The 144179-nt window shown below is 31.6% G+C and overlaps 4 protein-coding genes, 3 long non-coding RNA genes and 2 pseudogenes across 11 annotated transcripts; 5 read left to right on the top strand and 4 right to left on the bottom strand.

The window, feature by feature from the left end:
- Positions 1 to 1157: 1157 nt before the first annotated feature.
- Positions 1158 to 2334, bottom strand: LOC146872418 (histone-lysine N-methyltransferase SETMAR-like). Its single transcript, XM_085662584.1, has 3 exons — positions 1990 to 2334; positions 1538 to 1753; positions 1158 to 1253 (listed from the first exon to the last, which is right to left on the bottom strand). The coding sequence occupies exons 1-3, from the start codon at positions 2332 to 2334 to the stop codon at positions 1158 to 1160; spliced, it is 657 nt and encodes a 218-aa protein (XP_085518710.1).
- A 32101-nt stretch (positions 2335 to 34435) lies between these two features.
- LOC146872417 (uncharacterized) lies at positions 34436 to 38686 on the bottom strand. Its single transcript, XR_014983179.1, has 5 exons — positions 38539 to 38686; positions 37622 to 37710; positions 35464 to 35854; positions 35215 to 35370; positions 34436 to 34949 (listed from the first exon to the last, which is right to left on the bottom strand). It is a non-coding gene; the product is annotated as an uncharacterized LOC146872417 (long non-coding RNA).
- Positions 38687 to 47479: 8793 nt separating this feature from the next.
- Positions 47480 to 49847, top strand: LOC118445628 (uncharacterized). Its single transcript, XR_004839321.2, has 3 exons — positions 47480 to 48045; positions 48259 to 48388; positions 48493 to 49847. It is a non-coding gene; the product is annotated as an uncharacterized LOC118445628 (long non-coding RNA).
- Positions 49848 to 50018: 171 nt separating this feature from the next.
- Positions 50019 to 52901, top strand: LOC146872415 (protein crooked neck-like). The gene is made up of 6 exons (XM_085662436.1): positions 50019 to 51539; positions 51626 to 51771; positions 51853 to 51964; positions 52042 to 52159; positions 52495 to 52675; positions 52777 to 52901. Exons 1-2 carry the CDS (start codon positions 51476 to 51478, stop codon positions 51763 to 51765), a joined length of 204 nt encoding a protein of 67 aa, XP_085518562.1. The 5' UTR covers positions 50019 to 51475; the 3' UTR covers positions 51766 to 51771; positions 51853 to 51964; positions 52042 to 52159; positions 52495 to 52675; positions 52777 to 52901.
- Positions 50280 to 51438, top strand: LOC146872416 (histone-lysine N-methyltransferase SETMAR-like). The gene is made up of 4 exons (XM_085662582.1): positions 50280 to 50300; positions 50364 to 50864; positions 51075 to 51231; positions 51428 to 51438. The coding sequence occupies exons 1-4, from the start codon at positions 50280 to 50282 to the stop codon at positions 51436 to 51438; spliced, it is 690 nt and encodes a 229-aa protein (XP_085518708.1).
- A 1822-nt stretch (positions 52902 to 54723) lies between the features above and the next one.
- On the bottom strand, positions 54724 to 119360 carry LOC146872413 (uncharacterized). 5 transcript variants are annotated; one of them, XR_014983181.1, is made up of 7 exons: positions 119254 to 119360; positions 118286 to 118374; positions 116107 to 116508; positions 115858 to 116013; positions 56132 to 56196; positions 56001 to 56065; positions 54724 to 55927 (listed from the first exon to the last, which is right to left on the bottom strand). It is a non-coding gene; the product is annotated as an uncharacterized LOC146872413 (long non-coding RNA). The 5 variants fall into 5 exon arrangements; XR_014983183.1 differs by lacking the exons at positions 54724 to 55927; positions 56001 to 56065; positions 56132 to 56196 and adding an exon at positions 88164 to 93612 and having other exon boundaries at positions 116107 to 116362; positions 116434 to 116508; XR_014983180.1 differs by lacking the exons at positions 54724 to 55927; positions 56001 to 56065; positions 56132 to 56196 and adding an exon at positions 88164 to 93612.
- LOC146872414 (uncharacterized) lies at positions 75192 to 82830 on the bottom strand. Its single transcript, XM_085662402.1, has 2 exons — positions 76798 to 82830; positions 75192 to 76736 (listed from the first exon to the last, which is right to left on the bottom strand). Exon 2 carries the CDS (start codon positions 76064 to 76066, stop codon positions 75722 to 75724), a length of 345 nt encoding a protein of 114 aa, XP_085518528.1. The 5' UTR covers positions 76067 to 76736; positions 76798 to 82830; the 3' UTR covers positions 75192 to 75721.
- Positions 77467 to 79962, top strand: LOC118445659 (uncharacterized; annotated as a pseudogene).
- A 7787-nt stretch (positions 119361 to 127147) lies between the features above and the next one.
- On the top strand, positions 127148 to 139701 carry LOC118445618 (crooked neck-like protein 1; annotated as a pseudogene).
- Positions 139702 to 144179: the final 4478 nt, after the last annotated feature.

Below are 144179 nucleotides of genomic sequence, written 5' to 3'. Positions count from 1 at the left end.
AATGTCAAAAATCCATTGAAACTCCTCCAACTTGTCACTTATGCGGCGGCCACCATACCGTAAACTACAAAGGGTACCCTCATTATAAAGAATTGCTCGAAAAAACATTCCCGAAACCTAGCCACAGAAAAAATCCAAATATACAATTAAACTCAAAGACCAACCTAATGGGAGATAACCAACATTTTACTGATCCATCCTTTTCTTATGCACAAGCAGTTACAAGAAGCAATCATTCACCAAATAATCTTAGTCCAACTTCTCCTATTATAGAAAATAATAACAATAAATCGTGCAATTGTGAAATTATAAGTAAGTTAGAAAAACTAATCGAAAAGCAAACGGAAGAAATAAATAACCTTCTTTCTCTATTAACGGCTATTGTAAATAAATTGACTTCCACCAAAAATTAATGATGACTTTACGTATTGTTTTTTGGAATGCCAACGGTCTGATAAAACGAAAAGTTGAGTTGGAAGCTTTCTTAAAAAATCAAGACATTCAAATAATGCTGGTATTTGAGACTCATTTTACCGATAAAACTTATTTTAAAATATATGGGTATTAGGTGTATTGTTTGCATCATCCCAGTGGAAGGGCACATGGGGCGATTATCATATCACAGCGATTATCATCAAAGATAACATTAAACATTATGACCTTATGCCATACAAATAAAACCACATTCAGGCAACTAATGTTATGATATATAACTGACACAGCCCGCTTAACATATCAGCAATTTACTACCCTCCTAGACACAGTATATAAAAAGAAGATTTCGACTATTTCTTTAAAAATTTAGGCTCTAGATTCTTAGCAGGAGGCGATCTTAATGCTAAACATAATAGTTGGGACAGCAGAATAGTAACCCTAAGGGAGAGAACTCTCTTAAAAAGTATAGAAATCAATAGATTGACACATATTATTACATGAGCCTACACATTGGCCAACTGATGTCAATAAACTCCCAGACTTACTAGACTTCTTTATTACCAAAAATTTATCTCTTCGATACATCCTGGTCAACTCCTCACTTGACCTTTCTTCTGATCATTCTCCAATCATAGCGACAATAAATTCAAACATCATTGAAAATAACATTCCTATCTCCATATACAATAGACATATAAATTAGGATAATTTCTGTGAAGCCTTCAACTCCTATATCGTTGCATCACCACCATTAGTGACAAATGACGATGTTGACTATGCAATAAACTATTAGGCGGACCGGAAAGTAATGTCGCTTTCTTAAATTAAATTCAAACGAATAAATTTTTAACAAGTTTTTATTTTTAATCAATAATGTAATCACCTTCGTTATCAACAACGATGACTTTTGCTATCTAGTGTGCAAATTTTCAATGCCGGACCGATAAAAATCAATTGGTTTTCCAGTAAAATATCTCGAGATAACATTTTGGACATCATCCAAATTTTCAAATTTTTTGCCACTAAAAAAATGTTGTAGCCATCGAAATAAGTGGAAATCCGAGCGTGCGATATGGAGCGAGTATGGTGGGTGAAGCAGTACCTCCCACCCCAATTCATTAATTTTTTCCATGATTCGTCTTGCATAGTGCGGTCTTGCATTGTCGTGTTGCAGAATAACGCCTTTTCTATTGACAATCGCCTGATACTTTTCGATTAAAGATTGGTTCACTCGATCCAATTGTTCACAATAAATATCTGCATTAACAGTTTGTCCAAGTTTCAGTACTTCAAAATGAATAATTCCGCGTATACTCCACTAAACACACACAAGCGTCTTTTTGGGATGTAAACCCGGCTTCGCAGTACTTTGTGGTGATTCATTTGGAGAGAGCCACTGTCTTTTGCGTTTTGAATTATCATATAGGACTCATTTTTCGTCTCCAGTGATCAAGCGATCAAAAACGATTCTGTATGGTGCCGTTGAAGCAATACGTTGCATGTGATAGATCGGTTGGCTTTGTTTTCTTCGAACAGATTATGGGGGACCCAAACACTTGCTCTGCTTATTTTTCCAATCTGCTGCAAATGTTCTTGGATGGTCGACCAAGGTTGGTTAAGGGTGTTTGAGAGTTCCGCGATTGTCTGACATAGATTTGCTTCCATTTCTGCCCTTAGCATATCGTTGTCTAATGTTGTTGGTCTTCCTGATCGATAGGAGTTAGAGAGATCAAAATTACCGGATCTGAACTTAAAGAACCATCTTTGGCATTTACGAACGTCTAATGCACTTGGATAAACATCGCAAGTGTTTTTGGTCGCAACTCTTGCGTTACTACTCTTGCGAAACTCAAAAAGCATACAATGCCAGATATGCTCTTCTGGTATTTGGCTGGCCATTTCTCCCCAAATTGCAAAAAAAGTCTAATATTTAATTATTTATTAGAAGTGAACAAGTCACAATAACCTTAAAATGTCTTTGACACGATTTCGAAGTACACAATGAGCTGACAAATGATAATCAAATATCGACATGCGCAGAAACGACATTACTTTCCGGTCCACCTAATACTTAATGCGCAATATAATAGATGCTGTTCGAGACTCTACACCTAGATTGAAATGCTTGTATGACTACGTCTACCCCGTATATATCATGAAAAAAATTGCAGAAAAACGAAAGCTGCGTAGAATCTGGCACAATAGCAGATTACCTGAGGACAAGCATAAACTAAATAAAGCTACCAGAGATTTAAGAAGATTTCTACAACGCTTTATAAATGAAGGATTCCAAAATATTTTAATGAACTTATCCCCCACAGTGGACTCAAACTATTCACTTTGGAAAGCTACCAGGCGCTTCACTCGTCCAACTCAAGACATACTGCCGCTTCGCCAACCACTAGGTGGATGGGCAAGAAGATCAATAGACAAAGCAAACCTCTTTGCCTCTCATCTGGCTGATGTATTTAAACCATCTGTCTTCACTTCGCTCATCGATGAAGAAGAAATTAGGAATTTCCTGAACGCGCCTTTGCAATTGTTGCCACAAATCAAACCCTTTACGTCAAAATTAACAAATACAGTTAACGCAAATTCAAAGAAGGCTCCAGGTAAAGACCTAATTAACGGGAAGATAATAAAGGAATTGCCAAAGAAAGGGATAGCATTAATAACTTCCATATTTAACGCAATTCTACGTCTAGGTTATTATTTAACGTCCTGGAAAATAGCTACCATAACTCTTATTCATAAACCAGGGAAACTAGCTCATGAAGTTACGTCATATCGGTCAATCAGTCTTTTATCCACTATATCCAAGCCATTTGAAAAAATGTTAATAAGTCGCCTCTTCGATGCACTAGATGCACCAGTTTTCCCTGAGCATCAGTTCGGGTTTCAAAAACGTCATTCCACAACTGAGTAAATTCACCGTATAACTCGTCAATTATCATAAGATCTTGAACGGAAAAAATTTCCAGCAGTATTTCTGGACAATAAACAAGCTTTTGATAAAGTGTGGCACATTGGATAGCTGTACAAACTTTAAAAAAACTCTGCCATACTCTTTTTACACAATTGTAAAATCCTACTTCACTGACAAACAATTCATAGTAAAGTATTTAAATCAATTCACCACATTCACCAGCATTCCCTTTTTTATCTAGTGTCCCACAAGGGAGTACACTCGGTCTTTTACTATATGCAATTTACACAGCAGATCTACCCACTTCAGAGGAGATAACTACGGCAACATTTGCAGATGACACTGCTCTGTTAGCTTTGGACAGCGATCCTCAAAATGCGACTGAAATACTGCAATGTCATCTACACAAGCTTGAAAAATGGTGCCAAAAGTGGCGAATCAACATCAATGAAAATAAATCGGTACATGTAACCTTCACGCTGAGAAAGGGCACCTGTGACAATTAATGGGGCAGTAATTCCAACCAGGGATTCAGTCAAATACGTAGGTATGGTACTTGATAAAAGACTGACATGGAAACATCATATTCAATCCAAAACAACCTATTTAAAGGAAAGAGTAAGAAAGCTATATTGGCTCATTGGCAGATCATCCAAGTTAAGTCTGGAGAGCAAGTTTATAATATACAAAGCCATTCTAAAACCCATTTGGACCTATGGAATTCAACTATGGGGAACCGCTAATAACTCAAACATAGAAATTCTACAAAAAAACTCAATCAAAAACCCTGCGGAACATTTGCAATGCCCCTTGGTATGTAACAAACGAAAAGATAAATATAGATTTAAGAATTCCTACAGTCAAGGAAGAAATTGTTAATTTCAGTGAGCGCTACAATATTCGTCTAGCTAAACATCTAAATCCTCTAGCAAATAAATTGCTAGAAACCTCAGAACTAATACGTAGGCTAAAAAGGTTCTACACTTCTGATCTAGGAAGAAGATTTAGTTAATTTTTTAATTAGATTAATTTATCATTGTAATGTCGTCTTGAACTTATAACTCATGCCAATATATCACGTCAGCAAAAATACCTATAATTCTATGCGAGAATTGATTGTATATTCCTCCATTAAAAAAAAAAAAAAAAAAAATTGTCTAATTATTGACCTTGTACTTTTTTCATTGTCCTGTACATGTCCTTGCAATACGAAATTTGCAACAAGAAACTTGGTCTGTAAGTCAATTCCAAAGTATTTATTTTCAAGCTTTCTATTCGTGGATAAAGAAATTCATACGAAACCATCGAATAAGCCAACGGAAAGTGAGAAATTATGTGATAAAAATTTACAAGAGTATCACCAGATAGTCTGTAGCTACTGACGGTATTCCCAAAATAGCTGTTACCTTGGCTTATACGAGTACACTGAAATGCTCCAAAACTTCGCTACATGAACTTTTCAGTATCACATGAATAATTTTCTATATGGCCTAGATTGTACTTTGTGCTATATCGACGATTTAATAACTTCAAACACTCGAGAAAAACACTTACAATACATTAGGACAGTTTTCAATATCCTAAGAAAAAATTGTCGCAACCCTTTATTAATCTAGACAAGTGACAGTTTTGTAAAGAAAAGGTCATCTATTTATACTGCTCCATTCATCAGTAAGGCTATTAAGTATCTCAGAGCACAATCACGATAATTCTCAACCATATCAAACCTAAGATTATTGTTGATCTTAAGCATTTTTTTGGGATGCTATACTATTGGAGGCATTGCCTCTCTCATATTGCTCGTCATCAAGCAGAACTTGACAAATTTTGAACATGCTGGAAAGCTAGAAATTGATCAATAAAGTCGACCATCGTCCTTTTATCGATGGCTTGTTACAACAAGTTAAAGTATCTCCAAGGAAACTTCTTTGTCAACTGGATTTTATAAATTTATTTCTCAACTGATTCATCTCTCTTTCGCATTAATACAATTACTACGTCATTAATCTTCAATATCACACACTTCAATGTAATCACAATATCAGAATAAAATTGTCTTTTACATCGCTGCTAATAGCCATTCCAACATTCACCTGCATGTCATTACGTTATTTCTAGTAGATTAATCTCCAATTTTCGATCGATTTATCAAGTGTCCCTTTGTTGTTTCTGTAAGGGATATTGAAGAAGAAATAATTAGAAGTTTTTTATCATCACTAGATCTGTCACTTTCGTTATCACCACCGACAGAGGTATACAGTTCAAATTATCACTTTTCTCAAAACTTGCGAACATTATAGGAGCACGAAAAATCAGGAATACGTCGTATCACTCCCAGTAAAGTGAAAAGGTTGGAACTACTTAAGTTGTAAATTTAAGGTAGTCCTAATGTGCAAACCAAATATCCTTCTGATACAACTCTTGTGACTATGCTCCTAAATTTACACAGTCCTTAAAGAGAACCTTGGCGCTTCATCAGAAATGCTCTTTGACAAGTCATTACGGCAGATTTTCTTACAGCCAAAGATGAATCATCGTATTACAACTCCTTTTTGTATAAGATTAATAAACATTTCGACACCACTAAACTTGTCCCGACTTCCAATTAATCCAAAATCAAACAATTTATTCATAGTAGGTTGAAAGTGTTCTCATATGCTTACACGAGTTGATCAGATTCCCTTGAAAATACTCTACTCTGGTCCTCACAGAGTGTCTATGTTATTCTATTCTTCGTATTATCTTAATTATTAAACTCCTTATCATGTGACTCCTTATCATGCTTCGCGTAAATTTTATTATAAATATATCTTTTATATGACAGACAGTGTGCTGCGCTCGCTCTCTAATTAGTCTTTTTCTTTTCAGACTCGGTTTTTTAGAATATTTTCCCTTTAATAAAGAATTTGGATAAATAACTATCTTAAGTGTATAATACCACATTAATTCGTCACTGTCAATAAATCGACAGAATATCTATAGAATATCTATAGAAACGACTTATAGGAGGAAAAGAACTAGGCATGAGTATTGCACAACAGAGAAATTGCAATACAAAAATTTCATTGAAGAAACTCCAATCATCTCACCCTTTCTGAACTTGTGATTATCCTTTTTTGCGTCGTGCACCAAGCTCCTATGTTAAAGGAGTATCAGGAATCAATTCATTCTTACTGTTTTTTAATCCAATATTATTTATTCATCGCCGCTTCGTTATCTACTTGATAAACTCGGCTGTCATCTTCAGTAATAACGTCACCAACTTTCTTGGAGCGCCTCACCAACTGCACGAGCTAGATCGTCTGCTCAGTACCACAGTTCATCAACAGCTTCTTAGCGACAGCGCATCCATCTTCAATACTGACTGGCAGTTCATTCCTCCACCAATCAATCTGCACTCAAATGAATTGCGGGAGGCAGTTATCAAATCAACTAAATACAATGTCAGGAAAACTATCGGCGAACAGAAGCTGACTACTCTTATATTCAATTCCACGCACTTTCATCTCGTTTTCATATCAAGAGTAGGGGCGTAATCCTTAATTTAAAGATCTAGTGACAAACTCAGACGAACAAACGTGTAAATGAGACTTATGGACTTATGATTTTACAGGACTTTTGGAAAAACAGAAGCGGCGAGTATTAAATTTACACTATTACAACACAGCACCTAGTCGCACTTAGCTGCCATCATCTCTCCAGACACCATAACGTTGATAAAGGCGCATTCCCATGAATTAGGGCGTTGGTTACACCACTCAATCTTCCGTCTTCCTGGAGCAAAACAGAATAACCGCGTCTCTAGTGTTTGCACATCTGGTTTGCACACCATTCGGCTTCCGTTCTGCAAGCTACTATCTCAATAACTATCATCTGTAATCATTGGTTTTAATCATAGTAGGTAATAATGTTACATGCTGCTCCTTTCTCACACATAAAGATTAAAACTTGTAAATAAAAACCTTCCTTTCATATTACTATGTATAGGAGTAAAAGGGGACACCTTACGCTTACACACCATATAAAATTTTTAACTTTTATTTAATCAAAAAACGTACAAATTAAGATTCTTGCATATATATATATATATATATATATATATATATATATAACACTAATATATGACACAATCGAGCCCGATGTAATGGGAGTATCTTGTAATACAAACTAACTTCATTATAAAGAACACGATAACAAATAAGTCATAAACATGTAAACGATAAGATAGGGAGACGAAAGGAAACTCAAAAGTCACGGAAAGCGATGCCGAACTCCGAAAAAGAAAAGGGATGCAGGAGCTCAAGGAATTCGGGGAAGCGAGATTACCGCTCTACGTACGTGCTCTCCGGGTGGAGATACCTTCAAATTTCGTCCCCATATAGCGATGCCAAACTCCGGCAAAGGAGAATGGACGTATAAACCTAAAAGAAGTACAAAACCACTAACCGACATACGTGCTCTCCGCATTGGAAATCTCCAAAAATTTCCATTCCCACCACGGGACCGCGGCAGCGGCAGATTCAACCTCACTACGCGCGGCGGCTCCATCCCCAGCGCCGCTACTTCGAGCCACCTACTGCAAATCGAAGGAGGATATAAGCGGCTGCATCGCTTGTCTCCACGGTTATTTTGACCACTGTACTTTAAAATTAATAAATTAGTTTGTTAAGTTTTAAAATCAGTGTCACTCAATTAACCCCGGCTGTGCAGGAAATCTCGTGTAAATCCTAAGTCTTAAATTCTCTCGCGATCTTCCTGCTACGCAGTCGACAAGTTCGAAGCTCAAGCTTTCTTTATTGAAGTAAAATTCTTTTCACCTTAGTTATTATTTTACTATCGGTGCATACGAATTGCACGAATGAAAAACAATAACATCCTTACCCCGATAACTATAGGTGCATACGAATTGCACGAGTTATCGTAATCTTATCCTACACCCGACAACTGTAGGTGCGTACGAATCGTACGAGTTGCCGTAATCTCATCCAACCCCGATAACTATAGGTGCATACGAATTGCACGAGTTATCGTAACCATCCTGTAAGGTAATAACTTAGGTTATTACTCCTCCTTTCTACTTCTCATCTCTCTTGATGCCGAGAACACGACGTGGTAGTAGGAAGTATCACCTGCGGCAGTTACTCGCGGCATATTTCGATCTTTAACATTTTCACGGAGACTTAAGAATCATCCAGGAACACGAGCAACCGCGAAGCATTACCATACCGTCTCGTGCCAATCACCATCGAGAGAACCATTTACATCCCGAGGGACTTAGCACCATCCAATCCCAGGGCAAAGAACGATCCGGAGGTTCCTGTCAACGTTGCCGAGCCAGAAGACCGCGTATAGGTGTCCATCCCGTGCCACGAACTGCGCATAGCAGGTTACGGCCTAAAAGGACACGAATCTCACAAAGGTTGGAGCTCCTCAAGGTAAGATCAGAACGAAAAAAAAATTTTGAGGCCCGAACCGAGTGGGACGTAACATAAAACTGGTGATAGCGGTGGGATCTTCGAAATATATGTCTTCCAATAAGGCGAACCTCCCCAAAAAAATGGAAACGCGTAGTACTAGACTTAAGAGACCAAACGAACAAGAATTAGAGACCGCGCAAAGGAGATTGCTTAATTTTGAATCTCAGTTAACCGCACGCGAACAAGCATTATGTGCACGCGAGGATGCGATGAGGCGCGCATCGGAACAACCGAAAATAGATACAGACCCTCTTATCTTCATGATGTAGGAAATACTTGCTATGAGGAACGAGACTCGTTCGAAAACCGATCAACATTCGATCATCAAAGCGTTAGGAATGATACTGCGTTTTTATGGGAAAAATATGCCTCTTACGTCTTTCATCAAGGCATGCAAAAGAGATCATCGTCAGATGATCGCTGACTATCCCGAGGAATTGTTCACTAAATCAACTATACGTAAAATTCACGATACCACGTACCGCGCTATAGAGAAACAAGAATTTCGTAATATGAATATATTTCCACAGACACTAGGATCCGTACATTCACAAAAATTCTACAGAACCGAGCTTAGGAATATTTTAATGCGCGAAAACGAACATATGATTGATTACATCAGTAGAGTAAAAGATTTACACGAAGCGCTCATGGACCAGGAAGGCTATTGGGAAGAAACGTCCGAGGCGAAGAAAAGCGAGATCGATCAACAGTAGTTTTTGTGCCGGACTTCCCATGGAATACTTTCCTTATATGTTAGAAACCTTATTTGTTAGTAGAAACCTTTCCGATGCATGTGATAGAGCTATTGAGCTGCACGCGAAAATACAGTATGAACTGAATAGGAGAAAAGCCGTGAAATCATGGCATTTAAAAGATAACAGCGAACGACCAGCTAATCAGTATTATCACGAGTTGCGGAAAGTTATAAGGACCAACACGCGCGTAGTACGAATTAATAACACACGTGAAATCTGTTCATATTGTAAGAGAGTAGGACATACACGAGACCGATGCTATAGGAACAAGCAGGAGTCGCAAAGGCATGCTCCTACACACAGATCGTACCACAATCCTCCTCCTCCTCCTCCTTCTCGCCCACCTCACACATCTCCAGCTGCAGGATCATTCCGTTCTCCTACTAAAGAATGTAAATACTGTAAGAATTAGGGGCAAACAATCGAAGAATGTCGTAAAAAGAAATGGTAGGAACGTCAGTCGGAAAACACGAGCCACCCTCCGACGAGAGACGCGACTTCGGGGGTAAGCGCGCAAACGCGTCAAATCTTGACGGTAAGGACGGACGAGCCAATTACATCCGCACAGTCCGATTAAGTAGTGATCTGAGCTCACCTTCTGTTTTCATCTCCTCCAAAGACCTTAAGGGAGAAACAGAATTCTTAGTCGACATGGGGTCAGAACCGAATATTTTAAAAATAGGTAAGGCAGACGATTATTTAATGTGTAACGAGACAAATAAAATAAACCTAAGTGGAATTACGAAAGAAACGGTGGGTACGTACGGGACGTGCACTATCGACGTCTATGAATATCCTGTAGAATTTCAAATTGTTTCCGACTCCTTTCCCACCCCACATGGCAGCATTATCGGGTCAGATTTTTTTAAGGATGCTGCGAAAATAAACTTCATTATTCGACTATGCCCTTCGTCAAGTCGAAGGAGATAAACATTCCGGCGCGAACGGGTAATATAATAAAGATAAAAACATTAAAGAAAGAAAATACAACAGGCTATGTGCCTCCGCTAAAACTAGGTGAAGGAATATACGCAGGTGAAGCCATTGTAAACAGCAACAATGGAGAGGCTTTTATCAAGGTATTTAATACAAAAGAGGAAGACGTAAAAGTGATTCCGAAAGTCGAACTCGACGATTTCGAAACGGTCAATACATTCATTATATTGAGTCCAGAACGTGAAAGCACGGACAAAGGAAAAGACGAAATAAGAGATCCTTATCTCCCCGTCAAAAACAATCCGTCGAACGTGACCAGTAAGTCAGGAATGCGGGCCTTATCTCCCCTAGGGCGAGATAACGACGCACGAGACATAAAACGCCTTACACACGAGACCGAGATTACGCAATCGACAAAGGCTGCCACGAGTCCTTCCCTCTCCCTCTCCTCTAAGACACGCTCTTGTAAGCCAATCACTAACACAACTAGCGAACGCTACGCTACAGCATTAGAAAACATAGATTTAAAGTTATTAAATACGGAAGAAATCGAAACGGCAAAACAGATGATAAGAGAATCACTAGAGCTATTCCATTTACCAGGAGACAAGTTTACCTATACCAATACGATAACGCATAAGATAGAAACGGTAGATTCGACGCCAATCTCCGTTAGACAGTATCGATTCCCTCCCGTTCACAAAGACGAAATAAACAAACAGATAAACGAACTCTTGGGGAACGAAGTCATTTAGCCCTCGACATCACCCTATAATTCTCCTCTATGGATCGTTCCAAAGAAAGCAGGCGCCGACAGAAAGAAACGATGGCGATTAGTAATCGATTACCGAATGTTAAATGAAAAGACAATCAAAAATAGCTATCCTTTACCCAATATCACGGAAATATTAGATCAACTAGGAAGTGCGAAGTACTTTAATACATTTGATTTGGCATCCGGATTTCATCAGATCGCAATGAGTAAGGAAAACGCTCCGAAAACGGCTTTCTCGATTCCTTACGGTCATTATGAATTTACACGAATGCCTTTCGGTTTAAAAAACGCTCCCTCCACATTCCAAAGACTAATGAACTCATTTCTCACGGGACTGCAAGAAAATGAGCTCTTCGTTTACCTAGACGACATAGTTATCTACTCCAGCTCTTTATCAGAACACATAATAAAATATCGGAAATTATACGATCGATTGAGAACCGCAGGATTAAAGCTACAACCCGAGAAGTGCAACTTTCTTAGAAAAGAAGTAACATACTTAGGGCATATAATAAATTCGGACGGTGTAAAACCCGATCCAGGAAAGATAAGAGCAGTAAAAGAATTCCCAGTACCACGCTCAACTAAGAACATTAAGCAGTTCTTAGGACTAGCCGGTTACTACAGACGATTTATACCTAATTTTTCAGCAATAAGTAATCCTCTAACGAACCTTTTGAAAAATGATGTTCCATTCAAATGGGAAAATAATCAGGAGAATGCATTCAGAACGCTAGTAAATCTACTATGTCAGGAACCACTCCTCCAATATCCAGACTTCTCGAAACCTTTCGTTGTTACTACTGACGCATCTAATTACGCTATAGGTGGTATACTAAGCCAAGGCGAGATAGGCAAGGATCTACCTATTGCATCTAGACTCTTTAACCAGGCAGAGTAAAACTATTCCACTATAGAAAAAGAACTTCTAGCTATCATTTACGCAGTAAATTATTTTAGGCCTTATCTCTATGGTACTAACTTTTCACTCGTAACGGACCATAGACCGTTAGTATGGTTAAATTCAGTCAAAGATCCAACATCAAGGCTAATACGTTGGAGATTAAAATTTGCCGAGTATGAGTATAATATAAATGCCGAGTATAATATATAAATCAAGAAAGAGAAACGTGAACGCGGACACATTATCGAGAAACCCCGTTGAAATACATAAACAAATACTCCCCATAGTAGGGACAAGCTCAAGTGAAGAAGAATTATACACGTCCAAGAATAAACAAACGCACTCTCAAGATAGGAAAGTGAACGATACAACACACAAAACCACTCGACCCCCACTTAACGTAAACGATGAGACAGACGACACGAACGACGAAAACTCGACCGACGAACCATACTCACACGTCGATAGAAAAATGATAGAAATTAAGGATAGAATAATCATGCATAATGGCAACATTGCCTTTTCCACGACACATAACGGAACACCGATCGACATAGGCGCAAAGAAACTCGCCGACAATAACGAACTACCCACCATTACTGACGCAACGCTCAGGAAGATATCCGTCAAGGAGAGAATATCGCTTTCAACGCAATTAGAAAACGTAGATGAAGTCTTTCATTCTCTTCTCGACGCGGCGATCAAATTACAGTTAAAAACCATCGCGATCACTAAAGGACTTGTGGGCGATATACCCTGGGCCAACGTAAAACGAAAAATTCACTCAATCTTCTCAGAAAGCGAGACGAAAATTATTATACTAAAACATGAAATTGTAATACCTAAGGAGATCGAACGAATAGGCATTATATATGATAATCACTCGACACCGTTAGGCGGACACAAAGGTGTTTCTAAAACTTACCTAAGAATTAGACAAAAGTATTATTGGCCGAAACTGAAGCGAGACATACAAAATTTTATATAACAATGTAAAAGCTGTCAGACGAAGAAGCTCGTCAGATTAAAGACTCATCAGCCAATGGCTGACCGATATTATGAATTTACACGAATGCCTTTCGGTTTAAAAAACGCTCTATGATATAAAAAACGGCTATGACCGATACGCCCGGAAAGGCGTTCCATAAAATATCAATGAATATCGTAGATCCGCTTTTGACCACGAAGTCCGGGAAAAGTTATATACTAACCATTCAAGACCTTCTTACTAAATATTCGTTGGCAATTCCTCTTCGACAAGCTTCTTCGGAAGAAATAGCAGATGCGTTTATAAAGAACGTAATATGTCGATTTGGCTCTCCAAAAGACATCTTAACTGATCAAGGTTCTAATTTTCTGTCAGAACTAATGAAAGGAGTAGCTAAAAAGTTTCAGATCCATCAGTACCAGACGAGCGCGTATCATCCACAGTCGAACGGTTTGATCGAACGATCGCATCTTGTTCTTATTGAATTCCTAAAGCATTTTATTACCGATAATAACGAATGGGACGAATGGATCGAAGTAGCTATGTTTTCATATAACACGAACGTACACGAAGGAACGCTATACACACCATATGAGTTAGTATTCAGTCAACTAGCACGAACACCTAATGAATCTACATATAATGACTTACAAAACGAAACTTATGCACACTATTTAGGAACTTTAAACGAACAAATTAATAAATCGCAGGAGGCTGTAAAACAAAACTTTATTAATGCTAAAAACATGTCGAAGAAGTATTACGACACTAAGCAGAGAGTCGTAGATTTCAGGGTAGGAAACAAAATATACCTCCAGAAAGGATCGCAAAAGGGTAAATTCGACGACAAATACATAGGACCGTTCGAGATAGTCGAAATTCTAACCAAGCACAATATAAAAATACGTACCGACATTGGCGACCGTGTGGTACACGCCAATAGACTTAAAGTCGATAAGTCAAGATAGTGGTCGACATCATGGAAAGCTATGATACCGATAACGGGATCTTTTCAGCGCAGCATGGCGCAACGATCGTTCTCCCTTCTATGATGACGGTTAGTAAAGGTGATCCCCTACCATAGGCTAAGGGAATTAGAATATAAGAAGCTGCGAATGTATCAACGACATCAGTTACCATTTCGACACTCAACATGATAGAATAGATCAAAACTCAACATGTATCTAATAAAAACTTATATACTTATATTTACCTTAGCGAGATCAACGCTAGCATTGGTAGGGTACGATTGCGCCACGCAATCCTTGAATATCACTTCGTACTCTCTCTTGGATATCGCGGATTGCGAGATCCCGAACTTACTACCGATCAACAGCACCGTGTATGTACAACTTCTTCAGATTGCCGATTACAACAACGTAAGAATTCTACAATGTCGTGTAGAAATAGATCGCACGATATTCCACTGTGGTATGTACTCGCACACATCCACAGTAACGCTGACACATCAGTTGTGCCAATAGTTACATTCTACAGGCACTCTCTCTCTCGGACCAAATGTATTTATCTCTGGCATAAAAAAGAACAGCACGGATACAAGGAGCATCACTTTGAGTGGCACTTGTAAGGACTCCCAGTATAGTGATTTTTATGGAACGTGGGACGACGTAGTGGTACAGGCATCCGTCAAAATTACACTACTGGACTACTACGCCACTGTAAAAACGAAAGCCAACCAGGTACACCTACAGACAGGAACCGTTTGTGCATTAGACGAGGAAATCTACCTTGACTCAGACGGAAGCGAAACATTCTAGTCAAATATACCCGTCGATAGCTGTGGCTTTAACGAATATGATGTTCTATACGAGGGGCCGGCAACGAAACTAACACCCGCCGAATCGCTGCAAGGACCCACATTGTACACCGTAACAACAAAAGATGTCACATTCGCATTAACAAGAACGAGCAAATTCATCCTATGCGGATATTCGATAGTAAAAACGGAACATCCCAAACTATTTATAATTGAAACATCACCTGGAAGAACCTTCAAAGGCAAAACGAAAATCTCCGTAGAGAATTTAGATATCTTCGCGTACGTAAATTCAAAGTTCATTTACGTAGAAAGGCACCTTAAGATGCAATTGAACGCTCTATACATCGACATCACTCGACAAAAATGCATGTTAGAACAACAAGTACTTAAATAAATTAAGATCTCATATAATGGAACCAGCTGAAACCCCCGTTATTATCGATACGCTCGCCAGAGGAATCAACATACCCTCCGAAAAAATCTCACTATATAACTTAATGGACGAAGAATCGTTGAATAAAATCGCATCAAGTACGGCGCAAAGACTATGGAGCGCGTTCATTACATTTGGGTCAGCAAGCGCCGGAGTTTTAGCTATCTTTATGGCCATAATGATAAAGATTTTCAAAGTTTAAACTAGCTGTTACAAATTACAAATTGCGAAAATATAATAATATAAAATATAAAATAAGTGAATAACATTTTTCAAATTTGATACTTGCATTTTCTGCTATAAAATTCGAATGTAATTCATAAAATTATTGGAAAGCTGCATAAAAATAACAATAAAATACATTTTTTATAATGCATTTTATTATATTTTAAATATGAAGTTTCAATTTTAAATATGCAGTATTATCAACGATTATTTAAAAATTCAGCAAATTTTTTAGTAAACTTCTTAAATATTTCATCAAATAAATGCGCTCAAATCGATTAGTTTTTTTCCAAATAAGAACGTTATAGATGATTATAATCTTCATTTTTCTCAATTCTCGTGGATAAAATCATGTTGTTCCCGAAATCATTAACGAATTACAGTATTGCAAAAACCAATCGACTTTTGTATATCGCTATTTATTTATACAGACTCCCAATAATTGATAATACTAATTATATCTACTTATTGCTATTGTTAACATTAAATTAAAACCTTCGCTGAACAATTTACAATAATGAAGTATCAACAAATCGATTACACAGATATATAATATTGTAGATATTTCACAGATTCGGTTTTTTACATTTTTATTATTTTTTCAAAATGCATGTCATACTTTTATCAGAATTATGGAAAATGTTCTAATATTCAAATTATGTAGGATTTCTTAGGATTTACTTATAATATAATTAAAGAATCCTCCATCAAATATAATTGACTGCTTAGCTTGTAAAAATGCGAAAACCATTTCGTGTTGATATTTGTACGTATTCAATGACGAATATACAATTATTCGTCATTCATTATTCTTTTGAATTGAACTTTTCTGTTGACATATGGAAAAATCAAGGTATTAATATTTTTAATTATTTTCAATCCTCATTATAAGAAACATTTATATGTTCTGTTTCTGTCATAAATGAAAATGAGACTCTTGAATCATCTCGATATCTTCTTTTAGAATGACGATTATCAATATTGATGATGGGATTGTCTTGTAAGATATTTGTTGATAAAAAATAATTTATTATTTATTTGTCCATAGTTTTTAAAGAATGCAGAGCTACATTCAATGAGATTGTGATCTAAACACTGGACACTAATAAATCCGAATCTTCAATCAGTTTTATTTTTGATTATAAGTAACCCTCGTATAACGCTGGTGTTCTATTTCATAGAAATGTCCTGTCATATAAATCATTTTAAGCGACTCGGATATAATAAAAAAATCGTTGCAAATCTTTTTCAAATTGTTTACAGTTCTTTTCAAATTATATACTTTATATATTTTTTTAAATTATAACACAGAGATAATAAAGAAAAATACATTCTTATTTAATTAAAGTAATTCATAAACCTAAAATAACATATGAAGTAAATGATAGTACATATATAAAATTGTAAAAATTATGCACAGATCACGATCTTTAAACACTTCATCGATTTTTTTATGCCAACATAGGAAAGATTAAAAACTAATGCATATAAGTATTTTTAAAAATATATAAAGTAACAAGTTAAAATTTTTTAATTCCAAGCGTTATATCCAAGCCGTATTGTTTAAGCACCGCCTTATACGAGGATTACTTATACTTTATGATGAAAACAGTTTCGTTATAACTACGCGGTTGGTGTCACTAAAATGTAGGTATGAATTCTTACAAACGCAACGCCATTAAAAGAAATATTTAAAAAAAAAATTCTGTTGATCATTTCTACGGGTGTATATTTTAACTATGCCAAATATCTTTAATTTCTTTTTCTTATGGCCTGCACTGTAAGCTATTCAATAATTATGTACTAGAAAGAATTATAGTTTCTATTTTTTAATGTCTTGTTTGCTTTGTAATGTTTTTTATGCTCATAAGCAGTTAACTGCCCATTCAGAGAATACTCAAAACTTATTATTAATAGATAATTGTTTTCATTCGTAAAATTTATTATATATTAGAAAAAGAATTTGATATATATCTTCTGTGTAACTAACAAACATTTTATCTGCTGATGGTATTGATAACAATAACATTAATTATTTTCAATGTGATAGTCTCATTTAGTCCAAAAGAATGATCTACTGTAACAGAATAAACACTTATGAAACGTACAAATACCCTATATCATGCAACTTGTGCGATATGTTGCAATATACAATATTGAATTTTGCACTAGCTCTTTATCCGAATTTACTTTTCAGTATTAATATTTTTCATCTTACGAACACATAAATTGTTACAGTGAAACTCTAATTTGACGATCAATTCATCATTATTTACTGTCAAAAGTTATTTTTAAGAATTTACCCGACAATAGAAAGTTTCTACTATTATTTGCAACAACATTTGACTTATTTGAACAGTCAGCTTCACTCGCAATCTTCAAAAAATCTTTATTACTAGTAGTTTGTAATCAGAAACAAATAAACAGTAAGTGTAAAATCGTATGATAACCTAAATGATTTTGAACCTTAGCGATCTGTACCACCATAGCGGTGACGTTTCAGCTTCGTTCTAGAAATCGATGTATCTGCTATGATGGTATAATCTTTGTTTTGTGTGCACGTTTATTATTTTAAGGTGTGGATATTGCGAAAGAAATTTGTTATCTCTTGGTTTACCGAGGAACTGTTACCATTTACTAACAGTTTTCAATAATAAAATATGTATTGAAAATTTAATGAGTACACATTCTGATTCCTGAAAACAGACGAATTTAGCGTTGATTTTCAAGATAATAAGAGTAATAATGATGGCTTAGAATTTGAAATGTATGATGAAAATATGAATAATTCAAATATACATGATTCTACACTTGATTATGAAAGTGATATTAGTGATAGTTCTATAATATCTTCGAAGAAACAGAAGGTAGTATGCAAATTATAGCGAGAATAGTGAAAATGAAAATGAGTTTGTAAGAAACGTAAAAAACGTAAAGAAACGTAATGCCTAACTATACAGAACAAATAGGGAACTCAAGTAAAACTGACGGATGGGAAGATATAGCAGGAAAGGACGATTTAGCTTTTCTTTTAAAACTTTTCCACGAACCGCAGGACAACATGTATTTCAGGGTATAAAAGAATCGTTGGATTTTATAAAATTATATTTCACGATATTGACGGATAAAACAATATCGAATATATTGATAGATAAAATAATAAAAGACTAAAGAATATGCAAAAAAGAAGATAAGTGAAAAACAGTTATCTAAAAATTAATTAAGCATTCGTAGTAAATGTAACACATGAAGCATTTATGGCTTATATATTGGAATAATGCTTACTTTACTCTTATCGCTTCGTTGGCTCTGCTACGGAGTTATCGTTCATTTGCTCCTTAATACTAAACCTACCACGTGCTGTAAAATGACCGTTTTTAAAATTTCGTCCAAGATTTCCTATATACAACCTAACTGTATTGTCATTTAACTTTATGACTCTTTATATATTAATATATATACAACCCATTTTTCAATATTCGCAACTTTTTTTATTGTTTACTATCTGAAAAAAATTCGTAGCCTGTCTAGCCTATCATTAGTGGTCATTTGATCACCTACACAGTTCATGTTATTTACAATGAAATTTTCTGGAAACGCATTTCTAGAATTATTTTAAGTCTTATTTAAAATTGTCTTTGTCTTATATATTATCTTATCCACTGTGTAAAAAATTGGTCGATTCGTAAAAGTACCCAGCCGTCTTTGTGCGATAATACGATCTTGTGATCCTAATATAAACCAATAAAATTCCACAGTTACGTATACGGAGTGTATAGCAGAGTGAATTACGTGTTATAAATGCTGGTTTCAATAAAATGAAGAGTTTGTAAAACTCTATTTATAATAGGATTAATTGTAAACAATATTTTGTAATAGGATTAAAATTTGAAATTTTTTCTATTTATGTGTCCATTTTTTGACTTCCACCAGTTTGATTTATATTTTTATATTTTAGTTTTTACTTTATCATTTGTATATTCATCCCAAAAATATCTAGACAACCGAAGAATATCAATTGATTCAACGAAATATATAATATCGACGAAGATTGTTCGGAAAATGACATAAAAGTCTAATAGCGGATTCATAATATTTTCAGAGAAACATCAGGAACCGACAGACTACACTAAACAAAATATTAGAGAAAAGTGTCAGCATTTTCCTTGATTATTGATCATAACACAATCGAGTGACTTAATGTGCATAAGAAAATGCATGGAATTAAAAGCACTTCAAGTGTTGAAAACAACATAGGATTTATCTATTGCAATATTATATTGCATTTATTGGACTTCTGTATACACGCGGCGCACATGAGGCTAAAGACATATCATATTTATAGAATAATAAACGGAATCTAAAATATTTCTGGACAACAATGAGTCGAAATAACTACATAAATTATAAGGTTTATTCGGTTTAACAATAGAAATCAACGAAACCAACTCCTACAAACCGATAAATTCGCTTTGATATCTGGCACAAGTATATCGAGAGCAGACAAAACTGTAATAAAGCAAAACAACATCTTTCTATAGATGAACAATTGTTTCCAATGAAAGCACGGTGTAAATGTATTCAATACATGCCCAATAATGGTACTTTCCATGGTACGTTATTGAAGAGGTAACACCTCTACTTTTAGCGTGGAAAGATAAAAGAACCGTCACTTGATTGATAACTAGGGATTGACAACTAGGAATGACTTCCGTAAAAAGGATTTAACGAAGTGGTATGAAAGTTAACATCAAGAAACCTAATATTATAGTAAATTATATAAAATAAATGAGTGGCATTGATCGAGCAGATTAATAAGCTTCAACATATTGTTTTCTCTGAAAACCGTGTTAAAAAAAAATCGTAAACTTTTTTTTGGCCTTGATAATTTGATTGATTAATTCGTATATACTCTATAAACTTGAAAAAAAGAAAAGAAAGGAAAGACCACTTACTCATTAACGCAATCTAAGAACAGTTGTTCATCAATGAAGAGAAAATTATCACCAGCCTCGTGATCGAGCGTCGACATCAAGCATCAATGAATCCTGACTAAATGGAAAGATCCACGTTGCACTGAAAAGAGTGAAGAGGGACTATAAGATCTGCTCTGACTGAATTAAGACTGGCTGTAGATCTGAAACCTCAAATTATTGTAATATGTGCCCTAACAAACCGAGGATACATCTCGGGGATTGTTTTATAAAATTTGGTATAAAAACGAAAAGAATATAATATTTAAAGTTTTGTAAAGCGTAAAAATAAAATTATATTATTTGTATACGTTTGTTTGAGTATAAATCATTTGAAAGTACATATAAAATATTTGCCTAATATAAACAAAATCTTCTCAAGTTGCTAGTTCGCCTAAGCGACAAAGTTCTCGAGTGCAACGGGTTAATGCATGCAATAGTACAGTACGAAATATTTTACGAGTTGCTTAATACCATGGAAGAGTAGTCCGTACAAAATATTTCATAAATACAGTTAATAGAAAGAAATGATTAGAATTTGCGAAAGAATATGACAATATTCCTATGAAGTAATGGAAACTTTTTATATTTAGTGTTGAAAGTAAATATAACTTATTTGGTTCGGATGGAGTATGTACAATATACAGAAAGAAACAACGAATCGGACATTTTGCAACGGGAAAGGGTTGATCACAGTTTGGAGCTGCATAAATTAAAACGGAGTTCGATCATTCAAATTTATTGATGATATCGTGGACGAAAAATTGTAAATATAAATTTTAAAACATCTTCAAGCAATTGCAAATAAAACTGGATTACAAGGCAATTATGAGTTATAGATTATGATTCAAATCACAATGCTTAAAATATTTCAGGAAAAATAATTAATTAAAAATCCCACAGCAATGTGCAGACTTCAAAGTTATAGAACATTTATGGTATTATCTCGAAGAAACAGTTCGTGATCATCACATTTTTTTAAAAATATATTTAAAAAATGATCCCTTAGAAGAGTGAAATAAAATACATAGTACTGTAGCAAGACATTTTTTTAAATTCAATGACACAAAGGCTTTGACCGTGTATACAATCTAAAGGAAATACCACGGACGAGAAGGCGCTTATATGGTCGCGTGTAAGACTTGTGACGACAGCAGATCTGTTGGGCGAATTTCATGGAAATGGCAATATATTTTGATAAATAGATATTGACAGTTAAGATTCCTGAAAACGATTTTGGAGGATGAATGTGACAAAGTCCTGATCTGATAGAGATTGAAGAAGAGAGCGTACAAGTTATTTCATTGCAGAACAGAATATTTGAAAATGCCGCCCGAAGAATTCATCGGGAAATTGAAAGCAATGTCTTGGCATTGCGAAAGCAGAGCCATATTACGAAAAATATTTAAGGATCGTGTATGAAGAAAGAATGAAAGTTTTCATGACACATCCCTGCGAAAATAATTATAGATAACAGTGTTCCAACAGGCTAGGTCGAGTCGACCAAGCACATCGTAGATGGCATTCCGGACACTACGTTGCGCGATGAAGCACTCATATAAAGTTCTCCGATAGCCGATTTTCTTTTATTGGAAATAAATTACTAGATAAGCGATCGACAGGCTTTCTAGTACCATTAGTTATAAGAAGCTGCAAATTCCGATTTGTATTTGATATACAATTTTCCTGTATGCCTTGGTTTTCTTTTTTCTTGTTTTTTTTTTTTTTGGGAGTAGGCGAGCAAGCAAAGTGGTTCTCCATTTCCGTATCGCATTATAATAAACATCTGTTCTAAACTAATTATATCACACTCTGGACAATAAATATAACCTCTCAACTTTTAAGGGAATTCACATAAGGATCCAAATCTAAGTGCTTACAATACGGGCCAAATTGTCACGAGAGATTTATCAAATTAATTAAAAATCCCACCACAAAGTGCAGACTTCAAAGTTATAGAACATTTATGGTATTATCTCGAAGAAACAGTTCGTAATCATCACATTTCTATAGAAAAAATTTAATTGATGATAGACTTTTGAGAGAAAATTCGTGGAAACAACTTAGCGAAATTGCAGCATATAGGGACAAAATCGATATGGTGGGCGGAATGATGAAGCGATGGGAGGTAAACTATTTCTTCGATCTGACGGTTTCGCAAGAAGCTGCGATAGGGCAAGAGGTATCCGTGAAGAATACTGTTGTAAGTATGCCATGTGAGAACACGAGTGCGAACCGTCCGACAAAGAAGTTGAGCTTCAATTGCTTCGAGTGCCGTGCGTATTGACATATTACGCCGAAATGTCCTAAGAGAAAAGTTACAACGTAGGAAACAGCAATTGTGTCTGTTTTGAGTACAATTCGCAATAAATGTACGTTAATCACATTTATCTTATTATACATTAATATAAGTAATTAAAATATATAATTTATTATATAAAATATCAGAAATTGTTCTAGATGTTGTACGAATAATGTTACTAGAAAAATACTTAAATCTATCTGACTCTGTGCTTGTAAAAAAATGTACATGCATATATATCATTAAATACAAAGAATTTTTGATGTAATCAAAGAATGTTGGAAAGTTCGTATTTTATAAAATGTTTGTCAATTTAAAAAAAGGATTATAATATCATCAGAAATAATTGTTTTAGAACAAGACATTTACATTAGGATCTACTCAGTTCATCCTCTACTTTTATTATTTACTTGTGCAATCTCCTTAAAAATATTTGTCGTTCAGATTTCATATTTTGAAAAGTCAATTGAATTTCATCAAGTGTTAATTCCAAATCAGATTCATTGCTTTTAAACATTATATATTATATTGTTACGATTATCAATGGCAAACTGATTTTAATACAATTCTAACAAAACATTTGTATGAAAATTATATTCTCTAACCTTCCACATAAAGTTTCATTAATTATAACGTGATAAATGTTTTTAATACTTTTTTATTATGACAATAATTAGACTACACATAATTTTTACGCAATATTACACTATGCTTAATTTCGTATTATCGGATTGTTAAAAATGTCTTTTCATTAATTAATCATTTTTTTTTTCTGTAATCTTAATTCAGATATGAAAAATATACAAAGAAGATTAAACAAGATACCATTCTTAACATTAGCAAGCTAAAAATTATTTTAAAAATACAATTTAAATATAGAAGGTGTCGATAAGGCTAATCAATATGCAAATTCATATTGTTTAATGAGAAAATCGTGAAATTGGCGGGGAAAACTTTTTTTACTTGGGATTAGAGATATGCGCAACCAGTAGCTACATCTAATATAAGGTGTCAGTTATAAGAGAAAACAAGACGCCTATGTCACATTTTATGTTTGTCCGAAGATTGCTGGAACAACTCATAGATGATTTTCGTAATGGAGCATCTTTAATAGTTACAGCAGATCGAACAATAACAAAATAGACTATTATGTTTATTAACCCATTTTCATCATAAGCATATATATACGTTCAATTTTCCTGGTCACTATCACAGGAGCGTATATATACACGGCTGTGTTCGGCATTGAATCCAAATATTTAATAAATAAAATAATACACTCCCTAACAGTATAAGCTGCTATTTTTCAAAGTAAAAACATATCAGCAATAAAATGAGTGACGAAAAAGACGTAGAAATGTTATCAATAATGTACTCTCTCGAGTTTGCTGATACAGGAAAAATTAATTACAAAACCAAAGGAAAAATTATAAAGCCTACTGTAGGTTTAAATTATAATAAAAATATGGGAGGAATCGATGGAGGTGATCAAATGCTAAGTAAATTTCATATTATGCGACGGTATCACAAAGCATACGAAAAGATTTTTTTTTATTGCGTCGATATGATACTTTTGAATAGTTATATTATTTTCAAAAACATTCATAAAGACAGAGCATTTCACGTATTCAAACAAAAACTTGCTGAAGAAATTATTGCAAATAATATAGGAAAACTAAATGCACTAAGAAAAACACGAAAAGTTTCAACGTCCGTATCATTGCCACCAAGATTTTCTGGACATTTTCCAATGGTTATATACCATCAACTTCATCAAAACAAGCTCAAAAGCGTTGCGTTGTTTGTTTACAAGAAAAGAAAAGGAGGGAAACTATTTATCAGTGTGAAAATTGTGAAGTGCTTATTTGCATCCTACATTTCAAATATTACCACATTCAACAAAATTTCTAACAAATAATGCTGAAAAATAATTTTTTTTTACTATTACACAATTTTATACCTAAATATAAAATAAAAATTATTCGGTGATATGGGCCTTTTTTTCATATTTCCATATGATGCAAATGGGTTAAAGTTGTTGTAGATTTCAACATTACTATAACTCATAGGTATATTTTAATATCAAAATCAAAAACGCATAAAAAAGAAAGTATATTTTTTAATTATTTTAACATTATTTTTCTATACTTTCGGAGATAAGCCATACGCAGAATGATGATGATTCCATGCATGCCCGTATCGAATAGTATTATAAAAACAAATCCGTATATATCCAAGATGAATAGTGCATACACATGAGAAAATGGAAAGTTCATAATTCATACATTATTAAAAAAAAGTTGTAGGCAAATATATTTAACTTTAAAAATTTCTCGAAAAAATTTAATTGACTTTTTGTTGAAATCATTTCAATTCTTTTATTTCAATTATTTCAGAGAAATAAGTATGCGATCAAATAGGAATTCAATTAGGGTTAAATATGATTTTAATGGAAATAATATAAAAATTAAAATCTTAAGACAGTACGTTTTAAAGCATAATATTATGAAAAATAAATTATAAAATGCCTACAATACTAAAAATCAACTATCATTAAAAAAATAAATTTATCATCAATAGTTTTTAAAAATCTTACCCCGAGAAAATTTATTCAATTGTATAATTTAGTAATATTATTATCTAAATAGATTAATTTACACTTGTTTACATTTGTGATCCGTGGTTGACAATAAACACCACCTTTTATTGTAATAATTATTTATTAAGAAAAATAATAAAAGATATATAATTCTAGTATGATACAAAGATTGTCACATGCTATTGTTAATGATGTTTCGACTTTTACTACTCGTATCCTCATAGATGAATACTCTATGTGCATGAAGACATTAATTGATTAAGTTTTACTTATTTCATTAAAGAATTTATTTCAGGTAAAAAAAATGTACACCTTTTCGTTATTGCAGTAGAATACTACCTGTTTAATGTAATAGTTTCCGCAGCTAAAAGTGAAGCATGCTACTTTTCGCGACTAAAAGCAAGCCGTACTTCTTTTTATGACGGTCTACTAAAACATCCTTTTCGCTGCCAAAAGGCACAACATATTTTTCTTTGTTTGAATAAGTGAAAATAACCAAAAACTGATGCATGGATAAAACTTATCAAAGATTTCGACACGATCTTTTTACAGAATTTACAGATCTTAAAATATTAAAAAATTAGTACGAAAACATAAAGGAAAGAAAATAGCAGAAATGTCGGAAACATAAATTATATGTGAGGATACAGGAGTTGAACCAGCTAACTAAAGATATTAATTTTACAACTATTTACAAAGATATTTTAGGTACACAACAGAATTAGAATAGGAATACGGTGATGATATATTTCAATGTAAATATATAATTTTTTCCCATGGATTTGTTGTTAAATATTTAATCTTTTTCAAAAATTATTCTAAGTTATGAAATAAAAGAAAATCGTACAGATGACAATTAATTAAAAGATAATATAATAGTAATTTACCAAAATAATCAAAATTATTTACATGACTTAGTTGAAGAATCATAAGTAAATGTTTCTAGTAAACATTAAATGTAATTCTTTTAAATGTATTAAAAATGTTTGGTCGTGAAAGTATATCAAACAGAATAAGTGTTAATGTGAAAGCTTTATTAAAAATTTCCAAATTCGAACAACTACTATTAAAAAGCAACAGTAATATAGGAAAAAGTACGACAATACAAAAATCAAGTAAGTTGGTAAAACCATCAATAAATAAAAGACCGAATGAAAATAAAGAAAATAATACAATTTCTTACACTGCTTCTCTAGGAAAATGATTATCTATCGATACATCACTGGGTTATAATTGATTCGGGTGAATTTTGAATTATCTATTTGAAATTCTACCACTAAATTCCGAAGCTTTGTCCAAATTATTATTTACATTACATCACATAGAGGATAGAATATTCACCAACATCAGTTTCTGACAAGAGTTTGTTCGAATCAATTATTTACATCATAACATATAAAACAGTAGAACCTCGATTTCCGAACATCGATTAGCCGGACAAATATTGAGGATATGTGGCGATCAGCGACATTAATATATATTAACATATCATTGTCAATTAATCTTTACTTTCTAAACCTGTATGTCGAAATGTAATCATACCGTTTTATCAATTCAAACGTAACGTGAAATATTAAGTCGGTTAAATAGTGATAAAATAATTGAAATAGCAGCGTCTTGTGAAATTGGAAAATCAACAGTTTGTGACATTATAAGACGAAAGTGTGAAATTATAAATTATAGTGAGAATTGATTACAGTGTACACAAAAAAAGATGAAGTCTGTTAACAATAAAATTCTTGACATGGCTACGTATCAACGGTTCTGTCAAAAGAAAGGCAGAGGATATCTGGTCCTATCGTATACGAAAAAACTATATAGTACAATCGAAAATTGAATGAAGATTATAATTTCAAAGCATCATCGGGTTGGTTAGCAAATTTCAAATCACGTTACGATATTCGTAGACTATGCGTCAGGCAAAAACCTTCATCAGATAAATCTGCAGCTTTAAATAGAGTTTATAGAATATCTAAGGAAAGAAAATTATATGTTGGAAAATGTGTATAACGCAGATGAAAGTAGTTTGTTATGGAAATCATTTTCGCAAATGACATGTGTTAACATGAATGCTTAGCACCGGATCATAAAATCAGTAAAGGTAATAAACCTCGATGTTTCAAAAGATGTACATTTAAATACTATGCCTATTACATATATGTCTTAGAAAAGTGCTTACATGAATTATAAGATTTTTATTGAATGGTTTTCAATGATTTTTATTACAGTAGTAATATAACGAACACTTAAAAACGGACAAGGGAGAGAAAGTTATTATTGATAGATAACACTGTTTACTATGTCAACGATGCTTGTCAACAATACTTTTGGGCTGAATTCTATTAATGTCTTTTGTCAATGGTCGAAGAAGATTTTCGATTGTTTCACGCGCTCATTTAACGTTGTGGAAGTCTACAAAGTAGGTCTTGAAAACATATCAGTTCTGCACTATTATCATCTACACACATGCAAATATTATCTTTCATTTAGAAGTCATTTTAATTCCTTAACCTATAATATCGTGCGAGATAAATCCAATAATGTAGGAGTGCACAAAATGTAAAATTATTTCTTGTTCAATGATCGATTGGCAGTTATTATTTATCAAACATCTTGCAAAATAAAATTAGTTGTATCTTATACATACATTTATATATCAAGAGACATGTACAATTTGCACAACTTCGAACGCTTATCCTAATCGTGAAAAAGCTCGATATGTGACTGTTCTTGTTGTTGCTTATGCCAATATGCTATTGGAACTTAAATCGTAAGGCAATAAAATTTGGTTGCGATAACTTATGCTTAACGTTTTTTGTAAAATATTTCTACATCCAAATTTACTATAAATATTCTACACCACTTTTTGTATGTTGAATCATCTACAGCATTCTGTGGCTCCATATAAAAGACAAATTTCCTCACGAATTCACCACGGGTTTTTGCCTTTTCGGAAATAAAAAAAGCAAATTTGACTGAAATGTTCTTTATTTTCTAACATATTTAATATTTCACAAAAAAAAATAATAATTGATTGATCAAAACAAAATCTTATTAAAATAATACCAAAAATGTCACTTTTATAAAACGAAAAATAATATTTGCATACGTAAAATTGATAAAGATATTAAAAGTTATTTTTCGTCAACAAGTGGAGAAAACAGAATGAATAAATTTATATATTTATATATTACAAGAAAAACTTTTTATGGCTTCGCCCATCCTTATTTTTTTACATTGAAGATGTCCATAGAATAGAATCTAATATACTGGATAGTATATTATATAATATATTATTGATGTATGAATACATGTAACTGAAACTGAACTGAGTAGTGGAACTACGTTCCATATTGAAATAACGAAGCAGACATGGAACGGAAATAGAACTAAGATTGAAATCAAATATGTGAATCGATTTTTAAAAGCTAAACATGAGAAATACGACTCAGAACAATGGTTTAATTTTCACAGATGCACTTCCATACCATCTTCCGACGCAAAATATTAATTTTATTGTTATTCTCTACTATCCTTGTTTAAATACATTTCAGAAAAAGTCTGATGTAATCTTTTTAAAAAGAAATAAGAGTAAGGAAAAGTGTACTGACATAATCGCAAATAATAAAATAGTAAATGTTAGTATTACAGATAATGATCATCTAAATGATTTTAATACTAACCGTATCTCAGTTTCTCAAATGACCGGTTTTGAATTTTGAATACAAATTTTGCATTCACTGTTATTTTTTTCTCTATTTGATTTATAATTATAATTCCTATATGAATATAATTATGATTTCTATAATATCCACTTAATAATTTTATCAATATTTACGCTTGCTTTTATTTTGTTTATTCTGAGAAAAATATGTACCTTGTCATATCAACTGTAACCAATTAAATAACCATTTCTAAAAACAACAATAAAGTAGGCATATGAGATTTGATCTAACCAAAATCATTCAAATTATCCTCGAATATTATTATCGTACATACTGCTACATCAAAAAACAGTCTAATTTTGAGAGTTCCAAACAGAGCATCACAGTGTGAAAATAGTAAGGAAAGAGAAAGTGAACAAAACTTAATAGTTAGTTTACATTTTATTTTAATGTATTGTTCTAATATTTACTCCTAATATTTCTAATATTTACTCCTAAACATGACAAGACGTTCAGTAAAGAAGATACCAGTGACAGAGATAAACAATATAAATAAGGGGTGTTTAAAAGACGATGAAGATGACCAAATTATAATTGGATATAATTTATTCGAAACTGATAATACATGCTTAAATAATGAGGATGAAGAAATTTGAACAAACAGGAGATAAAAGGGAAGAGGATTTCCGTCAAGTTCTGAAAATGAGACAGAAGGAAATGACCAGGACATTGAAGTTGCTATTAATGAAATTGTATGAGAAGAAATACAAAAAGGGTTCAAAATTTGGACGGCCATTACCAAATCCAAGGGTATATACAAACAAAAACATTATGAAGGATTAAATAAGAACTATATTTGCCTTGATAATTTTTATTGAACTCATGCGAAAATGTACAGAACTAGAAGCGAATCGAGTATTAGGAATTACATAGAACCTACCTCCAGCAAAATTAGATACATTTCTTGTTATTTTAAGTACGTAGAGTATATGAAGAAAAAAATTTGAACATTTCATATTTGTGGAATAAGAAATGAAAGACTACATTTTTTTCAAACACGACAACCAAAAATTGTTTTATACAAATTTTTTAATTTATTCGATGAAAAAAGTATTCGAAGCCAACGTCTATAAACTGATAAATATTTTTTGATTTTTGAAGTATGGAATAAATTTATTGAAAATAGCTAAAATTGTTAGAAGCTGGCGATGAATCTTATCGTTAATAAACAACTGTTTTCAACTAAAACTAGGTACACATTCATAAAAAGATGTGCAGGGTGTAATAAAGATTGAGAAGGCCAAAACACTTGATCTTAATGTGGAAGTGATATAATTTATTTTAACGAAGTATAGCAGATGTACGTTAATCGGAATATTAACATAATAATGGAAATGAAAATATGATGTTTTAATTAATCAGTTCAATTTGATTTAATAATTTAATTTAATTTAATTTAATTTAATTTAATTTAATTTAATTTAATTTAATTTAATGTAATGCTCATTAAGTGCTAAGTGGGGTTATATATTATATATATTATTATATATAAATATTAAAGCATGTATTATATAATATATTATGTTATGTTACATTATATAGTAAAGATTATGAACTGATAATGATAAGAAGCAATATAAAGATTATATCAAATGAGATTCCACTTATATATTCACATCCTATATTCATACCCTATTTCAGGGCCTGAAATGAAAACTAATGTAAATAGAATATAATATAATAAAAACTAATATATATAGAATATCATTAATGGAAAGTTATTCATGAAAATAATAAAAAAAGTATTTATTATGAAATCTATAGTAAAAGTGTTAAATGTGAAAGAAAAACATAGTTAGTGTAACATATAAATACATTTAAATATAAAAGAAATGTTGAAGAATGAGGTAATCCATGTGAAAGAGAAAGTGAGCACCAACCATCAAATTAAAATAACAATGAATTTTACAAAGATTTAATGCAAGTAATGGTTGCTGGTAATATACCGTGAAGTTCTTTAAATAACCAAACATGGAAAAATTTTCTTGCAAAATACATAGATTATTCGGTTTCGGACGAATCTATATTATGCAAAAATTACTTAGATGATTGTTATAATTTAAGTATTGAAGCCATTAGAGAAGATATAGGAGAATATTACATATGGATTTCTGTAAACGAAACGACCAATGCGAAAGGGCAATACATTGCAAATTTAATAGTAGCATAGCTTTGTGAGGATGAAACGACAAAATTACACTTATTGTGTTCTAAACTAGAAGAAATAAATTATGCAACTATATTTCACTTTATAAATTCAGTCTTAAGAATTTTGTTACTAAGCGATAGTGAATTACTTACAATGGATGCAGTACCATACATTGTATGGGGAAGAAGCAGGGAAGAAATTAAAATTATTTTGTGCGAACATGATACATGTTACATATGTAATGTATAGTTTACACAGGACAGCTGAGGATAGCTGAGTGCGATTATAAAAGTAACTTGAAATCGAATACATATACACTACGATCCTCAGGTAATAATTAAAAAATTCAAGTTGAAAACGTCAACACATATAGAAGAACAATAAAGATACTAAGAGAAAACATGCAAAACATTATACCCATCAAAAAATACCAAAAGGTATAACGGTCATTCTTCGAATATAAGTTAATTTTTATAGATGAACGTCCCCAATTAACACCATCGAATGTGGGAAAGATGCTTGTAATATATTATAATTCGAAATATAATATATAACAATAATTGCAAAATATATTGTTAATACTTATGTACCAAATATTTCCATAATTTTCGTATATATTTGCATATGTTTTGGTGGATAAATATCATACTTTACATATTTAACGTGCATAAACATCCAGAGTCTACCGATAATAAAGAAGATTATAGACATCAATCATCAGATCAATAGATTTGAGTCAAGGAAAAAGTAATAAATAAAAAATCTGGAATTACATCGAGATTTTTGGCATAAAATTAATAATAACCAGATAGCAAACAAAATTAAACATAACCAGAAGTCTATATAAGATAAGCAGACTGGGGGATGTATCGAATCAAAATTATTGTAAATATTACGATCTCGATGAAATAGTTGATGTATGTATTAATGAATCATTAATACCATTTTGAGAATGCATAATTCTTAAATAATTTTAAAAACAGAAGTACCATAAAAATAATATTAAACTTTTTAAATTATTTTATGATCCAAAATATACATACCAATTTCAAATATATTCTGGAAAAAAAATCAAACGCACCATTTTTAACACTAACAAGTCTTGTAATGAGCATGTGTAAAAATATTCCGCATAAAGGCCACACAATTTACGCAGACAATTGGTATACCAATATCAATTTAGCTAAAAGATTAATTGCTTGTAACACTCATTTGATAGAAACTATAAGGAAAAACCGTAAAAGAATATCCGTAGAAGTTAAACTAAAAAAATTAAAACGAGAAAAATTGACTACAATGTAAAATAGGAAAAGGATTATGGTTCTTAAACAACAGACGAGATATTTTAATAATTTCCATAAAATATTTGTCGCAAACAGTAACTGTATGCAAAAATAATTACACACGTGAAAAACTAACAGTAGTTTTAAATTACAATGTAGGAAAATGAGATGTAATTTGTCCAATCAGATGATAGGATATTCTACACCACACAGAAAAACCCTGATGCGGTATGTAAAATTAGCTATCGAATTGTTATTAAATACATCAGCTATGAATATATAAACTGACAACGAAAAAGGAAAAATAAAGATCTCTTACTTTAGAATAGAACTGTCAATGCATCTCACATAGTGCCGTGATGTAGATATAGGGCCATCAAATATATCTATCCGAAGAAGAGTAAGCCATAAAATGTAAAAGAAGGTAGGACTAGCATACACGGTGCAAAAATTTTACAATGTTAGCAAAAAAATTTTGCAAGTTTTAGAACAATGAGTATTAAAATTCAGACAAAAAGCCATATACTTCCCAAATTGTATTGATCAGCTACATTTATGTTTGAAATGCTTTAGTGCAATATATCGATAGATGGAAGATTTGATAAAAAATAATTTTTCATTTTTGATTTTAAGCAAAATAAACAAAATTGTAACACGACTGAAGTTCCTGTAAATTGTGATGAAATAAAATTATATTATATATAATAATAATTAAGATAAAAAAAAAAGTAAAAATAAAAATTTAAATGACTGCTTTGAAAGAGTTATTACAAAATAGCCAATATTCAGAAAGATTATACCATTCATAAGATTTTTACAAATTACTATATTTTTGCATTTAACAAATAATGATGCAGTTGACAATACAGACTGATTACATAAAATAAAACTTATAATAAATTTGTTTATTCATAAATTCAAAAATGTATACACATGGATCTCACCAGTAATAAATCATTAATGTAATTTAAGAGACTTACTCCATATAAACAATATAATCCAACCTACAAAGATTTGGCATAATAATTTATAAATGATGTGAATCAGTGTGAAATTATTGCTATCATTTTATGATATATATATAGGTAATGACAAAATAAATTCTAATAATAACGCATCAAAAAATTATGAAATTGTCGCAATCAATTTTCAATAAATTATTTTATATGTTGAAAAATAATATGCGTCACCGCAACTGTTTTTAACAATAATTAAAAATGAAACACATGGAACTATGCGTTTTAATAAAATCAATATACCTAGATTTTGTCGGTACAAAATTAAAAACGGGAAAATATAACTGAAATGAGAAAATAAATGAAATGTTTATGCCATTTCTACAAAGTACAAAGTTGCAGAAATAACTAATTGTAGGCAAGAATAAACTCAATTCAATCGAATTTTGAAACTAAAATATGTCACTGAATATAATAAAAGTATGATTGGAATTAATCGCTAATTTCTTTTCATATTATGAGGTAATATATGAAAATATATAGAAAATTCATCTTATATACATTCGACAAGGCACTTTTTAATAGATATATACTGTACGAAACAATAAATAAAGAAAAAAAACAAAGTTATACTGAAAATAGAATAAATATTATAGAATTATTATTAAAAACTGCACAATTAGTGGATAATGAAAAACGATTCAGAATAACTTATCGAATAGCAATAAATATCACGAAAACTATAGATGCAACATTGGGCTCATTTTTCAAAGAATATAAAAAAACTATAAAAAAAAAACAAGAAAATAAAAAACAATTTAACAATATCAAAAAATAAATAAGAGCTTATAAAATTAGTGAAAAATATAAGAAATGCATTGAAACAACATGGACATACAGAAGATGCCAAATTGTGTTAGATGCACCATACTGCAAAGATATCACACGATTATTAATTTTTTCTAAATGATAGAAATTAAAAATAAGCATATCTTCATAAATTGAAATAAAATGTTACTAGTATTTCTAGGCCAAAAATTATTTCATTTTACTGGATGAATTGTTCTCGATTATTGCATCTAAAGAAGATCTCGAAAGGCTTACTTTTTGTGTTATGATCTGTCTGATTATATTATAACGTTTAAATGCATGTGCAAAAACAAATTTAATCAAATTAATCAGATTTTATGGTTTTTATAATAATTAATTTCGTTAACATCCACATAATTGGCACACGTTCAAGCACGCATAGTCAAAAAGCTGCAGAAGCCAACGTGTGAGCGCCTTCGTCACCAATTGTGACAATCAATCGCTCTTAAATCACACTGCAAAGAGTTGTTGCATGACTTGTATTAATTAAATGATTCATTAATAAAACAAGAAAATACTATCCTAAGCTAATGAAACTAGACTATGCCCAATAAAAAAAAAATTAAAACTGTACCATTCAAGAGTAAATCCAAAAAGTTAATTATTAATGGCTATTCGTCAACTATTAATAGAAAAAATTAAAACTAGTAACTCAGGTCAAGTTGAATCTTTCATCCTCGACATAATATATACTGGTGAGACTTAAATTTGTTCACTCACTGCTTAAGATCCACAATAGCTCCAAAACACTCGCCCCGTTGTAGCTCGAAATTTATGTAAGCTGTTCCGTAATAAGTCCAAAATGAAATAAATCGACGTAGATGGAAAATTAATTAGATTGAATTTGTAATACATTGACTTAATGACAATGCAAATCTGAAAAAGGATTAAACACAATTTTTATTAAATTTATCGTAATAAAAAGAAATGTAGAATTATATTAGCTATTAAATTTAAACATTTATTTACCAATATTCTTCTACAGAAGTGTAATAGGTCTTTGATCATCTTCCATGATGCACTGACTCAAATGCGGAATAATTATTTAATAATTAAGAGGCAAACAATGAATTTAATTCGCGAATATCTATTGCTTGTTTTATATATAATATCTACAGTATATCTGATTGTAGAAGAAAAAAAAAATAAAATTTTATACGAACAAATATTGACTCTATGACTGCTTTGGACCCAAACTATTCATACAGATATTCCTAAAAGTTTTTTAACATCATAAAACGCAAACAAATTTAAATTAACCGAAAAACATTAACAACAAATCTGCTTCACAATTCCTTCTTTATTTTATCGAAACAAAGATAGATTCATCTATGGCTGCACGAACAACTGCAATCATAATCTGAAAATAAAAACAATATCAATATCATTGTACAATACAAAAGAATTGTTAAAAGTATAAAGTCAAAAAATAAAAGATTACTCAAATTCTTACTAACAAAAAGTAATAATGAGATAAACAAAAACATTATAACGGTAACAAAAAGAATTAAAAAATAATATCACCTACGAATCACAATATTATCTAAAAAATATTAATAATGTTCACGATACTAATTATTTTATAATAAAAATACATAGCATAATTATTAATAATTATGATAATTATTAATTATTCTAAAATAAAATATAATTGAATTTTCACTGGAATAATTAACACGCGAATACTTATACAACAGAAAAATAGCCGAGAATGTTATTGCGAGTAGGTATCGTATCATTCTAAGAAAGAGAGGTCACCTATACCCATCCCTGCTACAAATCTCTCGTAAGTTCGTACACAAAAACAAATTTCCGAGAACAATTACTGATATCATTTCTTAGGGCGTAATAGAAGATTTATTCATACTTAACGTACCCTCATACATCAAAACATACTTGACCTTTTTTTTTAACAGCACACTTAGCTTACTTCGACTACATAAGAAAAACAGCAAAATATAATATACGACCTTCACTGTGTTTCCAACTTCATCGATTTATAGAGTCTTATGTATTATTGTATATATACAAAATGTGTACATATGTTACATATAATATATAGTACCCAATATACGTAGTATGTATTATAACTTATAAAAGGTAATATAATATTCTTTTGACAACAACACAAGTTTTTACAAAATGTCCTTTCTTGTCTATCAAATCCTACCTTTTTCTTCCAACTTATTTACATATATTTATCCTTAATTGATATTATAAATAAGATAGCATTCGCTGTCTTATGTATTATATTATGAACTTGACAATAACAATTCCGAACGAAACAGGTCACTCGTTGGTTGATGTGACAAAGAAATGTCTTAATTTTGAGAATTCTACATATGTACATGTGCGTATTTGTACAAATGTATGAACATACATATATTTATCCATGAAGAGTTATGCATATATGTAGTATGCATATATGTAGTATTAGTATTCATGTATAGTATCTATCAGGAATATACACACATGTATATGTATTATTTGTACGATATATTAAGTACGCATATGTATGTACACGAATATATACGATTTAGATAAAAATCGAATATAACACATAATACGATTAGTCAAGATTAATAATTGATAAATTATTATATTCCGTTCAACAAGTCATCAGTAGAAATAAACATGCGTGATCAGAACAGAACCGTATTTATAACTTTCAGACACTTCTTCAACAATTTGCCAGTAATCCGTCATGCATCTAGTAAACCCGAGAGATCCAAACTAGCTAATAAAAACCCATTTTCAATCCTAAATTTTACAGTTGACTATCAATAGTAGTTTAACAGCCAATAGCTATTATCTATCGCATCTATCACGTGCCTAGCAAGCGAATGTTTTGTTTATTTTTATTCAACTTTTTGAAAAGGACACGGACTAAATTATCTTAAAACAAGAAAAGCAAACATACCACAAAAATAAAGGCCAGAAATTCGTGAAAAATATGACGCAATAGCACAGCGATGAAAACATGTAAACGGTAATTTTATTTTCGCTAATATTTCAGAAACGCAATATTTTCTTGACTTACAAACACTATGTCGTAGAAATCTCATGTTTGATGATCGGTTATGTATATTGGACGAATAAGTAACTTAGAAAAAAAAATCTTAATTACCTGTAATTACGTAATGATAAAACTTCGTTATCACATACGGATCCAAACTGGTCTCAGCGATCCCGGCAACAAGAATGACAAAGACCTATCTATAGAGCACCACCTTTTAAACACTTTATACTAATATACAAGCAAATAATAAATCGAATAATAAATAAAATTATCTATGTAATAAATTTGAATATCTCTTGTAAATATTCTGAAGAAACAATATCTCTATCTATTTATTTTTATCTATAAGGGTTTAATAATATAGTTATAAAAGTATAACATAGTTAAATTGTATAATATAGTTAAAATATTATATAATGGAAATAAAATATTAGAATTCGGTATCATCAAAAATGTTTAATCGGTTTCTGAAAGTGATGCTTTTCGCGAAGAACTAATAATTTTCAATAAATAACTGTGTCTTTCTAAAAGAATAATCTAAAAGAATAAAGACTTATACAAAACCTTCATTATATATAATGCATTTGTTCGACATTTAATTTTTTTACTGTGATCCTTTTTCTTTAACTTCATCCTCTACAAATCGATTTCTTTTTCGTATATATAAACAGAATTGTGTAATGTGAAAGTTATAATATTACTTCTATAACTATACTATTATACATACACAATTAATATTATATACAAACAATTATATTATTATATATAAATACTAAGTATAACACATATTTATTAAACATATGAAAAGTTTCACATATAAAGTAAGAATTTCTTTTTTACTGATGAAATAAAATGAAATTTTCAAAATACAGATGAGTCTTAAATATAATTTTAAAGTTATATAATGTTGCAGAGAATTAATGGCAAAAAATATGCAAAAAGAAAGTTTTAATAAATTAATGTCCTACCCAAAAAAATAACTAATCTACTTTCTTGGACCAGTATTTTGATACATATATACTTACCTGCATTTACTATATATGAAGAGAAACAAAAAATAAAACACCTGCTCTTTGTTCAAAGTTACATCATGAAATTATTTCTTCTTTCTTCTACCATCTTTTTCGTCCTTACAACTGATAGTAACTGACGACAGTACTGACGACACTTCTCGTGGACCTTCAGAACTGAAATAAGCATAAACAGATAATGAGAAGAACAAAGAGCCCAACTGATTGGCCGCACATGCGCACCAACATCACGTATCTCATACATGCCCGCACGTACAGGCACGCGCGCGTGTTCTATTCAGTCGCTTGTATGCACTTTATTATATATATATATGTAAGTGTGTGTGTATCATTCTATATATATATATATACCCATATAAATGTTTCTTCCTATATGTGTATATTGCGTCGTGTGAGGACCAACTACGAGAACTTTTCTAAATACACGTCTCTAACAGAAATTAGATCAACGATAATAATTGATTTGTACGGAGAATCTTTCCCCGTCTTTCCTAATCGTCAGAGCTATAGATTAACTGGTCGCTATGAATAAGAGTCAGCACAAGGCTAGGATACCATCGGAGTTTATTAATGCAAATTAATGGGAAAACGCGCATTTTTTTGTAGGATACCGTAGAGCTTGTAAGGTAGATAACAAATACAGTGTGAATTGTTGTTATCACAGTATATTTGTTGAAATAAGATACAATTGTTGCTCTTGTATAATAACGTGTACTTATATTGTTGCTGTTTAGAATGTGCTGGATAGCCCCGATTGTGGCATAGCCAGTGATATTGATAAGACTCGATTATTTTACTGCTGGGTTAAAATGCTTTGATGCGATTGCCTGTAGATTTCTTCCGAACTAATCACGAACGCATTAATGAATTAGGAAAGGAAAATGGAAAGAAAAGAGTTTAAGTAAAAAATGTTAGGAAAGGGAAAGCAACATCCTTATTGATCGTGAGCGTGTCAAGATAGTTTATCCGAAATGTTTAACCCTTTCATTTCGGTAGTCTGGTCCGCCGAAGTGTCGTCACCGTACGGAAGCACGCGCCAGAAATGTGCACAGTGAGCGTGGTTTTCGTATATACATTTTTTAAGTCTTAAATAATTACTATGCTTAATAAAACAATTGTTGCTCTAATATAGCATGTATTCCTCACATTTTAATATGAAAACACTTAAACAAAATTATATTAGTTACTCTAAAGGCATTAGACTAATTACAGTTGACAAATTCTTAGCTATTTACATATTTACAAGACTTTAAAATTGAACGTTTAATATTATTATTAATGTAATACAAATTAGTTAGTATACTAATATTTAGAAATTAGTAGTATAATTCTGTATGATATTTCCTAAAACATGGATCTGTACATAACCCAACATTACAATTTTTACATTCATAACGCGAATCTGACCTTTTATCATTCTTACTACACACTACACATCTTCGACTTCTGTTTTTACCTTTTGATATATACAGTGAGGGCAAATGCCTTTCTGTTAATCTCGCTGGATTATCAGCGTCTCTGCTTTGACAACGAATTACGTTATGATGGTATTTTGCGATTATTTGCTTTATTAAGGTTAAGTGAAATTTTGCCATAGATATGTGTTCTCTGCGTTTATATTTATTAGGCAATATGCGTTCCATACATAGACGTCGATAAGGTGGAAGAAAAATTTGCGATACCATTTTAATGATTTTCGCGTTGAAATGACTATGCTTATCACACTATCCACCTTGTCTAATATGTCCATTGACGTATTATAATCTATAACGCACACGAGCTTCTGCCAACTCTGTTTTCCTCCATATTTCGATGTTGTTGCAAAGTCTGCAGTGTGCATACTCAAAATCATATAAACTTCTCTTTTATCTTAACCCATTTCATCAACAACAAACTTTTTGAAAATCGAAAACATACCTCTCATTTTTTTAATTTTTCTTCAATCTTCGGCATTCCTTTCCTTCGTTTTTTCACGGTCCCGCATACATTAGTATAACTATTATGTAAATCGGTAAATAACACAGGACTTGCATAAAAGTTACCAACGTAGAGTGTGTGTCCTTTCCCTATATACGTTTCCAAGAGCGACAAAACTATTTCCCCCGATTTTTCAATTCCCATATTTTCACTTTCTGTAATCTTTGATATTCCGGAATAAACTATTATATCTTGTACATATCCCGTTTTATAATCGCAAAGCATATACGATTTGATGCCAAAGCGGTTTCTTTTTGTCGGAATATATTGCTTGAAAGACAAGCGACCTTTATATAATAATAAACTTTCATCAATGCAAAGGTTTTGGAAAGGGTAAAATGCGTCCTTGAACGATTTTCGCAGCATATTAATTACATCTCTTATTTTACTTAAGCGATTCTCAGTGTACTCAAGTTCATGTGAAAAATGTATCATCCGTAGCAACGAAAGATAACAGTCTCTAACAATTACCTCACCGAAAATATTACTTTGTAAATATTTATCCCTACTCCAGTACTCTTGAATTGTTAATTTTTTGTTTCGTGACATTAATAATGATACAGCAAAGAAGCAGTACATTTCGTCTACTGTTGTTTTTCGCTGGGTATCTACGTTGTTATTAGTCTTCTGAGCCCAATAGTAATTTGTTTCCGATACAATATATTCCACGAACTCTTGCGAAATAAATAGCTCAAAGTAATCTATAATTTTGTGGGATCTGTGTATTTTTTTTGTAATTCCCGACATCTGGAATAAAATTGATGGATTTTTGGTGTAAAATTATTGAATGTCCATGATATGTTGCAATAGGTGTCCTGAGGTTCATCGTCAATTGACTCCGTTTCTGACTCCGACGTGCTGAGTATGTTTCTCCGTCTTCTTTTGCATAGATGGAAATTATTTTCATTTGCCGAATCGGTCAATCCGTTTTGAAATATAATACTTTTTTTATTTCTTGTACACATTAAACTGTTCCTAAATAAAATTTTAAACAATGTTTAACCTAAAATTTTTCATTCTTAAAAAAAGAATTACACCTTGAGCCGATCTATTCTTAATTCTTATAGTACACGATATGTATTCGTAGAAAAATGAATATAATCCGCAAGATCCGGTAGATAATTTGGATGCAGTTTTGAAGTAAAACCAAAGTATTGATATATTGGATTAATTTTGGATTAATCACATGATTAATCTAATATATCAATAAAATCAATAAAAATAAAAAAGATCTACCGATAACGAAGAATTTGTCATTGACCACAGATGATACTTGTATACACATCATGTGGATGCCGGATATATGCGGCGCTCGTACGCACAGGTCGCCGTATGATCCTTTGTCATGGTGACAGTGTGGACTCATGAGAGTTGCTTTGATATTTGAAGGATAAGCGCCAGACAAACCCTTGGCTCGTCGCACCTAAGAATCTACTTTCACAGTTTATTTATTGCCCATTTCGACATATTATTGAAGATTAGGTACTTGATTAAAAAGGTCAAAACTCGACAAAGGTGGTAATATGTTTTTTATCTATGTTCATTCTTAACGAGTATCCAAGGAGTTCCCAAAAGCAGATATTTCGAATAGTAATATATATATATGACGCTTAGGAGAAAGTACTGTTAATAACTGAGGGACATACATGTACGTCACAGTATATGATACATATATATATAAATATATATAATAGAAAGATATATTTTATATATATATATACACACGCACATACAATAATTCATTTCTGTATATTTTTACATCAATCTATAATGTATTACATAAAATATTCATATTGTTACACTATTAGTCTGCATTTCGAAGAATCCATCCTTCATTGCCCTCTAAATCACATTAGATACTTAGAAAAAAATCTTACAAAGAAAAATGCCTGTTGACTCATAAAACACTCGTTATAAGCATGTCTAAGAAAGAAATAAAATAAAAGAAGCTAAGAATAAAAAGTGATTGTTATAATAAATAATTTTGAAAAGAATGCAAATTTTAATTGACAAGAATGTGACTTAGCAGACGAATTTACACATATGGCTTCATTAATCATACGTCATATACACACATGCGTGTGTCGTATATACCCACACACACACACACACTTGCATACCCTCGTTTACATGAGTATAAAAAAATTTCGCCTTGTCAACAAGAAATAATACAATGGCAACTCAAGATCGCATAGCATATTTTTTTTGAACGTTGTGAGGAAATTAAAATTGTTATTTACAATCTACGGTGAAGGTGAAATATGAACTTAAAGGAGAAAGAAATCAGTAAAGCATCATTTATCGGCAATCGAAGGAGAAAATAAGATACATATTCTCATATAAGCTTTACGTAATGCTATCTAATACTACAAAACATTAATTATATGAATGAATAAAGAATTAATATTATACACTTGCTAACTATTTATTCTATTCTAAATAGTATTATAAAAATATTTTTAACATTAAAATGTTAAAAATTTTCAATTACACTTTATACTATAATCTGTTTATCAGAAATTGAAAACACAATATGTCATTTTTAAACCATTTTAACATATTACGTACCAGACATCTTATTACTAACCCTCTTTTTTCGCATAAAATATTTTTAAATCTCTAACATCGTCATATTAATATTTGTTTTCAACAAATAATTTGAAATTATATGCGTTTTTGATATAAATTGTGCGTACTAAAATCTTTTTAAAGTATGATATTTAGTAAATAACACGAAACTCCATATAGCCTGCAAACATAGCGCATTTCACTTCTTTTGCTTGTAATGTAAATGATCTGTACATAAAGCAATATTTGAAATTACGATTAATCTAGCAGAATTTTTAATTATTAACTCTTATTACTAATCTACTAACTCATAATACTACTCTTGCTTAGTACGTAGAAAATGTGAGATATCTTGTCATTGGTCCATATTGTCTTAACAATTGACACATCAAAAACATTTTAATATTTTATAATTATATTTCGTGTTATATCAATCATTATTATTATTTTATAGTTTTCTTATGTGATCTCATAGATGAGATATTTTTATTGTCAAATTATAAAGTTTTTACTCATCAATCACTCTATATACATACATCTTCAAAAATTCTGCATTTTTACACGATTATTTATTTATATATATTTTTCTGTTAAACAACACAAAGTTAATTTGTCATTTTACGTAACAAATTGTTAAAGAGTTATCCTATGATTGTCAAAACATCTTCAAGAAGGTTATTTTCAAAATATAAAAATACAACTGTATAAGAATTCGCAGCGCACCAATATATGAAATTGATGTATAATTTTATAAAATATTCATCATTAATACGGAAAAATTAATGATTCTGAACGTGGCATTAAATAAAAAATGGAAAAAAGATTGTATTTAAAAAAGAGAAGGATATAGGTTAATAAGAAAATATGCGGCTATGAAAGAAATTGTTTTTCTTTTCTTACCAATGAAACGACTTTTCTGGTTTTGATATAAGGGCCAAAGTATTAGCCTTGCAATTTCATATCTTTTAACATTTCCTTATAGAAAATTTGAAACTTTACAGACAGCAATAGCATAAGTCGCAAAATAAAAAAATCTAATTTATTTTCAAGTGAATTTCATGATGATATTTCAAAACAATATTAATTATTTATATAAATGTATTAATTAGATTACCTTATGCAATGGAATATGTTTTAAATATTTACATACTTATATAAGAATCAAAGGATATCTGGTCCAAAGACACATTCGTCTGTTGGGAAAGCTCACGATTTCTCATGATAACGAACATAAATTTGTAACTTATGTATTTTATTTACAATTTATCATGTTTTTATTTATAATAAATAAAAATTATAGTGATGATAATAATGATCTACAATCGTAGAACACCCATATGAAACGGAACATATGGTATGTAAACTTTGAGGTACAAAACCTAATCTTTCCAGCTCAGACAAAACTCTACTTTGTAGATGATCAATAAAAAACAATTGTTTATAATTTTTATGCAATTGAGATTTTCCAAACTGCTTAACTTAACAACTTTGTTTATGATAATATATGATGATAGTGATATAAAAACAAAGAGCAGTAATATTTTGTTTTTTGTAGTAAAATGTATGTAATACATTTATTGTCTTCAGAATTATTGGTATTTGTATTCAAATTTTGCAATTTCATTTAAAACACTCATAAATCTGTGTTTATTGTTTATTAATGTATGACCATCATCTACAATAAATGTAATAAATAATATAAAACATATAATATACAATTTTCAACTCCTTATTTTGTTTCAAAAGTATTATTTAACAAATAAATATACACATTGCATTTGACTAGACAAGAACTAAATTGACAGTGAACATTTTAATTGTAAGTTAATCTGTCTAGTGTGATTTTGCATATGCTATAAGTAACAATGCCTCTTTTCTTTTGCCAAATACAGTAACATGATCTACGTTTACTATTAATTAACTTGTACTTGTATCTAACTGACAAATTTTTACAATTGTTAATAGATATTTTGTATAAAAGTATTCCTCTTGTGATAAAAAAGCATTTTTGATAAAATAGATATACATTTCTTTAGTTTAAGAATGTTCATTAAACATGGTTTTATAATGATTTACGTAATTAATGAGAACAGGAGTAATTCTTGACCGATTTCGATGAACGAGGTCGCATTTTAAAGACAAAGAATTAATCTAGGGCATAATTTTTCTGAATTGTTGAGGAAACTTTATTTTATCAAAAAAAATCGTATTAAAAATAGTATTTTTTCAAGAATAGTAAATAAACAAATAAAACATTTTTCCAAAAATTCGACAATTATTTATTGTAGATTCATATTTAAAATAAGACCTCCTTCATTAAAATTGATCACAAATTAGTCCTGTTCTCGATGATGAAATAAATGATGTTTTCGACATTTTTCGCGATGAAAAAGTTTAATACTAGAAATTTGCGGCGGAAGAGAAGCATGTATCCCCTCTTCTGATCATTATATATACAATTGAATGTATTGGATTGGCAACCAAGTGATTGCGAATTTTGTCGTTTCCTTCTTATTTGAAATCCGGCAATCACTTAGTTGCTAACCCAATAGTATGTTTATATCCGTGAAATAGTTCGTCTGTGTGCGTAAATAGCCGATGGTCAAATTTTCTAAATATTTTCAAATGCAAAGAAATGCGTTTCACAGAAAAGCTACGGTAATGCAATACGTCATTTTAATAAGCTTTCGAGTAGTATTGGAGTTTTTTACATATTGTTAAATTTTGGAAAAATTTATAATTTCTTATAGATTTTATAGATTAAAAAGATAGAGATTCTATAAGCAATATATAGCACATTGGTAAGCATCTAGATTAATAATTAAAAAAATGTTAGATTCGAGGCTATAAATGATTCCGATTATTTTTTTATTGTATCAATCTAAACAAAAATAATTAATAAATTTACTCTTTTTCTCCTCATTTTAAAATTTTGTACGGTATTGCTATTCAATCTCTTATATTTATTTCCTTCAATGATGATTGAATTTCTGACAGTGATCTCTGCTGAATAGGACACAGCAGTATAATTTTGTTCGATGACATGCATATGAAGTATATATATTATAGTGAACATAGATATATATTATTTTTAAAAAAGATCAAAACACGAGTTCGTTTCCACATTACGAGATTTTTCTCCCAGTGCTATTTTGTTATGGTTCCCTCTGTAGGAGTTCATTTCATATTATTACTATTACTATTACTATTACTATAATAATAATATGTAATATAATAATATAATAATAAGAATAGTAATAAGAAAAAATAGAAAAATATACTTATATTATCTACATCATGACACATATGCTGACGGTAATTTATGGTATCAAAAGGAGTAAAAAGCGTCATTATATGTGATGATTTTATGTGCGAACTTTCAACAAATCGTGTCCTTGATGATTTCAACGCATGACTATCCAACGATAGATACGACTAACCCTTTGCACTCTAAGTAATTTTTAATAAGACCTTTTAGCAACTCTAAGTTTTTTTTACAGTAAGCTACCAGCTACTCTAGGTGTATTACACCAGATTGATTAGAATAAGCAGATGTCGAAATATCTCTCTATATGTATAAAATACAAAGTTATTTATAATTGCCGCCGCAGCGACGACAATGGAGTGGAGAAGAAAACAACATATCATGAAAAGTAGGTTTCCACCTGCTATCATAGTCTTATTATCTTATGGTCGTTATGTATATTTTTCAATATTATTTCTTCACTACGATAAGTCCAAGCTGATTGTCTTTATTGTTATAATATAAAATGTAATAAATAATATCTAGATGTATATAAATAATATTAAAGTTTATTTTTATTATTATTATTAATAGTATTATTAGTATTAGTATTATTATATTATATTTTATTATATTATATTATATTATATTATATTATATAATTATTCTTATCATTAGTAGTAGTGATAATTGAAGCAGGATAGAGTAAACTAATACAACAGAAAAAACCATATAAAAAATAGTGTTGGGAGTTCTACCTGATAGTGTGGAAATGAAATTATGTTTTAATTTGTATAAAAATAATATAATATATAAGTATTCATTAATTATTTTTAAGAAAATATTCGACAAATTCTTATTTTTTATTGCAGATTTGTATAATTCTTAAATGTTAATTATATTTATTATTTTCTATGGATTTATCATGAAATAATTTGAAAAAGTTACGACAACATCGTATTTAACACGAACTACTGCGAGATAAACAGTCCTATCAAAGAAATGTATACACACAAGAGCATGAAATGTGGAACTTCATATTATACTTCCTAAAGCAACTTTCTATGATCCAACGAAACCAATTATTATGCATGCGTGAGAGGAGAATAACTAACCCGATACGATAGATGCACGGTGGCGATAGACACCGTTGCTTGTTTCCTAGTTGATATTTTGCCCATACCTGTCGCTAAGATCGCACACACTTAGTGCAAAAGGTATTTAACGTTAAATTCAACTAATAGTTTAAGTATTGGTAATACCAAAGGTCAATTTGTAGTTTATTTTATTTTATAAAAATAACTGTGACGTTGTAATTACCCAATGCTTTGGGGCTATAATCGCAATTATGGCGATCTCGTTGCGAATATAACGCGTTTTCCAGCAATACACGTAATTAACACGCCTCGGCGCCACCACACGCACACGTGGGAAACTAACCAAACAAAATGAGAAACAACAAAGCCGCCGAAAACAAAGTAAACGATAAAGATGTCGGGAACACAAAAGAAATCATTTATTCTTTCATGGACTCTTCTTGAAGTCAAAGTCGTAGCTGCTAGAAGACAGTCTGATTATACCTATTGTATATCGAACAAAGCTAAATACTACTATTGTTATTTGATGTGCAAAGTTTCTGCGCGTAAACTATAAATGACATTTCTTATAATTAGATCGAACATTAGATTGGATTAGGGCTGTATATGAATAAGGTATAATTTACTTATACATTTTTATGTAAAGAATTCAAAAAGTACACAATAAGTTAATATGATATCCACGAATGTAATCATAGTGACTTCTTTCCTTCGAAAAAATGCCTTGCGCGAATGTCACTATCGTGGCGTACCTTTCAAAAAGATAATATGCGAAAGCCATTATAATGGCATTTACTAGCTAAAATGTTAAAAGATCATATGCGATAGGTACGGCGTAGAACGAAACCAGTTGCGAGAATGTTTTTACTTGAGCGTTAACGAAGCTGTGTTTATTTGGTTTGAATAACAATTACCCATCGTCACGGAAAAGTTACAAAAAATGCCCAAAGTGGATAAGGTAAAATGATTATTATACATTAGAATATTTTATTTTATAATTATAAATTATAGTATACATAACTTATAATTGTAATATTTATTCATAATTAAAATTTTTTTTAGGTGAAAAACAACACACTCGAGAAAATTTAAATCATAGCAAAACAGCTATTAAGAGAAAGAAAGAAAAAAATCTTTATGCAATAATGTTAAACCTATCTATAATTTTACATAGAGAACAATTCATTTATAAGTATTTCCTTTTAGCCACCTAAGCAGAAAATATAAAATCCCCATAAATTGGCTGATTATCAATATGGAAAATGAAATATCTATGACTACAATATGTGTAAAAATCATATGGTTATAACGAATCTGATGAAATATGCCCGATCAGAGGAAAGTCAGAAACAATGCAAAGAACAAAGTACTTTAAATTCAAAAAATAGTACATTTTATAGTCTTAGTTGTATTAGAAATATTTCAAGGTTTTATATGTCCAATTTATTTTAAATCTGTATATGAACGTGCGCTAGATGTTGATCATAGAAACATTACATTATGGCTATATTATATTGAAATAGAAATGCGCAATAATTATGCCAGAAATTTATTAGATCGTGCAGTCACAATTTTACATACAACAAATCAATTTTTATATAAATACACATATATGAAAGAAATGTTAGAAAATATTACTTGTAAGATTTGAAATAAAATTAGGGATTATTTTTTTTATCTAACTTGATTTTATAGAGATTTATTATATAAATACGTCTAATTTTTGAGAGATGGATGGATTGGAGACCTGACTAACAGCCATGGCAAACATATATTAAATTTGAATTACGATATAAAGAAATAGAAAGAGTTAGGTAGAGGTATATAATTGTATAGGGAGATATATAGTTTTGTAATAAATGTAGGACGCAAAGTTTATGAAGATGTTATAAACTTTTTCGAAGATGAGATCTTAGATGCAAAGCTATTTACAGCATTCGCAAGATTTGAAGGACAGAAAGAAGTATTAGTTTAAGATAACAATATATTCAGTATCTCTGTTATAATAAGTATAATATTAATATTTCTCTGATAGCATGATACAGCAAGAATAATTTCTAAGTATGCTTTAGACAATTTTTCAAAAGAAAGAACAAAAGAAATAGATAATGCATATACCATACACGAAAAGAAATATGGTGATTTTGCAAGTAATTCATACTATAAAGATTAAGATTTATTTAATACGAAATATGAATTAAAAAGTTTTAAGTATTAATATTAATTTGTATAAGTTTATAAAAAAATAACACAAATTTCATAACATTCTTAAGTAGGCATTGAAGATGTAATAATTAGCAAAAGAAAATATCAATATGAGCAAGAAGTCAAGAAAAATTCTTCTAACTATGATGCTTGGTTTGACTATCTGAGATTAGTAAAATCTGAAGAAAATCATAATGTCGTAAGAGTGTTTGAACGAGCTATAGCAAATCTCCTTTCTAATAAGGTAATGAATATTTATATTTTAACAATTCTGAAGTCAAATTGAAGTCCTTTCCATTAAATAAATTTTTTATAAGAGCGTGGAAACGATATATCTATCTGTACATAAATTATGCTTTGTATAAAGAAATTGACACGGAAGTTATAGATAGAAATTTACAGGTATAGTTTATCTTATATAAAATTATTGTTATATATGGAGAGATAACTTTATATTAGGTTGGTGCGTATGAAATGTCGGATTTTCTTTAAATGTAACGTTTGTTTCCCTGTTTTTGTTATGCTTTTGTTTTTGACATTACCTGGTTTATAGTCGTACTGTCCATTGCCAGAGTCACATTTTAGCAAAGAAGATTTTTTCAAAAGTGTTCCCTTTTGTTATTTGCTTTCAATTTTGTACCGATATGAATTCAACCGACATTCGTGTAATTTTCTTATATTAATAACTTGGTAATAATGCTGCAAAAGCTGTACGCAATATAAACCAGGCGTTTGGGGAGAATACTGTGAACGATCGAAAAGTGCAGCGTTGGTTTAAAAAATTTCGGTCTGGTGATTTTTCCCTGCAAAATGAACCGCGTGGAAGGCTCGAAACGTCTGTGAAAAATGATGCTCTGAAAGCAGTGGTGGAAACGAATCCAACTGTTTCTTCAAGGGAACTTGCTGCCAGAATGGAAGTTAACCATACAACAATATTGCGACATCTTTCTGAAATTGGCATGGTGAAAAAAATGGATAAGTGGATACCGCACGAATTAACCGAGCGAAATAAGCTGGATCGCTTGAACGTATGCTCATCATTGCTAACCCGATTTAATCGAGATCCATTTTTCGATTGGATCATTACTTGTGATGAAAAATGGGTTCTTTACGACAATAGGCAAAGGTGTACTCGGTGTCTTGATAGGAATGAGGCTTGTGCTCATACTCCACGGCCATCACTTCATTCACGGAAAATTTTAATCACAGTTTGGTGGAATGTGACTGGAGTAATACACTACTCATTCCTTCGAACTGAAATAACAATTACAGCCGAAAAGTATTGCCAGTACATTGAAGAAATGCATGAAAAATTGAAAATTATACGCCCATCACTTATTAATCGGCATATCCCAATACTTCTCCACGACAACGCTCGGTCGCATACATCGTACAAAACAATTGCAAAATTAAATGAATTAAAATATGAAATTTTGCAGCACCCACCTTATTCAACGGATCTTTCGCCAATCGACTTTCATTTATTTAAACATTTAGAACTGTTTTTACGGGCTAAACAGTACGAAAATGAATACAGTCTGAAAAATGCCATGTCAGAGTTCATTGATTCTAAAGATCAGAATTTCTTCAAGACAGGTATCTATGCATTAAAATCTCGTTGAGAAAAGTGTATTGAAGTAAATGGAGCATATTTTGATTAAATAAACAGCTTTTGGAAAAAGATATGCAGTTTAATATATTCACTTAAGGATCCGACATTTCATTCGCACCAACCTAATAATACTTTATTGCATATAAAGATAGAATTTTAAAATATTTTTTTATTTTTTAGAATCCGTTTAGATCTTATTCTACATAAACATTTCACATTTTCTAAGATATGGCTATGTTATGGATATTTCGAAATGCAACAAAAAAATTTGACTGTAGCGAGAAAAATATTAGTATGCTATTATTATAATAATTTTTTTTATTATTTATAAGTATTAAATTTTTGTATTTTTAAATATTTAATTTCATTTATTTCAAGGTATGGTATTGGATGTGTATCCCAAAGACAAATTGTTCCGTGGTTACAATGATTTAGAGGTACAATCTAGAAAATTTGACAGATGCAGGATTCTGTATGAAAAATTATTTGAATTTGCACTTCAAAACTGCACAATGTGAATGAAAGTAAATTACTTTTCTTATAGTTACATTTATCTTATGTTTTATTGTACTTATATTTATTTGATTGTTATGATGTCTATAAAGTTTTTAAAAGAATTAGAAACTTTATTAGGAGACTTTGACCGTCCTAAAGCTATTTATGAATTAGCTGTGTCTTAGACGAATTAAGTTATATTTTTATAAATTACTACTAAATGTAATTAAAGCTGTCTTTTTCTTTTATTTTTATCTTTTATCAAAAACATGTTTAATATTTTTATTTTTATTATTTAGTTTGGATATACCTGAACTATTATGGAAGTCATATATAGATTTTGAAATATCTCAGAATGAAATAGAAAATACCAGATAACTGTTAGAGGGATTATTAGAACGAAATGTTCATGTCAAAGTAAGTTTGATTTCATAGTATGATTATATGAATATATTAATATGTTATTATTAATATTATATGAATATATGAATATTTATATATAATATATATATATATTATATATATATATATTAAATATATATATTAAATATATATATATAATATATATGTATTATATATAATTATATATATAATATATATATATATATATATATATATATATATATATATATATTAAACTTAATTTATAATTATTTTTACATTATAATACACGTTTGGATAACTTATGCTAAATTTGAATTAGTTAATTTTCCATCGAAAGATGATGTTGATAATGTTACCTTAGTTCGAAGAATTTTTGAACGTGGGAATTGTGCATTATTTGCAAACAGTGACAAAGAAAGGAGAATATTACTTTTGAGAGCATGGAGAGATTTCGAAAATGAGAAAGGAGACAAACAGAGTTAGATTAAAATAATTGTCAAAATGCATAGAAGAATTAAACGAAGAAGACAAATGGTTGAAGAAGATGGAGTATGTAATTTTTATAACACACATTAAATAGTTTTAGAGAAATTTAAATTAAAAAGAAGTATTCTTAATTTATATTAAAAATAATCTATATTAACTTGAAGATATTCGGCTTCGGGAAAAAGTATTCGACTTCGTATTCCCAGAAGACGAATACCAAAGAGCAAATCTTAACTTCTTGGCATTAGCGAAAGCATGGATAAAGCAAAAAATTTCTAGTGAAACTGCTCAAAATGAAAATTAACAATTAGAATCGGACAATTAGATATAATTTATATCTTTTATATTATTATTATATTTATATTGTGTAAATAGGCAATGTAAGTATTGTGTAGAATTTTATATTTATCTTGATTTATTTATAAAATGTAAAAGGTATAAAATTATGCTTTGATAGTTTTTTTTTTTTTTTTGTATAAATACAGTTTATATTTTATAAATAATGAACAATTTTCTATAATTTATATTTAAAATCTTTATATTTAAAATCCTGTATTATCATTTCTAATAACTTATATTTAAAAATGGTAATACAGTTGTTTTACAATATATTATATTGTAAATATTACGAAATTTTACAATATATATATTATAAAATAGGGAATTTAATTAAAGATAGCATTAATTTATGCAAAGTATTCAGTGGCTATTAGAAAGGTAGTAATTTAAAATAGTTTTTTTTCATTAAGAACTTAGAACAAACTTTAACTATGATCACTCCGATTATTTGGTGCAATTAACGATCGGCAACTATCTTTGATATATGCTTGCTTATTAGGTTTGGAATATTTTACTTTAAATGCGACAATAACATGCAAGTAATGATCTTCAAATCATTTTAAAACAATCTTTATACATTTCCAAGAAAAATATAATTTCGATAATAATCAATAATCATATTTGATTTTGAAACTTTTTCTATGATTACAATTCGCTTATCTTCCCAAATTAGCAGCAAATAATTTTTTCTTTTGTGTCATTAAAGTGAAATGGATGCGTTTAGAATAAAATAAAAAAAAAAGATTAACTAAGATGCGAATAAAAAGTATACGGAATTTAGAGACACAATTGAGTGGTCGAAAAGTAAAGTTAATTAAGAATAAAATAGTCAGTGTAATGCCTGATAAACACACTTGGTTAATTATAAGGGTTAAATTAAAATAAAGCAAATTATATTTGTGATATTGTAATATTTTTTACTTCATTTTAAAATACATTCAGCTGATACCATTATGTATGAAAAATAATAACGGTCAAGTGATCACCTTGGCTCTGTATGATCACGTGCATTCTCTTGGTCTAATTTTCGATTACATTCTCGTACAAATAGGACTCAATCTCATCAATGACACGAGTGATATTAGCCTCTCATCAATCGTCAAGTGACTTACTGGCAGAAAAATTCAAAGAATTCGCTATTTTGCGAAATGATCACATTATTTGGTAACCAAGATCATGTAATGTGGCTACTTTTTATGAAGCTATATTAAATCTACGCCAACAAATTGCAAACGATTGACAAGGGTCAATATTATTAAAAAAAAGAGCGATGAATAAAATGTTTGATGAAAGTGCAGTATCAAATTGAAGAAATCTTATTATAATACATTGACATAATATAAACTTAATTTATATAATATATATACGAAACAATTCGATTATCTCCACTTTTTGAATGTTTTCAAATTTATGTATTAAAGCACTTGATGCAGTTTTTACTTTTTTTATTCATGATAAATTTCTTTAATTTCCGTTATTTAATACTGTTATTACTGAAATAAAAAATAATTTATTTTTAACAATTATTCTAAGACTGTTCTATCTTATTCACTTTATACGTTGTTAAATGAAAGCTTCGTTTGCATTTATACATTTTACAATGTTTATTTAAATTTATACTTTAAAGAGAATTTTAAAAAGCAATTTATATTATTTTACCATATTTCTCCAGTTTTTGTTTTATGGAGTTACTTGATTTGGCAAGTGAGTAGTTCTTATGTATAATAACCGCAAACAATAATGCAAATATACTCAAAATTATTCGTTTTATTGACAAAGAACAAATAGGTTTACGTTAAATCTAGTCAACGTTACAGACAATAGCTTCAATTCAAATAATAATAATGATTCATACTTCGTTAAATTTATCATATTGTTCTTCTTGTCAAAAATAATGCGTTATAATAATAAACTGGTGAAAATATTATTTAGAAGGAGCTGATTGATACACTTATATCTACTTGCAAAAAGCATTGCAATTCTTCGTTTTCCCTCATACTGTTATTATTATCAAATACATATAATAATAAACTAGTTATTGTAATACATTATTTTGAAAAAATTAATAGGTATATTTGTTTTATTTTGTAAAATATAAGTTTTCCTGCCAAAGCGACGAATTTTCTGTTAGTTTTAAGACTATAGAATCAAATGTATGTAGATGTACAACCTACGTTAGTTTGATTATATACAATAAATACAAAAATATTTACAGTATTATTACAAGGTGTATAAACAGATGTTTAAAAATTTACTTATAAAAAGATATTTACAAATATTCGTATGTTATGTGTTAATATATGTTCAGATCTTTATTTGAAAATTTATGTGCTCCATTCGAATTTATACTACTAATGAGTCACGTATTGTAAATTAATTTCCGTTGCAAAAATATTCTCTAATCACGCACGTGGCATGATGGCCAAAAACATGATACGATGCGTTAACAATATTTTTTCACGATCTTTCCACGATATAGGACCACATTTTCTTAGCCCTATATGTGATTGTGATCTATTTGTTACAAGCAATTCTTCTTACTCCTCAAGCATTTGCAAACAATTCACATACTGTATCGCGAAATAAAGAAAACTGACTTTCATATATTGATGTGAAAATTATTCTTGAAGATTATCAGATAATGGCAAGAAACGATTGAACACAAAGTTGTTTGTCCAATATCGTTCAAGATGTATGACTTCATTGATAATGCGAAAGAAAGAACAAAATGCGCATTAAGAAAGCTGACATTTCTGCCAAATCATCGAATCGGTATGTACGTTAGTGTAACAAGTACGGCGCGCAAGACTGATAATGAAACATCAATGTATATTTCCTAATTTTTATAGAACAACTAGTTTAAAGAATTACGGAATACGTGTTGCGTAAAAGAAACGAAACGTGCGATAGACGTTGTAGATAGATGTTGGAATTTTTTTCATCCATGATAAACGTTACGTGCATCATTTTTTGTATCTGCCTGAAACAATTCATTATAATAATAAACTGGTGATAATATTATTTAAAAGAAATTACTAGATATATTTACATTATATTCCAAAAAGTATTGTAAATCTTCCTCCTTCGTTGATTTTTCCACATTGTTCTTGCTATCTAAAACAATGCGTTATAATAATAAACTGGTAATAACATTATTTAGAAGATAATATATATATTTACATCATGTTGTAAAAAGTATTGCAGTTCTTCGTCCTTCTTTCATTTATCTGATCATATTGCTCTTGCTGTTTAAAACAATGCGTTATAATAATCAATTGATAATAATATTATTTATTGTAAATATCATTATGCGGATTCGACAGAAATAATAATGAATTTCTAAATATATATTATAATTAAATAGTTATTGTATATATATATATAATCAAATAAAATATTTTGGAATAACAACAGAATATGTATGGTTAAATCAAAAATAGCTAGACCAAAATGGTCTAAAAGAAGTAACACGCGAGAGGACTATAGAAACATATTCGTTATATAAACATTTCATTATATAAAATAATAATTTTCATTGATTATAATTAATTAATGATATTATATATTTGTTTAAAATAATAATTTTTTAAAACTCTATTGCTTGATTTTTCCAAGTAACGTGATGAGTTAAAATTAGATGTAATTTATATACGTTATTTTCTCGATATAGGATGGCGAAACAAGCATATCTGCATGAAATCTATGCCCCATGTTGCAATGGTTTACACCATAAATTCTGATTGCAATTTATGTTTGATTGTAATGATTAATAAGTCATTCGAATGATGAAGATTTTCTACACGATATTCTCGTTTCCGATTTTCAAAACAAGTTTATATATTTGTGAAAATTACTTTTGCAAATTATTTTTTTCTAGATGATTTTTGCACAGATGACATTTTCCCAAAATCGTACATTAAAATCTCATGTAAAAAAACTTTATCTTTTGAATGAGATTTTAAGAATTCATAGTGTAAATTTTTGCAAACACACAGAGAGAGAATTTTTTTAAGGCTGTTCATCATCTTTCGTTCGAAGTAGATGTGACTTCGACGATTGATATGGTACATATAAATATCCTTCTTTGATACATCTATTTTACGATAAATTCATAAATAATAATAAATATAATTAGAATAATACTTATAATAAGTAGTATATAAATTTACAATATAAAAACAAGATATTATCCAATATTTTGTAAAAAATAATAATTAGTGAATATTTAAATATTAAATATTATTGCAGAAATCAAAATATGAGTTCATTTCCATACTACTTATGAGGTAAAACTCTTAGCGCTTTTCTTAAATGATTTACCCAGATAGGACTAATCCATTCTGTATTACAAGTATTACTATTATTACTACACTAAATAACAATGTTATTTGATAACATAATAGCAATAAAAACATATTTGAATATTATGTACATTATATACATTCTACTTTTTAATAGAAAAATCAATGGTGACATTTTACTATTTGAATATCTAGGATAAACTTTTATAAGTACATTGTACTTTTAAAATACGCGTTGGAAGAATACGAGCTTCACAGGAATAATCGATTTCAGGCAGAAGGTACTCGTGATAAAAAATCGTAAGCTTTCTTTTATTCTTCCTGATTGAAAGCGGTAATTCCTTTTAATCTTATCAATCTTTTTAATGTCCAAACAATTAAATAATACTATTTGTTTTGTATTGCGTCGTATGGGCGCTACTACGAGAGTGATTTTAGATCCACGTTTCGCACCGGACCAGCGATGGCAATCGATTTGCACGGAAAAATATCCCCCGTCTCGTTCTTGTTATCTGCGCTATATAGACCCATTTAGCGTCACTTCTATGCTTTTAATTTCTGCAAATCTGTTTGTCACGAAGGTTTTAAGCACATGAGGAGAAGTGTCAATCCAGAACAGACAGATGGTCGAGTCCGTTCAGAAGATACTTTTTGTTATGTGCATGATTGGCAACACCTTTTGCACTACTTTGTGTAATTGTACGAGTAAAAGCGTGGCGCTCAACTCGAGTTTCGTCATGGTTAAGGCTTTAACTGGTGCTACTTGCGATTTCGTGCAGAGAAGGGACACTTGTAATCTTCCGTCCGCCGTCGATGATCGGATATAAAAATATATATATATATATATCGATAACTCGACTAATATTTTTTAAATTTTGATTAAGATTTACCCTTGACGATTTAATTATCTCCTTATCGTTTTTATCCTTTATTTTGATAAAAGAAATTCAGAACAAATAAAACGAAAATGATAACATTTTTCCATATAGATATCTATACTGCTGTAGTCTCTAGAATTAGTAGGTAATTTCATCGAATAATTCAATAAACGCACTGCGTAAACAAATATTGGAAGAATGTATTTAGGACTAAACTCTTTGTATTACTGGTCGTATGCTCTTAGGGATCGAAAGTCCTAAAGTATAAAAAAATGTATTTATCTATCTATCTCTCTCTCTTCTTGCGACTCATCCACCCTTTCCACCTTTATCCACTGTCCTGGATCATGGTGCACGCAATGGGACGAGAAACAACTGTTTGCCGGTACAATGGGGTGCGATGTGAGTAATGCGAAAGATACCATTGTAGCTACGGTTACAAAACGTGGCATTGTTAATCTTCAATAGCATAACTTCTTTTTCTAACTGAATTATTCTATTTTCTCGAGCAAAGCCACCACCACTGCTACCGCCATCGTCATTGTCGCTGTCAATTACCTCTTCTCTTTCTCTTCTTCTTTTTCTTCTTCCTGATCTATAGTTTTGATGAAATTTTACGTAGTTATTTACTGAGTGAGATTGTTCCTTGTTTGAAATAAAAATATTGCACTCTTATTCTTTGGTGCAATTTTTTTTGCAATTCTTATTTTTACTATTTTCATTATCTCTTTTCTTTCTATGCATGCGGCGCCGACGTACAATCATTCGAAAACTAGTTATTTCTAAGTTTCTTCTAGCGACATGTTTACCATCGTGGAATTTAGTTTTATCTCTCTCATTTTCTCTGGCTCTCTTTTTTTGTCTCTGTCGTTGTGTACCAGCCAAAATAATCCTTGCGGCTCTTTAACTCCATTCTCATTCTCATTCTCATTCTCTCTCTCGCTCTCTCTCTCTCTCTCTCTCTCATTCTTTCTTTCTTTCTTTTTCTTTAGATTCACGTACACTTTGTGTTTCCTCGTTCATCTTAGCTTGGTCACTCGTAAGTTGGGTTTATTAACACTACCGCTAATACGCTGGAACAATGGAGAAATATTATCGGTTGGATCTCGCGACTGCTTTCCGCTGCTTGCTTATTCGCTTACTTGTTTGCTTGCTTGCTTGTTTGTTCTTTTGGTTGTTCGTTGACTTAGTTGTATGGTTACTTTGTTGTATAGTTAGTTGGTTCTTTACTGGTTTATTTCTATCGTAGTTTTAGGTTAGCTTGGAAATTTTATTACTTTCAAAAAAGAACATTTAGAAACAAGAGGGACTAAACTGGTCTTATATGGATACTTCATGTGATAGTTGTGTAAAATGGTTAGTAACGATTGAAATCGTCGAGGTTATAACAGAAAGAATTATTTATAACGGAATCGTTTGATCGTCGAAAACGAGAGAGCGGGAGAGGGAGGGAGAGAGAGAGAGAGATTAGTAGGACTAAAGTTAGTTAAAGATCCAACTTCTCGACTAACTAAATGGGCTTTTAAATTAGCTGAATATAATTTCAATATCATCTATTAATCAGGAACTGTCAATGTAAACGCAGATGCTCTATCTCAGAATCCTCCCGAAACTATGCAGATCTTAACTATTCATCCATCGAATGAAACATCATCTGACGAATCGTTGTATTCAATCAGACCGAAGATAAATAAACAAACATTAAACTTGAGAGAAGAACCACCAATAGGAATTTCGACGCCATTAGACATCTGTATAAACCAGGTAAATGATGATAATTCAGAAATAAGGTAAGTGTTACATGAGGCGTCAGGTAGTGGTTCCAATATCTCTCTCCGCCCCAATCAAAGAGACGACGATTCGTACACTAGCTCAGAAGGTACGTTTGATTCTGCCTCGTGTCCTTACATTATATCGCTTCATCCAGAGGAAACATATAGGGATTCGTGGAATATGGTAGAATCACATGATCAAATTTCGATCAAAAAAGACACTTTAACGATCTTTATCAACTATGCGCTGAATTCTTTATGATGAAGGAGCTAAACAATTGGCCAAACTCGGAAAGCTTCTTCAATATAATGATCTAACGCTGGGACCTGTAAGAGTAAAAAATTTCTGAAAGAACAAATTAATATCTCTACTCATTAAAGGAACAGATAACATAATGTTAAGTGATGAAATACAAGATTCCGCGCTCGTATCGCTATTATCGGCAACACGAGAGCTGGATCTTTGTACGGCATACATTTCAAAAACAGTCAAAGTTAGTAATGTACCATGGTAATATATCGAAAAAAGATTGGGAGAGATATTTAATGGAGAATTTTGTATGATTTGCATTTGTAAAAATTTGACAAAAACACCTGAGAAACATGAGAAAGAGGATTTAGTACGAGAATATCACGCATCAGGAGTATACATAAAGTGGTAACAAAAACTTACAACAGAATAAGACAACATTATTATTGGAATAACATGAAAATAACAAATATAACTTTTTATTCAAAATTGTTTAGAATGCCAACTAGCAAAATTGGTTAGAATAAATAACAAACGTCCGATGATACTAACAGACACACCAGGTGCTGCATTCGATAAAGTAACAATGGATATTGTCGATCCTCTCCCGTAAACTCCAAAGGGAAATAAATTTATCCTGACAATCCAAGATCAGCTTACAAAATTATCCATCACAGTACCCCTCTGTAACACCACGTCCATCGACATAGTGAATATAATGGTCAATGATTTAATTTGTAAATTCAGAGCACCGCGTGCTATTTTTACAAGTAAAGGTACAAATTTTTTAAGTTCTTTTATAAAGGCAATAGCACGAAAATTCAAAATAAAACAGTATAAGAATACAGCATTTTATCCGCAGTCTAACAGGTTGATTGAAAGGTCTCACCATGTACTGATGGAATATTTAAAAACGTCCGTCAAGAAGGAAAAGGATTGGGACAAATGGTTAGGTTTTGCGATGTTTTCGTATAACACCAGTACTCATGAAGGAACTCGCTTCGCACCTAATAAACTAGTTCTCGGAAAGATAACTATATATAAAATACCAGCCATTAAATGAGAATTTGGAATAGACGTGTTTTCAATACTACACTAAATTAATAAACAAAATTAATCATACACAATAGGTAGCACGACATAATCTTGTAAAGGCCAAAGAACGGTCAAAAAGGTATTACGATCAAAAAATAAATCCTCAAGTATTAAACGTGGAAGACGAAGTATTTCTTTTAAAGGAATCCACCTTAAAATTAGGAAATCAGAACATTGATCCTCACAAAATTCTATAAATGCTACCCCACAACAATATTAAATTACAAGTTAATGGAAAACAAAGATATTTAATTGTAACAAATTAAAGAAATCGAAACTAAGTCAAACAAATATTAGAATTTAAACTGTTTCAGAGACGTGGGAAAAATATTAGCAGTAGCAGTAACGATGCTACTTATGGTCAAAATCTGTGCCGCCTTCCTGAAGTACGACTGCGGTGGAGCGATCACCAATATTACATCATTGTTGGACACTAAGTATTGTGACGCCCCTACCGAAATGCCGAATTCTACGTAGGTTTATATACAACTACTCCGGCTAACGAACGCACGCATGTGCATCAATGTCATGTGGAACTGGACCGCATGATATAACGTTTCAGAATGGTATCATACGTGTCCGTCGTCCAGAACGGGAAAAGAGTATATTTGTTGGACACATCCTCGGAATCGTGTAAAGCCCCGTTCAATACAGCAATCTTAGGCATAACTCCCACAGTTCAAATATCGGAGTTAAAAGTCAACACTACAGAACATAGAAGTGTTACGTTGACCAGAGCTATATTCACGGTTGGGCGGATATATTTGCACTGGAACGCAATACGCCGTCCCATATGGCACTTGGGACGACATAGTAGTGCAAGAATCGGTGAAGATCAACCTAGAAGAATACTTTGCACGGTAAAAATCAAAAATAATGACGTAATTCTCCGACAGGGAACTAAATGCGCTTTCATGGAAGGCACTTGTATCACAAACGAGAAGAGTAATGCATTCTGGAAAACTGATTCAGTCTGCAACTTCGAGCATTACAATGTGCTATATGAGGGCTTAGCGACAAAATTGACAGTTTTAGGAAAGGCAGAAGCATTCTATATGTTGACTACGCATGACATCACGCTCACACTAGAAATTATTTATGCGGTTACACATTATTAAAAAGTGAACATTTAAAATTGTTTATACTGGAAACACGTACAGGCCAAACATTTGCATCAAAAATAAAACTTTCAGTTGAGGAACTTGATCTTTTGCTTACGTGAACTCAAAATTTGTTTTCCTAGAAAAGACAATGAAGAGCCTGACAACAAAATTAAATAATGATGTTATAAAACAATAGTGCAAATTGGTAAAACAGGTGTTAAAAAATGCTTTGACACTGGCTACATTGCGCCCGGATGAGTTCGCGTACGTGATGAAATCAGCCGGTTACAAGACCTGACAACGGGAAAATTAATTTACATCGTCAGGTGCACTCCGGTACTAGTAAAGATAAGACCATCAAATGAGTGCTATAACGAACTCCCGGTCTATCAGCAGAACGCCTGTTTATTTTTAACACCAAAATCGAGCATATTAATTAAGTCAGGAACTATCAGGGTTGCGTCAGGGTTGCGTCAGGGTTGCGTCAGGGTCAGAAGGGTGCTTTTTTATGGGTGCTCCTCTATGGGACGCCGGTGTGGTGGCGCGCCGTCGTGGAGGACATGAGGATCGGGCGGGCTGTTCGGAGCCTCCAGAGGAAGGTGGCGATCCGGGTGTGTTGTGCCTATAGGACGGTCTCCTTCCACGCAGCTATGATGATTGCGGGGATTATTCCTCTCGCTCATCTGGCACCACGGCTGGCGGAGACGTGTGCGGCTGTGAGTGACGCGAAGGAACCTGTTCCCCGTGTACTAAGTCTGTATTGACTGCTCTTGCCAGAAGGAGGGCAATAGAAACGTGGAAATCTGAGGAACTTGGGTTCGTAGGAGCACCAGCAGCAACGGGAGTGCGTTTGAGGGCGGCTATTGCCGAATGGTTGGCTGGCCGGATTGGGAGGCCGTTTTCTATCGGAACGTCATTTCACACCACACAGCTGATGACCGGCCATGGCTATTTCTCGACGTACTTAAATAAGATAAGGGAGATTCCCTCCCCACCTTGTTTACACTGCGGAGGGTATATATTGTAAAGGTGGACGCCCGAGGGCGCCTACACCTATGCTACCTCGCCCATTAGGGCATACGCTACGGAGCTATCCACTTCTTGCAGCCACCACAACGAAGAGAACGGATTCGGAAAAACCCAAAACTCCTGCCGGCGGGCAGGGTGAGCGGTTTAGCCACGACCGACATCCTCGCGGCAACGAATCACCACGTTGATGCCAGCCGTGCCCACGGGGAACCACGGGGAGGCCCACTCACAGTACCACGACCCTTGGTACTCGTTCCGTAGGATGGGATGGGATTGGAAGGATGTAAGGTATAGGGAGAGATTTGGGTGAGTGTTGGAAAAAAAAAAAAAAAAAAAAAAAAAAAAAAAAAAGGGAGATGCGCACGAGCTTCTCCGACCCTGTCCTGTTCGAAGGTGGGTTTACCTGAGATGCTTACAGGCTCCCACCCCCATCACCGGGGCTCCGACGATCCCAGCTGAACAGGACTTACGAAACTAACAACCCTTGATTAGGAGGGTTTCTTTGCAAAACTCGGCGAAAAGGGAGAAGGCCTCAGCTGTGGAGACAAGATGTCTCGCTGCTTCTGGCCAGCTCCTTCCACCGAGAATTTCCTCCAGAGCCACTCTCTGGGGTTCGAACACCGGACAGTCCATGATGTGGTGCGAAACCGTGTCTTCTTCACCGCACTCGCAGGTTCCCTCTGGGATGATATTAAGCTCCTTCAGTTTGGCCTTGAACGCTCCATGTCCTGAAAGAAGCTGAGTCGTGGAATGATTAGTGGAGACGAAGCGGGCACCCATCCTTTCCTTGATGTCCGGGAAGTATGCATAGGTGGTCCTTCCTTTCCTGGAAACCTCCCACCTGGCTTGCCAAATCCTGTAAATGTCATCGTTAACATTCCTAGCTATCTCGCGTTTGTTCCTCGTACCCTCCAGTGGTCGCGTAGTTAGTTCGGTGTTCCTATTTCTCCTGGCTTCGTATAGCTTCCTCCGTTTTAAGAGCTGAAGATCGATCGGGGGCTCCGCCGCTATGACGCAAAGGGATTCCGTCGCGGTTGTTCGATACGCCGAAGTCACTGCGAGGGTAGTGAGGATACAGCGGAACACACCTTGGTAGACTGCTCGGCGTGGACGGATGCCAGGAATGAGCTGATCGGTGCAATAGGGTGAGGGCAGCTAACCCTTCCTAATAATCAGGGTCTCCCTGTCTGTCCCGGAGGGATGGTGGTGAGGAGAAGCTCGCGCATAGCGTCGCTGAATGCAGCTAGGGCGACCCCGAAGGTGACGAGTGGATGCACTTCCGGCGTAGGGCAACGTAGGAAAGCAGCAACACGCCGGTCGAATACGCGATCGTCGTCCAAAGCCATTGACCGAGCGACTCCCCGCTGCGTTCCTAGCCTCGTACAACGCGGACTGCATCAGGTGATAGCCAGTCTTCGAGAGGCTATAGTCGTTTTGGAAAGATGCGATAGGAATTTGCCGAGGCCATCTTCTAAGGCCATGCAAACGAATGCCGTTGATGTTAAATCGGTCGCGAGCACCGGAATAGGCGCGATATTATCCTTCCAGTTCGGAACAGACAGGCCGAATAGAATCCACAGTGCGTTTCGAGTATCACGCGGCACCAAATGCGCGCATACGCTCGCATGCATTCCGCCCAAAATTCTCCGAAAACGGAATGTACGCCCCCAGCCCCTACGGATAACCACAATCCCCGCAACAATAGCGCACATGCAATACATAGAAAGAACCCCCTACCACCGATTATCGAGCAGGACGCTGAGCAAGCCTGCGTGTATTTATCTCTAGAATCACCGGGAATAGTCGCAGAAATAAACGATGCCCCAGCGGAAATCCTTACAGAGGACGAAACACGAGTAACCCCCGATACCACCGGCGCGATAGACGTGGATCGTCAATTAAAGGCATCGCGTGTTACTTTCGCCGAACCCTGCGCATCAATCTGTGATAATGATACGATTTCGGCCAAGACGATGAGGACGTATACGGAAAATGCAATATCTGCAACGGTCTTAATAGCAGGATCATACTAAATGAATAGTATCTATATAGAAGCATTATGTGACACAAATGCAGTAACCCAAAGAAATTTTCAGAGTTAGATGACACAGAAATTTGTTAAATCCACATAGCTACGAAAAAATGTACAAAATCAACTGGTGCAAGAACAATGAAATAAAATGTCAAATTAAAAGTCGGAAATGTAAACCAAATTAAGTTGCAGAATACTATATTAGTACTAGGAATCCGAAATAATTTATTGTCAATTTTCGTATAATGAACGAATATTTTATTAAATTATATGTTGGCCATTCTGGTCCTATACCTTTTGCCATCTTTCTGGTAGTAGCATGATTCCACGCTCATAAAATTTTTGATCTTTGCTGGCAAAAAACTGATCGAGGTGGCTTTTGATTTCCTCATTTGAAGTGAAGGTTTTACCATCTAAAAAATTTTGCAGTGACCGAAACAAATAATAATCCGAAGGTGCCAGATTTGGAGAATATGGTGGGTGTGGCATTGTATTCCATTCAGCTTGTAAAAGTTTTTGCCGAGTGACCAAACTTGTATGAAGTCTCGCATTATCTTGGAGGAACACTACACCTTTTCTGTTGATTAATTCTGGCCTTTTCAGTTGAAGTGCATCATTCATTTTATCCAGCTGGTGACAGTAGACTTCTGAATGAATTGTTGTGTTATTCGGTAAAATCTCAAAAAAAAAACGATTCCTTTAAAATCCCACCAAATAGACATCACCTTTTTTTGATGGATATTGGCTTTGGAAATCCTTTGAGCCAGTTCATCTTTTTTGTTCCATGATCTTTTGCGTTTGACATTGTTATATACAACCCATTTTTCGTCACCAGTAATGATGCGCTTCAAAATTGGATCATTTTCGTGACGTTTGAGAAGCGAATCACAGACGTTAAAGCGACAACAAATTTCTCTCCGTGAGAACATGAGAAATTCATATATCAAGCTTCGAGATTAAACTCAGGTCTTTCAAGTGGTCATAAACAGTTGAATTTGATAAATTTAACTTCTCACCGATCTCACGTGTTGTTATTCGCCGGCTTGCATCAACTAATGCCTTTATCGTGTCTTTATCAGCTTCAACCGGCCTTCCAGAACGTGGTGCATTTCCGACATCAAAATTGCCGGATCGTAATTTTGCAAACCAGTTCTGGCACTGGCGTACTGTCAACACATCTTCTCCATACACATCGGTTAATTTCTTTCTGGTTTGAACAGCATTTTTACCTTTTCTATAGAAAAAAAATAAAGTATAGCGAAAATGCTTCTTATTGCTCTCCATATTTAAAAGGACCAAAAACTACTGCGTAGAATCAATTGAACTTTTTCACACACAAGCCTTGGTATATCAGCTCTCAAAACATATAACGATTATGCGGCTTAAGTGTGAAATTGGGTGCAAAAAAATACAATTAAATCCTATGTCGGGAAAAAAAGAATTACTTTCTGAACAATCCAATAACATTGACAGTGGATTTCGGAGAAATTAAGCGTAGAGATGGAATTGTTGCAATTAAAATGAAGGGAAAAAGCCAATTGTACGTGGAAAATGAAGCCCAAACGGCCAAATAATATAGTAATAGATAATTCAACGAATGAAAATATGAAGCAATTGAGATGGCATGAGAGATACGGACATTTGAATTTTCGTGACTTGAATAAATTGATATAAGAAGCTATGGTGATGAATATGCATATGAAATCATTTTGTGACCAATTTACAAGTTAAGTATGTGATAAAGGGAAAATTCATCAATTACCATATAAGGATTCTGTCCATTGTAATACAACTGGATTTAGTGCATTCTGACATATGCGGTCCATTTAATGTCAGATCTATTAGTGGTGCAAAATATTTTGCGACCTTCATTGACAATTACATCAGATATGCGCAAGCCGTTATGATTAATGTTCAGATATTTTTATTAAATTTAAAAATTATATGAAACGAGTCGAGAAGGAAATTGGTTGTTTCATTAAAAGGATACGAACAGATAATGTGTCGAAGAGTACGTTTTAAACTTTGAATGTTTTGGCGGACAGCACCGTTTTCTTCGAAACCTTACATCCGTTTCGAACAAAACTTGTTTCTTCTGTAATTCACTCCGCTGAAACGATTGGTAACATTTTCAGAACTGTGACACAATTTCTGTTAAAGTTTTTTCGATTCTTAATTGCTGAATTCAAAATCGCACATATTTCTAAAATGACTCCAACTTTCCGTTGTAATTCAAATAATATCTTCATAAGAATGTTATATTCTGTTACTATTGATAAATCTTATTTATAGAATCTGGTTTCGGGAGAATAGGATAAGATTTCAACTTTTCATATTTTGATGCACAGCTGCGTACGCGAAAATCGTCGTAATCCGAAACAAATGGGTCCAAAAAATATCGAATCAGATTCAATCTCTATAGAATTAACCCTTTGAGTGCTGAATACTCGTGGCCTATGCAGTCCGTACAGACGACGCGCGACTGACGCTGACGATCGCCGGGGATTGGATACTTTTTCACGCAGTATGGATCTCGTCGACGCTGTATGACACATTATAATATAGTATACAATCCAATTACTATTCCGTTGTTTGTTCCACATTGAATGAAAATATTTTCAATATATACTGTTTACTCATCTGTTAGAATTTGAAATCCCAGTAATTTGATAATTATAATGTATTTGAATATTCAAAATCAGAAAATTAAACAAATTATAAGAAGGATTATATATAATCATGGAAAGGCTTCAAATATATATATTTTAAGAAATTAATATTTAATACATTGATATTTTAAGGAAAAACAATAGGAAAATTAATAATTGATTTGCGTATGATAAATCTCAAAAAGAAGTATCATCTCATAATCTGACGTTGCATTTTTTACATTTATATAGTGTATCCTTCCTTCTTTGCTGTCTTCTACAGACAAGATATTTCTTTCTTGTCGATTTTCTCTCTGCATTTCAAATTTTTGAAGGGAAATGTCTCTCAGTCAAACGAAATGGTAAGTTTTCTACGCTTCTTTTGCCACCGCCCGCTTGTTTTCTATTTTGAAGGTATTTTTGTAGAAGTTGTTTAATTAGTGACAGATGAAAATCGTTATATTGTAGTTTTTTACCAGTCACACATTGATACAGGATATACGAGTTATATAATGAGATGTCTACAAAATGGAAATTGCCGAACATATACATTTGACCACAGTACACTGATCATTTTTGCCAGGTGCGTATTTGCGTCCATAGTCCATATCGATAGCTTTCGCTGGACGCATATGTGCGCCCATAGCACTCAAAGGGTTAATAATATTTTCGATAAAATTCGAAAAGATTAATTGTGTAAAAGTATCGAAACACATTTCTTCTTCTCTGTTTTATTCACAAATTATTTCGAAGACGAAATAAAAATTAATATCTAACCTACGTAATAATTAAAATTTCTGTTAAATAAATGATCGATCGATTAAGAAAATATTCGAATTGTATTTATCGTATCTCGGAATTGAAAACAATAACAGCTTAGAAAAGAAAAAAAAAGAAAATTAAAATCTAAGCATCAAAGTAAATAACTACAATCGTTGATAACAATCCTGGAATAAAAGAACATATAGTTGAACATAATATATTACAATATATTACATTATAAATGTTTTGCATTAATGAATAATTTTATTAATTATAAGTTAAACGCATTACTATTACTACTTTGAAAATATTACCTACCAGCCTGCTTTCCTGGCTTTACTTCTTATTTTTTTCCCACCTATTCCATTCTATTTCTTTTTTAATAATAATACTCCAAAATGGCAAAAAGAAAGTTACCGAAAGAAGTGTATCATGAAACTGAAAATAGTAATGAAGAGTTTTTTTTGACTCCTTGAATACTGACTCTGATATGTGATAGTGATAACGTTAGTGCTAATTCTGATAGTGATATAGTTCTATTAAAGCGTTGAGTGAGACAAATAGTAATATCCAGCGACAGTGAAGTAGAAGGAAATGACGAAAATGAGAACAGTATTATAAATGAATTTACTACCTGGAGAGACGCACAAAGATCAGCCGCAAACAAAAATTAATTTTTCAACAGGACCTAAAACTGTTGAACCCAATGTACCTATTCATTGCACGGAACCTATTTTCTTTTCAGACTCTTTTTCACAGATACACTGTTTGAAAAAATTGTATTAGAAACAAATAAATATGCTAAAAATAAAAGAGAACCGCAGAACTTATCTAATCGATCAATATGGAACAACTGGGTGACGAAAGAAGAAATTCGAAAGAAGAAAGAAGAATTAACAGCTTTTTTGGGCGTAATCCTTAACATGAGTACTATACCAGTTCCTAATATGAAATGTTATTGAACTAAGGAACATTCTAGAAACATACCATTTTTTGGAAATATATTTCGAAGGGAAAGATTTTTTCAAATATTTTGGATGTTATATTTGAATGAAAATGTTTCCCGAAATCCAAATATAACGAGAAGAATCCAAAAAGTAAGCAATTTTATCGAATACATTGATGGTAAATTTCATTTATGTCAAGAACATTTTATACCGGATAGAGAAATATCAATCAATGAATCTGCTACCAAATTTAAGGGCAAAGTTAGTTTTTTAACATACAATTCCCAAAAGCCCGCCAAATAGGGAATACGTATTTATGTTTTATCAGACGTATATATAGGGTACGTACATGCTATGCTTTCCTACTACGAAACCGTTAGTACAGAATGCCTAATCCGTCCGGAGCTCCCTGTCATTTCAAGGATTATTTTACAACTATATCACAAGCTCTTGTGATACGCAATTCCTGAGGCAAAGAGATATCATATCTTTACAGATAGATATTTTACAGGGATCCTATTAGCGCAGGAGTTTTCAAAACTAAGCTGTTATTTAATTGGTACCCTTAAAACAAATAGAAAATATATACCAGCTGTAATTAATCCCTTGACATACAAATAAAATGCGAATCGACGCGTCTGTAGGATATCATTTAATTACCATTTTTTTTTGGATTATCATTTCTCTTTTTTTTTTTTTTACGAATACCAATTGTCTAGAAATAAGGTATATCCTTTCCCTAAAATGGGTTCGGCTAGTTGAATGACAATACTCCCCGACACTGGTTCATTACTTCCTTGAATTACGTCTTGTCCCATGTATATTTTAAATCGATAGCAATACCCAGAATTGGATTCGCATAATTTATAAAATTTGATTCCAAATCTCGCTCGTTTGGATGCTATGTATTGGACGTAATTTAGTCGCCAAAGACAATTCTTGACGTTTTAGAGACGTCATTTGTTACGTCCCACTCGGTTCGGGCCTCAAAATTTTTTTTTTGTTCTAAACTTACTTGGAGGAGCTTCAACCTTTGTGAGATTCGTGTTCTTTTAGGCCGTTACCTGCTATGCGCAGTTCGTGGCACGGGATGGACACCTATACGCGATTGTCTGGCTTGGTAACGTTGACAGGAACCTTCGGATTGTTCTTTGCCCTGGGATCGGACGGTGCTAAGTCCCTTGGGATGTAAATGGTTTTCTCAATAGTGATAGGCACGAAATGGTATGGTAATACTTCATGGTTGCTCGTGTTCTTGGATGACGCGACTCTTAAGTCTCCGTGATAGTGATAAAGATCGAAATATGCCGCAAGTAACTCCCGTAGGTGATACTTCCTACCATCACGTCGTGTTCTCGGCATCAAGAAAGATGAGAAGTAGAAATGAGGAGTAATAACTTAAGTTATTATCTTAGAGGATGGTTACGATAACTTGTGCAATTCGTATGCACCTATAGTTATCGGGTGAGGATGTTATTGCTTTTTACTCGTGCAATTCGTACGTACCGATAGTAAAAGAATAACTAAGGTGAAAAGATTTTCACTTGAATAAAGGAAGCTTTAGCTTCGAACTTGTCGACTGCGTAGTAAGAAGATCTCGCGAGAGAAATTAGTGACTTTGGATCTACGCGAGGTTGCTTGAGAAGCACAGATGGGGTTAATTGAGCGAACACTGAACTTAAAACTTAACAAACTAATTTATTAATATTTTAAAGTACAGTGAAATTTCTAAGTATAAAATGAGACTTATAATTGGAGAGAAATGTTCTTGTCAAGAAATGATTCAAAATAACTGGAGAGAAATGTCCCCGATGAGAAGTGATTCAAAATAACCGGAGAGATGATTCGAATTAACCATGGAAACGAGCGATGCAGCCGCTTATATCCTCCGTCGATCTGCGGTAGGCGGCTCGAAGAGGCGCTGCCGTGGGGATGGAGCCGCTGTGAATAGTGGGGTTGAATCTGCCGCTGCCGCGAATCCGTGGTGGGGATGGAAATTTTGGGGATTCCTATGCGGCGAACATGTGTGACGGGTGGTGGTTTCGTATTTCTTTTAGGTTTATGCGTCCCTTCTCCTTTGCTGGAGTTTGGCATCGCTATGTGGGGATGAAATTTGAAGGTATCTCCATCCGGAGAGCACGTACGTAGAGTGGTAATCTCGCTTCCTCGAATTCCTTGAGCTCCAGCATCCCTTTTCTATTTCGGAGTTCGGCATCGCTTTCCGTGACTTTTGAGTTTCCTTTCGTCTCCCTATCTTATCGTTTACATGTTTATGACTTATTTGTTATCGTGTTCTTTATAATGAGGTTAGTTTGTACTACTAGATTTATAGAACCCTTTACATCGGGCTCAAATGTGTCATATAATAGTGTTAGTTATATATATAATATCTCGGATTAATTATGTGAGGTGATAAACGAAAATATGTTTCTCTGTGAACAAAGTAATAAATCTTTATTTGTTAATTAATGCTTAATTGCTAATTAGCCTTACCTGTGAACAAAGAAACGACAATTTATGTTTATTATTCACGTTATTTACATTTTATTTACTATATATTGTCTATTATAAATATCCGTATAATCTCTCATGCTAACTTTCTTTTCTACGTTATATTTCTTACTGCCCGTTTCTCTTCCAAATCTTAACGGCTCTATTTGTAGGTAATAAAAAGAATTTGTAAATAATAAAGGACAATGGAAGGGCGCGTCATGAGACGCACGGCAAATCTACCTGAAGGAAATATACTTTCTTTACATCTCCCCCCCCCCCCCCAGAATAAAATTCCTACAATTTTTAGTCCTTGACTCCATCTTTTGGTATCGGGAAGTAGTTTTGTTATGTGGAAGAATCCGGTTTCTTGTTTTCGTTTTCCTGTTTTTATTTCGTATATAGATTCTGAAATTTTTTTTATTATTTGGAAAGGGCTAATTCTCAATTCGTCTAATTTCTTTCTATTCAACTTATTGACATCTTCTATATATACCAGATCTCTTGTGTTAAACTGGTGATTCTTTCTATTCTCGTTAAATACCTTTTTGTTATATTGATGTGATTTTTTTGTTCTTTCTAGGGCTAGTTCTTTACCTTTTATCCAATTTTCTTTATTATTTTATCTTTTTATTTCTTCAGGTAAAATGCTGGTGTTTGTGCCATCTAACAAATATTTAGGCGTAAAGCCGGTTACTGTATACTTTGTTTCATTATATTTAACCGAACATTCTTTAGCGATCGTTGTCCAAGCTCTTTTTTTTTCTTTCTCGATTATCTTGCCTCTTATTTTGTTTACTAGGGTCTGATCCAGTCTCTCATTCAGACCGTTGGAGAAGGGCGCATTGACAGCCGTAAAAATCAGTTTAGTGTCATTTTTTATTAGGAATTCCTTAAATTCTCTCGAGTTTATTGATCTGCGAGTATTACTCCTATTTTGTCGGTTTCTAGTACTTTATTTATCAGCTTGATGAAATCCGCTGCACTCTGAGTTTTTGATGTTATCATAAACGCGTATCTTGTAAAATGGTTCACCAGCAGGTGGAGGTATCTTTTTGTCAATCTTTGTCCTTCGAAGCCTCCAATGGTATCTATTGACATGATTTCGAACGGTTTCGTTGCCGGTCCTAGTTGTGACATCCGTCCATATTTTCCTTGCCCCCTGGATTTGTTCTTAATGCATATTTCGTAGTTTTGGTAAACTTTTTTTATATTTGCAGTAATACCTTTAGCTGTATAATAAGGAGATATCCTGTTTGTCATTTGTTTGATCCCTATATGATACCATTCAGAATGTATTTCTTTAATTAATTTTAAGCTTAGTTCCATAGATAAGATTATTTTTCCTTTGTTTCTAATTTTTTTATAGAATACTCCGTCTTTTTCTATTAGTTTTCTTTTAGTTCTCTGCAGTGTTCTATCTTCTTTTTGATCTGTTTTTATCTCTTTTATTTCTATTAGATTAACTATTTTTAATATTTCTTTCGAATTTTCGGATGGTTCCAGTACTGGATTTCTACTTAGACTATCTGCTTCAGCGTTATCTTTTCCCGGAATATTTTTTATTTGAAAGTCATATTGTGACAAATAGTATGTTAATTCTCCAAGTTCTTCATCTGTTCTAGCTTTTATGTTCATACCTTCTAATGGTTTATGGTCTGTGAATATCGTGAACTTTCTTCCGATCAGCCAATGTTGCCAATACTTTACCGCTTCCTTGATTGCCAGGCATTCTAAGTAAATTGCTTTTTTTCTCTTTTGTGAATCATTTAGTTTTTTCGAAATGTATGCTACTGGTTTTTCTTTACCATCACTCTGTATTTGTTTAAGTATTGCCACCAATGCCTTCCAGTAATGCATCCGTGTAAATTCTTATTGATAAATTCCTGTCAAATATTTGCAACACTGGTTGAGAACATAATAATTTTTTTATATCTGTGAAAGATTTTTCACACTCTTCAGACCATATAAACTTATCATTTTATCTTAACAGTTTATGTAATGGGTCTAGCAGTATTGAGCTTTTCGGCATGTATTCGTGGTAAAAATTTATTTTTCCGAGAAACTATCTAATATTATTTTGAGTTTTTGGAATGAGAAAATTTTGTATTCAGATTAGATTATCTTCTACTGGTCTTATTGTATTGTGCTCTATTATGTGTCCAAGATATTTCACTGATTCTGTTGCAAATGTACATTTTTTAAATTTTAGTCTGAAACCTTCGTTTACTATTGCCTTCATTACTCTCTCTATGTGTTCTATATGTTCTTCAAATGATACTGAAAAAATTAATATGTCGTCTATGTAATTCTCTGAAAAATCTTTTAATTTATGCTTTCTTAGAATATTAGATAGTATTCTCTGGAAAATGGCTGGTGATGTTCTTAGTCCGAACGGTAGACATGTCCATTGGAAGTACCTCTCTTGTGTAACGAATCCTGTTTTTTGTCTATCTTCAATACGTAATGGAATTGACCAGAAAGCGGAATTTATATCTAATATGGTGAAGTATTTACAGTTTTTTGCTTTTAATATTAAATATTCTATTAATGGGAATGGTTGAGCTTGTGGTGTAACTATCTTGTTTAATTCGCGGAAATCTATACACAATCGTAATCGTTTGTTTTCATCTTTTTTGAATGCTAGAGTTACTGGTGCTGCAAACGGACTATAAAATTCCTCAATTAATTTATTTTCTAATAGTTTTGCTACCTGATTTTCTATCTCCTTTTTGTCCTCTATAGTGCATCTATATGGTCTCTTACTGCAGTATTTATCAACCAGTAAGTCTATTCGAGCTTCGTAGTCTGAAACGGTGCCTACATCATATTTCTTTTTTGCCAATATAAAATTATACTTTTCTATAAGATTTTTTATCTTTATTTTTTTTGTATTGTCCAAGTAATTCAGATCTGATCTAAATTCGTCTTTATTCACTTATTCGTTAAAATTTATTTTAACTTCTTTTATTTCTTTCCTTCTATCCAATGTATTTATATTTTTTTTATCTGTATTTCTCTCTTTTGAGATATCTGTAAGTTTTCATCTTGAGTTAATTTGAATTTCTTTATCAAATCCAACCCAATAATGAAATCTTCAAAGTCATTTCTTTCCACAATAAATAGAGGAATACATCAACGTATTCCTCTTTACCGAAAATTTTTACTTTAATGGTTACTAAACCTTTTGTTTGTGTCACACCATTGACCGTCTTTAAAATTATTTTGTTTTTATCTTTCGTCTCTTTTTCTTTTTTTTTTTTATTTTGACTAGTCTCGAATTTATTAGAGAAACTTGGGAACCTAGGTCATATGTTCTGTTTACTTCTAACTTCTCTTCTAATACTATCTTTACTTTGATCAATGGTATGGTTATTCGTTTTTTTTGTTCTTTGCATAGGTCCACTTCTATCATTGAATTGCTTCCATTTATTCTGGTTTCCTTTCTATTTTCCTTTTTAAATCAACCGGAGTCCTCTGAATGATATCTAATACCCTTGTTTAGTTCTTCACAATTCTTACATGGTTTCTTTTCTTCAAATTTCTTTTCTGTAAAACTGTTCATATTTACTAGATTTTCACATTTTTTAATTTTTTGTAGTAATTCTGTTGAGTTTTGACAATTTTTTCTGTCTATTTTATCTCTTATGAATTCTGGTAATCCTGCTGCTATAAGCATTATCAAGGTCTTTGTACTGATATTATTGTTCACATCCAGTAGTAGTTTCTCTTTCCTCATAGCGTACTCCAATAGTGAACCTACTTTATATCTGTAGGATATGGCGTATATACTTGTATTCCATCCCATGTCTGGAAATGATTTCTAGAATCTCTGTTTCCATTCGTTCCAATCAGCCTCTATTGTCAACGCTGTTAGTGTTGCTGAGTGCCAGTCTAAACATGCCTTATGAAGGAATAATCTTAGAATTTCAATTTTTGTGTTATCTTCTTTAATTTGGAATCTTTGACATTCTTTTTCAAACGTCTCCAACTATTGTTCTGCATTTGAGTGTCTACATCCAAATTTTTCGATTATGAATTTTTCCGATATACCCTTTAAATCTGTTTGGTATTTTTCTTCTATGTGGTTTCTATTATGTTTGTTTATACTATTTCTTTTGGATATAGATCATTAAACATTATATTGCCATTTTCATCAAAATACATCCATTTCCCGTGTGCATTTAATTCATATTTTTCTTTTTTGGCCTCTTTGATTAAGGCTTTTTTCCATTATAGTTTTTTGTTTTTGTTAGTTCGCTGCGGTTACTGACAAATTTTTCATTTTCTGGTAACATATATTTTTCAGTGTCCTCAGTTGTGATAGAGATTATGGCAATCACGTTTGTCTTTCTGTCGCTCGGTGATGTCACACATTTAAATGCGAATTGTAGTTTTCTTTCTATTATAAACCAACAATTGTCATTTTATAATATCTCGCATTGATTATGTGAGGTGATAAACGAAAATATGCTTCTCTGTGAACAAAATAATAAATTTTTATTTGATAATTAATCTTTATTTGCTAATTAGTCTTACCTGTGAACAAAGAAACGACAATTTACGTTTATTATTCACACTATTTAAATTTTATTTAATACATATTATCTAGTATAAATTTCCTTATAAACTCTCGTGCTAACTTTATCTTCTATGTTCTTTTTTCTACTGCCCGTTTCTCTTCCAAATCTTAACGGCTCTATTTGTAGGTAACAAAAAGAATTTGTAAATAACAAAGGACAATGGAAGGACGGGTCATGAGACACACGGCAAATCTATCTGAAGAAAGTATACTTTCTTTACATATATATATGTAATGATCTTGGTTTGTACGTTTCTTTTAATAAAAGTTTTTTTTTTTAAATTTAGATAATACGTAAGCGTAAGCTGTCCCCTTTTGTTCCTATACATAGTAATATAAAAAGAAGATTTTTTATTTACAGGTTTTAATTTTTACGTGTGAGAAGGGAGCGGGATGTAATACATTGTATGTCAAGTGGTTAAAAAATCAGCTACAACAAAAAATAATTTGCTGTTGCTGCCTATCGATCAAGTGACATTCTATTATTAGCGTGGAAAGATAAGAAAATAGTCACTGTACTAAGCAGCTACGATACCTCGGACACGAAAACTATAGAAAGATGGATGAAAAAAGGTGGCACCGTCAACATTAGCAAACCAAATGTTATTATAAATTACAATATGAATATGGGAGGTGTCGATAAGGCCGACCAATTAGCAGGTTCATATTGTTTTATGAGAAAATCTTGCAAATGGTGGAGAAAAATGTTTGGTGGAGAAAATTCTGGTGATAAGAAGTTTGCGCAATCAATAGCTACATCTTATATAAGGTGTCAGGTAGAAGAGAAAATAAGACGCGTATGTTATATTTTATGTTTGTCCGAAAGTTGGTGGAAAAACTTGTAGGTGATTTTCGTGACAGAGCATCTTCAAAATCAGCAAGACCACCGTCCTCAGATAAAGAGAAAAGGCTTAATGACAAACTACATATATTGTAACATTGTTAGAACATAAAAAGTAAAGATTGTTCTGTATGTTCAAACAGAAAAATCCAGAGCGGAAGATGCCAAACTAATTACTTTTGCGACACGTGTAGTCGAAAACCAGGACTTCATGTTGGAGACTGTTTTGAAAGATACCACACAATGAAGAATTATAAAATATAATTTTTATATAAAAACATAACATTAAAACATATTATTGTGTAAATATATATCTAAAATTTGTTTATCCTTCATAATCTTGCACATTATATATCACTGCTCGTTCAACAAAAATTAATTCCGATCAATATGATACCCATGTATGTAAATTTAATATGACTGCAAAGAGTTAATGATCTAATTTAAACGACTAAATATAGCATAAAGCGTCAATAACAGCATAATTTTTGGTAATAACGCAGTCAGTAACTATGATATGAAAACGAAAATAAGACTATAAGAATAAATAGCATAACAAGTAGCCATATCTGTACGGAAAGTTCGCTCAATATAAATCTTTTTGAGAAACCAGTCCGCTTTCATTTAGTTGAATCGATTTTTCTCATAGAGCAGGACGGAATTCTGAAGTGAATCCCTAAAAGAAGTCGGTGCAAATGTGAATTACGCCAAAGGACGAATTCTTGAGTTAGGAAATATTATTCGTTGATAGGGAACTAATTCATATCGCCGCTAGGAACAGTATTTTATTTCGGTGCCACGTAGAGAATAAAGAAGTTAGGAAAGGATATATTCCAAGATTGTAATCATTACCAGAAATATATACTAGAGACTTGCTAATTAAAAATGAGCAAAGATGAGCATATTTTACGACTATCTACGAGGATCATGAGATTGTCATGCCAACGCTGATATTACTAGAATGTACAATGTATGAAAATTAATTACAGTGTATCAAAATTCGGATGCCAAAATATTGCAGCTAGCTTCAAGATCATTTCGTTAATAATTACTAGAATTATCAGTATAAGCCTTAGAATAATGAAATTAATAAAAGTGATAGGACAGGTTAAATAGAATCATTATTGTCTTTGGAACATTTAAACGAGGAAGAAAGGAAAAAATGTGTTGAAGCTTTTGACAGATAGCTCAGACTGTTTTATCTAGCAGGAGAAAGTTTAACACTAGATTTACGGGACCCGTCAATTTGACGAATTACAAACATCGAAATGAAATAGCCAAGAAACCATAACATTAATTTTAACCATTTTGCATCGTAAATTAATCATTTCATCCAAAGAATTTATAGACACAATTATTTTTTTCCTAAGTCTTATAAATTTTGAAATTTGTATGTAGTATACCTATTTCTACGAAACCCGTCAAATTAACTGGCTAGCTGACAAAAGAGAAAAGCCGATTGTATAGTCTGAGTTTTAGTCTTTGTCGTCATCTTTGTCTTTTTGTCTGAAATTGCTTATCTTATCGCTGCAGAAACCTTTAAAACAAGAAGCAATGTTCAGTATAATTGTTGCAGTGACCGAGTAAGAATGTTTTTCAAAGATAGTGTGTACAATGTTCATTTATTGTAGACAGTCTTCGTTTATTGTATTTACAATAGGGTAATTGAATTTGGGCACAGTATTTTTTTATTTTGACCAATCCCCCTTCTTTTCTATCAGGAGTAAATCCAGGAGATATAATAAAATATTAAACAGAATTGTTAATATCAATGAAGATTATTCTGAGGATACTTCCGAAGAAGATCAGTATGAATTAGACCAAAGCGAAGATGAGAGTGAAAGTTTTAAATATATTGAAAATGGAGAGATAGAAGTATCTTCGAATAGTGAAGAGGAAAACTTTTTGAAAGTGTGTCGTAACAAGAAGAGAATGCGTATTCTTTCTAGTTTTGACTTGGAGGATGAGAGGATGAGTATCCCAAGCACATCCCAAAATGTAATGAGTGAAATTGAAATTGTAGTTGACGGGACACAGTAGACAAAACTGAAAGCAGGCGGATCTGAAAGTAGGACGCCCGTTCGTATGATATTCAAGGATATCACAGGGCCTATTGGCTACGCCAAGAAAAATATTATGGTGGGTTGTGTAACTAGTGCTTTCGAATCAATAATTGACAGACACATAATGGAACACATAAAAGATTGCACTGAAACGGAGGCACATCGAGTTTTGAAAAAAGACTGGACGATCACAGTTGCTGAGTTACGTAGTTTTTTAGAAATTCTATATGACCGGGGCGCATATGAAGCGAGATCATTGAAAGCTTTTTATTTATGGTTGAAAAAATAGGGACCAGCTTTCTTTGCAAACATAATAAGCAGAGATAAATTCACAGAAATTCTGAGATTCATACACTTTGACAAAAAGAAAAATCAACAATCCGAAAGATTACAAATAGATAAATTTGCACTGATATCCGAAATATGGAACAGATATATAAGCAATAGCTAGGCTTGTTTAAGCCATATGAAAACATATCGATAGATGAACAATTATTTCCAACGAAAGTCTGAAGCAAGTTTACGCTATGTATGCCAAATAAACCTCATAAATTTGGCATTAAGTTTTGGTTAGCAGTTGACGTCCAAACAAAATATATTTTGAATGGTTTCCCTTACATGGGGAAAGATGACACTCGATGCTCAAAATCGTTGGGCGAGTTTGTAATATTAAAATTAGCCGAACCATATCTAAAACAAGGCAGAAATATAACAATTGATAATTTCTTTACAAGCATCCTGCTAGCTAAAAAATTGCTTGCAAAAAAACAACTTTGGTTGGGATTATTCGGCCTAATAAAAAAGAATTGCCAAAACCAGCGAAGGAAAAAAAGGACAAGATGACTTTGTTTTCCTCACATTTACATAAGTCAGAAAACTGAACGCTTACTGTGTATAAAAGTAAACCTAAGATAATAGTCATTCTTCTAAGCATCAAACATACAAATGTACAAATAGAAAACAATTATAAACGTGTTCCAGAAACTATTACTTTTTATAATAAAACAAAGTTTGATGTACACGTCGTTGACCAGATAGCACGCAAATATAGTGTGAAAGCAGAGAGTTTCCAATGGCACCTTCAAGTTTTTTCAATATATCAGATTTCGTAACGATAAACGCGTGGATATTATATAAAGAGTCCATCGGATCGAAAATATCCAGAAAAGAGTTTATATTTTATTTAGCCGAGGAATTACATGAAAAAGACAAGAAGAACATTTGTTAAAGAGCAGACGCTTCATTTCTATCACCTTCAACGTTAAAAGTGTGAAAAAGTTGTCAAGTGGATTACTGCAAAAAAAAAATAGAAGCAATAATTGTTGTATATATTACAAAAAGATCGTATGCGGAAAATGCACACACAAAATTCAGCATATTTGTAAAAAATGTGCTTAATAAATATAATTACTCAATACCGTTAATATTATTGTTATCATTTCTGTGATAATTAAAAAAAAAAGATTTATTAATAATTTATTTAAACGTAAAACCTAATCAATTCAGACTTAACTTGAAGACATCAATTTTTTAAAGAAAATGAGTATTTTCGTTTACCCGTCAATTTGACGGGTGCTCGTAGAGATAGATATATAAGAAACGCCTAATATTATGGAACATCCGGATACTATCTTACAGGATCATTACGATAATGAAATTCCAATAAATGTAAAACAGTATAGGTTCCAACCGGTACACAGGGACGAAATGAATAAACAAACACAGGAACATTTAGAGTATGAAATTATTTAATCGTCACTTTCATCGTACCATTCTTCAATTTGGATGATTCCAAAGAGTGTGACTCAAAGGGAAATCCAACATGGAGGATGGTAATTGACTACAGAGGGCTAAACGAAAAAACCATTGGCAATCTTCTGTCAAGCATCATAGAAATATTAGATCAGTTAGGCTACGCAAAATATTTTTCAATTTTCGACTTAAAATCGGGTTTTCATTAAATCCAAATATATCTGAACGACACACAACAGCATTCAACAGTCACAAGACAGCATTCTCGAAGTTGCATGGCCCCTTCGAATTTGCGCGAATGTTAGTCGGCTTCAAGAATGTTCCGGACACATTTTAACGCCTTATAGAACTCGTTTTGACAAGACTCCAAGCCGATGAAATGTTCAATTATCTGGACGATATAGTATTGTATGCAAAATCACTTCAAGAACACGAGATAAAATTTAACAAATTAACCCTTTATGAACCCGTGTAACTTTCAAGTCACATTTTAATTTATCGAGATTTTACCAAATAATTATAGCTTTTTTCATGAGATGGCGCATAAATCTTAATTCTATAATGTTGTCAAGACAAGCAATATAATATTTATGATCGTTGTTAGGTTCATCAACCTGAAATAACAAAATAAATGCTGTGCAAACTGTCCGCAGTAAATATAAGCGAAACCATTTGATATTATTTATGCTTCTGTGAGTGATTACAAAACTAAAAATAGTGCACATAATAGCTCTGGATTCGTATATCAATAACAACCTATTTGTTTGCATTTCAATTTTCAATTTGTTACTGTTTATTTATGATACAGTTTTGCAACTTTGAGGTCACAGTGGGCTATTAAGGCAGATTTCGGTACATTTAGAATAAAGCTTGTGCTTTCTCCTATTTTCAGATTTATACATTATATACCCAAAATATGAATACAAAATCACATAAAAATAACAGAGGAATTACAATTAGACGCATTAGCGGTAATAGGTCCAACGATTCCTTATTAGATTCTGAGTCCGATGAGGATGTAATATTATTTCCCCGACGACGAATAAATGTTATTGATAGTGATGAAGAATTTACTACTCAATCCTAGTTAAATAAGGAAGATGCAGGAACACAAAAAATTGTTTGGCAACCACTATCCCAGACGAATAATAATAATTGTTATCGCCCTTGGAAAGGAGATTGCCCTAACGTCCCTGAAGCACTCCATTCTCCTATGACCAATTTTCGACAACTATTTGATAAGGAAATTATAAGCAATATAGTTGACTATACCAATATGTATGCACTGCAATGTGATCCAGCAAAACCCATTGCTGTTTCAGTGAATGAAATCCAACAATTCTTTCCCTGCTGTTCTTTTATATTCATTTACGGATTACCGAGAATTGAATTATATTGGAATTCAAAGACAAAAATGTCTGCTGTTGCCAATGAGTCTACTATGAGTCGTACGCGATGGAGAAAAATAAAATCAAAAATACATTTTAGTAGAAAGTTACAGGCCAATGCAACAAACAATGCAAAAGTGACCGATAGTTTACAAAAAATAAGACCCATTCTGGATAAATTGGTGAAAAATTTTAATCACATTCCGATGTCTGAACACGTATGTGTTGACGAGCAGATTATACCGTTCAAAGGAAGACATAAGCTAAAAAACTATATGCCCAAAAAACCTAAAAAATGGGGCTACAAAGCTTTTTTACTGTGCGACTCATCAGGACTCATTTATAATTTTGAAATTTACACCGGCAAAGTGATACATGATCCCGAATTACCTAATGTCGGAAGTAGTGGTAATGTCGTATTACGTTTAGCAAAAATTATACCCAAACAATTATTTTACAAAATTTGTTTCGACAATAGGTTTTCAACGTTGCCTTTAGTAACTGAGTTAGAAAAATTAGGAATTCAGAGTGTTGCAACTGTGCGGTCAAACCGAGTGAATTTTCATTCGATAAAGTCATGAAAACTAAGGACAGAGGAAGCTATGAGATTCTTTCTATATCTATTGATAGGGTCACCATAAATGCAGTAAAGTGGTACGACAATAAGGCTGTTCATTTGATGAGCACGTTTTGCGAAGTTGAAGCAATAGACATAGTGAAAAGGTGGGACAAAAAAATAAACAGAATGATCGATGTACAACGACCAAATACAGTGAAAACATACCAACAAATGGATGGAGTAGATTTAGTTGATTCGTTGATAGCGTTGTATCGAATAAAAATTTGATCAAAGAAGTGGTACCACCGTATTATGTTTAGATTTGACGGTGGTCAATGCTTGGCTCTTATATAAGCAAGATTGCTCATCGCATTCTGTAAGCCCCGGCCGTCAGAATAGTTTATTGAAATTTAAACTTGACATTGCATCTTGTTTATGTCAGAAACACAAAGAAACCCAGAAGGAAAGGAGGCGTCCTACTTCAAATGAGGTATATAAACAATTGCAAAATAAAAAAAAAAATGACCAAATACAACGCTACCTGTAAAAGACGTGCGAAAAGATGAAGTGGCATATTGACCAATTTTTTCGGATAACAGAGGACGTTGCAAAGAGCCCGGATGTAAAGGAGTTCCCAAAATTAAATGTCCCAAATGTAATGTATATTTATGTTTGACGCCAAGTGCAAACTATTTTGTGGAATTCCACACTTGAGTTTTCAAACACAGAAATGCGAACATTATAGGCCGTTTTGACCTGAAAGTCACATAGTGAATATACTGAAATAAAATTGTTTAAACAGAAATTTTTTTTCTTCATTTGCATAAATAGGTTTATAATTGCTGATTTTTTGTTCCCAGAATTTTTTTGGATTTAAAACAAAAATTCGGTCCATAGAGGATTAATAAAAGGGTTAAGGGCGACTAACTTCAAGCTGCATCCGGACAAGTGTGAGTTTTTGAAGAAGGAAGTAGCATATTTAGAACACATTATTGGAGAACGCATGGTAAAATCGGATTCAAAGAAATTAGACGTGGTTAAGAAATTTCCGCTACCGCAGTAGGTCAAGAATATTTATAGGGCTCACCGGATATTACTGTAGGTTCATACCGGGATTTTTAAAAATGTCTAAACCATTGACCGATCTATTAACCATGGCGCTCCGAGCGCCACATATATGCAGCATCCACTCGACGATCTGTGGGTACGGGCGCCGCATCTACGCGGCATCCACACCACGACTTCTGGGTACGAGCGCCGTATATATGCGGCATCGAAATGATCTGTACAAGTGTCATCTATAGTCGATGGCAACATTTTTCGTTATCGGCAGAGCATTTTCCGTTGATTTTATTGACATAATGGATTAATCAATTAGTAGAACTTTTTAAAACTGCTCTTTGTTGAAGTCACATCCAAACGTATTACGCAATAAACTACAAACATCAAGGCGATCGTTTACTGTTTTATACCAAATATTCTATGGAATCCATTCGGCAGTAAACGATTTTACATATTTGGTTTTTACAGGAATTAGGAATAGATCGGCTTAAGGTATAATTCTTAACTCTTAAAAATTAGAATTTTCAGGTTAGGGTTTTGTTTGAAAATATATTTACAAAAATAGTTTAGGCCCTTTCAGAATGAGTACAAAGCATAAAAATAGTATTATGTTTGAAACTGAAGTAAATAATTCTGAAAATGAAAATAATGTCCATCGGTGTAAAAGATGACGGAGAAATAATATATGCAGCACTTCAGAATCAGAAGCAGAGTTAATTGATGATAATACAAAGGACACTAAGTGCAACATAAGTTGGACATCGAAAAATTTCGCACCATGTATTCATAAATTTTCTTCAGAAAATTCAGGACTGAGGAAGATCGTCAAAAATTATCGATTATTTCGAATTGTCTTCTTATCAAGAGCTCGTAAAATATATTGTGGATGAGACCAATTATTACTCGCCTCAAAAGAGCAATAACAACATGGACACTCTAAAAAACACGACACTAGAGGAGATGTACTGTTTCTTTGCGTTGTCACTACTCATGACACGTAATAAAAAACTAGTACTACACAAATATTGGAGTATTGATAAATACTTACGCAGTAGTATTTTTAGTGAAGTAATGACCAAAGATCGGTATCTTTGGATACTACAGATGATACATTTTAGCCGTCAACAAGAGCCCGCTGATAATCGTCTATATAAAATAAGTGACATAATAAACATGCTACGAAAATCGTTCTGCGAAACATTTTATCCGTATGAAAAAGTTTGCATTGATGAAAGCTTGATGTTATACAAAGGTGGCCTGTCCTCCAAGCAGTACATTCCCTCGAAAAGGAATCGATTTGGAATAAAATCATACATACTCTGTGATTGCAAAACAGGTTATGTCCAAGACCTTATAGTTTACGAAGGAAAGTCAATTGTTACAGAAAGTGACATCAGTGGAATTGGAAAATCAGGTGCAATTGTTTTATCACTCTTGTCACCATACTTAGGCCAAGGTCACATACTATACACTGATAATTTTTATTCAAGTCCAGCATTATTTAACTTTTTACACGATAACTGTACGAATGTATGCAGCACTGTAAAAACAAGACGTCAAGGAATGCCAACGATGGAAGAGCGATTGAAAAAAGGAGAGGCATGTTTTCATGCAGCAAAAAATTTGCTAGCGGTGAAGTGGATAGATAAAAAAGAAGTCCATATGGTTTCCACTATACATACTGTAAATTTTGAAGCAGTATCGAGATATGAAGGGGAACAGAGTATCCAGAAGCCGCTAAAGTGGTATCGGAAATTTTTCTTCCACCTCATAAAAATCTGTGTGTGGAATGCATATTGTATGTATAAGCACAATCGAAGAGAAACAATATCGATGGCAAAATTTCATTTGACGCTGATAAAACAGATAGTCTAAAAGGATCGTCACAATGCAACGGGACGTCAAGGCAGACCCGCTGATAATCAGATGAGGTTAACTGACAGGCATTTTCCTACATTTTGTAAGCTGAAAACAGAAGACGGAGGTGTATAATTTATAGTAAAAATAATAAAAGAACGGATTCGCGGTATGAGTGCAAAGATTGCGATGTTGGCCTTTGTATAAATCCTTGCTTCCAAATAAATTGCACAGAATTACATTATTAGTTTTTACATATTTTTTACATATTTACATATTTTGTTACATATTTTCTACATATATTTTACGTATTATATTTACACATTATATTTTAATAATTTTCGTGTCGCTATTAATTATATTAAAGATTTAATTGTTAAGCTTTGTAATTATATAAATACCTATGTTACGTATAATTTTGTATTTTGTATTTTAATAATTTTGTAAGTCCTTTCATATTAAAAATGTAAATATACTTATTATATTAGAGCAATGAATGTTCTATACAGCACAGTTCCTATTTAAGATTTAGAACAACATGTATATAGAAACCACGCGCACTGTGCATATTTCCGGCGCGAGTTTTCGTTGAGTGGCGGTACTTCGGCGGACGGGGCTATCGTAGCGAAAGGATTAATGTATCCTCTCATTAACACATTCCGTGGCAAGCCGTTTTTGCCCGACTTGTCGTTCGGGCCATTTGATGTTTTGACTATAGATTGGTATATTATCACACAATATTTCTTTGCATCATCAATCCATAAGCTTGTTTAGAATAATTATCATAACCTGGTGGTTCTGCAGTCAGTTCGATTGTAAAAGTCAGTCATTTCGAGACTTATCGATTAGTAAAAAGAACCCGCTATATTCGAATTTGTTAAGAAAAAACGAAGGAAATAAAATATTTAATAAAAAAGAAAGTAAGTAGGTAAACATATGGAGGTAATATTTTTGGTTTTTCATTTGTTTCTGTTGAGAAACAAGTCTCTATTATTAACTTTCATTAATTTATTCTTGCATTTTTTAATTTTTTATTTGATCGAGTGATTCAACTTTCAATTTTTTTCCCTAATGATATGCAATATGAAAGTATAAAACACAGATAGTTCCAATTCTATTTCCAATGAAATAGAACTCCCATTTAGTATAAAACGTTCGCGCAGATTTATATTATATTATCATCTGATGAGACAAGCAATGTTACCGCGCGTCATAGATCGAAATGCCACCGAATTGTATATAGTTGCGAAAGTGAAGATGAAGCACAAAATATTGCTGATAATTTAACAGATGAATGAATAAATCCAAGTGGAAATTAACCTTCACTTATATCATTCATAGGTACACCTGGAATAACATTATCGGATTATTTGTGGAAAGAAGATTTTTACTTACTTCTTGTTACCGAAGAAATATTCCAAGACAGAATAGAACAGACTAACATTTACGCGATGCAAACATTGGCTCAGAAACAGTCATATTTTTGAACGACATGTTCATCTTAAAAATCAAGTCATGTCAAGGCAAAAACTAGAAGATTAGTGATGTTCTGTAATCTAAACAAGTCGTTTTTATACATTTCTTGCATTAAAAAAGTCAACAATTACATGTAATTATTAATTATTATATAGATAACAATTAATCAAATTTAAGTACTTTGTTCTATACTAGATTATTTATAATATTTTATTCTTTTAGTGGAAATATATTTTACAGAATTAAATTTGCCATAAAATATATTTTTAGCACATTAAATAAACATGTCTTAGTGTACCATTTATGATACACTTGGCTTGAAGATCAAGATTAATGTATACCATAAATGGTATACGTGGCACAGAGCATGTTAATGTTACGCAATAGATTCGCGCAAGAAAGGCGATTTTTTTAGAATGACTTTACTCGTCATTTTGTCTGAACAATGTTATCATTTAGTTTAATCATTGTTTATAATTTGAAGATTAGTTTATACGTACTTTTTGTTCCCAGATCGTCTACTGATATTGACCTTGTAGTTTTTCATTGTCCTTTATATGTCATTGCAATACGAAATTTGCAACAAAAATCTTGGTCTGTTGTAAGTCAATTCCAAAGTATTTATTTTCAAGCTTTCTATTCGTGGGTTAAGAAATTAAAACGAAACCATCGAATCAGCCAACGGAAAGTAAGAAATTATGTGATAAAAATTTACACGTGTATCACCAGATAGTCTATAGCTACTGACGGTATTCCCAAAATAGCTGTTACCTTAGCTTATATGAGTACACTGAAATGCTCCAAAACTTCGCTACATGAACTTATCAGCACCACATGAATAATTGTCTATGTGGCTTAGATTGTACTTTGTGCTATATCGACGATTTAATAACTTCAGACACTCGAGAAAAATACTTACAATACATTAGGACAGTTTTCAATATCCTAAGAAAAAATCGACGCAATCCTATATTAATCTAGACAAGTGACAATTTTGTAAAGAAAAGGTCATCTATCTATACAGCTCCATTCATCAGTAAGACTATTAAGTTTCTCAGAGCACAATCACGATAATTCTCAACCATATCAAACCTAAGATTATTGTTGATCTTAAGCATTTTTTTGGGATGCTATACTATTGGAGGCATTGCCTCTCTCATATTGCTCGTCATCAAGCAGCACTTTACAAATTTTGAACATGCTGGAAAGCTAGAAATTGATCAATAAAGTCGACCATCGTCCTTCTATCCATCGATTGTTACAACAAGTTAAAATATCTCCAAGGAAACTTTTTTGTCTGGATTTTATCAATTTATTTCTCAACTGATTCATCTCTCTTTCGCATTAATACCATTACTATTTCATTAACCTTCAATATTACACACTTCAATGTAATCACAATATCAGAATAAAATTGTCTTTTACATCACTGCTAATAGCCATTCCAACATTCACCTGGACGTCATTACGTTATTTGTAATAGATTAATTTCAAATTTTCGATCGATTTATCAAGTAGCCCTTTGTTATTTCTGTAAGAGATATTGAAGTGTAAATAATTATTGAAGCTTTTTATCATCACTAGATCTGTTACTTTAGCACCACTTTCGCTATCACCAGAAGTATACAGTTCAAATTATCACTTTTCTCGAAACTTGCGAACATTATAGGAGCACGAAAAATCAGAATTACGTCGTATCACTCCCAGTAAAGTGGAAAGGTTGGAACTACTTAAGGTGTAAATTTAAGATAGTCCTAATGTGCAAGCCAACTGTATCCTCTGGATACAACTCTTGTGACTATGCTTCTAAATTTACACAGTCTTTAAAGAGAACCTTGGCGCTTCATCAGAAATGCTCTTTGACAAGTCATTACGGCAGATTTTCTTACAGTCAAATATGAATCATCGTATCACAACTCCTTTTTGTATAAGCTTAATAAACAATTCGATACCATTAAACTTGTCCTGACTTCCAATTAATCCAAAATCAAACAATTTATTCATAGTAGGTTGAAAGTGTTCTCATATGCTTACTTGAGTTGATCAGATTCCCTTGATAATACTCTACTCCGGGCCTCACAGAGTGTCTATGTTATTCTATTCTTCGTATTATCTTAATTATTAAACTCCTTATCATGTGACTCCTTATCATGCTTTGCGTAAATTTTATTATAAATATATCTTTTATATGACAGACAGTGTGCTGCGCTCGCTCTCTAATTAGTCTTTTTCTTTTCAGACTCGGTTTTTTAGAATATTTTCCCTTTAATAAAGAATTTGGATAAATAACTATCTTAAGTGTATAATACCACATTAATTCGTCACTGTCAATAAATCGACAGAATATCTATAGAATATCATAGAAACGACTTATAGGAGGAAAAGAACTAGGCATGAGTATTCCACAATAGAGAAATTGCAATACAAAAATTTCATTGAAGAAACTCCAATCATCTCACCCTTTCTGAACTTGTGATTATCCTTTTTTGCGTCGTGCACCAAGTTAAAGAAACATCAGGAATCAATCCATTCTTACTTTTTCTTGATCCAACATTATTTATTCATCGCCGCTTCGTTATCTATCGACAAACTTGGCTGTCATCTTCAGTAATAACGTCACCAACTTTCTTGGAGCGCATCACCAATTGCACGAGCTAGATCGTCTGCTCAGTACCACAGTCCATCAACAGCTTCTTAGCGACGGCGCATCCATCTTCAATACTGACTGACAGTCCATTCCTCCACCAGTCAATCTGCACTCAAATGAATTGCAGGAGGCAGTTATCAAATCAACTAAATACAATGTCAGGAAAACTATCGGCGAACAGAAGCTGACTACTCTTATATTCAATTCCACGCACTTTCTTCTGGTTTTCATATCAAGAGCAGGGGTGTGATCCTTAATTTAAAGACATAGTGACAAATTCTGACGAACAAACGCGTAAACGAGACTTGTGGACTTATAGTCTTACAGGACTTTTGGAAAAACTGAAGCAGCGAGTATTAAGTCTATACACACTATTACAACACAGCTCCTAGTTGCACTTAGATGCCATCATCTCTCCAGGCACCATAACGTTGATAAAGGCGCATTCCCATAAATTAGGACGTTGATCACACCACTCAATCTTCCTGGGGCACAACAGGATAACCGCATCGCCAGCGTTTGCACATCTGGTTTGCACACCATTCGGCTTCCGTTCTGCAAGCTAGACCTGCTACTATCTCAGTAACTATTATCTGTAATCATCTGGTTTTAATCATAGTAGGTAACAATTCTACTTCATGATAGATGGCACCTTTACTAGATGTTATTTCCCGTTGAGCGTTGGTATCCTTTCAAGGCTATATAATCGTACGACATCCTCGATTTTATATGCCCTGTCGAGCTTCAAACCGCCAATTTTTTCTCTGATTGCAGTTTGATAAAGATCTATCATTATATCTACTATAGCTCCTTGTGCTTTGGGCTTTGTCCATGCGTCATATACAATATTGTCAAAACTTTGTAGCAACGATCTTGTTGCGAATTCGTTTCAGCCATTTCGGAATTTCTGACAAGTCAGTTCGCCAACCATCTTGGTTCCGCATATCTCTTGAACCGTAGTTAAAAATACGGATAGTACTACGTTATTTGTTTATTAATGTAAAAAACAATATATTCTTCTTCTACTTTCTTCTACTACTTCGAATCTATCATCTAAATGAAACATTTTTTGCCTTTTCAAAATATAACTATTTGAAATCCTTTTATGCTAATAATTTTCACACAACTGAATATAGCTGAGTATTTTGCCGCATCACCAATAAATATAATTTATTCGATGTAATATATTAAAAATGTAAGAATGATGATAAAGATTTTCAAAATTTAAACTAGCTGTTACAAATTACAAATTGTAAAAATATAATAATATAAAATATAAAATAAGTGAATAACATTTTTCAAATTTGCTACTTTCATTTTCTGCTATAAAATTCGAATTCATAAAATTATTGGAAAGCTGCAAAAAAATAGCAATAAAATGCATTTTTTATAATGCATTTAATTATATTTTAAATATGAAGATTCAATTTTAAATATGCAGTTTTATCAACGATTATTTAAAAATTGAGCAAATTTTTTAGTAAACTTCTTAAATATTTGATCAAGTAAATGCGCTCAAATCGATTAGTTTTTTCCAAATAAGAACGTTATAGATGATTATAATCTTCATTTTTCTCAATTCTCGTGGATAAAATCATGTTGTTCCCGAAATCATTAACAAATTACAGTATTGCAAAAACCAATCGACTTTTGTGTATCGCTATTTATTTATACAGTCTCCCAATAATTGATAATACTAATTATATCTACTTATTGCCATTGTTAACATTAAATTAAAACCTTCGCTGAACAATTTACAATAATGAAGTTTCAACAAATCGATTACACAGATATATAATATCGTAGAATTAACACTCGTAGAAATGATCAACAGAACTTTTTTTTAAATATTTATGTTAATGACGTTGCGTTTGCAAGAACTTATACCTACATTTCAGTGACACCAACTGCGTAGTTATAACGAAACTATTTTCATTATAAAGTATAAGTAATCCTCGTATAAGGCGGTACTTAAACAATACGGCTTGGATATATCGCGGTTTTGGAATTAAAAAATTTTAACTTGTTACTTTATATATTTTTAAAAATACTTATATGCATTAGTTTTTAATTTTTCGTATGTTGGCATAAAAAAATCGATGAAATGTTTGAAGATCGTGATCTGTTCGTAACTTTTACAATTTTATATATGTACTATCATTTACTTCATACTTTGTATGTTATCTTAGGTTTATGAATTACTTTAATTAAATAAAAATGTATTTTTTTTGTCATGTTATAATTTAAAAAAATATATAAAGTATAAAATTTGAAAAGAACTGCAAACAATTTGAAAAGGATTTGCAACGATTTTTTTTATTATATCCGAGTCTCGCTTAATATGATTTATACATTTCTATGAAATAGAACATCAGCGTTATACGAGGGTTACTTATAATCGAAAATAAAACTGATTGAAGATAGTATGCAAATTATAGTGAGAATAGTGAAAGTGAAAATGAATTTATAAGAAATGTAAAAAACGTAAAGAAACGTAATACCATATCCTAACTATTCAGAACAAATAGAGGACTCAAAACTGACGGATGAGAGGATATAGAAGAAACGGACCATTTACCATTTAGCTTTTCTTTTAAAACTTTTCCGCGAACCGCAGGATAACAAGTACTTCAGGGCATAAAAGAATCGTTGGATTTTATAAAATTATATATCACGATATTGATGGATAAAACAATATCATATATATTGAAGGATAAAGTAATAAAAGACTAAAGAATATGCAAAACAGAAAATAAGTGAAAACAATTATCTAAAAATCAATTAAGCATTCGTAGTAGATGTAACACATGAAGAATTTATGGCTTTTATATTGGAATAATGCTTACTTTAACTTTTATCGCTTCGTTGGCTCTGCTACGGAGCTATCGTTCGTTTGTTCCTTAACACTAAACCTACCACGTGCTGTGAAATGAGCGTTTTTAAAATTTCGTCCAAGATTTCCTGTATACAATGTTATTGTATCGCCATTTAACTTCATGACTTTTCCTATATTAACACTTTTGCTACGGCAGTGTGCTCCATCAGAGTGACACCGCTGATCAGGCCACTGTGCCGTCGAAGTAGCGCCATTGAACGGAGCATCGATGCACATCGATGTGCGGTATGCCTAAAAACAAGAATATCGCACGGTTGAATATCAAGCAGTATCACGCTGACGCCGTCTATAGACGACGCTCGTACACACAGATCGTCGCGCGGATGCCGTCTATAACCGACGCTTGTAGCGAAAGGGTTAATATATGTACAACCCATTTTTCAATATTCGCAACTTTTTTTATTGTTCACTTTCTGAAAAAAATTCATAGCCTGACTGGCCTATCACGAGTGGTCATTTGATCACTTGCACAGTTCATGTTATTTGCAACGAAATTTTCTGGAAATGTATTTCTAGAATTATTTTAAAAGTCTATTGTCTTTGTCTTATATATTACCTTATCCACTATGTAAAAAAATACGCAATTCGAAAAAGTATCTAGCCGTCTTTGTACAACAGTACGATCTTGTGATCCTATCATAAAACATTAAAATTCCATAGAGTCTCTTACGTCTACAGAGTGTATAACAGAGTGAATTACGTGTTATAAATGCTGGTTTCAACAAAATGAACAGAACTAACAATATTTTGTAATAGGATTAAAATTTGAACTTTTTTCTATTTATGTATCCATTTTTTGCCTTCCACCAGTTCGGTTTATATTTTTATGTTTTAGTTTTTATTTTATTATTTGTATATTCATCCTAAAAATGTCTAGACAATCGAAGAAAATCAATTTATTCAACGAAATATATAATATCGACGAAGATTGTTCGGAAAATGACATAAAAGTCTAATAGCGGATTCATAATATTTTCAGAGAAACATCAGGAACCGACAGACTACACTAAACAAAATATTAGAGAAAAGTGTCGGCATTTTCCTTGATTATTGATCATAACACAATCGAGTGACTTAATGTGCATAAGAAAATGCATAGAATTAGAAGTACTTCAAGTGTTGAAAACAACATGGGATTTATCTATTGCAATATTATATTGCATTTATTGGACTTCTGTATACATGCGGCGCACATGAGGCTAAAGACATATCATATTTATAGAATAATAAACGGAATCCAAAATATTTTTGGACAACAATGAGTCGAAATAACTACATAAATTATAAGGTTTATTCGGTTTAACAATAGAAATCAACGAAACCAACTCCTACAAATCGATAAATTCGCTTTGATATCTGGCACATGCATATCGAGAGCAGACAAAACTGTAATAAAGCAAGACAATATCTTTCTATAGATGTACAATTGTTTCCAACGAAAACACGGTGTAGATGTATTCAATGCATGCTCAATAATGATACCTTCCATGGTACCTTATTGAAGAGGTAATAACTCTACTTTTAGCACGGAAAGATAAAAAACCGTCACTTGATTGACAACTAGGAATGACTTCCGTAAAAAGGATTTAACGAAGTGGTATGAAAGTTAACATCAAGAAACCTAATACTATAGTAAATTATATAAAATATATGAGTGGCGTTGATCGAGCAGATTAATAAGCTTCAACATATTGTTTCTCCGAAAATCGTATTAAAGAAAAATCGTAAACTTTTTTTTGGCCTTGGTAATTTGATTGATTAATTCGTACATACTCTATAAACTTGAAAAAAAGAAAAGAAAGGAAAGACCACTTATTCATTAACGCAATCTAAAAACAATTGTTCATCAATGAAGAGAAAATTATCGCCAGGCTCGTGATCGAGCGTCGACGTCAAGCATCAATGAATCCTGACTAAATAGAAAGATTCACGTTGTTCTGAAAAAAGTGAAGAGAGACTCTAAAATATGCTCTGACTGAATTAAGACTGGCTATAGATCCGAAACCTCAAATTATTCTATATTAATATGTGCCCTAACAAACCGAGGATACATCTCGGGGATTGTTTTATAAAATTTGATATAAAAACAAAAAGAATATAATATTTAAAGTTTTGTCAAGTGTAGAAATAAAATTTTATAATTTGTATACGTTTGTTTGAGTATAAATAATTTGAAAGTACTTATAAAACATTTGCCTAATATAACCAAAATCTTCTCAAGTTGCTAGTTCGCCTAAGTGACAAAGTTCTCGAGTGCTACGGTTTAATGTGTGCAATAGTACAGTGCGAAATATTTTACGAGTTGCTTAATACAATGGAAGAGTAGCCCGTACAAAATATTTCATAAATGAAGTTAATAGAAAGAAACGATTAGAATTTGCGAAAGAATATTACAATATTCCTATGAAGTAATGAAAACTTTTTATATTTAGTGTTGAAAGTAAATATAACATATTTGGTTCGGATGAAGTATGTACTATATACAGAAAAAAATACCGAATCGGAGACAAACAATTTGTAACGAGAAAAGGGTAAATCACAGTTTGGAGCTGCATAAATGAAAACGGAGTTCGATCATTTAAATTTATAGATGATATCATGGACGAAAAATTGTAAATATAAATTTTAAAACATCTTCAAGCAATTGCAAATAAAACTGGATTATAAGGCAACTATGTGCTATAGATTATGACTCAAATCACAATGCTTAAAATATTTCACGAAATAAAATTAATTAAAAATCCCACCGCAATGTGCAGACTTAAAAGTTATAGAACATTTATGGGAATATCTCGAAGAAACAGTTCCTGATCGTCACCTTACTTTACAGAAATATTTAAAAAATGATATCATAAAAAAATGAAATAAAATATTATTGAAACCAAAAATTTAGTAAATTCAATTTAGAAATTGATGACACTGTTAGACATTTATACCAACGAAGCGAACTACCATTATTCGGACCCGGTATTTTATAAGGCATTAGGTAGTGTTTTGAATAATTCTTTCTAACCTGACCAAAAAGAATACGATTCAGATATCAGTTCAAAGGATTTATTCGATCCGTCTCGCGTTCGTACATTCTGCGCCTCAGTCCGAAGATATATAGAAAGATTCGCAAAATTTAGCAAAGTCATGCGACCAGATTTCATTGTAAAAGGATAACATAGCAATTTTTATCATCATGTGCGGAGCACCGTGCCACGATTAGAACTATTGAAACTCCCTAAATATAGGGACTTGATGCTGGGACGGGCACATGTGACTAATTTAGGAACAAATTATGAATATCTTTATCGGTTAAAGAAATAGATAACGTTACATTGGGTACTGAAATACTAAATTCTATTTTAGAATCACTTTTGTCGTTAATGCGAGAGCTGTGTGATCCAATTGGTCAGTATATCACAAACAACTGTGATTGACAACTGGCCATACATTCAACAGAGGGTGGGAGAGCTATTCGACCAGGAGACTTGGATGATATGCATACGCAAGAACATAGTAAGGATACTTGAGGAGCATGAGAGAGAGAGAGAACTTGATACGGGAAAACCATTCGTTGGAGTTGGCGGTCATAAATGGTTTATAAAAACATTTAATAGAGCGGCAGAGATATTATGGGGAGCAAATGAAGGAGCAAATCCAGATGTTCATTCAAGACTGTGTATAGATTGCTAGTTCAAAAAATTAGTCGTGATCAAAGGTAAACAGTTTACGATACTCATTGACACGTACGGAGCTGCATTCGACAATGGAGTGAGTATAGATGTATTAGTGAGTATAGATGTATAGATGTAATAGTGAGTATAGATATATTTTATTAATATAGGATCCGCTCACAATATAAGATCCAATATAAGAAGCACTCCATCGCTGTACCCCTCTGCAAAACCACCCTTATAGATATTGCAAGCGCAATGATTACTCATTTTAACCTTTCGCTACGGGCGGGTTCTCCGCCGCGGTATTTCCGCTGAACGGAGCGCCGCGACATCATTGCACGCTACGCGACGCCGTAGATGCAATCAGTAGCATCTTATAGAGGGCCACTATATTGGCCCGTAGTACCTCAGTGGCATTTTATGGAAGGCCACTATAGTGACCCGGAGTAGCGAAAGGGTTAATATACAAATTCAAGGCATCGCGCTATATTTTTACGGATCAAACCACCAACTTCCTAAGTTCACTGATAAAAGCGACAGCGAGGAAGTTACGAATTAAGCTATATAAAACAACAGCATTATAACCGCAATCTAACGGGTCGATTAGGAGATCACAACACGTATCGATGAAATATTTTAAACAATTCACAAATAGAGAAAAAGAATGGGACGAATGGCTGGATAGTTCTCTTATAATACCAACATTCATGAAAAAATACGCTTCTTGCCTCACAAACTTATTTTCAGGAGGATAACTCGGATACCGACGTCAGATCCACTTTTAAAAGAAATCATGCACCAGATATCGCTAGAGTACTATATCAAGTTAGTTAAGTTTAATTATATGCAAGAGGAATTAATGTAGCGCGATGGAATCTTAGGAGAAGAGATATCAAAAAATGATGTCCAAATATTATGACCGTAAGATAAATCTTTAAACATTAAAAGGAGACGAGGTCTTTTTGCTGAAAATATCAATCTCCATCAAAATTTGGAGTTCGATATAAAGGTTCGATATAAGATTCTAGAACTGCTACCTCAAAATAATGTTAAATTATAGATAGACGGAACAACAAAAATAGTAAATTGTAATAAACTAAAAATACCTAAGGATAAGTCGAGTAACATTCTATTTCAGAACTATGCAGGCGTTAGCGATAACGGTAATAATTGTATGTTCGGCCAAAATCTGCTTCGCCCTGTTAGAATACGATTGTGGAGGAGCATCTATGAACATCACGACTCTATCACTGTTGGACACGGGGGACAGCAATATCCCTATGCAAACGCCAAACTCCATAGAAATCTATATCCAGCTCATCTAGCTGGCAGAATACGAACAGACAAACGTGGATTAGACTTCGAATCGGCAAGTACGGATTAATCGGAATATTCACGATGATCAAAGGGATCAAACTCTCCGTGGACGCAATAATGAGAGGGTATACGCTCCATATGGTTTACGGTTGGAGTCTGCATCTGCTAAGAGCTCTTTAACGCATCTTCTCTTACACGTGGTTCGTTAACCATCACCAGGAAACCACAGGGCGGATTCTGCGAATAGCAACGAGCCAAGTGCAAGCATAAATAATGATCAGCCAGTGATTATGAAAGGAAGTGATGTGACTCCAACCCCTGCATCAAGGAAATCAGTAAGGTACTCTATATTAGAGAAAATAATAGATGCGCACTCGGAAAACGTTTTGAAGAACAAAATCTCCGGACGACTTATTTAAAGGGAAAGATGTTACGTCATCCAGGACTATATATTCATTCCAGGACTATATAAGAACTCTATGTTAAGCTGTAAGAATACATAAGGTCTAATATTTTAATCATAAACATAACAATCATATAGGTAATCATATAGGTAATCACATAGTATCTTACTTGTAAGTTTTATATGAAGGTCTTATATTTTGGACCGTCTGGAAAATATAAGATTTGCCGCGCGTCTCATGACCTGCCCTTCCATTGTCCTTTGTTATTTACAAATTCTTTTTGTTACCTACAAATAGAGCCGTTAAGATTTGGAAGAGAAACGGGCAGTAGAAAAAAGAACATAGAAGATAAAGTTAGCACGAGAGTTTATAAGGAAATTTATACTAGATAATATGTATTAAATAAAATTTAAATAGTGTGAATAATAAACGTAAATTGTCGTTTCTTTGTTCACAGGTAAGACTAATTAGCAAATAAAGATTAATTATCAAATAAAAATTTATTATTTTGTTCACAGAGAAGCATATTTTCGTTTATCACCTCACATAATCAATGCGAGATATTATAAAATGACAATTGTTGGTTTATAATAGAAAGAAAACTACAATTCGCATTTAAATGTGTGACATCACCGAGCGACAGAAAGACAAACGTGATTGCCATAATCTCTATCACAACTGAGGACACTGAAAAATATATGTTACCAGAAAATGAAAAATTTGTCAGTAACCGCAGCGAACTAACAAAAACAAAAAACTATAATGGAAAAAAGCCTTAATCAAAGAGGCCAAAAAAGAAAAATATGAATTAAATGCACACGGGAAATGGATGTATTTTGATGAAAATGGCAATATAATGTTTAATGATCTATATCCAAAAGAAATAGTATAAACAAACATAATAGAAACCACATAGAAGAAAAATACCAAACAGATTTAAAGGATATATCGGAAAAATTCATAATCGAAAAATTTGGATGTAGACACTCAAATGCAGAACAATAGTTGGAGACGTTTGAAAAAGAATGTCAAAGATTCCAAATTAAAGAAGATAACACAAAAATTGAAATTCTAAGATTATTCCTTCATAAGGCATGTTTAGACTGGCACTCAGCAACACTAACAGCGTTGACAATAGAGGCTGATTGGAACGAATGGAAACAGAGATTCTAGAAATCATTTCCAGACATGGGATGGAATACAAGTATATACGCCATATCCTACAGATATAAAGTAGGTTCACTATTGGAGTACGCTATGAGGAAAGAGAAACTACTACTGGATGTGAACAATAATATCAGTACAAAGACCTTGATAATGCTTATAGCAGCAGGATTACCAGAATTCATAAGAGATAAAATAGACAGAAAAAATTGTCAAAACTCAACAGAATTACTACAAAAAATTAAAAAATGTGAAAATCTAGTAAATATGAACAGTTTTACAGAAAAGAAATTTGAAGAAAAGAAACCATGTAAGAATTGTGAAGAACTAAACAAGGGTATTAGATATCATTCAGAGGACTCCGGTTGATTTAAAAAGGAAAATAGAAAGGAAACCAGAATAAATGGAAGCAATTCAATGATAGAAGTGGACCTATGCAAAGAACAAAAAAAACGAATAACCATACCATTGATCAAAGTAAAGATAGTATTAGAAGAGAAGTTAGAAGTAAACAGAACATATGACCTAGGTTCCCAAGTTTCTCTAATAAATTCGAGACTAGTCAAAATAAAAAAAAAAAAGAAAAAGAGACGAAAGATAAAAACAAAATAATTTTAAAGACGGTCAATGGTGTGACACAAACAAAAGGTTTAGTAACCATTAAAGTAAAAATTTTCGGTAAAGAGGAATACGTTGATGTATTCCTCTATTTATTGTGGAAAGAAATGACTTTGAAGATTTCATTATTGGGTTGGATTTGATAAAGAAATTCAAATTAACTCAAGATGAAAACTTACAGATATCTCAAAAGAGAGAAATACAGATAAAAAAAATATAAATACATTGGATAGAAGGAAAGAAATAAAAGAAGTTAAAATAAATTTTAACGAATAAGTGAATAAAGACGAATTTAGATCAGATCTGAATCACTTGGACAATACAAAAAAAATAAAGATAAAAAATCTTATAGAAAAGTATAATTTTATATTGGCAAAAAAGAAATATGATGTAGGCACCGTTTCAGACTACGAAGCTCGAATAGACTTACTGGTTGATAAATACTGCAGTAAGAGACCATATAGATGCACTATAGAGGACAAAAAGGAGATAGAAAATCAGGTAGCAAAACTATTAGAAAATAAATTAATTGAGGAATTTTATAGTCCGTTTGCAGCACCAGTAACTCTAGCATTCAAAAAAGATGAAAACAAACGATTACGATTGTGTATAGATTTCCGCGAATTAAACAAGATAGTTACACCACAAGCTCAACCATTCCCATTAATAGAATATTTAATATTAAAAGCAAGAAACTGTAAATACTTCACCATATTAGATATAAATTCCGCTTTCTGGTCAATTCCATTACGTATTGAAGATAGACAAAAAACAGGATTCGTTACACAAGAGAGGTACTTCCAATGGACATGTCTACCGTTCGGACTAAGAACATCACCAGCCATTTTCCAGAGAATACTATCTAATATTCTAAGAAAGCATAAATTAAAAGATTTTTCAGAGAATTACATAGACGACATATTAATTTTTTCAGTATCATTTGAAGAACATATAGAACACATAGAGAGAATAATGAAGGCAATAGTAAACGAAGGTTTCAGACTAAAATTTAAAAAATGTACATTTGCAACAGAATCAGTGAAATATCTTGGACACATAATAGAGCACAATACAATAAGACCAGTAGAAGATAATCTAATCTGAATACAAAATTTTCTCATTCCAAAAACTCAAAATAATATTAGATAGTTTCTCGGAAAAATAAATTTTTACCACGAATACATGCCGAAAAGCTCAATACTGCTAGACCCATTACATAAACTGTTAAGATAAAATGATAAGTTTATATGGTCTGAAGAGTGTGAAAAATCTTTCACAGATATAAAAAAATTATTATGTTCTCAACCAGTGTTGCAAATATTTGACAGGAATTTATCAATAAGAATTTACACGGATGCATTACTGGAAGGCATTGGTGGCAATACTTAAACAAATACAGAGTGATGGTAAAGAAAAACCAGTAGCATACATTTCGAAAAAACTAAATGATTCACAAAAGAGAAAAAAAGCAATTTACTTAGAATGCCTGGCAATCAAGGAAGCGGTAAAGTATTGGCAACATTGGCTGATCGGAAGAAAGTTCACGATATTCACAGACCATAAACCATTAGAAGGTATGAACATAAAAGCTAGAACAGATGAAGAACTTGGAGAATTAACATACTATTTGTCACAATATGACTTTCAAATAAAAAATATTCCGGGAAAAGATAACGCTGAAGCAGATAGTCTAAGTAGAAATCCAGTACTGGAACCATCCGAAAATTCGAAAGAAATATTAAAAATAGTTAATCTAATAGAAATAAAAGAGATAAAAACAGATCAAAAAGAAGATAGAACACTGCAGAGAACCAAAACAAAACTAATAGAAAAAGACGGAGTATTCTATAAAAAAATTAGAAACAAAGAAAAAATAATCTTATCTATGGAACTAAGCTTAAAAATAATTAAAGAAATACATTCTGAATGGTATCATATAGGGATCAAACAAATGACAAACAGGATATCTCCTTATTATACAGCTAAAGGTATTACTGCAAATATAAAAAAAGTTTACCAAAACTACGAAATATGCATTAAGAACAAATCCAGGGGGCAAGGAAAATATGGACGGATGTCACAACTAGGACCGGCAACGAAACCGTTCGAAATCATGTCAATAGATACCATTGGAGGCTTCGAAGGACAAAGATCGACAAAAAGATACCTCCACCTGCTGGTGAACCATTTTACAAGATACGCGTTTATGATAACATCAAAAACTCAGAGTGCAGCGGATTTCATCAAGCTGATAAATAAAGTACTAGAAACCGACAAAATAGGAGTAATACTCGCAGATCAATAAACTCGAGAGAATTTAAGGAATTTCTAATAAAAAATGACACTAAACTGATTTTTACGGCTGTCAATGCGCCCTTCTCCAATGGTCTGAACAAGTGATTGAATTTTATCCGGGAAAGGGAGGAGATGTAAAGAAAGTATACTTTCTTCAGGTAGATTTGCCGCGCGTCTCATGACCCGCCCTTCCATTGTACTTTGTTATTTACAAATTCTTTTTGTTACCTACAAATAGAGCCGTTAAGATTTAGAAGAGAAACGGGCAGTAGAAAAAAGAACATAGAAGAGAAAGTTAGCACGAGAGTTTATAAGGAAATTTATACTAGATAATATGTATTAAATAACATTTAAATAGTGTGAATAATAAACGTAAATTGTCGTTTCTTTGTTCACAGGTAAGACTAATTAGCAAATAAGTATTAATTATCAAATAAAAATTTATTACTTTGTTCGCAGAGAAACATATTTTCATTTATCACCTCAAATAATCAATCCGAAATATTATATGTATATAAATTGTCGTTTCGGTGAGGAGTTCCCGAACGAACATCTCTTTCCTCCTTTTCTACTACCAATTAACCGCTCATTCCGAGCGTCTTCCTACCTTTATGCCTAAAGTACGTCGTAGTGGCAGGAAATATCTATTACGTCGGTTATTAAAGAAATTCTAACACGAAACGAAAAATTACAACGACGCACTGGATGTCGAGTCCGTGGAAGAGAAGAAAGAGAACCTTCCACCGTACCGCCTGATGCCTTTGCAGCCAACCAGAATGTGGATTCCCCCCACTGGACCTTCCAGTCTTGGATCCTAGGACTCCGAGATATTTGGAGATAAGGTTTCAGCACCGTCTGAAATCACTCTCCCAAGAGGTAAGAGAGCGTTTGCAACGTCGCTTCGACATTCTATTTGGTACCGATCCCGAGCCAGAAGAACTGCCCAGGCAGGTAATGGCCGAAAAGGCACAAGATCTCGTGAAAGCCGGAGCTCCTTAGGAAATTAGTTTTGTTAAGGACCGTATTAATAAGATGTAACATATTTAAACCGGATTTCACCTCGTTCGAATCTTTGTTGCGGGAAATAGTAACGGCACATTGACAAGTATACGATACGCAAATCGGCTCACGAGAAGCACGTGATTTATCAATACGCGCAGCCGTGGACGCTGAGATGGGCGAAATATAATGATAAATAATTTTATTCGAGCATGCAAATACGCTCGTGAATTATCACTACCAAATGGCGAAGCAATGATAACTCGCCTCATTATAAATAATATCAGAGGTTTAACTTACATCGTCGTAGAATATCGGGAAATATTTACACTAGACGATCTATGCAACGTGCTTCGTAGGTGTTTCGGTCGAAATCGCACCTTACAACAGTATATGGCCGAATTAAATAACATTTGCATGGAACCCGACGAGCACATCTTGCAATACATAAGTAAAGTTAAAAATTTACAGCAAGCAATTTATGAGGAAGAGACTCTTAAAGCTAACCAGTTATTGGAAGAGAAAATTAACGAGATAGAGGAATTTACACTGGTAAGTTTCTGCGAAGGTCTTCCGCGAGATTATAGGATAGAGATCAAACAAACTACATATTCGACGCATACGAGAAAGCACAGGAACACTATCTGATGATTAAGCAGAACCAGCTACGTCATCAAAGATAAAAATAAACCAAATTATATAAGTTCGAAATAAAATTTTGGTTGACATGTGATCTCCAAAGTAAATTTATAATAAATGGGTTCCCGTATTTGGGAAAGGACGAAACAAGACAGTCATCAATTTCTTGGAGTGAATTTGTCGCCCTGAAATTAATTGAATCATTTACCGGTGCTGGAAGAAATGTAACCACTGATAATTTTTTATTAGCAAATCACTGGCATCAAAATTATTGGAAAAACGGATTACTTTGGTTGGATCAATTCGTACAAAAAAAAAAATTACCAAAACTGACCAAACAAAAAAAAAATAATTTACCTCGATTTTCATCTGAAATTTATAAAACAGATAATTGCACTTTAACAGTATATAAAAGTAAGGCAACGAAAAAAGTACTTCTACTGAGTACGAAACATAATTCAGTAAACATTGAAAAAGACAATAAAAAACTGCCTGAAACCATAATATTTTATAATAAAACCAAATTCGGGATAGACATGATGGATCAGATGGCCAGAAAGTATAGTATGAAGTCAGGATCTCGAAGGTGGCCTCTTCAAGTATTTTTTAAAATTCTCGAGTTAGCGGCAATAAATGCCTGGGTTTTATACAACGAAATAACTGGTGAAAATATATCGAGGAAAAATTTTTTGTTTCAATTAGCAGAAGAACTTAGCACAGAGTATGAAGATCCATCTAAACGGGAAAACTTGAAGTGACATCTTGAAATAGCAGCGTCTTGTGGAATTGGAAAATCAACAGTTTGTGACATTATAAGATGAAAGTGTGAAATTCTAAATTATAGTGAGAGTTGATTGCAGTGCACACAAAAAAATATGAAGTCTGTTAACAATAAAATTCTTGACATGGATACGTATCAACGGTTCTGTTAGAAGAGAGGCAGAGGATATTTGGTCCTATCGTATACGAAAAAACTATATAGTACAATCGAAAATTGAATGAAGATTATAATTTCAAAGCATCCTCGGGTTGGTTAGAAAATTTCAAATCTCGTTACGATATTCGTAGGCTATTCGTCAGGCAAAAACCTTCGTCGGATAAATCTGCAGCTTTAAATAGAGTTTATAGAATATCTAAGGAAAGAAAATTATATGTTGGAAAATGTGTATAACGCAGATGAAAGTAGTTTGTTATGGAAATATTTTTCGCAAATGACATGTGTCAACATGAATGATTAACACCGAGTCATAAAGGTCGAATTACGGCTTTTGTCCCGTGACAAGATTCCCGCTTTATTAACTGAAATGAGTAATAAACCTCGATGTTTCAAAAGATGTACATTTAAGTACTATCCCTATTACATATATGTCCCTGATTATATGAATTATAACATTTTTATTGAATGATTTTTAATGATTTTAATTCTAGCAGTGGTATAACGAACACATAAAAATAGATAAGTGAAAGAAAGTTATTATTGATAGATAACACTGTGTACTATGTCAACGATGTTTATTAACAATGTTTTTGGGCTGAGTTCTATTAACATCTTTTGTCTATGGACAAAGAAGATTTTCGATTGTTTCATGCATCTCATTTGACTCTGTCGAAGTCAAGAAAGTAAGATTTTAAAGCATATGAGATTTGCTCCATTATCATCTACACACACGCAAATATTATCTTTCATTTAGAAGTCATTTTAACTCCTAAACCTACAATATCATACAAGATAACTTCAACAATATAAGAGTGCAAAAAATTTTAAATTGCATTACATGTACCAATATGATTCGAAAGATATCACACAATGCAAGATTATTAATTTTTTAAAAATTTTAACAAGACGTTCATAATTTAAAATATGTATTTATTTAGAAATTGTAATAAAAAATTGTATTAATTTATTATTCACTTCAAGATAATAAATATTTCTTGTTCAATGATCAATTGGTAGTAATTATTTATCAAACATCTTGCAAAATAAAATTAGTTGTATTTTACACATACATTTATATATATTTATATATCATGTACAATTTGCACAACTTCGAACGCTCAGCCTAATCGTGAAAAAGCTCGATGTGTGACTGATCTTGTTGTTATTTATGCCAATATACTATTGGAACTTAAATCGTAAGGCAATAAAATTTGGTTGCGATAACTTAGACTTAACGTATTTTGTAAAATATTTCTACATCCAAATTTACTCTCTAAATATTCTAAACAACTTTTTGTATGTTGAATCATCTACAGCATTCTATGGCTCCATATAAAGGACAAATTTCCTCACGAATTTACCAAGAGTTTTTGCTTTTTCGGAAATAGAAAAAACAAATTTGACGAAAATATTCTTTATATTCTAACATACTTAATTTTCAAAAAAGAATTATGGTTAACTGATAAAAAAACAAAATTTTTTTAAAATAATACCAAAAATGTCACTTTTATAGAACGAAAAATAATATTTTTATGTAAAATTGATAAAGGTTTTAAAAGTTATTTTCCGTCAACAAGTGGAGAAAACAGAATGAATAAATTTATATATTATATATTACAAAGAAAATTTTCTATGGCTACGCCCATCCTTATTTTTTATGTTGTTGATGTCCATAGAATAGAATCTAATATATTGGATAGTATATTATATAATATATTATTGATGTATAAATACATGTATGTAACTGAAACAGAACTGAGTGGTGAAACTGCATTCTGTACTGAAATAACGGAGCGGAGACGGAACGGAAATAGAACTAAGATTGAAATCAAATTTGTGAATCGATTTTTAAAAGCTAAACATGAGAAATACGATTGAGAACAATGGTTTAATTTTTACAGATGCACTTCCATACCATCTTCCGACGCAAAATATTAATCGTATTGTTATTCTCTACTATCCTTGTTTAAATACATTTCAGAAAAAGTCTGATGTAATCTTTTTAAAAAGAAATAAGAGTAAGGAAAAGTGTACTGACATAATCGCAAATAATAAAATAGTAAATGTTAGTATTACAGATAATGATCATCTAAATGATTTTAATACTAACCGTATCTCAGTTTCTCAAATGACCGGTTTTGAATTTTGAATACAAATTTTGCATTCATTGTTATTTTTTTCTCTATTTGATTTATAATTATAATTCCTATATGAATATAATTATGATTTCTATAATATCCACTTAATAATTTTATCAATATTTACGCTTGCTTTTATTTTGTTTATTCTGAGAAAAATATGTACCTTGTCATATCAACTGTAACCAATTAAATAACCATTTCTAAAAACAACAATAAAGTAGGCATATGAGATTTGATCTAACCAAAATCATTCAAATTATCCTCGAATATTATTATCGTACATACTGCTACATCAAAAAACAGTCTAATTTTGAGAGTTCCAAACAGAGCATCACAGTGTGAAAATAGTAAGGAAAGAGAAAGTGAACAAAACTTAATAGTTAGTTAACATTTTATTTTAATGTATTGTTCTAATATTTACTCCTAATATTTCTAATATTTACTCCTAAACATGACAAGACGTTCAGTAAAGAAGATACCAGTGACAGAGATAAACAATATAAATAAGGGGTGTTTAGAAGACGATGAAGATGACCAAATTATAATTGGATATAATTTATTCGAAACTGATAATACATGCTTAAATAATGAGGATGAAGAAATTTGAACAAACAGGAGATAAAAGGGAAGAGGATTTCCGTCTAGTTCTGAAAACGAGACTGAAGAAAATGACCAGGACACTGAAGTTGCTATTGATGAAATTGAATCAGAAGAAATACAAAAAGGGTTCAAGATTTGGATGACCATTACCAAATCCAACGGTATACACAAAAAAAAACATTATTAAAGATCAAATAAGAACTAAATTTGCCTTGATAATTACTATTGAACTCATGGGAAAATGTACAGAACTAGAAGCAAATCGAGTGTTAGGAATTACATGGAATCTACCTCCAGCAAAATTAGATACATTTCTTGTTATTTTGTAAGCACGTAGAGTATATGAAGAAAAAAATTTGAACATTTCATATTTGTGGAATAAGAAATGGGAGACTACATTTTTTTCAAATACGACAACCAGGAATTGTTTTATACAACTTTTTTAATTTATTCGATGAAAAAAGTATTCGAAGCCAACGTCTACAAACAGATAAATATTCTTTGATTTCTGAAGTATGGAATAAACTTATTGAAAATGGCTAAAATCGTTAGAAGCTGGGCATGAATCTTACCGTTAAAAAACAACTGTTTCCAACTAAAACTAGAGGCAGATTCATACAATATATGAAGGATATTTTTTATAATCCTACCTATAAAATATGGTCTAACTCGTATCACTTATTCTGGTTACAACTTAAGGTGTTACAATTTAAGTACTATAATCCTTTCCTCTTTCCCTAACTTGATCAAGGCTTTACTTGTTACTCTTTGCTTTGTACAACGGGAATCTGTTTGCAGTATGAAAAATATACGTGAGGAAACTGCTTAGTAGAGCAACCATTGATTTATAAAACTATGATATTGAAAAAGAAAAGAATTTTATTACAATACTGTTTTTATGATTACTGGTTTTTTTTTTTTACAAAGATTAAATTTTTATACATGAGAATGAAAGTTTGATTATATTTGTTATATTTTAATGTATCATCTATCTATAAATTCAGTCTACATAGCAATCATAATAACATCTTCAGGGGGGGGATAACGCATATGAGACTACAGTGAAATATATTTTCATGACTTTAAATCACTCACTTGGATATTTAATTACAAATTCAGTTGACATCTCAAATTTGATTGGTGAAATGAAATTAATTTAATACTATTGAAAATTGTGTAAACTTAGTAAATGTTTTTGAATATTTAAGAAAAGTCGAAAGCTTGAAATAGTAGAATGTCATTAAGAAACTAAAATACATTCAATGATATAAAGAAATTAATGAAGGATAAACAGATGACAATGAGGATTATACAATAATTGCAAAAGCAAAATGTGCTTCGTTGGAAGGAGCCAATAAATTGTAGGAAGCTGAAGAAGAGAAATGCTGCAAGTTCTGTAGTAAAGAGGAAGATTCTATTGAATACTGAGTGAATGAGTGCAAAATGGTGAACAGAATGGAGTTACAGTTAGCAGAAGTTCTCAGTGCTGAAGGGACGTAAGAAACGATAAAGTGGTTAAAAGGAAAAATTAAGAAAAAGAGGGATATTAAAAAAAGCAGATATGGAAGAAAGCGGACAAATGTGTGCTAAGTTACAAAAAAAATGTGCAAGGTGCAGTAAAGAATGAGAAAGCCAAAACACTTAATCTTAATGTGGAGGTGATATAATTTATTTTAACGAAGTAGTGCAGATGTAAGTTAGTCGGAGTATTAACATGATAGTGGAAATGAAAATATGATGTTTGAATTAATCAGTTCAATTTGATTTAATAATATAATTTAATTTAATTTAATATAATGCTCATTAAGTGCTAAGTGGGGTTATATATTATATATATTATTATATATAAATATTAAAGCATGTATTATATAATATATTATATTATGTTACATTATATAGTAAAGATTATAAACTGATAATGATAAGAAGCAATATAAAGATTATATCAAATGAGATTCCACTTATATATTCATACCCTATATTCATATCCTATTTCTGAGCCTGAAATGAAAACTAATGTAAATAGAATATAATATAATAAAAACTAATATATATAGAATATCATTAATGGAAAGTTATTCATGAAAATAATAAAAAAAGTATTTATTATGAAATCTATAGTAAAAGTGTTAAATGTGAAAGAAAAACATAGTTAGTGTAACATATAAATACATTTAAATATAAAAGAAATGTTGAAGAATGAGGTAATCCATGTGAAAGAGAAAGTGAGCACCAACCATCAAATTAAAATAACAATGAATTTTACAAAGATTTAATGCAAGTAATGGTTGCTGATAATGTACCGTGAAGATATTTAAATAATCATACATGGAAAAGTTTTCTTGCGAAATATATAGATCATTCACTTCCGAACGAATCTATATTACGCAAAAATTACTTAGATGATTGCTATAATTCGAGTATTCAGATCATTAGGGGAGATATAGGAGAATATAACATATGAATTTCTGTAGACAAAACGACCAATGCAGCAGAGCAATACATAGCAAATTTAATAGTAGAAATTTCTTTGTAAGAAAGAAACGACAAAACTCCACTTATTGTGTTCTAACATAAAATAATCGGAGAAATAAATTATGAAAATATATCTCACTTTGTAAATTTAACCTTAAGAATTTTGTTATCACTTGGTAGTGAAGAAAAAGTTCTACTTACAACGAATGCAACACACCATACATAGCCAAAACAGGGAAGAAATTGAAATTATTTTGTGCTAACATGATACACGTTACATATGTATAGTGCATAGTTTACACAGCATAGATGAGGAAGGGCGACTCTGTTTTCCACTTTTTAATAGATTAATATTCTGGAAAGTAAATAATTCTTGTAATAAGACACACAGTCTTAGTACTTGTAATACAATTAATACAGTTTAAATCCGAATTCAATTTATAATAATAGGATCATAAAGTCAGTCTACAAATGACATCATTTTATCTTACAATCGAATCCAAACCTCGAATCAAAGGAAAAGAGACACGAATATTGTGCGTGCTACTAGTGAATAAAAATAACTTTGTTAAAATAGCATCATGCGCAAATAATAACTTTATACGAACTTCTCTAAAAATCTGTTAATCAATCAGTGAAGTGAACATCGTACTTTTTCTTTTATTAATTATCCTAATTTATTATTAATTTTATTTATTAACTGCTAAAAGTCGAAACGAACTTTCCGGACCACTCAAAATATTAAATAATTGTTACTGTTAAACAATTGTGACAATTTGACAGCCATAGTTTCAGTCTTTCGACCTGCTTCCTCTTCTTTTTAATATCAACGTATTGATAGATTACTGGAGAAAGTAAATGCCTCAAGGGAGAAACACAAGTAGAGAACTGTCGTTTTCCATTCAAGAGTTAATTTGGAGGTGAGCTATATTCTTAATCAGTGACGTCATCAATAAAAGAATAAGCATTTTGAGAAACATCGAAACTTCAAACAGGAGTTCTAAGATAGTTACATTTTTGAAGTATCACAGAGAGAATAAAAACAGTCTCAATCCCGAGTGGAGTTTTGCGCTAACCGAAAACGAGGAAAGTTACTAGATTGTAATAAACGGGCCGAAAAAAACAAGATTTTTAACTTTGTTTTTTTTTGTTCGAGACATGATCCGTGACGTAATATATAAAAATTTTAAAACTTTTGGTAAAAATCTGTGAAAAAGTATTTTTGAAAGCATCACTTCATATTGAACTATACAAGAAAACATTACAAAACATTCTTTTGCCATAAGAACCTATTTTAATTAAATGGGATACGTAGATAGAAACTGCACTATTTTATATCGACTATTTTGATAAAATAAAAAATATAAGTAGTATGCAATCATTTGGTAAGGAAAACTTTTTTGTATATACATATGTATTTATTCTATTCTTTATGTTAATAGAAGTTGTAAATTTTAATATAATAAATGTTACAGTAATTAAGATTGCAACAGATATGATCTAATAAGAAAAACTCGCACAAGATTTAATCTTTATGAAAACTTATTTTAGCTTTTTACTGAACACAATGGAAAAGATAGAAACCATAAGTTTACCGCTAACCAATTCAACAGAAATATATTTAAATTGTATTAATGGTCTGTGCAACATACCTGGTAATTGTGGAGAAAAAAGCAAAAGAAAGCATGGGGAATTATAACAAAAAATATGGGATTGTCTATATTAATAGAAGTCTCAAAAATTTTAAATAATAATTTCGTTGTCGGGCCGAAGGAACTACCAGAATGTTGGAGTAAATTTAAGTATGCACCCATTATATCCTGATGTGGAATGATCATTCTTCGCATATAAGTTAATTTTTATAGATGAAAGTCCCCAATTAACACCATCGAATATGGGAAAGACGCTTATAATATATTATAATTCGACACATAATATATCACAGTAATTGCAAAATATATTGTTAATACTTAACATGCCAAATATTTCGTTTATATTTGCATATTTTTTGTACATATTTGCATATGTTTTCGTGGATAAATATATGTTACATACATATTTGTTATACACATTGTGCATAAACATACAGAGTCTACTGATAATAAATGAGGTACTAGTCATCAATCATCAGATCAATAGATTTGAGTCAAGTAAAAAGTAATAAATCAAAGATTTGGAATTACATTGATATTTTTGGCATAAAATTAATAATAACCAGATAGCAAACAAAATTAAACATAACCAGAAGGCTATATAATATAAGCAGACTTGGAGATGTATCGAATCAAAATTATTGTAAATATTACGATCTCGATGAAATAGTTGATGTATGTATTAATGAATCATTAATACCATTTTGAGAATGCATAATTCTTAAATAATTTTTAAAACAGAGGTACCATAAAAATAATATTAAACTATTTAAATTATTTTATGATCCAAGATATACATACCAATTTCAAATATATTCTGAAAAAAAATCAAACGCACCATTTTTAACACTAACAAGTCTTGTAATGAGCATGTGTAACAATATACCCCATAAAGGCCACACAATTTACGCAGACAATTGGTATACCAATATCAATTTAGCTAAAAAATTAATTGCTTGTAACGCTCATTTGATAGAAACTATAAGGAAAAACCGTAAAAGAATATCCGTAGAAGTTAAACTAAAAAAATTAAAATGAGACAAGTTGATTACAATGCAAAATAGGAAAAGGATTATGGTTCTTAAACAACAGACGAGATATTTTAATAACTTCCACAAAATATTTGGCGCAAACAGTAACCGTATTCAAAAATAATTATACACGTGAAAAACTAAGAGTAGTTTTAAATTACAATGTAAGAAAATGAGATGTAATTTGTCCAATCAGATGATAGGATATTCTACACCACACAGAAAAACCCTGATGCGGTATGTAAAATTAGCTATCGAATTGTTATTAAATACATCAGCTACGAATATATAAACTGAAAACGAAAAAGGAAAAATAAAGATCTCTAACTTTAGAATAGAACTGTCAATACATCTCACACAGTGCTGTGATGTAGAAACTCTAGGGCCATCAAATATATCTATCCGAAGAAGAGTAAACCATGAAATGTAAAAGAAGGTAGGACTAGTATACACGGAGCGAAAATTAATTAGCAAAAGAATTTTGCAAGTTTTAGAAAAAAGAGTGCTAAAATTCAGACACAAAATCATATACTTCCCAGATTGTATTGATCAGCTATATTTATGTTTGAAATGCTTTAGTGCAATATATCGATAGATAGATTTGATAAAGATTAATTATTCATCTTTGATTTTAAGCAAAATAAACAATATTGTAACGCGACTGAAGTTCCTGTAAATTGTGATGAAATAAAATTATATTATATATAATAATAATTAAGATAAAAAAAAAAGTAAAAATAAAAATTTAAATGACTGCCTTGAAAGAGTCATTACAAAATAGCCAATATTCAGAAAGATTATACCATTCATAAGATTTTTACAAATTACTATATTTTTGCATTTAACAAATAATGATGCAGTTGACAATACAGACTGATTACATAAAATAAAAGTTATAATAAATTTGTTTATTCATAAATTCAAAAATGTATACACATGGATCTCACCAGTAATAAATCATTAATGTAATTTAAGAGACTTACTCCATATAAACAATATAATCCAACCTACAAAGATTTGGCATAATAATTTATAAATGATGTGAATCAGTGTGAAATTATTGCTATCATTTTATGATATATATATAGGTAATGACAAAATAAATTCTAATAGCGCACCTAAAAATTATGGAATTGTCACAATCAATTTTCAATAAATTATTTTATATGTTGAAAAATAATATGCGTGGCCTAAACTGTTTTTAACAATAATTAAAAATGAAACACATGGAACTATGCTTTTTAATAAAATCAATATACCCAGATTTTGTCGGTACAAAATTAAAAACGGGAAAATATAACTGAAATGAGAAAATAAATGAAACGTTTATGCCATTTCTACAAAGTACAAAACAGCAGAAATAACTGATTGTAGGCAAGAATAAATTCAATTCAATCGTATTTTTAAACCAAAATATGTCACTGAATATAATAAAAGCACGATTGAAATTAATCGTTAATTTCTTTTCATATTATGAAATAATATATGAAAATATATAGAAAATTTTTCTGATATACAAGGCACTTTTTAATAGATATATACTGTACGAAACGATAAATAAAGAAAAAAAACAATGTTATACTGAATATAGAATAAATATTATAGAATTATTATTAAAAATTGCACAATTAGTGGATTACGAAAAACGATTCAAAATAACTTATCGAATAGCAATAAACATCACGAAAACCATAGATGCAACATTGGGCTCCTTTTTCAAAGAATATAAAAAAACAATAAAAAAAATACAAGAAAATAAAAAACAATTAAACAATATCAAAAACTAAATAAAAGTTTATAAAATTAATGAAAAATATAAGAAATGCACTGAAACAACATGAAAATATAAAAGATGCCAAATTGTGTTAGATGCACCATCCTGCAAAGATATTACACGATTATTAATTTTTTCTAAACGATAGAAATTAAAAATAAGCATATCTTCACAAATTGAAATAAAATGTTACCAGCACTTCTAGGCCAAGAATTATTTCGTTTTACTTGATGAATTGTTCGTGATTATTGCATCTAAAGAAGATCTCGAAAGGATTACTTTTTATGTTATGATATGTTTGATTATATTATAACGTTTAAATGCATGTGCAAAAACAAATTTATTCAAATTAATCAGATTTTATAGTTTTTATAATAATTAATTTCGTTAACATTCACTTAATTGCCACACATTCAAGCACGAATAGTCAAAATGGTGCAGAAGCCAACGTGTGAGCGCCTTCGTCACCAATTGTGACAACCAATCACACTTAAATCACACTGCAAAGAGTTGTTGCATGACTCGTAATAATTAAATGACTCATTAATAAAACAAGAAAATACTATCCTAAGCTAATGAAACTAGACTATGCCCAATAAAAAAAAAATTAAAACTGTACCATTCAAGAGTAAATCCAAAAAGTTAATTATTAATGGCTATTTGTCAACAATTAATAGAAAAAATAACAACTAGTAACTCATGTCAAGTCAAATCTTTCATCCTCGACATAATATATACTGGAGGGACTTAAATTTGTTCACTCACTGCTTAAGATCCACAATAGCTCCAAAACACTCGCCCCGTTGTAGCTCGAAATTTATGTAAGCTGTTCCGTCATAAGTCCAAAATGAAATAAATCGACGTAGATGGAAAATTAATTACATTGAATTTGTAATACATTGACTTAATGACAATGCAAATCTGAAAAAGGATTAAACACAATTTTTATTAAATTTATCGTAATAAAGAGAAATGTAGAATTATATTAGCTATTAAATTTAAACATTTATTTACCAATATTTTTCTACAGAAGTGTAATAGGTCCTTGATCATCTTCCATGATGCACTGACTCAAATGCGGAATAATTATTTAATAATTAAAAGGCAAACAATGAATTTAATTCGCGAATATCTATTGCTTGTTTTATATATAATATCTACAGTATTGTAGTAATATCTACTGATTGTAGAAGAAAAAAAAAGAAAATTTTATATGAACAAATATTGAATCTATGACTGCTTTGGACTCAAATTATTCATACAGATATACCTAAAAGTTTTTTGACATTATAAAACGCAAAAAAATTTAAATTAACCGAAAAATATTAACAACAAATTTACTTCACAATTCTTTCTTTATTTTATCGAAACAAAGATCGATTCATCTATGGCTGCACGAACAACTGCAATCATAATCTGAAAATAAAAACAATATCAATATCATTGTACAATACAAAAAAATTGTTAAAAGTATAAAGTCAAAAAATGAAAGATTACTCAAATTCTTACTAACAAAAAGTAACAATGAAATAAACAAAAACATTGTAACGGTAACCAAAAGAATTAAAAAATAATATCACCTACGAATCACAATATAATCTAAAAAATATTAATAATGTTCACGATACTAATTATTTTATAATAAAAATACATAGCATAATTATTAATAATTATGATAATTATTAATTATTCTAAAATAAAATATAGTTAAATTTTCACTGGAATAATTAACACGCAAATACTTATACAACAGAAGAATAGCTGAGAATGTTATTGCGAGTAGGTATCGTATCATTCTGGAAAAAAGAGGTCACCTATACCCATCCCTGCTACAAATCTCTCGTAAGTTCGTACACGAAAACAAATTTCCGAGAACAATTACTGATATCATTTCTTAGGGCGTAATAGAAGATTTATTCATATTTAACGTACCCTCATACATCAAAACACACTTGACCTTTTTTTTTAACAGCACACTTAGCTTACTTCGACTACATAAGAAAAACAGCAAAATATAATATACGACCTTCACTGTATTTCCAACTTCGTCGATTTATAGAATCTTATGTATTATTGTATATATACAAAATGTGTACATATGTTACATATAATATATAGTACCCAATATACGTAGTATGTATTATAACTTATAAAAGGTAATATAATATTCTTTTGACAACAACACAAATTTTTACAAAATGTCCTTTCTTGTCTGTCAAATCCTACCTTTTTCTTCCAACCTATTTACATATATTTTTCCTTAATTTATATTATAAATAAGATAGCATTCGCTGTCTTATGTATTATATCATGAACTTGACAATAACAATTCCGAACGAAACAGGTCACTCGTTGGCTGATGTGACAAAGAAATATCTTAATTTCGAGAATTCTACATATTTACATGTGCGTATCTGTACAAATGTATGAACATTCATATATTTATCCATGACGAGTTATATACACAATGTGTACGTATGTATATGTATGCATATATGTAGTATTAGTTTCATGTATAGTATCTATCAGGAATATATACATGTATATATATTATATGTACGATATATTAAGTACGTATATGTATGTACACAAATATATACGATTTAAATAAAAATCGAATATAACACATAATACGATCAGTCAAGATTAATAATTGATAAATTATTATATTCCGTTCAACGAGTCATCAGTAGAAATAAACATGCGTAATCAGAACAAAACCGTATTTATAACTTTCAGACACTTCTTTAACAATCTGCCAGTAATCCGTCATCCGTCTAGTAAACCCAAGAAATCGAAACTAGCTATTAAAAACCCATTTTCACTTCTAAATTTTACAATTGACTATCAATAGTAGTTTGACAGCCAATAGCTGTTGTCCATCGCATCTATCACGTGCCTAGCAAACGAATGTTTTGTTTATTTTTATTCGACTTTTTGAAAAGGATACGGACTAAGTTATCTTAAAACAAGAGAAGCAAACATTCCACAAAAATAAAGGCCAGAAATTCGAGAAAAATATGACGCAATAGCACGGTGATGAAAACATGTAAACGGTAATTTTATTTTCACCAACATTTCAGAAACGCAATATTTTCTTGACTTGCAATCACTATGTCGTAGAAATCTCATGTTTGGTGATCGATTATGTATATTGGATGAATAAGTAACTTAGAAAAAAAATCTTAATTACCTGTAATTACGAAATGATAAAACTTCGTCATCACATACGGATCCCAATTAGTCTCAGCGACGCCGGCAACAAGAATGACAAAGACCTATCTATAGAGCACCACCTTTTAAACACTTTATACTAATATACAAGCAAATAATAAATCGAATAATAAGTAAAATTATCTATGTAATAAATTTGAATATCTCTTGTAAATATTCTGAAGAAAAAATATCTCTATTCATTTTTATCTATAAGGTTTTAATAATATAGTTATAATAGTATAGTATAGTTAAATTGCATAATATAGTTAAAATATTATATAATTGAAATAAAATATTAGAATTCGGTATCATCAGAAAGTTGGGTATCATCAGAAATGTCTAATCGGTTTCTGAAAGAAAGTGATACTTTTCGTGAAGAACTAATAATTTTCAATAAATAACTGTGTCTTTCTAAAAGAATAATCTAAAAGAATGAAGACTTACACAAAACTTTCATTATATACAATGCATTTGTTCGACATTTAATTTTTTTATTGTGATCCACTTTCTTTAACTTCATCCTCTACAAATCGATTTCTTTTTCGTATATATAGATAGAATTGTGTAATGTGAAAGTTATAATATTACTTCTATAATTATACTATCATATATATACAATTAATATTATATATATACAATTATATTATTATATATATACTAAGTATATATATACTTATTAAACATATGAAAAGTTTTACATATAAAATAAAAATTTCTTTTTTACTGATGAAATAAAATGAAATTTTCAAAATATAGCTTTAAATATAATTTTAAAGTTATATAACGTTGCAGAGAATTAATGGCAAAAAATATGCAAAAAGAAAGTTTTAATAAATTAATGTCCTACCCAAAAAAATAACTAATCTACTTTCTTGGACCAGTATTTTGATACATATATACTTATCTGCTTTTACTATATATGAAGAGAAACAAAAAATAAAACACCTGCTCTTTGTTCAAAGTTAAATCATGAAATTTCTTCTACCATCTTCTTCGTCCTTATAACTGATAGTAACTGATGACAGTACTGACGACACTTCTCGTGGACCTTCAGAACTAAAATAAGCATAACAGATGATGAGAAGAACAAAGAGCCCAACTGATTGGCCGCACATGCGTACCAACATCACATATCTCACACATGCCCGCACGTACAGGCACGCGCGCGTGTTCTATTCAGTCGCTTGTATGCTCTTTATTATATATATATTTAAGTGTGTGTGTATCATTCTATGTATGTATATATATATATATATATATATATATATATATATATATATATATACATAGAAATGTATCATCCTATATGTGTATATTGCGTCGTGTGAGAAGCAACTACGAGAGCTTTTCTAAATACGCGTCTCTAATAGAGATTAGACGAGCAATAATAATTGATTTGTCTAATAATAGATTCTTTCTCCGTCCTTCCTAATCGTCAGAGTTATAGATTAACTGATCGCTATGAATAAGAGTCAGCACAAGGCTAGGATACCATCGGAGTTTATTAATGCTAATTAATGGGAGAACGCGCATTCTTTTGTAAGATACCGTGGAGCTTGTAAGGTACATAACAAATACAGTGTGAATTGTTGTTATCACAGTATATTTGTTGAAATGAGATACAATTGTTGCTCTTGTATAATAACGTGTACTTATGTTGTTGCTGTTTAGATTGTGCTGGATAACCCCGATTGAGGCATAGTCAGTGATATTGATAAGACTCGATTATTTTACTGCTGAGTGAAAATGCTTTGATGCGATTGCCTGTAGATTTCTCTTGAACTATCCACGAACGCATTAATTAATTAGGAAAGGAAAATGGAAAGAAAGGAGTTTAAATAAAAAGTGTTAGGAAAGGAAAACAATATCCTTATTAATTATGAGCGTGTCAAGATAATTTATGCGAAATGTTTAAACAGTTTCATGTGTAATCCTATGTCCTGGTGACCGTGTGGACTCATGAGAGTTGTATTGATATTTGAAGGATAAGCGCCAGACAAACCCTTGACTCGTCGCACGTAAGAGTCTACTTTCACAGCTTATTTACTGCCCATTTCGACATATTATTGAAGACTACGTACTTGACTAAATATGTCAAAACTCGAACAAAGGTGGTAATATGTTTTTTATCTATGTTCATTCTTAGCGAGTATCCAAGGAGGTCCCAAAAGCAGATATTTCGAATAGTAATATATATATATATATGACCCTTAGGAGAAAGTACTGTAAATAACTGAGGGATACACGTGTATGACACAGTATATGATATACATATACATAGATATGTATAATAGAAAGATATATTTTATATATATATACACATACAATAATTCATTTTTGTATATTTTTACATCAATCTATAATGTATTACATAAAATATTCATATTGTTACACTATTAGTCTCCATTTCGAAGAAATCATCCTTCATTGCCCTTTAAATCACATTAGATACTTAGAAAAAAATCTTACAAAGAAAAATGCCTGTTGACTCATAAAACACTCGTTATAAGCATGTCTAAGAAAGAAATAAAATAAAAGAAGCTAAGAATAAAAAGTGATTGTTATAATAAATAATTTTGAAAAGAACGCAAAATTTAATTGACAAGAATGTGACTTAGCAGACGAATTTACACATATGGCTTCATTAATCATACGTCATATACACACATGCGTGTGTCGTATATACCCACACACACACACCCACTTGCATACGCGCGTTTACACGAGTATAAAAAAATTTCGCCTTGTCAACAAGAAATAATACAATGGCAACTCAAGATCGCATAGGACATTTTTTTTTAAAGTTGTGAGGAAATTAAAATTGTTATTTACAATCTACGGTGAAGGTGAAATATGAACCTAAAGGAGAAAGAAATCGGTAAAGCACTATTTATCGGCAATCAAAGGAGAAAATAAGATACATATTCTCATATAAGCTTTACGTAATGTCATATAAACGTATCTAATACTATAAAATATTAATTATATGAATGAATAAAGAATTAATATTATTCACTTGCTAACTATTTTATTCTATTCTAAATAGTATTATAAAAATATTTTTAACAATAAAATGTTTAAAATTTTCAATTACACTTTATACTATAATCTTTTGATCAGAAATTGAAAACACAATATGTCATAATAATAAACCATTTTAACATATTACAGACCAGACATTTTATTACTAACCATCTTTTTTCGCATAAAATATTTTTAAATCTCTAACATCGTCATATTAATATTTGTTTTCAAAAAATATTTTGAAATTACATGCGTTTTTGATATAAATTGTGCGTATTAAAATCTTTTTAAAGTATGATATTTAGTGAATAAAACGAAACTCGACATAGCCTGCAAACATAGCGTATTTCACTTCTTTTACTTGTAATGTAAGTGATCTGTAAATAGAGCAATATTTGAAACTTCGTAAGGAAAAACTATATCTTATTTTATTTTCAGTATCACGCATTTGAAATATTCTATATAAATTAAAAATATTACGATTAATATGGCAGAATTTTTAATTATTAACTCTTATTACTAATCTACTAACTCATAATACTACTCTTGCTTAGTACGTAGAAAATGTGAGATACCTTGTCATTGGTCCATATTGTCTTAACAATTGACACATCAAAAACATTTTAATATTTTATAATTATATTTCGTGTTATATCAATCATTATTATTATTTTATAGTTTTCTTATGTGATTTCATAGATGAGATATTTTTATTGTCAAATTATGAAGTTTTTACTCATCAATCACTCTATATACATACATCTTCAAAAATTCTGCATTTTTACACGATTATTTATTTATATATATTTTTCTGTTAAACAACACAAAGTTAATTTGTCATTTTACGTAACAAATTATTAAAGAGTTATCCTATGATTGTCAAAACATTTTCAAGAAGGTAATTTTCAAAATATAAAAATACAACTGTATAAGAATTCGCAGCGCACCAATATATGAAATTGATGTATAATTTTATAAAATATTCATCATTAATACGGAAAAATTAATGATTCTGAACGTGGCATTAAATTAAAAATGGAAAAAAGATTGTATTTAAAAAAGAGAAGGATATAGGTTAATAAGAAAATATGCGGCTATGGAAGAAATTGTTTTTCTTTTCTCACCAATGAAACGACTTTTCTGGTTCTGATATAAGGGCCAAAGTATTAGCCTTGCAATTTCATATCTTTTAACATTTCCTTATAGAAAATTTGAAACTTTACAGACAGCAATAGTATAAGTCGCAAAATAAAAAAATCTAATTTATTTTCAAGTGAAATTCATGATGATATTTCAAAACAATATTAATTATTTATATAAATGTATTAATTAGATTACCCTATGAAATGGAATATGTTTTAAACATTTACATACTTATATGAGAATCAAAGGATATCTGGTTCAAAGACACATTCGTCTGTTGGGAAAGCTCACGATTTCTCATGATAACGAACATAAATTTGTAACTTATGTATTGTATTTACAATTTATCATGTTTTTATTTATAATAAATAAAAATTATAGTAATGATAATAATGATCTAAAATCTTAGAACACCCATATAAAACGGAACATATGGTATGTAAACTTTGAGGTTCAAAACCTAATCTTTCCAGCTCAGACAAAACTCTACTTTGTAGATGATCAATAAAAAACAATTGTTTATAATTTTTATGCAATTGAGATTTTCCAAACTACTTAACTTAACAACTTTGTTTATGATAATATATGATGATAGTGATATAAAAACAAAGAGTAGTAATATTTTGTTTTTTGTAGTAAAATGTATGTAATACATTTATTGTCTTCAGAATTACTGGTATTTGTATTTAAATTTTTTAATTTCTTTTAAAACACTTATAAATCTGTGTTTATTGTTTATTAAGGTATGACCATCATCTACAATAAATGTAACAAATAATATAAAACATATAATATACAATTTTCAACTCCTTATTTTGTTTCAAAAGTATTATTTAACAAATAAATATACACATTGCATTTGACTAGACAAAAACTAAATTGACAGTGAACATTTTAATTGTAAGTTAATCTGTCTAGTGTGATTTTACATATGCTATAAGTACCAATGCCTCTTTTCTTTTGCCAAATACAGTAGCATGATCTACGTTTACTATTAATTAACTTGTACTTGTATCTAACTGACAAATTTTTACAATTGTTAATAGATATTTTGTATAAAAGTATTTCTCTTTTGATAAAAAAGCATTTTTGATAAAATAGATGTACATTTCTTTAGTTTAAGAATGTTCATTAAACATGGTTTTATAATGATTTACGTAATTAATGAGAACAGGCGTTATTCTTGACCGATTTCGATGAACGAGGTCGCATTTTAAAGACAAAGAATTAATCTAGGGCATAATTTTTCTGAATTTTTGAGGAAACTTTATTTTATCAAAAAAAATCGTATAAAAAATAGTATTTTTTCAAGAATAGTAAATAAACAAATAAAACATTTTTCTAAAAATTCGACAATTATTTATTGTAGATTCATATTTAAAATAAGACATCCTTCATTAAAATTGATCACAAATTAGTCCTGTTCTCGATGATGAAATAAATGATGTTTTCGACATTTTTCGCGATGAAAAAGTTTAATACTAGAAATTTGCGGCGGAAGAGAAGCTTGTATCCCCTCTTCTGATCATTATATACACAATTGAATGTATTGGACTGGCAACCAAGTGACTGCGAATTTTGTCGTTTCCTTCTTATTTGAAATCCGGCAATCACTTAGTTGCTAACCCAATAGTATGTTTATATCCGTGAAATAGTTCGTCTGTGTGCGTAAATAGCCGATGGTCAAATTTTCTAAATATTTTCAAACGCAAAGAAATGCGTTTCACAGAAAAGCTACGGTAATGTAATACGTCATTTTAATAAGCTTTCGAATAGTATTGGAGTTTTTCACATATTGTTAAATTTTGGAAAAATTTATAATTTCTTATAGATTTTATAGATTAAAAAGATAGAGATTCTATAAGCAATATATAGCACATTGGTAAGCATCTAGACTGATAATTAAAAAAATGTTAGATTCGAGGCTATAAATAATTCCGATTATTTTTTTATTCTATCAATCTAAACAAAAATAATTAATAAATTTACTCTTTTTCTCCTCATTTTAAAATTTAGTACGGTATTGCTATTCAATCTCTTATATTTATTTCCTTCAATGATGATTGAATTTCTGACAGTGATCTCTGCTGAATAGGACACAGCAGTATAATTTTGTTCGATGACATGCGTATGAAGTATATATATTATAGTGAACATAGATATATATTATTTTTAAAAAAGATCAAAACACGAGTTCGTTTCCACATTACGAGATTTTTCTCTCAGTGCTATTTTGTTATGGTTCCCTCTATAGGAGTTCATTTCATATTATTACTATTACTATTACTATTACTATAATAATAATATGTAATATAATAATATAATAATAAGAATAGTAATAAGAAAAAATAGAAAAAAATACTTATATTATCTACATCATGACACATATGCTGACTGTAATTTATGGTAACAAAAGGAGTAGAAAGCGTCATTATATGTGATGATTTTATGTGCGAACTCTCAACAAATCGTGTCCTTGATAATTTCAACGCATGACTACCCAAGATAGATACGACTAACCCTTTGCACTCTAAGTAATTTTTAATAAGACCTTTTAGCAACTCTAAGTTGTTTTTACAATAAGCTACCAGCTACTTTAGGTGTATTACACCAGATTGATTAGAATAAGCAGATGTCGAAATATCTCTCTATATGTATAAAAATACAAAGTTATTTATAATTGCCGCCGCAGCGACGACAATGGAGTGGAGAAGAAAACAACATATCATGAAAAGTAGGTTTTCACCTGCTATCATAGTCTTATTATCTTATGGTCGTTATGTATATTTTTCAATATTATTTCTTCACTACGATAAGTCCAAGCTGATTGCCTTTATTGTTATAATATAAAATGTAATAAATAATATTTAGATGTATATAAATAATATTAAAGTTTATTTTTATTATTATTATTAATAGTATTATTAGTATTAGTATTATTATATTATATTTTATTATATTATATTATATTATATTATATAATTATTCTTATCAGTAGTAGTAGTGATAATTGAAGCAGGATAGAGTAGACTAATACAACAGAAAAAACCATATAAAAAATAGTGTTGGGAGTTCTACCTGATAGTGTGGAAATGAAATTATGTTTTAATTTGTATAAAAATAATATAATATATAAGTATTCATTAATTATTTTTAAGAAAATATTCGACAAATTCTTATTTTTTATTGCAGATTTGTATAATTCTTAAATGTTAATTATATTTATTATTTTCTATGGATTTATCATGAAATAATTTGAAAAAGTTACGACTACATCGTATCTAACACGAACTACTGCGAGATAAACGGTCCCATCAAAGAAATGTATACACATAAGAGCATGAAAAGTGGAACTTCACATTTTACTTCCTAACGCAACTATCTATGATCCAACGAAACCAATTATTATGCATGCGTGAGAGGGGAATAACTAACCCGATACGATAGATGCACGGTGGCGATAGACACCGTTGCTTGTATCCTAGTTCATATTTTGGCCATACTTGTCGCTAAGATCGCACACAATTAGTGCAAAAGGTAGTTAACGTAAAATTCAATTAATAGTTTAAGTATTGGCAATACCAAAGGTCAATTTGTAATTTATTTTATTTTATAAAAATAACAATGACGTTGTAGTTAACCAATGCTTTGGCGCAATAGTCGCAATTATGGCGATTTCGTTGCGAATGTAACGCGTTCTCTCGCAATACATATAACTAACCGCCTCAGCGCCAGTAAATGTACACGTGGGAAAATAACCAAACAAAGTGAGAAATAACAAAGATGCCGAAAACAAAGTAAACGATAAAGATGCCGGGAACACAAAAGAAATCATTTATTCTTTCATGGACTCTTCTAGAAGTCAAAGTCGTAGCTGCTGGAAGACACAGTCTGATTATACCTATTGTATATCGAACAAAGCTAAATACTACTATTGTTATTTGATGTGCAAAGTTTCTGCGCGTAAACTATAAATGACATTTCTTATAATTAGATCGAACATTAGATTGGATTAGGGCTGTATATGAATAAGGTATAATTTACTTATACATTTTTATGTAAAGAATTCAAAAAGTACACAATAAGTTAATATGATATCCACGAATGTAATCATAGTGACTTCTTATCCTTCGAAAAAATGACTTGCGCGAATGTCACTATCGTGGCGTACCTTTCAAAAAGATAATATGCGAAAGCCATTATAATGGCATTTACTAGCTAAAATGTTAAAAGATCACATGCGATAGGTACGGCGTAGAACGAACCAGTTGCGAGAATGTTTTCACTTGAGCGTTAACGAAGCTGTGTTTATTTGGTTTGAATAACAAGTACCCATCGTCACGGAAAAGTTACAAAGAATGCCCAAAGTGGATAAGGTAAAATGATTATTATTCATTAGAATATTTTATTTTATAATTATAAATTATAGTATACACAACTTATAATTGTAATATTTATTCATAATTAAAATTTTTTTAGGTGAAAAACAAAACACCCGAGAAAATTTAAATCATAGCAAAACAGCTATTAAGAGAAAGAAAGAAAAAAATCTTTATGCAATAATGTTAAACCTATCTATACTTTTACATAGAGAACAATTCATTTGTAAGTATTCCCTTTTAGCCACCTAAGCAGAAAATATAAAATCTCCATAAATTGGCTGATTATCAATATGGAAAATGAAATATCTATGACTACAATATGTGTACAACACATGTATACAAAAAATAGTACATTTTATAGCTTAGTTGTATTAGAAATATTTCAAGGTTTTATATGTCCAATTTATTTTAAATCTGTATATGAACGTGCGCTAGATGTTGATCATAGAAACATTACATTATGGCTATATTATATTGAATTAGAAATGCGCAATAATTATGCCAGAAATTTATTAGATCGTGCAGTCACAATTTTACATACAACAAATCAATTTTGATATAAATACACATATATGAAAGAAATGTTAGAAAATATTACTTGTAAGATTTGAAATAAAATTAGGGATTATTTTTTTTATCTAACTTGATTTTATAGAGATTTATTATATAAATACGTCTAATTTTTGAGAGATGGATGGATTGGAGACCTGACTAACAGCCATGGCAAACATATATTAAATTTGAATTACGATATAAAGAAATAGAAAGAGTTAGGTAGAGATATATAATTGTATAGGGAGATATATAGTTTTGTAATAAATGTAGGACGCAAATTTTATGAAGATGTTATAAACTTTTTCGAAGATGAGATCTTAGATGCAAAGCTATTTATAGCATTCGCAAGATTTGAAGGACAGAAAGAAGTATTAGTTTAAGATAACAATATATTCAGTATCTCTGTTATAATAAGTATAATATTAATATTTCTCTGATAGCATGATACAGCAAGAATAATTTCTAAGTATGCTTTAGACAATTTTTCAAAAGAAAGAACAAAAGAAATATATAATGCATATACCATACACGAAAAGAAATATGGTGATTTTGCAAGTAATTCATACTATAAAGATTAAGATTTATTTAATACGAAATATGAATTAAAAAGTTTTAAGTATTAATATTAATTTGTATAAGTTTATAAAAAAATAACACAAATTTCATAACATTTTTAAATAGGCATTGAAGATGTAATAATTAGCAAAAGAAAATATCAGTATGAGCAAGAAGTCAAGGAAAATTCTTCTAACTATGATGCTTGGTTTGACTATCTGAGATTAGTAAAATCTGAAGAAAATCATAATGTCGTAAGAATGTATGAACGAGCTATAGCAAATCTCCTTTCTAATAAGGTAATGAATATTTATATTTTAACAATTCTGAAGTCAAATTGAAGTTCCTTTCCATTAAATAAATTTTTTATAGGAGCATGGAAACGATATATCTATCTGTACATAAATTATGCTTTGTATGAAGAAATTGACATAGATAGAGATTATAGATAGAAATATACAGGTATATAATAAAATTATTGTTATATATGGAGAGATAACTTTATATTAGGTTGGTGCGTATGAAATGTCGGATTTTCTTTAAATGTGAACGTTTGTTTCCCTGTTTTTGTTATGCTTTTGTTTTTTACATAACCTGGTTTATAGTCGTACTGTCCATTGCCAGAGTCACATTTTAGCAAAGAAGATTTTTTCAAAAGTGTTCCCTTTTGTTATTTGCTTTGAATTTTGGACCGATATGAATTCAACCGATATTCGTGTAATTTTCTTATATAAAACTTGGTAATAATGCTGCAAAAGCTGTACGCAATATAAACCAGGCGTTTGGGGAGAATACTGTGAACGATCGAAAAGTGCAGCGTTGGTTTAAAAAATTTCGGTCTGGTGATTTTTCCCTGCAAAATGAACCGCGTGGAAGGCTCGAAACGTCTGTGAAAAATGATGCTCTGAAAGCAGTGGTGGAATCCAACTGTTTCTTCAAGGGAACTTGCTGCCAGAATGGAAGTTAACCATACAACAATATTGCGACATCTTTCTGAAATTGGCATGGTGAAAAAAATGGATAAGTGGATACCGCACGAATTAACCGAGCGAAATAAGCTGGATCGCTTGAACGTATGCTCATCATTGCTAACCCGATTTAATCGAGATCCATTTTTCGATTGGATCATTACTTGTGATGAAAAATGGGTTCTTTACGACAATAGGCAAAGGTGTACTCGGTGTCTTGATAGGAATGAGGCTTGTGCTCATACTCCACGGCCATCACTTCATTCACGGAAAATTTTAATCACAGTTTGGTGGAATGTGACTGGAGTAATACACTACTCATTCCTTCGAACTGAAATAACAATTACAGCCGAAAAGTATTGCCAGTACATTGAAGAAATGCATGAAAAATTGAAAATTTTACGCCCATCACTTATTAATCGGCATGGCCCAATATTTCTCCACGACAACGCTCGGCCGCATACATTGTACAAAACAATTGAAAAATTAAATGAATTAAAATATGATATTTTGCAGCACCCACCTTATTCACCGGATCTTTCACCAACCGACTTTCATTTATTTAAACATTTAGAACTGTTTTTACGGACTAAACACTACGAAAATGAAGACAGTCTGATAAATGCCATATCAGAGTTCATTGATTCTAAAGATCAGAATTTCTTGAAGACAGGCATCTATGCATTAAAATCTCGTTGAGAAAAGTGTATTGAAGTAAATGGAGCATATTTTGATTAAATAAACAGCTTTTGGAAAAAGATATGCAGTTTAATATATTCACTTAAGAATCCGACATTTCATTCGTACCAACCTAATAATACTTTATTGCATATAAAGATAGAATTTTATATTTTTTTATTTTTTAGAATCTGTTTAGATCTTATTCTACATAAACATTTCACATTTTCTAAGATATGGCTATGTTATGGATATTTCGAAATGCAACAAAAAAATTTGACTGTAGCGAGAAAAACATTAGTATGCTATTATTATAATAATTTTTTTTTATTATTTATATGTATTAAATTTTTGTATTTTTAAATATTTAATTTAATTTATTTTAAGTATGGTATTGGATGTGTATCCCAAAGACAAATTGTTCCGTGGTTACAATGATTTAGAGGTACAATCTAGAAAATTTGACAGATGCAGGATTCTGTATGAAAAATTATTTGAATTTGCACTTCAAAACTGCACAATGTGAATGAAAGTAAATTACTTTTCTTATAGTTACATTTATCTTATGTTTTATTGTAGTTATATTTATTTAATTGTTATGATGTCTATAAAGTTTCTAAAAGAATTAGAAACTTTATTAGGAGACTGACCGTCCTAAAGCTATTTATGAATTAGCTGTATCTTAGACGAATTAAGTTATATTTTTATAAATTACTACTAGATGTAATTAAAGCTGTCTTTTTCTTTTATTTTTATCTTTTATGAAAAACATGTTTAATATTTTTGTTATTTTTATTATTTAGTTTGGATATACCTGAACTTTTATGGAAGTCATATATAGATTTTAAAATATCTCAGGATGAAACAGAAAATACCAGATAAAAAAAAAAACTTTAACTATGATCACTTCGATTATTTAGTGCAATTAACGATCGGCAACTATTTTTGATATATGCTTGATTATTAGGTTTGGAATATTTTACTTTAAATGCGACAATAAACATGCGAAATAACCTGCAAGTAATGATCTTCAAATCATTTTAAAACAATCTTTATACATTTCCAAGAAAAATATAATTTCGATAATAATCAATAATCATATTTGATTTTGAAACTTTTTCTATGATTACAATTCGCTTATCTTCCCAAATTAGCAGCAAATAATTTTTTTCTTTTTTGTCATTAAAGTAAAATGGATGCGTTTAGGATAAAATAAAAAAAAAGATTAACTAAGATGTGAATGAAGAGTATACGAAATTTAGAGACACAATTGAGTGGTCGAAAAGTAAAGTTAATTAAGAATAAAATAGTCAGTGTAATGCCTGATAAACAGACTTAGAGTGATAAAGGTTAAATTAAAATAAAGCAAATTATATTTGTGATATTGTAATATTTTTTACTTCATTTTAAAATATATTCAGGTGATACCATTATGTATGAAAAATAATAACGGTCGTGTTATGCGCAACCCTGACGCAACCTTGGCTGTGTATGATCACATGCATTCTCTTGGTCTAATTTTCAATTACATTCTCATACAAATAGGACTCAATTTCATCAATAACACGAGTGATATTGGCCTCTCATCAATCGTCAAGTGACTTACTGGCTGAAAAATTCAAAAAATTCGTTATTTTGCGAAGTGATCACATTATTTGCTAATCAAAATTATGTAATTTGGCTATTTTTTATGAAGCTATATTAAATCTATGCCAACAAATTGCAAACGATAGACAAGTTAAGAGGTAATATTATTAAAAAGAAGACGGATGAACAAAAAGACTGTTCTATCTTATTCACTTTATACGTTGTTAAATGAAAGCTACGTTTGCATTTATACATTTTACAATGTTTATTTAAATTTATACTTTAAAGAGAATTTTAAAAAGTAATTTATATTATTTTACCATATTTCTCCAGTTTTTGTTTTATGAAGTTAATTGGCAAGTGAGTAGTTCTTATAATAACTGCAAATAATAATGCAAATATACTCAAAATTATTCGTTTTATTGACAAAGAACAAATAGGTCTACGTTAAATCTAGTCAACGTTACAGACAATAGCTTCAATTCAAATAATAATAATGATTCATACTTCGTTAATTTTATCATATTGTTCTTCTTGTCAAAAATAATGCGTTATAATAATAAACTGGTGAAAATATTATTTAGAAGAAGCTCATTGATACACTTTTATCTACTTGCAAAAAGTATTACAATTCTTCGTTTTCCCTCATATTGCTATTATTATCAAATACATATAATAATAAACTAGTTATTGCACTACATTATTTTGAAGAAATTAATAGATATATTTATTTGATATTGTAAAATATAAGTTTTCCTGTCGAAGCGACGAATTTTCTGTTAGTTTTAAGACTATAGATTCAAATCTATGTAGATGTACAACCTACGTTAGTTTGATTATATACAATAAATACAAAAATATTTATAGTATTATTACAAGATATATAAACAGATGTTTAAAAATTTACTTATAAAAAGATATTTACAAATATTCGTACGTTATGTGTTAATATATGTTTAGATCTTTATTTGATAATTTATGTGCTCCATTCGAATTTATACTACTAATGAGTCACGTAATGTAAATTAATTTCCGTTGCAAAAATATTCTCTAATCACGCAAGTGATGATGACCATAAACATGAGACGGTGCGTTAACAATATTTTTTCACAATCTTTCCACGATGTAGGATCACATCTTCTTAGCCCTATATGTCATTGTAATCTATTTGGTACAAGCAATTCTTTTTACTCCTCAGAAGCATTTACAAACAATTCACATACTGTATCACGAAATAAAGAGAACAGGCTTTCATGTATTGGTGTGAAAATTATTCTTGAAGATTATCAGATAATGGCAAGAAACGATTGAACACAAAGTTGTTTGTCCAATATCGTTCAAGATGTATGACTTCAGTGATAATGCGAAAGAAAGAACAAAATGCGCCTTAAAAAAACTGACATTTCTCCCGAATCATCGAATCGGTATGTACGTTTGTGTAATAAGTACGGCGCGCAAAACTGATAATGAAACATCAATGTATATTTCCTAATTTTTATAGAACAACTAGTTTAAAGAATTACGGAATACGTATTGCGTAAAAGAAACGAAATGTGCGATAGACGTTGTAGATAGATGTTGGGATTTTTTTCATCCTTGATAAACGTTACGTGCATCATTTTTTGTATCTGTCTGAAACAATTCATTATAATAATAAAGTGGTGATAATATTATTTAAAAGAAATTACTAGATATATTTACATTATATTCCAAAAAGTATTGTAAATCTTGCTCCTTCGTTGATTTTTCCATATTGTTCTTGTTACCTAAAACAATGCGTTATAATAATAAACTGGTAATAACATTATTTAAAAGATAATATATATATTTACATCATGTTATAAAAAGTATTGCAGTTCTTCGTCCTTCTTTCATTTATCTGATCATATTGCTCTTACTGTTTAAAACAATGCATTATAATAATAAATTGGTGATAATATTATTTATTGTAAATATCATTATAAGGATTCGATGGAAATAATAATGAATTTCTAAATATATATTATAATTAAATAGTTATTGTGTATATATACAATCAAATAAAATATTTTTGAATAAAAACAGAATATGTATGGTCAAATAAAAAATAGCACACTGTACCCAAAGTGGTCTAAAAGAAGTAACATGCAAGAGGACTACAGAAACGTATTCGTTATATAAACATTTCATTATATAAAATAATAATTCTCATAGATTATAATTAAATTAATGAGATTATATATTTGTTTAAAAGAATAATTTTTTAAAACTCTATTGCTTGATTTTTCCAAGTAACGTGATGAGTTAAAATTAGATGTAATTCATATACGTTATTTTCTCGATATAGGATGGCGAAACAAGCATATCTGCATGAAATCTATGCTCCATGTTGCAATGGTTTACAGCATGTATTCTCCTGATTGCAATTTATGTTTGATTGTAATTCGAAAGATGAATTCGAAAGATGAAGATTTTCTACACGATATTCTCGTTTCCGATTTTCAAAACAAGTTTTTATATGCTTGAAAATTACTTTTGCAAATTATTTTTTTCTGGATGATTTTTGCAAAGAAGATGATATTTTTCCAATATCGTACATAAAAATCTCATGTAAAAAAACTTTATCTTTTGAATGAGGTCTTAAAACTTCATAGTGTAAATTTTTGCAAACACACAGAGAGAGAATTTTTTTAAGGCTATTCATCATCTTTCATTCGAAGTAGGTGTGAATTCGATGATTGATATGGTACATATAAATATCTTTCTTTGATAGGGTCGTACAACACACGACCCACATCTATTTTACGATAAATACATAAATAATAATAAATATAATTAGAATAATAATTATAATAAGTAGTATATAAATTTACGATATAAAAACAAGATTTTATCCAATATTTTGTAAAAAATAATAATTAGTGAATATTTAAATATTAAATATTATTGCAGAAATCAAAATATGAGTTCATTTCCATACTACTTATGAGGTAAAACTCTTAGCGCTTTTCTTAAATGGTTTACCCCATAGGACTAATCCATTCTGTACTACAAGTATTACTATTATTACTACAACAAATAACAATGTAACATAATAATAGTAATAAAAACATATTTGAATATTATGTACATTATATACATTCTACCTTTTAATAGAAAAATCATTGGTGACATGGTACTATTTGGATATCTAGGATAAACTTTTATAAGTACATTGTATTTTTAAAATACACGTTGGAAGAATACGAGTTTTACAGGAATAAACGATTTCAGGCAGAGGGTACTTGTCATGAAAAATCGTAAGCTTCCTTCTATTCTTCCTGATTGAAAGCGGTAATTTCTTTCAATCTTATCATTCCTTTTAATGTTCAAATAAAATAATACTACTTGATATGTATTGCGTCGTGTAGGCGCTGCAACTACATTTTGCTGCAACTACCTAGAACTTGTTGATCGTCTGGCATCCGGTTATAAAGGATAGGCGACCTCGTGAGGCGTCAGCTTCCTTCCTTTACGTGTTAATTGGCTTCTCCTTACGCTTCTCACAGAATCAGTGTCTCCAGAATCAGGTTCGAAGTACTAAAATGTTTAGTGTTGTGTCGGGTGGGCGCAACTACGAGAGCGATTTTAGATGTGCGTCCCGCACCGGACCATCTATGACAGTCGATTTGCACGGAGAAATATCCTCCGTCTGTCCGAGCTACAAGCCCACTGGTCGCGATGAATAAGAGCGGCGGCACTAAGCTAGGATACCATTGAAGGGTGTCAGAAAAATACCGCTTGTCGCATTCCCGCAGATTAATGGAAATTAATGGCGTTCTTTTAAAGGAACATGTGAAACTAGCGAGGTAGATGCGCGTGTTGAAGTTGATTCGATATATATTTGATGAAATAAGTTACAATTGTTTATGTGTTTCGTGTAATGATGTGTAGGTAGTTGTACTGGCTGATTCTGAATAAGACTTGATAGCTTAGATGTCGTGAGTCTAAAAAATGTAACTTACCTGATTTTTTGGAAGTCTAGAACTATCCACACAGACTGTAATGAGATCAGGAAAAGGAATAAAAGGGCGGAGTTAAAGTATGATCTGAGCATGGAAAGGGAAAGAATAAATGTCCATTGGTCGTGGATAGTTCAATGAAATGTTTAAATATTCCATGTGTGCCCCCTTTGTTCTAATGGTCATGTAGAGTGCAGAGTGTCAATAGATATTTTAAAGCTAGAAGTCAAATAACCCTTGACTTGTCGCGCCTAAGAGTCTACTTTCACTATTTACTTATTGGCCGGCTTGACATATTATCGAAACCCAGATGCATATTACAGAAAGCCCAGACAAAGATGGCCATATGTTTTTTATCTATGCGTTTTGTTAGCTAATTTCGAATAAGTTCCCAAGAGTAAACATTTCCAATGGTGATACATAACCTTTAAGAGAAAGTACTGTGAACAATGGAGAGATACACATGTGCGTCAACACCACTGTCCCAGTGACATGTAAAAGATTCTTTACTTGGTACATATATCTATCAGAGTATTAATTAGTTAAATTAAAATTAAACATGCCCAATTAATTAATTCTTTACTTGGCAATTTTTTATTAATTTTAAGATGCCATGCACTACTAGATTCATACTAATAATAGCACCTTTGCATTAAGTTTAATATAAGCCGTAGGTTCACTTTTGTCACTTATAATTTTAGTTATATACAAATTATATAATTAGGTCACATTATTATTTACGTCCAATATTAAATTGGTTATATGAAACACAATACATTTCCAATTGTATTTCGTGAAAAATACTAATTGTTCTTATATCCTGTACGTAGTTTCGTTTTATCACTACGACAATATATGCGATTTTTACACTTTTTAAGACAACCAAAAATATAAAACTACTCTTCGTAAATATATTTTTGTAATTATTCCATGTTAATTTACAAAGGTGAATCGTTTACAGTAACAACAGTTTGAGTATTTTGTCGCTATATGATGGTGAAATCATTTTTATTCAATCGGAGATACTGGAGCTACTATAATTATGTACTATATTATTGTGGCATTTTGTTTTTTCAACTAATAATTACGGATCATGATAAGCTTCCGATGCATGTTGCTGTTCCTTTCGCCGATCAACTTTTTATATTTCAATACATGCATTTCAACGCTACAACGGAAATTCTACTGTAGTATCAATAAATAAACATTTTTGAAATATTCATGATTGCGGAAGGTCGTTTGTGTACGGTTTATTCAATCGCAGTAATATTTGTATCGAGTATCAATTTGATCAATGTATAAATTTTTTTTAATCATAAAACCAACTAACACTTTTTAAACACTGTTTAAAAATAATATTTTCTGTTTTTCTCAAACAGTTGAATTATCCTGAAATGTTCATTTTATTAATAAATATGTAGAATAAATATATTTCTTTTGTATTTCAAACGTATTCCTAACACATATTCAATTGCTATTTTTTCCTTTTTCAGCGTTGAAATGTATTGATTTATTTTCAAAACAATATTATTATGTATCATAAATTCAGATTATATTCTTTATAAAAATAATTATCTTAAAAGCCATGTAATTAACAATTCAAACATAGTAATATTTTGGAAATACTAAAACTGGACCATCTGACATGATTTATTTAATTGATCATTTCGACGGGTTACAATTTCTTTTTCAAAAATATTCTAAATTCAAAAACGAACTATTATCCATTCGAAATTTTGAATAATAAAACGAAGTCCACGGTAGGACTTTTAATAGAGCTCGCCAGCGTTATCATAACGATAACGACTATGAATTTAATTTAACTTTAAAACAAAGAAAAATGAAAAATGTATGAGATTCGACTTCAAAAAATCAAATAATTCTACTCGCGTACGTGGGGCAATGTGGAGACGGAGACGGAATGTTACGTCGTCTCAATTTTTCAAATTTACTCTTTTATATCCATCATCATAAGAGCATTTTGCGTGAAAATATTGTAAAATTAAAAAAAGACTAAACACTATTCTCGGAAGGTTCTTGTGAATCTTTGAAAATAAATTAATAGCCTGTAGATTCTCTCGTGAGCCACGTTTCGTGGGGGCCTCTTTGGCATATACTCTCTTCTTTGCTTTGTGCCCTAATCTAATTGGTTATCATTCAAAACTGTAATAGAGAAATTTTATTTCAGATTATAATATATAGAAGGAAACTTTAACATACTTGAAAAGCTACACACTTGGAAAGCGAAAACCTTATATCTTTAGATAGTAATTGATTACTACGTTTTCGAGAGATCTTTTCATAGCATAAGAAAAACGGAAACTAGTATATTAATTCCAGAAAATTCCGAATTAAAAATTGATTTACATATTTTTAGACCTATGGGCTGTGATTCTACCAGTTTTCTTTTATCAATGACTACATTCTTTTTTAACTCCAGTTTTTTTTAACATTTATGAGAAATTTATCATTATTATATGAAATCAATATTACATTATGAAATAGAATACTTCGCAAAAGAAAACTTCGTTAAAATTAGATGACGTGGAGTTTCAACCGGTCATTGACATTGGACCAATTATTGAGATATGAAAAAGTAAAGCTATCCATAGAAAATATCCTTATCAACTTAGTGGTAATGGAGTAAACAAGAAAGCTTCAACGATCTGGTTGCAAAAGCTCAAATATTCCCTGAGACAGGTAATTTGCCATTGCAGTTCAAGATGAAATTATCGTGACAAAACAATAGCGGCGAGCAATCTTACACGAAGATATAGAAAACTGTCGTCGGTTTCGACATGGAATAGAACCCATAAAACTTGCTATAAACGAAGACTACCTCAAGCGGCAAGATGATGTAATTAAGATTATGCACCAAGAGCTGGCCATGATATGTAAATTCATCGAAGAAAAAAGCCCTATTATTAGTGTGAAACATATGAAGTTCTGGTCAATTCCAACTTCAAATTATATTGAAACTAGATGATGAGCATTGATCATACGATCCTTGAAAATCGGTCGGATATAATACGGGTTAACAAGATTTCGAGGAATTGCTGGATTTTAGATGTGGCCATACCTCTTATTGTACACATGCACAGAACATATGAAGAAAAAATTGCGAAATATGTAGACCTGACGCGCGACATAAAGCAGCGTGAGAGACTAAATAATATTAGTTGCCCCAATCATTGTATCCAGTACAAGAGTCATCGAGCAAATTTTAATCGATGAGCTGAAAAAATTGAAGTGCGTATATCTGTTACAAGAAATGTCGAAAGCAGGTATACTGATGTCATGTTCTGATAGTAGTAAGCATGAAAAAAATAATACAAATTTTGATAGTTATTGATACAGTCAGGTCAAAGACGAATCATCTACGCCGACCTAGCAACTTGCCTTGTTTTTGGTTAGCAGCGGAACCCTTTACACTGGATGAGGCTTATTTATTATTTTATCCGTTAAGAATGATAACTTTGAAGAATTCATCTACTTAAAGATTCTTCTAGGTACTTCTTCGAATCGAATTCGTCTTGAGAATTAGCGGACGCGACTGTACCGTCTATGCGCGTAAGTACATGCACATACAATTTTAAGCATACAACTTTAACTTCAATGTTTCGGTATTTTGATCTCGAATTAGTATTTGATATCGTAGACTAAACAGACTGACTGACTATAGATTTGTCTTAATTTCGGCCTCTCGAAACTTTCTAACTCGACAGATTAATTAGATGGAGTTGGACAGATTCGCAAACTTATGTTTGGGACAGATTCAAATTCAAAATTTACTAATTAATTGACTTTAAATCATGAACGTTACTTATGGGATATATATTCTCGAAAAAATTAGGAATTGAAAACTGACGAAATTGTAATACTAATACATGGGTCCTCACCAGATTTTAGAAATAGTTCCCTAAAACAATGATAAGTTACAAATATGAAACCGTACTAAGGTAGTGAACATGAATAAACTAAGATGTTCTAAAATGAAATAGATTAAGGTAATTGTGTTACAGAATTTATGGGGCTTCTCGGCATATTAATAACGCTCATAGGCACCATCAGCGGATGTGTTCCCCTTTTGGGGTATGACTGTGGGGGAGCCTCAATGAACATCACGACAATTTCACTGCTGGACACGGGGGAATGCACTACCTCATTGCACGCACAAAATGCCACAGAAGTGTACATTCAGCTTCTGCAATTAACGCAATACAACAAAACACATGTGCACCAGTGCGGAATAGAACTCGACGATTTATTATTGTGGAATGTCATCGCATGTCTTAGTTGTGCAAAATGGACGGAGAGTGTATCTTATGGACCTAACAGCTGAAGCATGCAAAGCCGCCTTCAATACAGGCATCATGGGAATATCGCCGACCTTGCAAGTATCAGGTTTACGGTCCAATGTCACGGAGTATCGAAGTGCTACGCTTACAGGATAAATCTCAACAGACGTTAAGTGCTCTGGAACGCAGTACGCCAACCTCTACGGCACATGGGACAATATAGCGGTGCAGGTAGTAGTGAAAATAAAGATTTAAAAATATTACACAAGAGTCAAAATTAAATAGGACAGTATAGTACTAAGCAAAGGTACATTGTGTGTTTTTACGGACGGTACATGTGTTACTGACGAGGAAGGGAACGCATTTTGAACTAGACCTGACTCATCGTGTAATTTCGAACATTACAACGTACTATATGAGGGACTAGCCATAAAATTAGAAGCGACAAGCCGTATAGAAATATATCCTGACATCTACACTATAACGACACAGGCCGTCACGTTTACCTTGGAAAAGAGGGCGGAAAACCACTTGTGCGGGTACACTCTGTTATGGAGCGAGCACCCGAAGTTATTCATCTTGGAGAAGCAAAAAGGAAAGACCTTCGCGTCAAGTGCAAGATTATCAGTTGAAAATCTTGAGCTGTTCGCCTATGTGAACTCGTAGTTCGTGTACCTAGAAAAATACATGAGAAGCCACATGCTTTGTATAGTGACGTTATCAAACAAAAGTGTGATTTGGAGAAACGTACTTAAAAATGCATCAGCACTGGCGACTCTTCGACCAGATGACTTCGCCTAGACTATCATGAAGGCAGCAGGATATATGGCCGTAACGGTGGGAGAAGTGATACCCATTGTAAAATGCACATCTGATCCCGTCAGCGTGAGAACATCAGAAGAATGCTATCACGAGCTACCAGGTTATCACCAAAACGACAGCCTCTATCTGACACCTAAGTCGACAATACTAGTAAAAACTGGAACCATTAGGGATTGCAATGCGTTGCTTCCTCCAATGTATCATTTAGTGGGAAACTGGTACAGACTAACATCAAAATCCGTGGAGGTACTCACTCCCCAAATACTTCAACCATTGACGAAACCATCATGGAAATACATAGTCACAAATAATTTAATGAGAATATAATGGTATAAACTCTCAACAGGACTTGGAAAATTTACACGATCGTATTATGTTCCCCGTCGAAAGACCGGGACTCTTAAACATTATTGCCAGAGGAGCTACGGGACACAGGAGCTACGGAAATCACAGACGGTGCGAACTCGAAATTGTGGCAAGGTTTCCTAGCTTTCGAATCAGCTAGAGCGGGATGTATTGGACTATTTGTTCTAATCAAAGGAGTTAAGTTGTATGTTTACGCCATGATTCGAGGCTACGTACTCCATGAATCTATGGTTGGAACCTACACCTGTTGGGGGCCGTCTGGTGTTAGTTAACACATCTGCTTTTGCATCTGAAACGACCGCAACAGCAATATGGAAAGGGAACTGCAACGGCCAATGAAAGTCATGATACCATTGAAATAAGAGTGGACAAACTAGAAAGTGATGTGACTCCGATCCCCACCGCAAGAGGAGGTGCGAGATTCCCAAATTTAGAAGAAATCCTGGCTGCTCGCAAGAACGAGTCGTTGGAATTCGAAGATATCAAACGACTCAGGTAAGGGGGAAGGTGTCATGACGCTGTCTGACGACGTGTAGGATTCATCTATCAAGAATAGAAAATTACTAATTCAAAATCAAAAGGTCGGTTACTCTACTGTCGAAAATTCTACTATCGGTATCTCTACTATCGATAATTCTACTACATGATACAACTCATAACAATTTATTAACAAAGGATTTATCTCTGTAACTTTGATACGCGAAAATAATAAAGTCAAACGATAAATCCAAGACACCCTTATCACAAATGGCGAGACCACATCCGGTGATTATGAATTCTATCACACAGCGTTCCAAGTATTGTCCATAGCGATATCAACCTCATTCCTGGAACCATACCTGGCAATAATCGTATTCCAGAGGCTACGGATTCATGGAACTACATCCGGTGATAAACATCGACCAAGCACAATACTCGGAAAAGGTGACGAAAGTGCGCTTATAGAGCATCACACCACCTTTGTCTTCGAATAATGCCTTCGTAGATAGGCGGCACGAAGAAGCGGTGTGCATGCGCAGTGACGGCTTCTGGGACTCCACCGAATGGGAGCGTAGCGACACGGCAGTCAGTCTTCATCCGTTGCTCAACTCGATTAGTTGTAAGCTCTTAGTTTTGTGTATTAATGATTAATTTCTAAGTCTAACAAATAACTTAGAATCTTTTGAGAAGTAGATAGGTTCTACTACGCTGTTATTTTACACTGAAAATTTCATATCTGGTTAAGCCGTTCTAACGCGAGTACCTTTCGTCAATTGAGTGTTAGACATTGTAGTGAAATAAATATCTCTTTCGATTAATTTAGTAAGGTTATGAAATAAAACCTTTGTCTTTATTATTTTTGCGTATCAAAGTTACAGAGGTATATCCTTTGTTATAATGATTATTTTGTTATAATGAAACATAATTGTTATAATGAGTTGTACCGTGTAGTGAATACATAAAAGATTTTTAACTGATGAATGTTAATAATTTTACTTGAGTGCGGTTATTATTTATTACATGAACCCTTAATGATTATTTAGCATAGGATTTGATTGGTTTTATAACATAGGTTCCATTATATATATAAATTGTTAATATAGAATGTCTAACTGCTAACTGTATATTAGGTTGGGGAAAAAGAAATCCATTATTTTTGCGTGAACTTCAAGACTTTATTTAACATGTTTCGAATTGTCCGATTTGGGTCAAATATGCACCGTTTTGTTCTATAATTTGTTGCCATTTTAAAGGTAGCTTCATAATGCCTTTCTCATAGAAGTCTTGGTCCTTATTGGCGAACAACTCTAGTAATCGATTTTCACAATCTTGTCTTGATACTGATTTCTTATCACTCAGGAATTTTTGCAATGCGAACAAAAGATGGTAATCGCTTGGTGCCAGGTCCGGACTATATGGTGGATGCATTCAAACTTTCTAACTAAGCTCCTGGAGTTTCTGGCGAGTAACTACAGACGTGTGTGGCCTTGCGTTGTCCTTATGGAACACAACACCTCTTCTGTTGGCCACTTCTGGCCGTTTCTGGTCAATCACTAGCTTCAAACGGTCCAGTTGTTCACAGTAGAGATCCGAATTTAGTGTTTCGCAACTCATAATATGGAAGCAACTCATAATAAATGATTCCTTTCAAGTCCCACCAAATGCACAGCAGAACATTCCTGGCCGTTAATCCTGGTTTGAGCACCGTTTGAGCTGCTTCAAAGCCCTTTTACCACGATCGTTTTCGCACAGTATTGTCGTATTTGACCCATTTCTCATCCCCAGTTAACATCCGTTTAAGAAATGAGTCGATTTCATTCCGTTTCGCAAAGTCTTCGCAGATGGAAATTCGATCCATTTTTTTTTGGTGTTAATTGGTGTAGAACCTAAACATTGAGCTTCTTTTTGAATGCAGCTTTGTGCAAATGGTTTAAAACTGTTTTATGGTCGATCTATAGCTCTTGGGCGATGCTACGATTAGTAACATGCCGGTCAACTTCGATTATTTCTGTGATTTTATCGACAATTTCGACGAAGGGTCCTGCCTGTGCGAGATGCTTCTTGAACATCAAAAATACCTGAACGGAATCGACGACCACAATTGCACGTAATTAGCTGTTACAGTATCCGAATCATAAACACCATTCACAATTTCAGCCGCCTGACTTGCATTTTCGCTTTCATCAAAGAAAAACTGTAAAATGTACCGAATTTTCTCTTTGTTGACTTCCATTTTTAACACCCTGTAATTCACAACTGAATGGACCAAACAAAAAACAGCAAAAGAAATTTTTTAATGTGAAATGTCACTTTAACAACGAGCATAAATCTGAAATTGTTTGATCGATACTTTACGAGATATCGATCACTACAGCCATCTACCAAAAAAATAATGGATTTCTTTTTCCTCAAACGAATATATATATTTTATTATTATTACCTACTAAATTGTTTATGGATATATATATATATATATATACATATGTATATATATTGTAACATACTGAATAAGAAAGGCTCCCTCTCTTTCTATATTAATAGTAACAATTACACGCAATATATTATTATTTACATGTTTTAACTAGAGTTATAAGTCATTATTAATGTTAATATTTCTTGAGGTGGAGTTACCGAGCAAATTTATCGACAGTAGAATTATCGACAGTAGAATTATCGACAGCAGAGTTACCGGTTGTAGCATTATCAACAGTAGAGTTACCGATAGTAAAATTATCGACAGTAGTTGACGATAGTAGAATTATCGACAGTAGATTTACTGATAGTAGAATTATAGACAGTAGAGTAACCGATAGTAGAATTATCGACAGTAGAGTTATCGACAGTAGAATTATCGACAGTAGAGTTACCGGTAGTAGAAGTATCGACATTATAGTTATCGACAGTAGAATTATTGATAGTAGAGTTACGGACCTTTTGACTTTGAATTAGTAATTTCCTGTTATTGGTATTAGTAATTTCCTGTTTGGGTCTTTCGAAACCTACTAACTAGTACTTCTCTTTCAATACTTTACT

The sequence above is a fragment of the Vespa mandarinia genome, chromosome 18, assembly GCF_050613455.1.
Source record: "Vespa mandarinia isolate Hongniang chromosome 18, ASM5061345v1, whole genome shotgun sequence".
Taxonomy (NCBI): domain Eukaryota; kingdom Metazoa; phylum Arthropoda; class Insecta; order Hymenoptera; family Vespidae; genus Vespa; species Vespa mandarinia.
Note: the sequence above shows the minus strand (reverse complement) of the source record. Positions and strands in the feature narration are given on the sequence as shown.

Bases quoted from the DNA above. Each gene is read 5' to 3' on its own strand.
- LOC146872418 (XM_085662584.1), bottom strand. From the start codon at position 2,334: ATGGCCAGCCAAATACCAGAAGAGCATATCTGGCATTGTATGCTTTTT. The intron at 1,754-1,989 runs GTTTGGGTCCCC...GTGTGTGTTTAG, and splicing joins GAAAAATAAGCAGAGCAAGT to TGGAGTATACGCGGAATTAT. The intron at 1,254-1,537 runs GTACTGCTTCAC...ATTTAATTTAAG, and splicing joins TTAATGAATTGGGGTGGGAG to AAAGCGACATTACTTTCCGG.
- LOC146872416 (XM_085662582.1), top strand. From the start codon at position 50,280: ATGAATTCAACCGACATTCGT. The intron at 50,301-50,363 runs GTAATTTTCTTA...AATATAAACCAG, and splicing joins TGAATTCAACCGACATTCGT to GCGTTTGGGGAGAATACTGT. The intron at 50,865-51,074 runs GTAATACACTAC...GAAATTTTGCAG, and splicing joins TTTGGTGGAATGTGACTGGA to CACCCACCTTATTCAACGGA.
- LOC146872415 (XM_085662436.1), top strand. From the start codon at position 51,476: ATGGCTATGTTATGGATATTTCGAAATGCAACAAAAAAATTTGACTGT. The intron at 51,540-51,625 runs GTATGCTATTAT...ATTTATTTCAAG, and splicing joins CTGTAGCGAGAAAAATATTA to GTATGGTATTGGATGTGTAT.
- LOC146872414 (XM_085662402.1), bottom strand. From the start codon at position 76,066: ATGGGATGGAATACAAGTATATACGCCATATCCTACAGATATAAAGTA.